The sequence below is a fragment of the Pocillopora verrucosa genome, chromosome 5 (genome assembly GCF_036669915.1).
Source record: "Pocillopora verrucosa isolate sample1 chromosome 5, ASM3666991v2, whole genome shotgun sequence".
Taxonomy (NCBI): domain Eukaryota; kingdom Metazoa; phylum Cnidaria; class Anthozoa; order Scleractinia; family Pocilloporidae; genus Pocillopora; species Pocillopora verrucosa.
In genome coordinates, this window is record NC_089316.1 from 11,582,932 (window position 1) to 11,705,242 (window position 122,311).

Here is a 122,311-nt window from a genome sequence, read left to right on the forward strand (position 1 = left end):
TCAATTGGATTGGTCTTTTGTTTTTGAAGTTGTTAAAGTTTACTTAGAATATCGTCGTACACCGTTTTAATAGGCAGATGTTGGGTAAGTTGACTGTTGATATCAAACAAGTAGTTGAATGATTGCTCATGTTTATTTTCCGGTGCAAATGTATGAGTATTATATCAAAGGAAGTGCTTTGAATTCGGGATTAGCTTTAAACTGCGTACGCGTCATTCAACTGCAGTAACTTAGAGATTAGTTTCTTGTATGGTTATTAGCGCAAACGGAAATGCCCTACTTCGAATTCAAGTATTTGCCAAAACTAATTTGCTTTTTAAATTGATTCTTCCCCTTTTTGGAGGTGCTTATTATTAAAAAAAAGAGTAACAGAATTTCGGGGGACAGCGCTGTCTATTACATTTCGAGGCGTTTTAACTTGAATGAGACTGAAATTTAGGCAACCTAAAGTATGATGAGCCCATGCAAGATTTACAGTGGAGCAGACGCGTATTTACGAAGTATCTCCACGAAAACAGAAGGAAAAAATCAAAACGATCTAAATCATCGAATGAATAATTTATCGATAAAAAAACTCACTTTTACCTTTATCTGATGCAAGCTTATAAGTAAAAGTTTAAGAAACCTTATGGGTTATTTTCTTCGATTGGTCGACAGTTGAAGAATTCTTTTTATACAAAGACGCCTACAAGTTTTCGGAGATAAAAAGGGAATAAGGATTGAGACAATTATGATAGTTGACCATTTTCAAGCGAACTTAGTTATATCGCGGGGCCCATTTTTGTGCCAAAAAAAAATCCACGTCCAACAAACAAATGAATTTTAAAATGATAGGAATGCACTTTCGTTTAAAGCTTTCAAAACAAAAAATTTAATTGCGTGAGATGGGAACTATATGCCACATAAAATTATAAAGCAATCAAAAATTTAGTGAGATAAGGGTCAATGATTATATTATATTATTTATAACTAATTAAAACATCAGTATTACTAATATTATTTTTTACAGTATGATGATCATTCTATTTCGCGATAATGTTTCCGCAGCAACTATTTACTCAGCGCATCTTACAGGTTTTTTTAGCTGCTTTCATTCCGTGAAAACGAATGTAACCACTTTGAAGAAAGCTTCACAAAAAAAAGTCGCTAAAAAATAAGAAACTAAAAAACAAAAAAAAAGCAAAACAATGTAGGAAGATTTTCGGATAGATAAGGGAACACAAAAGCTTCTTCAAGAGAATGGAGTTCGTTATATTCCTTTAGTTTTTCCTTTTAAATCTCGTGTGCCCCCAATCTTTTAAAATGTTCTATTACGGAATGTTATTGGTGACTTGGTTACTCGGAAAACGTCATCGACCTTAGTAAGACCCCGACACCCCCACAGACTATTTTCATGAGTACAATTTACTTGCTCAATAAGAGGGGGGTGGGCGAGGGAAGTGTGAAAGCTGAGACGGCCGACCGCCCCAATTCAACTATAGAGAAACATTACAATTTGTGACCCCAATTTGTTGGTGGATGTGCTATTAACGACCGATTTTCATTTGTTGCCCACCCATCTTGTCGCTGTACTAAAACTTTCGCTTTATGAATTGGTTAATCAATAAATCAATGAACATCAGTTAATACTTTATTTACCATAAGTTAAAATGTTAAAAGTAACAGAGCTGATATGGACTTGCATGTACGACATACAACAATACTCTATTAGTTAAAAGTTCTAAGGTAAATCAAAATGCTTGTAAATAGTGGTCAATAATAAATGTAATCTTGGTATGTGTTCGAGATTGTAAAGGCTTCCTTCTGAAATAACATGTTGACGATTATATTCTAGGCTAAAAGCCCTCTAAATCTTAGAGAGGTTCTCCCTAAATCTACGTTATGATGTGGTAATTTAAAACTTGGGGAGTTGCATAAATTATAATTAGAACTACTACTCTAGATCAAACGTCGACTTCCCGCAAGATACGGCTTGTGATCGTCTACCGTCCACAGAATTGTGATGACCACCGCAGGGTTCCCATTAACACTTTTCTGATGGAGTTTTCTGACCTGATGGAGTCCACTATTCTATCCAAAGAGCCTTTGATTGTCGTTGGTGATTACAACATACAAGTGGATGTTCCTAATGACACTGATGCACTTAAGTTTTTAGATCTGCTTGAGTCTCTCGGTTTGGAACAGCATGTGACAGAGCCAACGCACATACGTGGTCACACCCTGGATCTTGTTATAACAAGAAAGATTGAGGATATTCTGGCGAGTCCACCACGCGCCTGTCGCTATTTCTCCGATCATGCAGCTGTACATTGTCATGTTGCCATAAGTAAGCCTTCATTTCAGACTAGGATAATAAAGTTTAGGAAAACTAAATCCTTGTACGCTGAGAGCCTATCGAACGACGTAGTACTTACAGGGCTATGTGATCGAGGTAATAGCGATCCCATCACCCCACTGGACTTGGATGTACTTGTAGAGGATTACACGACCACACTCTCTCGAGTTCTTGATCGTCACGCACCTTTAAAAACGAGTTTCTTATTATAGGTACACGCGCACAGTTAAATAAGGTTATGATAAGTGACTTGCAAGTAGGTAAGGTAAAGGTTTCTGCGGTTTACTCTGTTAGAAACCTGGGTGCTTGGTTTGATGCAAACATGAATATGACCACACATATTAACAGCATATGTCAGAATATTTATTACCATCTACATAACATCCGGCGTATTAGAAAGTATTTATCATATGATAATAGGAAGTCCATTGTACAGGCTATTATAATGTCACGATTAGACTATTGTAACGGTCTATTATATGGTACGCCCGCTGGTCATCTTGGTAAGCTGCAACGCCTGCAGAACGCGGGTGCTCGGCTGGTATGTACTATATCTAGGTATGATCCTATCACACCATCCCTGATCAACCTGCACTGGCTTCCGGTTACCCACAGAATAGAATTCAAGATAGCAATGCTAGTTCACAAATGTATCTACGGCGTCGCACCACAATATCTTTCAGACTTGATAAAAATCAAAGAGAGCTCGCGGTATCAGTTGAGATCATACCGGGGCATACTCCTAATGGACAATACCTATAGAACAAAAAAGACACTCGGGAATAGGGCGTTTGAAAATGCTGCGCCCAAAGTATGGAATCGACTCCCTTTAAAAATTAGACAATGTCAATCATTGAACAATTTTAAAGTTTTACTAAAGACACATCTCTTTAAATTAGCTTTTTATTAGTTCTTTTATTAACTCATATTCTACTTTTATTGTTTTCCGAAAATTGTAAATTATTATTATTATTATCATTATTTGGACTAGCCATTTATTACTTTAAGATTTTAGTGTTGTAATGCGCACTCGATCATATCTTTATCGCATGCTAGACTGCGCAATATAAGAAATAAACATTATTATTATTATTATTTAATTAAAAAGACAGAATATCATCTGCCTCCATATCATTATCTACCTTGTATATAAATAAAAGCAATTAGCCAGTCTCATACATATTTAAATATGAATCCCACACAGTCAAGGATGAAACATCCTGAGTGTCCCAAGGCAGTCTATGTATGACTTTAGCAGCACATGCATGCATATACTCAAGGTTTAGCGTTAATGATTGGGAGCATGTGCCCCATAGTAAATTGTAGTAAGTAACTGTGAGGACTATACAAGTGAAATAGATACTTTCTTTTAAATTTTAAGTAGGTCTAGGCCTTTTTTAACTTTGGTGAACGACAAAACATGGATGCAATAGACGGTTTTTATAAATAAAAAAAATTATAGCATCGTTTACTATAAGTTTCACCTAAATACTAATCCATAAGCAGAAATTGCATTGAAGCTACTAACGAAATTCAAATTAGTGCATGGTGTCATCATATATACGTATCAGCTTGCTGACTTAGGTTTAGCACGGGCTTCAGTTCAAATCGTTTTCTTGTCGGTCAAGTGTCGATCAATTCAAAAGCTTCAACATCCCCCCCCCCCCATAAACTCCTCGGGCATTCGTTCAAACACCCTACTCAAGTGCCAGATTTGATGGCCAATTTTTTTGCAAGAGACAAGATCAGCAGATATGACTCTAAAGCTACGATCAGCGTGTAATTGAACTGAAAGCAGTATAGTAAGAGGGCAATAGTTATCTTTTGTTCCAAAACACGGGGATTGAAATTTTTGAAACGGCTTGTACAAATCCTGGAAATTGGAGGTTTAATCCTTTGGCAAACCTGGCTGGCCAGTCTTATGAACACATCAGGCACTGACGGAATTTTGGACGGCTTTCAAATTTTTTTGATGCGGATGCAACAGACGAAGCAAAAATTTTACATGACAAATTTGTCCTTTGATTTTTTCGGAACAATTTTAGTTATGCCCGTTTATGATTGTGATTGTGACGATTCAAAATCTAAACGAAGATGGACACCAATAAAACATTAAACTCCCAAAATAAACATCAAAGCCATACGTTTTCCTTTCTTTTATCTGGAAATGTTTCTCTTTACATACAAAATTCAAACTAGATGTGATAAGCCGTTCATGATTAGTTCCCTTCGAAATCAATTTCCAAAGCCACATCCCTATTCGAAACATGCTTCCCGCGGCTGGAAATGGATTCTGTCTCAGTCAACTTGAATTCCTTACTTACTTATGTAGCGTCATAGAGTCACCAGCGGTGCCCTTGTATCCTCCAATCAAAAGCCGGTACTTATCAGCTTCGTCTGCCACACCAAAATCCGTGTACTCAGCATATGTGATGTTCCCTTCAAAGTCTTCCAGGTCAACTCTCAACATGACATGATCAGCGGCTGTTAAACGGTGAAGATTGTCGTTTCCAAGCCAGAACTCTCCGCTCAGATCTCCGAAGCCGTTTTTGTAGGATTCCCATTTAAGATAGAAGTCAACAGAGCCGTCCAAGCGTTTCTGAAAAACGGTCCAGCCTCCACCGTCTGTGATCATGTCACATAACACTTGGATTGGTTTGCCGCCATCTGGATTGATGGTGTATACGCCACTAGAATTGAAACCATCTTGAAACAATTGAGAGCAGCTTTTCGGTTCTATTAATTTGCGAGGAAATAAAGAACCTATTCGAAATCACTTCTTTATATGATAATTGAGGCTTTTTCTATACCTAAACAAAGCGAAATATACCTACCGCAAGGTTTTCCTGTGAAGCCATGCTTACACTGGCATCGAATGCTGTCATCTTGATAGTTGGGAACGCATATACTGTGATCACCACATCGGAAGCTGTCTTCTTCACACGCGCTCTAGAGAAAAAAGTTGTGTCGAGTAACTTCCTAAACATCTGTAAGTCAAAGGAGTTTCTTTCTTTCAATAGCGCAGGGATATTCGAAGGATAGCAACTCATTTGGTTGCAAACAGGATTTGCACAAATTTCTTCAAGATATGGCCTTCGGCTTGCGCACCCTGTTACGTGCAACAGAAAACCTTTGATAGGTTGGGAGATAAACAAAGTCTACGAGACCATACACAAGCCTCGTTCTTAGGGAAATATAGACCTCCGGTATGAATTTACCACCATGATAATGATGATGATGATGATGATGATGACGATAATGATATCATAATCAATGGTAGTTTTTATTTTTATCATCAATGTCATAATCATTACTTTTATCAGTATCTTTTTATCATCATTGACGATGGTTATCGCCATGAGTGGGTCTCCTTACGCTCTGTCTAAGAATACCAAGTCTTGCTACAATTTGCGACAATTTTATTACGAAGCGCAACAGAATACATATCCTTTCTTGTTGGATAGCAAAATGCGACTAGTTGACATGGAAGATTTACTTGAAAGAAAAGCAAGAATGAAGGCTTTATATATAAAACAAATCGAAAATTTTCGCGAAAAATCTAGCCGTTTTCGTGAGTGGAGCCCCCTTCCCTTAACGTCAACAGCCGGAAAATTTCTATCACGATTATTTACAGATCTTCTTATGCAGATAAGGAGGTAAAAGAAGAAATGAAAGCTTAAACAGTTCAAAGTTAATCAAGATTTTAATTCTGATCCACGAAAGAAGTCATTGTTGATGCACTAAACAGATTTAGCTTACCTTTATTCCCCTGTAAATGAAATCTTTATCCTCGATAAAGTTAGCAAATCCAGCAAATCGATCAGAGTCGCTTAGTTGACACTTGAATTTGTTTTAGTCGCTCTTTACGGTTCCAAAGTTGTAAGACTGACATCGCTCTTCATACACACACTCAAACTGACAGGAACTTTCCGAATCCACTTCTATATCTCTTATCAGGCTTCCGTTCAGCTTTTGTCTTTTTATCTTTCCGGCAAAGTTAACAGCTTTGAGATTTGGACCTGAAATACGGTTTATGCCGTAGGCAACAGCGCAAAGAAGAGATATTATGCTGAGATGCATGTTTAGTCTACACTGTCAGAAAGAATATGATGAAAAAGGATGAATGTTTATTTCATTTCTATTGACAAACTAGATAAGCAGGTGCTAAAAAATTGCAAAAATTAAAACGGTATAGGCAATATGGTTTTTTTTTTTGGTGACCGTCAACATAGGCAGGTTGCTAAACAGGTATTAGGTTTCCTTCAAACTGCATTAGGTTGCAGTGTTTTCTATTTTTTTAAAACTTTTTTCTCACCGTGACTATTCTTCTCGAGGACTGATGGTTGAATCATATTTTTCTCATACAGAGAGCATAAAGGAAAGGACTTGGTGAAAAGACGTTTTAATTTTCTTTAGTTATACATATTTGCATTCTAGTATCTATATTTGAATAATTTTCAGCGTATATGACTCTTTCCTCGTCAAAATTTAATAGCATCTTTAAGATCCTGCGCGGAAATATAACCGATGTCGAGTGAAGCTGTTTAAATAAGGATGACAATCTAAAGATTCGTGTTCAGTCTCAGAAATCGGAGTCGGTGCGTGCAACATAAATTGTCAAATGCTCTTAAGCAAGTTTGAAACCTAAGGCTTATTTTAATTAGTCCATTGATTTAATAATTACGGCAGGTACTCCGGCATAACTTTCTGTGTCCCCAAAATTTTCCTGAAGCTTTTTAGAGCTTTTGAGTGTTTCTTTCCCTTAGCCCTCATGCAGTGTACTTAATTACGACACAGAATGAGAAAAATATAGATGAATATGAGTTATTTATCAGTAAATAATATATTAAAGAGTAAAAACCAAACGTTTTCGACACTAGGTTATCATGAGGGTAAATAAACACCGTCCGCCAAATTGATGATATTTTATATACCTAATTCCCGATGGGAGGAGTTTCGTGACGAGTTTTGTTCGGGAAGTGGCAGAGAGCACGTTTGAAGAGAAGTTTATTTCTAAATTTGGGTAATTAGTTGTACGTGTGAATTCATTTAGTGATGTAGTCAATGGCGTCCTTCACATTTACTTCAGTGAAAGGCGAGAAGACGTCATTGGCAAACACGTCTAATGTCTTGAAACCTACATGCCATCCCTGGGAGAATCGTTCTCATTCCTTCAACTGGGGCATGATCTGCACGGAGAAGTCTTTTTATGAACTCAGAATCCTTGAAGGTCTCATGATGCAACTTTTGCAGCCTAGTTTGAATAGGCAAATTAATTCCGAAACGACTCCTGTCGGTAATTATTTAAGGATATAAAATATGCAATTAAGTGGACAGTGCTTATTAATAATAACCTAATGATAATAACCGTTTGGTTCTTACTACTTGATTTTTTTATTTCTTGTGAATAGCACATTTTTCAACCTTAGCGAACTTAATGGACATAGATGAATATGTTGTGGTTCAATTTTATCCCTGGTTCAAATTTTATTTTCGTTTGTCTTGGTTGTTTCTAATGTATGACAATGAGTTTGAAACAAAGGAAAATAAAATTTGAACCAAGGATAGAATTGAACAACAGCAAAAGTGTGTCCACCAATCTTCACACATAAATTAGATTTTCACTCTTGTTTCCTTTTCTAATCAACTTTCATAAGTTTCTTTCTCAAGTGAATTCATATTGCAGATAAGTAATGCTCGATTGTTTGTCCCTCGTGTCAGAAATGAGAGCACCGGCTGTTTATACTTTTTTCATAAGTTTTGTGTTATTTGCCGGTTCCTCCTTTTAGAACAAAAATTATTTGAATCCCAAAAAAGTGGAAAAAAAACTCCTCAGGTCTAAAATTGTCCATGGGACTAAAAGACAGAAAAAAATATGAAATAGAAGACTGAGTCACAAGAAATAAAAAGCTCAGTTAAGGTCCTGAGTGCAAAATTTAGGCCTAGAAATTATTTTTCTCGGGGCTGTGCTTGTAGTCTGCAATCTGCAATCAAACTATGTTTTACGGAAGACAGAGTGAATATGGTTCGGCCGTCTACAATTAGAGAAATGTTTGGACAGTTTAAAGATGTTTGCAGCATCAGTTTCCTTGTTTTGATAGCAGCTACATTTCTTGTTATCAGCAATTCACAAGCTTTCTCGCTGCTAGAGGGACTTGTGGCCAGTGCAGTCATTAGTTGTGGTCATAAAGGAAGCTTCGTATGTAAAGAGGAGATATGACATTCATCCACTTTTGAGAAAGGTACGCGGATAGTATCAAGGCTCATGAAGCCTTTCAGGTATCCTAAATGGAAGCTAAGGGACCTCTTTATATATACGTTCTGGCCGAGAAGGAGAAAATTGCCAATCTTATAGAGCCACAGTATGTCAAGGCATTCAGGAAGTTTGAGAACGACAGAGCAAACTTTGAGGAGAAGTTACATGTTAATTACCTCTGGTAGTTAAGGGATTAAAGAAGCACACTGATCTTGCGAGATGCTACAATGCCATTTGAAACTGTCTTTACAGTCTCAACCAGCCGAAGAAAGCATCTGAGTTTTACACTAAAGCTTATGAGATGCAGGCTCGTATGGGATTTGAACCCAGGCCTCTGCGATACCGACCAGTTGGCTTGTTAGCTCAGTTGGTAAAGCGCTGCCCCGGTATCGCAGAGGTCATAGGTTCAAATCCCATACGAGCCTGAATTTTTTTCAGGACTTATTCTCACTACTACTTAAGTAGTGTTCATAACTGCGGGGATCGCTTCCATATTCATTTCTTCAAACGCAGTTCACATATATGATTTTTATATCATTTACAGTAAAGTTGGGTAAAGAACCAGCTGCCTCTTTTTCGTTAAAAAACTTAAGTCTTTGTACAAAGCACTTTTATGATGTCACATTTTCAGTTAAGAAATCTGTGAAGCCACTGTTGGCCTTCAGTGTGGTTAGCTTTACCTTCCTGTTTGATATCGAAAGAGACCGTCTTTAATCGGGGAATGGAAGTATTAGTTTACAATTTTGATTCAGAAATAAAAATAACTTCGAAAGCTTCTCCTTCCCAGTAGACGTCACAGCTCAGCAGATTCGGAAGCAAGGATGAGGAGCCAAACTTTGTATAGTGTCAAAGAATAAGATTACGGGATCTGTTGAACTAATTGGAACTTATGATAATTCAATTGGATTGGTATTTTCTTTTTAAAGTTGTTTAAGTTTACTTATAATATCCTCGTACACCGTTTTAATAGGCAGATGTCGGATAAGTTGATTGTAGATATCAAACAACTAGCTGAATGATTGCTCATGTTTATTTTCCGGTGCAAATGTATAAGTATTATTTCGAAGGAAGTGCTTTGAATTCGGGATTGGCTTTAAAGTGCATACGCGTTACTCAACTGCAGTAATTTAGAGATCAGTTTCTGGTATGGTTTTTAGCACAAACGGAAATGGTCTGGTTCGAATTCATATATGTATGCTAAAACTGATTTTTTTAACGTAGGATCTACCCTTTTTCGGAGGTGCTTTCTATTAAGAAGCTGAGTCATTATTTTCGCTCTTCACCCTTTTGACCTGATACTAGTCTTTCACAGACTATTTCTTCCTGGAATTTCTAGAATCACCGACCTAGTACCATGATCTGAGGTATTTTTGCAACTTTTACTGAAGCCATTCCAAACTAATATTTCAGTTTACAGCTTTTTCTTGCCTCAGTTTAGCGTCGATCAACTCAAAAGCTTCATCATTCCCCCGTCAGGAAACTCTCGGGGCATTTAAACTTTTAAAGAGTTCCTCCTTCAAATTCCCGTCTACCGGGGCTAAAAATTGTGTTCAAATGCCCTACCCAACTGCCGGATTTGATGGTCAATTTGTTTATAAAAGGCAAGATCAGCGACTGTGACTTTCTTAAAGACCTTTTCTTGTGAGGGATCTGCTCGCGAAAGTGAACTCTTTACCTTTAAACAGCTCCATATTAAAAGATAAAACACGTGTATTCCGCTGGAGGAACTTGATAAGTCCGGTTCAAATAGTTCACCCCACCCATACAAGGTTCAAGTTCCTCACCCCCCGGAAAGAACGACAGTCAAATGCCCGTGTGTTGCCTGGGGGGAATGTGAAGCCTTGATTTGATTGGCGCTTTATTCTAGGATAGACATTGTCTCATGCTATGGTTTTCACTTTCATCTTGGTGCGTTTTAGCGAGTAACGATGGCCTCTGAAAGAAAGCCAGTTGACTCCATCAGCATTAGACAAATGGGAGCCATTGAGGTACAATCCGTTCAGTTTGGATTGATGGCAGGTTTTGTACCACCACGCTCCCTTGTAGCTTCGAGAGCATTGGAAGTAATATCCATCATTGTCTTGATCATTCGTAGAAAACTCCATATTGCTGAAATGAAATTTCATGTAAGCTCGTTTCTACCATGTTTAGACAGATAGAAAGCGAGAATTATTTATTGATTCGTTTATTTACGATATTTATACAATTGGCCCAGGTCAGCTTTAAAGTTGGTTTGAATGTTAGCCTGTAGAAACTAATAACAAGGCCAGACCACAACAACGGTAGCTTCGCTCCCTTCTCCTTGCGAGGACTTTGTGTGTTCCCTAACATCCCCTGCCAACCAGGACTGAGAAGATGCAGGAGACGGGGCCTACGGTTTATCGTCCTTTTTTGAGAAGCTTTGAACGTTTATCCATTTGCAGGTTCATAGAAAAGGCAGCACATTTCACGACTCTGAGTGTTGGTCTGATCTGGAGCTTGAGCCTTGATCCTCCCGTAGGGCAGTCTAGGTTATCGGATGACGCAATCAAATCACGTGACTTATGAGATTGGAACCTCGCTCCTCACGTGCATTTCTTGAATGATCTCGGAAAACTGTTGATCTCCGCTCAGATCTCCGAAGCCGTTTCTGTAGGATTCCCATCTAAGATAGAAGTCAACAGAGCCATCCAAGCGTTTCTGAAAGACGGTTCAGCCTCCACCGTCTGTGGTCATGTCACATAACACTTGGATTGGTTTGCCACCATCTGGATGGTTTACACGCCACTAGAATTGAAACCATCTTGAAACAATTGAGAGCAGCTTTTTGCTTCTATTGCGTGGAAAAAAAAACCTATAGAAGATGACTTCTTTATATGATAATTGAGGCTTTTTCTATGCCTAAGTAAAGGGATATACACCTACCGCAAGGTTTTCCTGCGAAGCCATGCTTAAACTGGCATCGAACGCTGTCATCTTGATAGTTGAGAACACATATACCATGATCCCCACATTGGAAACTGTCCTCTTCACACGCGCTCTAGAGAGAAAATTTGTGTCAAGTAACCTCCTAAACATCTGTAAATCGAAGGAGTCTCTTTCTTTCAAAAGGGCAATGATATTCTAAGGATGGACACTCATGTTGTTGCGGATAGGATTTGCACAAACTACTTTGCGATATGGTCTTCGGCTTGTGCACCCTGTTACGTACAACAGAAAACCTGTACACATGCCTCGTTCTAAGGAAAAGAGAGACCTCGGATTTGAGGTTACCAGCATGATAACAATGATGACGATGATGATGATGATGATGATGACGATATCATGATGAATAGTAGTTGTTATTACATCACCGCCACTATTATTACTTTTATCAGTATTTTTTATCATCATTGACGATGACTATAGCCATGAGGGGGTCCCCTTACTCTCTGTCCAAGAAAACCAAGTCTTGCTACAATATGCGACAATTTTATTACGAAGCGCAACAGAAGACACATCCTTTCCTTTTGGACAGCAAAACGCGACTAGTTCACATGCAAGATTTACGTCAAAAGAAAAGCGAGAATTAAGGCTCTAGATATGCCACTCTCTATCAGACTGATTTATACCGTCTTTAACAGCCTCTCATCCGGTATTCATCGCCAAAATGACCTCAAAGTCATTTGAATTATTTTTTCTCGAAAACCTAACTGTTTTTGTTCGTCTAGTCTCTTTCCCCTAACACCAACGGCGGGCAAAATCCTATCATGATTATTGTCCGAATCTACTTCTCCATCTCTTATCAGGCTTCTTTTCAGCTTTTGTCCCTTTATCTTTTCGGCAAAGTTAATTGCCTTGAAATTTGGCCCTCAAATACGGCTTATGCCATAGGCAAAGGCGCAAAGAAGACATATTATGCTGAGATACATGTTTAGTCTTCACTATCAGAAAGAGTATGATAAAAAGGAATGAGTTATTTCGTTCTATTTCCTAACTAGATAACCAGGTGCAAGAAAATTGCGAGAATAAAAACAGTATAAACAAAATGTTTTGTTAACTTTCTGCTAAGCTGGTTTTCATTTCCGTCAGAGCTCAGACGAAGGGCTAACGCTCGAAACGTCATCCTTCTAACTCATTACGGTGCCCAATTTACGTATTCAACTCAGTTGCTAACACTTAATTACCTGTTATTACGGAAGCAGAGAAGGGACAATCCAAAAATCTTTTGCAAATCCGAAAAAATGTTTAGAATCGATATCTAATAGACAAATCGCTTTTGGAAAGTTTTTCAAATCGAGAGAACAATTTCAAATCCTGGTTTTATTTAAAGATCCACAAGTAACTTTAACGAAAATCGAAAATAGTCTTCAATCCAGGAGTCTTTCCAAAATCCAGAAGATTTACGAAAATGGAGAAAAATATTTTGTGACGTGACACTTGCGCCAGTAGTCAGCACTTTGTCACATTACAGCTCATCGTATCGCACTAGGTTGCACCAGGTCGACTTGGAGTCACTACGCGAACGGACTAAACTGGACCAAGTGTATTGGAAAAGAATTTGTGAGTAATGAGCTATTCTGCCGTTGATGTGGAACATTAAAGAGACCAAACATACACAATCAGTCCTTGCTGAAAACAATTTCTTAAAAACCTCAGACCATCTCTTACAAAAAGGGAAAATTTCTTAAAGACATGCTTGTAAGAGCATAAATATAATTTGAAGGCGATAATGTGACACGACCACAAAAGCCACATGGGGAGTCCGTGTCGGTCTGTCTTTCAATGATCTTTATTCTCACGGCCGGGCGAAAGTGTCACGTGACAAAATATTTTTCTCGATTTGCGAAAATTTTCTGGATTTAAGGAACGATTCTTGGATTGTAAACTATTTTCGATTTTCCGCGAAAGTTATTTGTGGATCTATGAATTAAACAAGGATTTGAAATTGTTTTCTCGATTTGACAACCTTTTCAAAAGCGATTTGTCTAAAAGATTCTGAATATTTTTTTATGGATTTGCAAAATATTTTTGGATTGTCCCTTTTCGGCTTCCATAGTGGGCCTTGGGTGTGGTTTGCTTTAGTGCCCTGTTTAATATAGAAAGAGACCTATGAGGCTTTTTTACGGACAAAATATCGAACATGGATACATTAATGTTTTGTTCAATTACGTTATTGTTATGCGTTATAATACAAGTCTTAAAATAAAATAAATCAATTTCATCCGGAATACATCGATTTGGATGTCATACATCGATGTTGTGCATTATACATCACTTTCCTGACTCATTAAGCAAGAGGCCCCGGTAAATAACAAAATGGCGGGAATAGAGGCAAATGATCAATGAAGTTTGAGAAGCAGTATGCAAGGTGCACGGATTTGGCTGCCCAACATCGAAGGATTTTTTACGTCTTCGGGTAGGCTATTGGAAAGTGCAGAAGGGCAAAGGAACACTAAGAGTAAGATTTCAGGGGGTGGTAGAGGTTTCGTTCGATTCTCGCATTTCATGTACGTGACATGTTGTCGTCTCGTCTTATTTTAGACATTTATGCCTTGTTTTAGATGGTTTTAGATGGTTTGCGAGTGGCTGTAGATTTTTTTGAGGTGGTTGTTGAAATTTTTGAGGTAGTAGTAGATGGTTGTAGGTGGTTGTAGATGGTTTTTAGGTGGATTTAGATCGTTCCATGTTTTAGTGCTTACGGTTAACTGTGTTGTTTCAGAACTGTTTCCTCTTAGGGGTGAAAAACATATCAAGCTATGCCCATAAAACAGGATCTTGGTACCTTTTAAGGGTTCTTTTCTAATTTTGCGACAAGCGGTTTTAAATCTGTGGTACAAGGGTGGTCAGGCTGTAATTTTGATGCATGAGCATTAATGCCAACTCAACTCATGATTTGCGATACCTCCCCCAATTCTATTTAGCCCCCTCACTAATCACCCTAATCCAGTTTCCCAGCCCCCACCTTCCCCAGATATTATGCTCAAAATTCCCGACTATCATGCCTGTTACTCATGGGTGGTCAACAAATGCCTCTTCTTGCTGTTATGATCATTATTGTTGTTGTTGTCATTATTATTATTATCATTACCACTATTACTCAGATAGGCAGATGCAATGCAATGAACTAATTTAGCGGTCAGTGCAATAATCGTCCTGTAAGCACACAATGCAATTTCTCTCCCAATCAGCTCTGGATACAAGGAATGCTACATTTCAGAAATTCTGGGTATAAGGCTGTGACAGATGTGACTGCCAGCAAGGCTGTTAATTTTGACCATCATGGGATTGATGAAGAAGGGCCTGTACCTGACATGCAGAGTGACTATGCAGTTTCGGTACCTGACACAATTACTACTCTGACACATAACCAAGAATTGCCACTGCAAGAAGCTAGAGATGCAGCCTTCAAAACTGGTGATCATGATGGAATCATAGCTCGCCAAGTGGTATTGCAGATTGCTTCTTTTTATTTAAACTGCTGTTCATGATTTACAGTATTAACTTCATATACTTGGAATGAACTCTTAAAACAGTTAGTATAAACTGGTTACTGCTATACATGTCAGTATGCCAAGAATAAAATTACTAATGACAATGTAAATGGGAAACAGTAACAATAATCAGGTATAATCTCAAATCTATCAGCCTTACTGATACAAAGGAGTATAAAACTTTTAATAGCTGGGAAAAAAATACATGATGTTATAGTGGCATAATGTACTAAATGCTTCATAGTATAAACACTTTGACATGAGATCTAGCCTTGATTTGCTATCACTCAAAACAATAACAAATAAGGTAAAGTTGTGGCTACATTGCATGCATAATGGCTATTGCAGAGAAGTTTATACTCTTGTAAATGAGCTCTTGAAAGCTCTTTTTGTTAGTGTTGAGTTTATCATGCTGTTAATGAAACAGTTAACAGTGCTGAGTAACTTGAAACTGAAACTTTGAACGTGGAACATTTCCTGAGTAACCTAAACGGATTTGAAAATTTTATTGTTTTATATGAAGGGTCCACTGGCACATTTTCCTTGGCCACTGCTTAGGAAATTAAGAGATTTTGTATTAATTTGAGCAGTAGAGATTTCTAGCAATGAAGGAGCAAAACGTTCCCATAAGCATATGTAAAGTCATGGATAATTGTACCAATTGCAAAGATTTTTTGCCTTAAAACCTCAACTTACGCCCTCCCTTATTCAACCTCATAGTGATTATGATTCTATGTGTGTTTTTTTTACGTCCTATGAAAAATTATGAATAAAAATGGTTTGTGGGCCTAAGAATAACACAACTGTTAACTGAAAGTAAGATAAGGAGGGATCATCCTTTCATGTCTATATCTTGCCAAAACCAATTTTGCCATAAGCAATACTCTCATCCAAGAATTCTTCAGATATCAGCCCAACGAAAACCTGTGTCATTGCTGTAAGATCTGTAGCCTTGGTCTGCCAACTAAACCGTTCCTAGCCACAGTTGAAAGACGATCGTTTAAGGACGATGGTGCAGTAAACGTAGAACGTTCCGAGTCCTCGAAAATTCTGTCAAAGTCCCTTGAAAGTTGGTTCATAAGGAAAACAAGTTCGTTTAGATCAGAGATCACCTCAACTTCATTTAGAGTCAAAGTGACAAGAGTTCTTTGGTTTTCTCGTAAACGGTGACTAAAAAATTCAGCCGCTCCCTCATCATCTATTTCCGCTCCCTCATCTTTTAGTTTTATTGAACATCTTTTAGTTAAATAAGGTCTCGCGTGAATGAGTCAGGAAAGCGATGTACGCTGCACAACATCGATGTATGACATCCAAAATCGATGTATTCTGGGTAAAATTGATTTATTTTATTTTAAGATTTGTATTATAACGCATAACAATAACGCAATTGAATAAGACATTAATGTATCTATGTTCGATATTTTGTCCGTAAGAGAACCTCATGGAGACCAGTCTTTAATAGGGGAAGGGAAATATTATTTTACAATTTACATTCAGAAATTATAAGTATCTTCGAAAGCTTCTCCATCCGAGCAGACGTTGCAGCTCAGCAGATTCGGAAGCAAGGATGGGAAGCCAAAATTTGCATATTGTTAAAGAATAACATTACGAGATCTGTTGAACTAATTTGAACTTATGATAATTCAATTGGATTGGTATTTTGTTTTTGAAGTTGTTAAAGTTTACTTAGAATATCGTCGTACACCGTTTTAATAGGCAGATGTTGGATAAGTTGACTGTTGATATCCAACAAGTAGTTGAATGATTGCTCATGTTTATTTTCCGGTGCAAATGTATGAGTATTATATCAAAGGAAGTGCTTTGAATTCGGGATTGGCTTTAAACTGCATACGCGTTACTCAACTGCAGTAATTTAGAGATTAGTTTCTAGTATGGTTGTTAGCGCAAACGGAAATGAGCTACTTCGAATTCGAATATATGCCAAAACTAATTTGCTTTTAAATAGATTCTTCCCCTTTTTAGGAGGTGCTTATTCTGTTATTCTGTTAAAAACAGAGTAACAGGATTTCGGGGGACAGCGCTGTCTATTATATTTCGAAGCGTTTTAACTTGAGTGAGACTGAAATTTAGGCAACCTATAGTATGATGAGCCCATGCAAGATTTACAGTGGAGCGGACGCTAGCTGCTTTTATTCCATGAAAACGAATGCATCCACTTGGAAGAAAACTTCACCAAAAAGTCCCTAAAAAATAAGAAACTAAAAAACAAAACAAACCAAAACAAAGTAGGAGGGTTTTTGGATAGATTAGGGAACACACAAAAGCTTCTTCAAGAGAACGGAGTTCGTTACATGCCTTTAGTTTTTCCTTTTAAATCTCGTGTGCCCCTAATTTTTAAAATGTTCTATTACGGAATCTTATTGGTGACTTGGTTACTCAGAAAACGTTATCGACCTAAGTAAGACTAACTTTCGTTTATGAATTGGTTAATCAATAAATCAATGAACATCAATTAATACTTTATTTACCGTAAGTTAAAAAGTTAAAAGCAACAGAGCTGATATGGACTTGCATGTACGACATACAACAATACACTATTAATCTAAAGTTCTAAGTGTAAATCAAAATGTTTGCAAATAGTAGACAATAATAAAAGTAATCTTGGTATTTATTCGAGTTTGTAAAGGCTTCCTTCTGAAATAACATGTTGACGGTTATATTCTAGGCTAAAAGCCCTCTTCATCCTAGAGAGGTTCTCCCTAAATCTATGTTAAGATGTGGTAATTTAAAACTTGGGGAGTTGCATAAATAATAATTAGAACTACTACTCTAGATTTAATTAAAAAGACAGAATATCATCTGCCTCCATATCATTATGTACCCTGTATATAAATAAAAGCAATCACCCAGTTTCATACATATTTAAATATGAATCCCACACAGTCAAGGATAGAACATCCTGAGTGTCCCAAGGCAGTCTATGTATGACTTTAGCAGCACATACATGTATATACTCGAGCTCTAGCGTTGATGATGGGGAGCATGTGTCCCATAGTAAATCGCAGTAAGTAACTGTGAGGACTATACAAGTGAAATAGATACTTTCTATTGCACTCAAAGTAGGTCCAAGGCTTCATAAACTTTGTTAAATAACAAAACATGGATGCAACAGACAGTGTTCATTTTGAAAAAAAATATGGCATTGTTTACTATAAGCTCCACCTAAATACTAATTCAATGCTAAAAATTGCATTGAAGCTACTAACAAAATTCAATTTAGTAGTGTCATCATATATACGTATCAACATGCTGACTTAGGTTTAGCGCGAGTTTCAGTTCAAATCGTGTTTTGTCGGTTAAGCGTCAATCAATTCAAAAGCTTCAACATCCCCCCCCCCCGAAACTCCCCGGGCATTTGAACTTTTAAAGACTGGCTCGTTCAAATTGCCGTCAATTTTTTGTAAGAAGCAAGATCACTGACTGTAACTTTCTTGTAGACCTTTCCCTCGTAGCCATCTTTTTGCGAAAGTGAACTCTTTACCTTTTAACAGCTCCATACTAAGACATAAAACACGTGTATTCCGCTGGAAGGACTTGGCAGGTTCAGACAAATTGCCCACCCCACCTAGGAAAGGTTCAAGTTCCCCACCCTTTTGAAAGAACGACAGTCAAATGCCCGAGTGTTGCCTGGGGGGGGGGATGTTGAAGCCTCGATTTGATTTGCGCGTTATCTTGGGTTAGACATTGTCTTATGCTTTGGTTTTTACTTTCATCTCGGTGCGTTTTAGTGAGTATTTATAGCCCCTGAAAGAATACCAGTTGACCCCATTAGCATTAGACACATGGGAGCCACTGAGATACAATCCGTTCAGATTGGAGTGATGACAGCTTTCGTACCACCAGGCTCCCTTGAAGAGTTGGGAGCAGTGGCTGTTACCTCCGTCATTGTCTTGATCATTCGTAGAAAACCTCATATTGCTGAAATGAAATCAAATGTTTCCTGTCAACATCAACATTTTACAAGTGCAGATTGTTTGTCGCGACTTGAAAAATTTTGATCGAGGCGGGCAAATCTTCAAATGCACCGCCGACAACATTTGTCCCGGGTAAAAACTGAACAAAATCGACTTAATAAACAAAACCGTGAGAAACTTGTCGATTATTTGTCGTAAAAGCTACGATCAGCGTGTAATTGAACTGAAAGCAGTATAGCAGGAAGGCAATAGTTATCTTTTGTTCCAAAACACGGGGATTGAAATTTTTAAAACGGCTTGTACGAATCCTAGAAATTGGAGGTTTAATCCTTTGGCAAACTTGGCTGGCCAGTCTTATGAACACATCAGGCACTGACGGAATTTTGGACGGCTTTCAAATTTTTTTGATGCGGATGCAACAGACGAAGCAAACATTTTACATGACAAATTTGTCCTTTGATTTTTTCGGAACAATTTTAGTTATGCCCATTTATGATTGTGATTGTGACGATTCAAAATTTAAACGAAGATGGAGACCAATAAAACATTAAACTTCCAAAATAAACATCAAAGCCATACGTTTTCCTTTGTTTTATCTGGAAATGTTTCTCTTTACATACAAAATTCAAACTAGATGTGATAAGCCGTTCATGATTAGTTCCCTTCGAAATCAATTTCTAAAGCTACATCCCTATTCGAAACATGCTTCCCGCGGCTGGAAATGGATTCTGTCTCAGTCAACCTAAATTCCTTACTTACTTATGTAGCGTCATAGAGTCACCAGCGGTGCCCTTGTATCCTCCAATCAAAAGCCGGTACTTATCAGCTTCGTCTGCCACACCAAAATCCGTGTACTCAGCATATTTGATGTTCCCTTCAAAGTCTTCCAGGTCAACTCTCAACATGACATGATCAGCAGCTGTTAAACGGTGAAGATTGTCGTTTCCAAGCCAGAACTCTCCGCTCAGATCTCCGAAGCCGTTTTTGTAGGATTGCCATTTAAGATAGAAGTCAACAGAGCCGTCCAAGCGTTTCTGAAAAACGGTCCAGCCTCCACCGTCTGTGATCATGTCACATAACACTTGGATTGGTTTGCCGCCATCTGGATTGATGGTGTATACGCCACTGGAATTGAAACCATCTTGAAATAATTGAGAGCAGCTTTTCGGTTCTATTAATTTGCGAGGAAATAAAGAACCTATTCGAAATCACTTCTTTATATGACAATTGAGGCTTTTTCTATACCTAAACAAAGCGAAATATACCTACCGCAAGGTTTTCCTGTGAAGCCATGCTTACACTGGCATCGAATGCTGTCATCTTGATAGTTGGGAACGCATATACTGTGATCACCACATCGGAAACTGTCTTCTTCACACGCGCTCTAAAGAAAAAAGTTGTGTCGAGTAACTTCCTAAACATCTGTAAGTCAAAGGAGTTTCTTTCTTTCAATAGCGCAGGGATATTCGAAGGATAGCAACTCATTTGGTTGCGAACAGGATTTGCACAAATTTCTTCAAGATATGGCCTTTGGCTTGCGCACCCTGTTACGTGCAACAGAAAACCTTTGATAGGTTGGGAGATAAACAAAGTCTACGAGACCATACACAAGCCTTGTTCTTAGGGAAATTTACCACCATGATAATGATGATGATGATGATGACGATAATGATATCATAATCAATGGTTGTTTTCATTTTTATCATCAATGTGATAATCATTACTTTTATCAGTATCTTTTTATCATCATTGACGATGGTTATAGCCATGAGTGGGTCTCCTTACGCTCCGTCTAAGAAAACCAAGTCTTGCTACAATATGCGACAATTTTATTACGAAGCGCAACAGAATACACATCCTTTCTTGTTGGATAGCAAAATGCGACTAGTTGACATGGAAGATTTACTTGAAAGAAAAGCAAGAATGAAGGCTTTATATATAAAACAAATCGAAACATTTTTCGCGAAAAATCTAGCCGTTTTCGTGAGTGGAGCCCCCTTCCCCTAACGTCAACAGCCGGAAAATTTCTATCACGATTATTTACAGATCTTCTTAAGCAGATAAGGAGGTAAAAGAAGAAATGAAAGCTTAAATAATTCAAAGTTAATCAAGATTTTAATTCTGATCCACATTAGAAGTCATTGTTGATGCACTAAACAGATTTAGCTTACCTTTATTCCCCTGTAAATGAAATCTTTATCCTCGATAAAGTTAGCAAATCCAGCAAATCGATCAGAGTCGCTCAGTTGACACTTGAATTTGTTTGAGTCGCCCTTTATGGTTCCAAAGTTGTAAGACTGACATCGCTCTTCATACACACACTCAAACTGACAGGAACTTTCCGAATCCACTTCTATATCTCTTATCAGGCTTCCGTTCAGCTTTTGTCTCTTTATCTTTTTGGCAAAGTTAACAGCTTTGAAATTTGGCCCTGAAAAACGGCCTATGCCGTAGTCAACGGCGCAAAGAAGAAATATGATGCTGAGATGCATGTTTAGTCTTCACTGTCAGAAAGAATATGATGAAAAAGAATAAATGTTTATTTCATTTCTACTTCCTAACTAGATAGGCAGGTGCTAGAAAATTGCGAGAATGAAAACAGTATAAGCCATACGATATGTTTTGTTAGGTGACCTTCAACATAGGCCTGTCGCTAAACAGGTTTTAAGTTTCCTTCAAACTGCATTAGGTTGCAGTGTTTTCCTTTTTTTTTTCCTTTTTTTTCACCGTGACTATTCTTCTCGAGGACTGATGGTTAAATCGTCTTTTTCTCATACGGAGAGCATAAAGGAAAGGATTAAGTGAAAAGACTTTTTAATTTTCTTTAGTCATAGATATTTACATTATTGTGTTTATAATTGAATAATTTTCAGCGTCTATGACTCTTTCCTCATCAAACTTTAATAGCATCTTTTAGATCCCGCTCGGAAATGTAACTGATGTCGAGTGAAGCTGTTTAGATAAGAATTGTTCGGTTTAATTTCAGTGTGCTTAATTACAACATAGAATGAGAAATGAATATGAGCCATTTATCAGGAGAAAATATATTAAAGAGTAAAAACCAAACGTTTTCGACACTTGGTTATCATCAAGTAAATAAACACATTCCGCCAAATTGATAATATTTTATATACCTAAGTAATTTCCGACGGAAGGAGTTTCGCGACGAGTGTTTTTCGGGAAGTAGCAGAGAGCTAGAGAGAAGTTTAGTTTGGGTAATTTGTTATTCGTGTAAATTTATTTAGTGATGTAGTCAATGGTGTCCTCCACATTTACTTCCGTGAAAAGCGAGGATACGTCATTGACAAACATGTAGAATGATTTGGAACCTACATGCCACCCTCGAGAGAATCGTTCGCATTCTTTCAACTGGGGCATGATCTACCGGGAAAAGTCTTTTTATCAGCCCCGAATACTTGAAAGGCTCACGATGCAACTTTTGAAGCCTAGTTTGAATGAGAAAATTAATTCCTACGTTGCGAAACGACTCCCGTCGGTAATAACTTAAGGATATAAAATATGCAATTTAGTGGACAGTGCTTATTTACCCTGATAATAACTTAGTGGCGAAAACGTTTGGTTCTTACTACCTTATATATTTTTTTGCCCCGTAAATAGCTCATTTTTCAACCTTAGCGAACCTAATGGACAAAGATGAATATGTATCCAACAATCTTCACACATAAATTATATTTTCACTCTTGTTTCCTTTACTAATGAACTCTCTTAAGTTTCTTCTTCAAGTTATATCATGTTGCAGACAAGTGATACTTAATTGTTTGTCCCTCATGTCAGAAATGAGGGCACCAGCTGTTTATATTTTTGTTCATAAGTTTAGTGTTATTTTCCAGTCCCTCCTTTTACAACGGAAATTATTTGAAATCCCAACAAAGAGGATAAAAAACTCCGCAGGTCTAAGAGTGTACATAGCACTAAAAGACAGAAAGAAATATTTAATAGACGACTAAGTCAGAAGAAATTAAAAGCCCAATTAAAGTCGTGAGTGCGAAACTTAGGCCAAGAAATTATTTTTCTTGGGGCTGTGCTTGTAGTCTGCGATCAAACTTGATCCTCTTCACCAATTCGCTGGATCAATTACTCACATGGGAAATGTTAAGGAGGAACTGTATGTTTCAGTGAAAATGGCGAATCGCTATCAATTTCCATAGCAACATAACAAACATAATCATAAACATAATATCGTCTATATGATCAGGATATAGTAGAAGCAGGAGATGGAATAAACAAGTAATGTACGCCATTAAATTCACAAGAAAAACCACTTCCGCGACCTTCTTTTTCCGTGTCATCGACAAAAAAAAAAAGGATTACTAATCTTTTGCCTGAATTCACGTCCTCGTAGAAGAACAGCGTTCATACACCACTAAGTCTCATGAAACTCTGTTTACGTTCAGAGAAAAACAATTAGAAAACTTGTATGTTCACAGATTCAAAAAATCATTGTAAGTTAAGATAGAATAAACCACAATAAGTTTAGGGCAAATAGGAGTATATCATAACTTTCGGCTGAACCGTCACTTAATCAATAAAACGATGTTAAAGGGTATGTCAGATTTCATGTAGAAGCTATAAGGCTCAACTGACCGGAGCTTTCCATGGTCTCAGTGGCACTAACCCAGTCAAGCGCAGGGCAGGTTACCCCACCTTCTTCCATTCTTCTTTAGAAAATTTCTTAAGGTCCTTCTGACAGTTTACTGTGTCCATCAATCCTAGGACCAAGCTGTCAAAATAGCCCACGCGTAGCCGTACCCTCCCCCATCAAGGTGAAACGGAAGCGAGGTCGGAACGTCTACGCAAACCTGACACTAATCGTGTTCTGTGACGTCACTCTAATTTATGCAAACTAAAGTGGCACGTGTTGGCGTGAAGGTTATCGATATAAACAACTTTGAAGTGAATTCATTCCCATTTTTCGGGTAAATTTGCAATTCAGCGTCCGAGCTCAAATATATACTTTGCTTTAAGGATATAGGAAAAGATTATGAGCGATTTTTGGTGTAGAGTAAGAAAAGGACGATGTTCGATTAGCATCGCGCTTACGAAATTGCAACGTCCACGCGCCGGTTTCTGCTTACATTAAATTTTGTAAACAGTGCCGCAGTCGTCGAAAAAAGTAGGATCATTGGCCGCAGAATCTCAAGGTTTTCACAGATTTCTTTGAGTGATAGTTACGCTGCAAGCGTGAAGAAAGAGCGACTCTTTTCTCAGTCGAAGGAATCGCTGCAAGGAACAACTAGCTTTAATTTAATAGTTTCGCAGCACCGCCCGCAAAGAGTCCGAAAGTTGAAGGCGGACAATCCTCTTGGCCCAAGTACATTAAGATAGTGAAGCTGGTCTTCTGTGAGAGCTTTAATTGGCGGCACAAAAATTATAGTGACCGGTTTCTTCTAGAGGAGAGAGGCGATCGATCGCTGGCGCTGCTTGGTGTATCAAAGATTTTACGTAGCCAGTTGGTAACGAAACGGAGATATCGTTACCTTCGAAAAACACACCAATGGCCGGTCAGTACAAAATGCAGACTGCAAACCGGGTACAAAATGCAGAATAGGTACAAAATGCAGACTGCAGACTGTGTACAAAATGCAGACTGAGGATTTAAACTGTTTTTTTTTTTTTTTTTTTATCCGAAAAGTGATAACATGTCATATTATGGCAGGAAGGTTATTTTTGAATTTGTTTTTATTTCAAGATTTCTGTCTAGAAATCGGCATGTCAGAAAACCGCTCTAGCACTGGATACGCATTACATTTTGAATACATGTATATTTGCTATAACTATAAATATTATCCTAAGCATTTTTGGACCATAAGATAAATTTTATTACATAGATTTAACACTGTTTTGGTCTACCTTGAGGACAACAAAGAATGTGTTACAAGGTGAAAATACTGTTTTATATTGAGGAGTTGGCTAAAAAGGCTCATATTCCACATGACTTTGTTCATGATACTGGAAAAACTTGGGTGTGCAATCTATTTTGTTCACTTCTACCAACAGAATGCCTACTGCTGGGCTACTTCCCTGATGTGCGTTGGGTGACGGAAAAATTTTCATTACTTACTGATGGCTGAGTAACTCTTTTTCTTTACGGGTGGCATCTGGTGCATTGACTGTGATTGGTTTATTTGATACATCACCAGAAGTGGGAACACTCATGGTGATATTATTACTATTGTAGAGTGGTCGAGTGTCTCTATTTTGTACTTAAGCATAGGAAAGCATAGGACTGACTGAGGTCTATCTATAAAAGTGTTCAATATTGTTAATTGTCAGTATCATAAATTACTACGTGCTCTTTGGTGGTTAAAGGAGGAATTATGAAAATGCAAATCATCAGTTTTCAAGATTGAGCTTGATTATGTCAATCCAGTCAGACACCCAATTTTTTTTTTTTGCCTATGCATAAGTTGATGGATTTAACTTCCGTGGCATTACCCCTTGCAATTATGCTAAGTTTGTTAGTGGTTACCTCCAGCTGGCTGAATCTTTACCACATTTACCTAATTAGTCATATCCTCGATAAATACAGTCCATTTTGTCAGCCATAAGAAATTTTTAGAGATGGGCAAAATATTTTTAATATACACTCAATGTTTTTGAAAAATATCATAACAGAGATCATATGAAGGCAGGCTACTGTAAGTGATTTCTGTGGTCAAATATATAATTTCTTTTAAACTCTTACCTCTGAGGAGAATATTAATTAAAGAATACATTAAAGGTTGGAATAGTTGCTTGTTCTTTCATCTCATTCCATAATTGTATGCCAAAATTACAGACATCCTCTCACCTTCATTCTCAAGTTGACCATGTAAGCATCTGGTCTATACATTTCACAGGGGCCACCACTCAGTGTTTACACTTTCACTCCCAAGATCTCATTAGTAATTCTCCCTACTGTCTGCCATATAGTTCTTCTGATGTTAGCTTGGGGAATTTGGTATTGGATCAACTAATAATCCCTATTATTCTCATCACTTGTCTGCTTCATATCATATTGATATTGTAAGGAGAACTCTGTCTTGGTCACTCATGGGAGTTAAAAGGATTAAAAATTTCAAAAGATTTGCTTAGAAATCTGTTCCAGCACATTCTAAGGGTTGAAAACCCAAGCATGTGTTGTCTAGTGAAACTCTTTGGGCAAGTAACTTGCAATTGGGAAGAGTATTCCATTTCCTATGAACATAAATGATATGGGCAATGTTACCCTTAGACATGCCTTGCCTTGATGCATATGAAGGTTTTATGTTACAGCCTTAGGGTTGGCTTAAGGTTGGGGTTAGTTCATAACACAGGAGAGAGAGAGAGAGAGAGAGGGGGGGGGGGGTGTGTGTGTGTACTCAACCATTTCACCCCTCTCTTTGCAGGCCTGCAAGGGAATCTACTTCTGTTTCAAAAATATTTAGAAAGATTCTAGTTTGTGAAGTCTCTCCATTTGAATCCAAGCAGTATGCTCTCTGATGACTCTTCAAATCGCTTCACAATTCTATTTCACTGTCATGCAGACAAGTAACAAGAACTATACTGAGTATCAGGTAGGAAATATGGTCATAACAGGACACGGCACTTTGGGAAAAGACAACATATATGTATGGTTGTCATGTTCGATAAAAGCTCTCTGATTATTGAATAGAAAGGTAAAAAAATCAAAGAAATAATATAACTTAGTTAAATATCGACAACTTTAATAACCATTGTTGTGAAAAAAATAAGCCAGGCACTGGGCAAATGCAAACAGGTAAAAAATGTCAGGGGTCTGCGTACATATTCTTTACAGTAACAAAGGAATACATTATTGTTCATTTCACATCCTCTCATGCCGGTTAAGGGTGTTTGGTCTTGTTTGGCTGCAGAGAAATAAAAAATTTAAGGCAAAACTAGAATTAATTGTTTGTATCAAATTTGACAATGGGAATTACATTTTTGTCTCAGAAAGTATAATTTACCAGCACTCCACTGAAGTCACTCAAAGGAGCGACTGAAAAGGAATTTCTCCTAACAAAATCACAACATTTTAAGGCAGAAACATGACGAGGGAAAGCCCAATTAACTGTTTGTATCAAATTTGACAACTGAAAATTACATTTAAGTCTCAAAAAGTATAATTTACCAGCACTCCACTGAAGTCACTCCAAGGAGTGACTGAAAAGGAATTTCTCCTAAAAAAAATCACAACATTTTAAGGAAGAAACATGATGAGGGAGAGCATAATAAATTGTTTGTATCAAATTGGACAATTGAAAATTACATTTAAGTCTCAGAAAGTATAATTTACCAGCACTCCACTGAAGTCACTCCAAGGAGTGACTGAAAAGGAATTTCTCCTAAAAAAATCATAACATTTTAAGGCAGAAACATGATGAGGGAGAGCCAAATAATGGGTGTAATCACTTATTAGTGGTTAACAATTTAATCACTTGGTTAACCTATCAATATTCTGTAATAATATCAAAAGAAATGATTTACTACCTAAGCAATGCATTCACTCAGATTCCATGTTACTGAGTCTAGTCTTGCTGAGCTGCAAAGGAACAGAAAAGACAAAATGAGACAGAGGAATGGGAATTTGAGATGAATGGGCTACCCTGACGGCATAAAATTTTACTCTTCTTCAGAGTTATTTGTTCTGCATTATCAGGCTACAACAGATGAAACTAAATACAATGATGATGATGAGAAATATCACTAGCTCAACTTAAACATTTATATTGCTGTGAATATGTACATTGCTTTACTTTGACAACTACTATATGTATAACCAATACATGCAAGTCACATAAAAAAAATTCATACCAGATGCCATCTTCAGCATCTCCTCAACACCATCTCCACACTGTTTCTCCCAACTGTACTTCTCACTGCAATGTTTCCGCAGTAAATCAGCCTCTTTAAGCTGTACTGTCCTAGCCATGTCCCTGACCTTCTTAATTGCCTTGGACCACTCACTGACATCCTCTGACTCCACAATGGATGACAAACCACTAATAACATGTGTCAAGGCTTCACCAAGTACTGATGCACCATGTACATATACTAAGATAGAGAGGCCAGATTACAACCCTGCAAGACCAAACATTCCAAATTCTTGTTAACCCGAGGGTACGATGGCAAGATCTGCCTCACAGAGCCACCTTTTCAACTCTTCTCCATTATTTGAAGGGCTTCAAATGATCATCTGATGTTTAGGAACACCACATTCATGAAATTTCTCAACAAATCCCTTTTGTTTTCCTTTAGCAGCACTAACAAAAATCATCTCAAAGGATCCATCCTTCACCCTAGTGACTGCTTTAGCAACAATTTCAAGTCTCTCTTAGTGAAAATGCCGGGGTGGTCATGTCCTGTGACTAGTATAAGAAACTTTTCCTATCACAAGGGGTATGTATGACATCAACAAATTTACTGAGTATACCTGGAGTATATTCAAAAACTCTTTTTTTCTGATGAGAGAGGGAAGCAGAAAGTTTGTCAGCCATCTTTGGTCCAAAAGCAACTGGAAGATCAGCCATTTCCATAATAGATTGAACACTGCTTTTCCCTTGGCATACATTTTTCCCCTTTCATTACATGAACCTTCAGGGACCAGGACAGAGACATCCCCATGAGGGAATTTTTCCAGTTGTGCGGACAACTCTGATGTGAGGACAATGATTCCTTTCCCCACAAACTCCACCACCACCTCCAGTCAGTTGCCATGATCGTATCTCTGACTGGAGGAATATCTCCCATTGCATGGCAGCTGATTAATTATTTTGTTGGCACAACTCTTTCCTAAATGATCAGTTTAAAAAAAGGAACAAATTAATATTTTTAAAACTGATAATAGCTAAGGTCACTGATTAGGGATCTCTCTCATTTTTCTACATGTACAAGCATTGTGTCTAACTGCCATGTTTAGAACATTACATTTTATCATTTAAAAGCTATAAATCATGCCATGATGTCACAGATACATGTATATTTTGGTAATATAGTGCATCGAAAGGTACTTGGCTGTTATCAATATTTACTACTTCCTCTAAAATGTGTTCTTTCAGATGTCTCAGATTAAAACATGGTTTCTGGCTTGCTACATTTTTGGCATAACTTTCTACATCAAACTTCTTTAAGCCATCAGCACACACTAATTATGGTATGTATACATTTTAATTCTCTGCAATAAAAATCTGGCAATCTGTACCACCTTAATTTAATTATTTTCCATACATGCTAATCAAAAAGCGGTATAAAAGATTCATATTGAGTACTCAAAGCTGACCATAGTTGAATTGTTAGCTAGATAAGATAATGCTTCACAATATGCAGTTTTCTTTTTATTCTACCTTGCATTTATGTATGTCTTTCTTCCCTTATGATAACAATATCATCTTTAATGTAACTATTAATTTAAATTATACTTAACATGCGGCCAACCCCAACTCCTATCTACACATGACAGTGACCAACTTGAAAGCTCATTGGCTACTTTGGCCACTGTAAACGATTAAATAATTTAATTTAATTTCTGTTTGTATTTTTTCTATATCATTGTAAATCACGTTATGTTAAGTTATTTTTTTTCTGTAAAGAATGTGAAATAACAAGACTTGGAAACTTGGAAACTCTGCAACTACAGAGGGGAAATATGTTTCAAAACTGATGACAAGTCAGCCTGAAAGATTTCTTTCATGTTTGCATAATTATGTAAATGCACATATGTGACACTGTATGATTCAGAGGATTACAATGGTTTTAGTTATTTATTTACTGCATTGATTCGAGTTAGGGCATGTGACTGAGTGTGTACCTAAGCACATGACTTAATCATCCACTTGAGTTCCATAGCTTAGGGCTCTTAAAAGCAACATGAGTTATCACTTTTGGTTTTGTTTACCATTACACTGAAACCTGTTGGCCATTTATGGCTATATGTTACGGCGAGTTCTGAATATCTCAGACTTGTTTACACAATCATCACAAATCATTTGTTTCAGTGGTGGGTTAAATTTTATTATTCAACATGCTACTAACATCAAAGTCACTTCTCCACACGAACAAAGTAAGAAGTGTCTGCTTTAAATTCTTGAAACTTGTTCACGGCCAAATGTTTCAACTTTTTTTTTTCTCATCAGAAGTTGATAATTAAAAAACAGTAATACCAGCTTCGGTTTATTGACCTAGTAGTATACATGACTGGGTAATGATTGCTCAATCTAACTTAATGTTCAGGTAACATGCTTGCTGCACACAAGGTTACTCACTAGGTTACACACTAGGTTACACTCTAGTGTGCTGTGTCTGCTCACAGGCTAACTTTTGTATTTGAAGGTTATCACGCTTTGCCTGCTCATGCTTCATTGTTCAACGGTGCACTCTTAATTGTTTATAGGGTGTTACATGAAACAAAAGCATTTATAAGCTCATTAAAGTATGCTCTTAAGCATGCTTAACAGCTGTGTTGTATCCGGTTTCTATTGTTTTCAAGTGAAGCCTGTTGTGAGCATCCTATCATCTTTATCCCTTAAATCATATAGAGGGCCACATAATTATATTTAACAATCATGTACAGTGTGAGCACATTCTAAAATGAATCCACTGCAGCTCGTAACTATAAAACATACATCTACATGTTAGTTACATATGGGCATAAAAATCAAATCTTTTTTTTTTATACAATCATGTATACCCCAAAAAAGAGTTATCCTACTGCTGGGCTAGGATGCAGAGGTGAAGAGTAGTGGACATTTGCCTACTTGATACTTTCTAATTTATGTTTTGTCTGTTTTAGACTGCATGAAATTATTACATGTTTCCTAGTTTTCCAATAAATTGCTCATTACAGTATTCAGAAACTTTGATATTTTGCCTTAAAAGGGTGGAAATATGCAATGAATGGAAAAATTAAGTAACTAACTAACTTACCTCCTCCATGGCTCTGGACAGTATCTGCTGAAATGCAATCAAACCAAACTTAGTTGTCACTTTGCTATGCTTTAATCAAAATTTATTTACCTCTTCATCACAGAGAAATAGGAGGCTATTTTGCTTCTCGCCACAGTGGTAAATAGTATTTTAATCACATGCAAACTGGCCAATCAGCATGTGAGAAAAGCACTTAGTCTACTTATTTGACGTGGAGTGTCAGTTACATGCACAGTTACGCTGCACCCTTAAACTCAACTATACTTCAGGAAAATATGAGATGCAGCTTCTCTTTTACGGCCCGAAAAATTATTTTTGTAAACATTATTGAAAATCTTTCAAGAATTCTCTAAATCATAAGTCACTGATAACAATACGTTGTGGGATAGTTCGTTTAAGATTCCGAGGTCTTGCTTGAGACCTTCAAGTCCACCGTCGAAAACGGTATCTTATGGAACAGCAAGAATTTAAGCTTTAATACTGCCAGGATCTCACTTCAATTTCGCTACGAAAATAAATCTCAAAATAATACAAAAAGAATATTCCACAATAGAGCAAATGATCGTGAAAGATAATGGCGGAAAAGCGATTGCGTGACAATCAGTAAGGTTGACGTATCAGACGAAAAAAAAAAGATTAAATTCTCCGTCTGCAGTCTGCATTTTGTACTGACCTGAGCTGTTCCGATGATAACATGATACATCCGACGTCGTTTGGGAGGACTGCACTCCTACTTGCTCATATTTCCAAACTCATCCGATTGATCTATCTTTACATGTGGCTCTCAAACACATCCCTTTATCACTGTGATTAGTTGCCCTTCTTCGATCTGTGGTTCAGCTGTCCGTTCAGCCGAAGTTTGCAAATCTTCTACAGTTTGATATTCCAGTCCAAGTCAAATCTAGTTTGCTTCGGCAAGCACTTCCATTCAGAGCCTTTTTTCTAGCCTCGATCCCAGGCAAGTTAGGCTCCAAGCTTCCGAAAGTTTCACTGAGCTAACATTTGTAACCTACTACCGTACCTCTCGCGTAGACGTTAACTGCGCAGACAAATTTCATACGCTCAGACGCAGGGTAGTCAGACGCGTATATACGATTTTTTTGCGCTCACGGTCGAAAAAATGCGTGATTCATGTGCCTTTGTTATTCGGTGCTATAATTTTCCCATGTATTTCGTTGTTGTGTGAAAAAAAAGGACTTTTAGGTTTGAAAAAGCGGCGAGTAGACAATGGAAAATTTACATAATGAAAAAAAGCAATCATGTTACACTCACGCATGTTACTCTTCGCGAAATGTTTTGAATAACGAGCAGTAGCAGTAGATTTGCTTGATTTGAGTTGTTGATGAATCGGCTGGGAAGGAAAATGTCACTTACCCAAGGCATCCAAACACGAGTTTCATTGAGCGAGTAACGAAACATATACTCACTAATATCCTTCTCAATTTATTCACTGCAATCAGCGCTCCCTAAGATGTTTACGCTGCGGAATGTGAACAATGTAGTGTTTATATCGCAGGTGATGATTTCTTCGAAACTTTTGACCTACCTCGATCATCTTCGGTGAGGATTAGAAAGAAAATGTGCTTTTTAAAGAATGAGAATTGTGTTCTGTTTTATTCATTGCAAACGGAGCCCGCTTCAGTGTTTACATACCAGACAGTTTCATTTCGCATCGCTCGTGATGTTTTGCTTGATTGCGGAGCGCATCATATTTTAATAATAATAGGTCAAGTCATGGTAAATCGCAATGTCAAAGACGAAAATTCGTCTAAAAACCGAAAACGCTTCGACATACTACCGTTCATTATCATATTTTGCAAGCGTCTGTCAGTAATGTCAACATCTTTCAACACAGACTCTAAAATTTGACATCAACCCAAATATTTCATTTACATAACTAAGCTTAATTTACAGTATAAAATCAAACAAAATAAAATGTTAACGATAAAAACTTTGAAAACAAACAGAGGTATTTCAGTATGTTAATTTACGCGTGCCTGTTCGGCAATCTTTCTATTACGTATCCGTCTATAGCTTTACGGCAATCATCTCCGTTCTTGTTGCGTTAACGTTAACGGAAAAAATCTAAAGATTACCTCTCTTATCCTTTCCATTTTAAGTGGATCAAGCGGAAGTTTAATTCCAACCCCCCTAACATTTTGTCCATCCAATTCGAGCGGCAAAAAGAAATGACGTACAAGATGAACCGCAATTTTTTTTCCCAATGTCGACCACGACAGTATAAAAGGAGGGTATCATCACGAGTTTCCACTTCTAACTGCGTTGAGTTCGTTGACTCATCCAAAGATGTAGTGCATGCTGGAAGTTCTTGTTGATCCACGACCTCATGGCTTTCAACAGGGGGTGTGGCTGATTAGTTTGTACCACTAAGCACTCTAAGTAGCGCGTCGAACCGCTCGTTCAAAGCTGTTTGTTGTTCAGAAATACGCTGAAGCCATGGGACTATTTCTGAGTGGCCATCCGGGTGGGTCTTCGTGAAGAGGTTTCGTGGCAAGGAGCGGAACGGACTAAGCTTGTGTGCTGGTGACAATGTTGGCTTTAGTGGCAACAGAGCTGGCGCTAGTGGTGATAGTGATGATGGAAGTGGAACCGGTGATAGTGGTGACAGTGATGACGGAAGTGGTGTCCGTGGCAAAGGTGCTGGGATGGTGCTCTGGATGACAGGGGTGTTGACATTTGTGTTGGCAAAACAGGTTAGGAGGCGCGTAAAGAGAAACAACGGTGGCCTATAAAATAGATAAAGGCGAATTCCGAGCGAAAGCGAGAGAGTAAGAAAAAATCGTTTTATACAAATTATTTAGCAACGGAACAGATTATTAACGACAGTTCACACTCTATTCATCCGATGTAACGAAAACGTGAACTAAATAAATACTTTGAGAGAAAAAGTTTCGACTTCGGAAAAAAATTTCTTTAATCTGAGTTAAGCACACTTTTTTCAGACATGTAAATGTAAAGCTTTTATTTGATTTTGGCACTCACGTTTCATTGTTACAATGCCAATTAGTTAACAGAGGCGGGCAAGTTCATTAACGATAGTTCACACTCTACTGATCAATTTTAACGCAAAAGTGAGCTAAAGAAAATGCTTTGAGAGAGAAGTTTCTTCGACTTAAGAAAAATTTTTCTTTTATATGAGTTACGCATGCCTTTTTTTTTTTTTAAGCGTCTAGATTTAAAGCTTAAATTTTATTTTTGCACGCAAAGTTTCATTAACAACTATCAAACCGGAGGCGGGCCAATTCATTTCCGTCGAGAAAAAATAAATTTCTTCGAATTCACAAGGTAACTGTGCATACATGTTCTGGTTCCTTTTTCTTTTTCTCTCTTGATTTCTCATCCGCGACCGACTGTTTCGCTTCTTGGACGTGCAGTTTTTAGTTTTCTCTATCGTTTTTTGTTCTGTAGAACAGAATGAACTGCACTGGATACGCCACCGATCTAAAAAGCGGCAGTAAATGAAAAAGAAAACGTAAAGCAATTGACAAAATGTATAAGATAAATTTGGTCTCAACAAATATTAAAAAAATTTAATGCGCTAAGACAAACAAACAAGTAAATAAATACACAAACAAAGACAAAAATCCCGAGGAAACGAACTGCAAAAAAATACGATTTGTTTTGACAGTCCTTGCCGTAACCCAATCCTGCAAGGGGTGCATGTAAGTAGCTCGCCTTCGAAACGATAAACAAAATCAGAGGCACGTAATACAAAATACCTTGTAAACTTCCCGTTAAATTAACGGTTCCTAGTAAAACGCCATTTCTGTTATTTTAGTGCCCAGTATAAGATCTCATTTTGCTGAATTTTTGCTTTATCATTCACAGAAACTTTACATAAGATCTCAACTGAACAACTAATAGCCTCAGGACAGGTCTCCCGCTTACAGAGTGGAACGAGCCGCGAAAGATTGGTTCCTAACCCCGACTCTCTCGGCATTCGCTTTGCTGAACGACAGACCAGTCGTCAAGTTGTGACTGCTGGTGAAATCGCTTTCAGAAATACAGCCGAAGAGCAGCTTTGCTAAGATTAAAATTCGTGTTAATGGAACGGAGGATGCGAAAGACGTATTAATAGCTTATCAAAGGGCGTTTAATTATAAGTGGTTTCATGCTTTAAGTACTGCAAATCAAATCAATTATTTTAATTAAAGGTGCTCTTTTACTTAGTGATAAACATAGCTACTTTCCTACTCAATCGTTCAGAAAAGTTTAAAACAACGGCTTCTCAACTGAACTGCTTTGTATGATAACAACTGAGATCAGTCACTAAAGGTAAATTCCTGGGTGACGTAAATAAAATTGCTTTTGTCACAAATCATATCATTCTCCTGCATAAATTTGAAGACATTACGCCGGCCACGTGTCGTGCGACATTGCCTCCACCGACGCTAAACAAAGATGGCGTCCGTCGAGACATTCTCCGCTTCTGGAGAAATTTCTCCTCGTTTTCAAAAGCTTCTTCGAGGAGTGTCCGATGAACTCAGCCCCGAAGAACTAAGGCATGCTGTATCGTCCATAAAAACTAATTTTAGGGGCAAGTTTGAGGATCAAGGAGAACAAGATTTGTACTCATGCCTCCAATTATTTGCTCAGCAGGGTCTTGTATCGGAGGACAATCTGACTTTGTTGGAGGGGTTTCTAAGCCCGAAAACGTCCAAGAAAAAGTCTCTAAAGGAAAAAATTCAACAATTTAAGGAAAACCGCCAACAAGAGGTCAGTCCTGGAAAGGAAGAATCAGGTTTGACCGGCAGGGAACGTGACCTAAAGGAAGTTATGGCAATGTTGACAACGAGGAGTTCGTGTGTTGTCAATTTGCATGGAATTAGTGGAGTAGGCAAGACGAAATTGGCCATGGAAACCATTTCGAAGTGGCCAGGGAGGAAATTCAAGGCTGATTTTAGAGACATCACAGAGATGGAAGACGTTCATTTTCACGTTTTAAACGCTTTAGCACCAGACAAAACGATCATAAGCTTCGAAGCAAATCCAGTAGTTGAATTAATGCAACAGTTAAGGCAGGCAGAGCAACACAGTGACATTTTGCTGCTCCTTGATAACGTCGATAAATTTGCAGGAGGAGATGATGAAGCTTCCACCTCCCTTAATGCCAATTTTGTGACGTTTCTGCATGGACTTCTAGGTCCAAAGGATTATCCGGGGAAATCGAAATTGAAGATTTTGTTGACATCAAGATCAACACTTCGTCACGCAAAGTTGGCCAACGTTGACAATTACGAAGTTATGGCTTTAGAGAAAGCTTCATCAAGTGCTCTATTCCAAAGTCAGAGAATTGGCAGCGTTCGAGAGGATCAGATAGAGAAACTACTGCAGATATGCCAAGGGAATCCCCTTATCATAAAAGGAATGGCAGCAATATTGAGGCAACAAATAGCAGATGACACCAGGATTCTGGAAACGATTGAGCAGCCACTAACAGCCAAGCCACAAGAATCGGGAATACCACCAGCAGAGGAGAGTGGAGAGAGAGACGTATTCGACTCTGAAAAGGAAGGCATTGATAAAGAGCAAGAAAGCTGTTTGAGAAAAATGTTTTTCTTCTTGCCAAGCAAACAGTTAAAAGATTCTGCCATTTCGATGTCACTGTTCTGTCGCTCTTTCTCTGTCGAAGCAGCAGCCGAAGTCCTTGAAGTGGACTCGTCAGAAGCTGTTATACAACTAGAAGGTCTCAGGAATAGTGAAGTGCTAACGGTAGACCCTGACGTGAAAGAACTCACCTATGACATCCACCCTTTGGTGCGAACATTTCTGAGAAGTATCGGTAGTAACCAAAAGAAGTTCGTCAAAGTTTACGAGAAGGCAAAAGCCAGGTTTTTTAAATATTTCATGTCCAAAATGGTAGACATTTCCAAGCTTTTGGACAAAGACTACATGAATGCCTTCGATAATTTTGATCTTGACAAACCAAACTTTGAACTTACTTTGGATATTTCTTTCAAGTCAGACCATCTTCTTATCCCAAAAGAGCATCGTGGAAGTGTTATGATCTTTTATCTCTTCGAGGCCATGCTTGACGTAAAAGCAAGGAAGAAAATTTTTAATTGCTGGGCCGAAAAGGTCAAGGAAGATGGAAAGGAAGGTAGAGTTTTATTACTTACTAGAAAAAAGTCTTAGTTTACGTAGGGAGTTTTTCTGGATACTTCGGTAGTATAACTTAGCCATCGACTCGATGGAAAAACTAACAAAACAAAATTAACTAAATTCGACTGACAATGACAGTTTACTTGACTCTGGTGGTTACTTTAGCTCAGGTTGTCGAAACTTCAGTCACCACTTCCGACAACAGTCCTTCTCAGGACTTCACTCACCCAGGCGATCAGATCACACAATCAAAGCTATTGAGTGTAATCTGACCCTTCCGGTAAGGAGCTTACCGCCTTATTATTTTGTTCGAATCTGTTCAAACGCCCAAAGATCTTTCGCGATGAAGTTATACAGGGTATTTGCACTAAGAGTCGGTAACTTTTTCTCAGTTTTGTTGACCAGGCCCAACAAGGTCGTTTGTCGCAATATACGCATCTTTTTTTTTTAATCTCGTAGAGGGTAACTTCCTGAATTGGTTCAGGGTTTGAAGATGCAGATGCGTCCCTACCCAAACTTTCTCTAAACATTCCTGAAGTTAACTCTCATTGACCTTCTAAGAAGAGATAAAAACGCTCTCTGGTTAAGAATGTGCATAAAACTAAGAGGGAGAGAAAACTTGTTTTCCTTGTCTTTTTAGGTTCCTTGCTTCGAGCAGAACTAAAATGCCACGAAACATTGATGGTTCTTAAACTTGAGGGATGGCAGAGAGCATTGACAGTCGCGAGGAGAGCGAAAGAGTTACTTAGCAAAGTGCAGAAGGAAATTAAGAGCAAAGAATCCTTTAGGTTGACCAAGAGTTCCTACCTGTTCTCTAAGGGTGAAGTTTATTACAGAGCTGGGAATATGGCCAAATCACTGAGGATTTTGCACAAGGCGCTGAAGATAATGGAAAGTGTACTTCACAGCCACACAAGCACTTCAAGGTGCTTAAACGCCATTGGAAACTGCCACAACAAGCTAGGAGAACATGACGAGGCCATAAAGTACTACATGAGAGCATACGATATGAGACAACAGCTTTCTGGCTCAATGAAACATTTTGACATGCCCCTCTTCAAAGGACAGATCGGGACGGTTTATGAAGGAAAGAAACAATTTGAAAAGGCAATCGAATTCTACAAAGAGGCCATAGAGCTCGCTAAGGAGCTAAAAATCCCGGGCATGCTGAACACTGCTCTTTTCAATCGAAACATTGCTAACGCGTACTGTTGGTTGCAAAACTTTAAAGACGCTTACCAACCTGCAAAGAACGCTTACGAGATCCGGAAGGTCATTTTGGGAAGGCACCCTGACACTGCTCGAAGTGCTTTCCAAATTGCGGAGATTTGTCGAGACTTGGAGGACTCTGACGAAGCGAAAAAGTTTTATGAGGAAGCATGGGAGATTGAGAAGTCTCTAGGCCAAGGAAACCACAGCGAGGTCATGGTCAGCATCGTTGAGAGGTACGAAGCGATTCTTCGCAAAGGAGAGAGGAAAGATCAGTTTCGACAAGAAGCATTCGACTTTTTTCTTCGTCACTGGGACGAAGAAAGAGCCTTCGAAGGGTTTGAATTTTCACTCGCCAACAAGAGAATTATTGATTCAGTAAAAAAAGGGCTTGGTGAATTTGGCGACCGTCAAACACAGGAGAGATACCAAAAAGAAGCTCTATGGTTTTATGAAGGCGCTTGGAATTCACCGGACACGAGAAAGTTACCAGACACCAAGAGAGAGGAAATTCTGCAAACTCTCTGTGAGCTCTGTGCACAGCTTTCCGAGAAAAGTAAGGGCGAAAAGTACAGTAACGAAGCCTTTCGATTTTATGAAGAGAAATGGAAAAGAAAGAAGGAAGGAATGTCAGAGCACGACAGAATCGACATTCTCACCAACCTTGTAGAAATGGCTACATCACAGAGGAAAGAGAGGAAGAGACAGAAGTATGAGAGTTTGTTAAAGGTATGACAAAGCTCTTTAACCTATTAATGGCTGACATCAACTTGAATGGGGTCTAGTTAAGAGAAAGATGTTTTCCGTCTTGTCACGAGCGTGGAACAAAGAAAAAATTCCTCATGAGGAATCGAACCTCAAACCTTCGGATTCCGCGCCCCGGTGCTCTACCACTGAGGCACAGAGACTCTAATGTGAGCGAGGTCTATTACGAAGTTCTTAAGGGTTTTAAATTAGTATACATAATAGTACAATCGCTAACTTTCATTAGTTTTTCACTCTCTAATTGGTTGAACCGAGCAATCTCGCGAAATCTACCCAGCTAGTCTCCTTGTGGAACAAATGCATCTTAGACTTACCAAAAGTGTTATCCTTACATTGTCCAAGCATGCTACATTATCCTTGGTGGCTCAACACATTTTGCTTCTTATTAGCCCATTTACGTTACTTAGATTCGGATTAATGGCGATTCTCTGAACTTTTTTCTGTTTAAATGCTCACTCAGGGAGCCAAACAGAGCGGAACTTTGATGGGAACCGTGAAAGGATTCCTTTCTCATGGAGCAAAAGGTATTTGATGAGGGAATACTTTGACCATAAGTCGCGCATATATTAAATAACGAAAGACAAAGGCGTTCTCTTGAAGACAATAGTTAAAAACGCCCGCAATTACACTTATAAAAAACGTGGTTAAAAATGATTTTTTATATAAGCATAGTTGCAGGCTTTCTTTTTACTAATATGTCCGAGAGAACGCGGGTGTCTTTCGTTATTTATGAGCATGGTTGATGTTTGGTAAGGTTCGTCTTTCCACGGGGCGAAGGCGAACGATGCTTTATTGTAATTGTTTTGAAAAATGCAGGATTTGCTTTTCACTGGTGAATCCTTTTCAAGTAAAAAAAGTTTGTTATTTTAGAAGTTGAACAGCTGTTCAATGAGAACGATGACAGTGACAACGAAGTTGACATTCCTTCCGATGATGATGATGATGATCACGATAGTTCCGATGGTAGCGAAGAGATTCCAGAGGCTAGTCAGCAAGTGCAACAACTAGCAATTCAAGAAGAAGATGACGAAGAGTTAAAAAGTGAGCAGGAACAAGATCCAGATAGGATAAAGATACACGAGTAAGTGGAAATGAATGAGTCGCTTGCGTTTGCGCAATGATTTCTGGAATCGCCACGGGGCAAACATTGCAAGTTGTTGTAAGGAAATTTATGGCCGAAGGTTGTTTCCAGGTCCAAAAAAGATCCATTCTGGAGAGAGATCGATGCTTTTCCACTGCATATTTATCATGAATGGATTAGATGACGTCAATACGATGGAACTGTTTGTGTTTTTCAGAATTACCACGAGATCATATGTTATGAAATATACCGATGAACCTCTCTTCTTACCTAAAGCCTATTAAAAGGACACACAAGCAAGTTAAAATACGTTACAGTGTTATTTACAAAACAACACGCGCACACTCTGAAAGAATTCTTATTGTTACGCATTTAACTAGCCCTCCTTTCTGCAAATTTGTTTCCATAATTAATGATTTTACGCTGTTATGGACCACAAAGCACAACTGTTTTGAGCGACAAACTCAACATTGCCTTGCAATCATCAAAATCAACTGGACAAACCCAGCGTGATGTATTGCGTGACGTGTTATGCTCACATGGCCTGTTTCGCGGGTTGCAAAAAGTAATAACTTTAATAACTGACTGAAAAAAAATTAACCAAAAAGGTCTAGAACAGTTATTAGATTTAGTTTTGAGATTAAGTGTAATTATCTGAGCAAGTTTCTTACTTGCAATTTTAATACCCTTGTCATTGCTTACTCCACTTGCACAAAAATGCTCTGAAAATGCTGGGTGATTAATTTTCCTTTGTATTTCAGAGGAAAAATCGGAGGTAAGGAAGACACATGGCACATAAGGGAAGCGGGTGCCTCTATCCAACTTTGCAGTGAGGCTATCCAACATCCCTTGCCATTTACATGTAGATGCTTACTGTGGAACCCCAGAATCCTCTCCCCACCCATTGCTAATGATGAGATATTGGTTAGCAGTGTTATTGAACTATCTCATGATGGCCCACCAGATCTGGAGTACAAGGAAAGTGTTGAAGGAACAAGATTTACAGTAGCTTTGTTGCACAGTGCCCCAAATTTGGAGGGGTATGAGGTGGTTATCAAGCAACTGATTGACCAAGAGAACAATGAATGGAAGGAATTGAAGACAGAGAATACTTGGCATGGATCAGGTACCATTATGTTGTTATGAAATGCAAGTGTGAATAACTTATTGAATTATATTCTCAGGCTCCCTTTTTCACTGGTACCAATGTCAGTATCTGAGCAATTGTGCACCTCCCCTCTCCTAACCCAAAATTAACCCGAGCTTGTAACCTAAACTTAGCAGTTGACTATTATTGGCTTAGGGGAGGAGTAGGTGTGCACGGATTCAGATACTGATGTTGATCTCTGCAATGCATGACCTCCGAGCTACACTCATAATGTCCAAATACACTTCTTGCCACTTCATGAGCATTAAAAATCCAACAGAGTTTTTATTTTTTTTATTTTACCTGTAGTTGCATCCAAGAAGTACGCGTAATTATGGCATAGATATTACAAGAAGTCTACAATGCATTTTAATCATTTTAATATAAATTTATCTTAATCACCATGTTGTTGCAGAATTAATTCTTTGAAGCAAAAGAATTAAAGACTTGAAGACTTCAAAACACGGCTGAAGGAAGCAATTTCAACCATTATTTTTATTTTCACGCAGGAACTTCAACAGTTCCCCAGTGGCTTTTCCCGTTTGCACAAGCTGTTTGTACAAAATCAGCAGTTTCTTCATTTGCTGCAATCTGGCGTCCTAAGTCTTTCACCTTTTCAAGAAGTACTGCAGTAGGTCCGGAATTGACCTGTATTGTGCCTGAATTTCCTGATGTCAGTGTCCAAATTCCTCAGAGTTGTGTGCCTGTCAATCAAGATTTCTGTGTCACAATCAAGGTACATGGAACTTTAAAATTCTATACATGCATGAGTTCTGCAAGTTTTTCATTTTCCAGTTTTGAAAGTTGTAAGATTGGCGTGAGGGGATTGTCTAAAGCAAGGAGATATATAACACAAAGGTGTTACAAGAGTATAGCCTATACCCTCAGTTACTTGCCATACATTCCATGAACTTGGTGGCAATATTGATGGAAAGAGAGATATAAATTAACAACTTTAAGGTAAATACAGGACAGTTGTGCATGTGCTTTCATGTTTGTGAAGATACATGTAGTAATGTTCTAATCACTAGTTTTGGTAACTTCAAATTATTTGTGGTATTACTGTCCCCAAATGTAGTCATGGATCCTGGCAATTCCCTTTTTAAAAACTAGGTTTTGGAGAACTCATTCTAAGCAACAAACAGAACATTTGTTTTTGTTTTGCTTAGACATAAATGTCAAATTGAAATCATTCCTGTCAGGTAAATTGGTTTTGCGCTTTGTATTAGTTTGCAATTAATGCAGTTTGTGGATGAAGTTAAGAATGATATCATGATGAATTAGCAAAACCAAGGTCTGAGTTATCCGTGGGAGCCAAAGATAACACAGATATAGGGTTGGATGAGTTATGATATCATGCAAAAACTAAATTAAATTATTGTTTTATCATACATCTTTTAAACAAACTGCAAAGGAAGACACTTCTCTCTAAATTTACAAAAGTTTAAGAATACTTCACAGAAAGTCAGGGCTTGGAAACTAGGCAGAGGTTGAAATCGACATGATACCTGCAATATCTGCTGCAGATATCGGGTTATTATAATGATAACTTCACACTTAATTGTATATTCATTGTGTGCTCCTGACCAATCAGACTTTTTATGGTAAGTCCAATATATACATTTTTTCATAACAATGCTTATATTGCTATATAAAACTTTGAGAGGACATTTACATTGTGTACTATAGTTTTAGGTAGTTTTGAAATTTCATCCTGAAATTCACTTTTCATAATGTAAAGCAAATGAACTTTATGCTGGGAGTAGTTGAATATGTCCAACATAACTTGTTTTGCTTTTAAATCCAGGTACAAGAATTCCCAAGCAGTGAGCTAAAAGGAGAGGGAGGACTTGTCGGTCCAGTTCTTTACATTTCAAGCTCTCAAAATGTTACTCTCATCGCGCCTGTAACAATAAGGATTCCTCTTACCCTCCGTAGAGGAAAACAAGAGCCAGCAGAGTTATGTCCTGGTGAACTGAGGATATTACACTGTGAGTCTCTAGTTGAACCACATGACTGGAAAGACATTACAGATCAATTGGATGAACCGCCGCGTCTTCTAAATGGGAAAGCGCAATTCAAAGTTAGGCATTTCTCTGGGTAAGTATTTATTGTCGGCTTTATTTAAAAAAAATACGCAAGACGTAGAGGAAATTTAACAGTATTTTAGTGTACAGTCATACATGCATGTATTTCTTTTAGTTCAAGATAGATTCAGTAAATAAAATGATGACTCGAGTACGTAGACTCAAGATTAGTGTGCCATGGCTAATAATCATTTCCGTTGGGTTGCTTGAGCTGTATTTGGTTTTACTTTTCTTTTTTGGCAGATTCCGTCCAATCAAGTTGATCAGATCACTTTTACAATCTGCTTCAGGCCTCACAGAGTTTTTAAGGAAACTTTGCAGTAGGTCTAGGCCTCAGCATGCCCGATTTTTTACGTGCTTGTGTGAGACCGGTGTTCGTGATCATTTTGGACTCAAACTTTTTTGCTACCCTCAAAGACTGTATTATGATGTAAAACGGCAAATATCAGAGTGTGTCGTGCCCTACAAAGACGAAGGCAGCTCTTCTAAACCAGTCTATGGAGAGGAGAAAATTTTGGTGTCTCTTTCCAAGGCAATCATACCTCAGGGCACAGACCAGAAAAATGCCTTACAATTTGTCAGGTATAATATAATATAATTTATTTTTGGCCCATCAATTGAATACTTCTAAATACGTTCATGCTAGTTTTACATAGAAATGATTTATTCATTTCATTGTAAAATTGTACATTGTTCAAATGTCAGTTAACCATTTTTCGCCATGGCTTTTCTAGTTTTCTTATCAATCAATAGAGCCATAGAGGTATACATGTTGGTTTTTTTTGGACTTAATTGTCTTCAAATGCTCGATTTTAAATATTCAGTAGGTCTCTCGTCAAATTTGCTGTCATTTTCGATTGTAAGAAAATATTTCAAAACGTGTGCTATTCTAGACGAAGACTCGACTGGTGTACGTTGGGTTTACCTCATTTAAATTCATTTCTTTTTTAATAGATTCCACGAAAACGAAGTTTATTACACAGCTGGTGAAGTTTGCCTAAGAAGTGAGAGTGTTCCAGTAGTGAAGTTTTGCGACCAAAATCAGGAACTTTTGTGCAACATTATCATGGTGTTAGCGTCTCAAGTAAGTGACATCTTGCGGTTTGTGGATTTGCTAATTAAATGCACTTTTAGCCCAGAGCTAATATAGTACTGATGCCAACCTTATTATAGTAGATGACAATGAATTAAAAGGATTAGCAATGCTTTAACCACAGGCAGCCCAAGCTCCAGTTGTGAGATGATCATCTTGCGAAATAAGAGTCATGGCGAAAATTTTAGTTTGTATGGGAATAATTACGACCGCTCTTAGGAAGTAAAAATACAGTCAAATTCTCAACAAAAATATTTCACCGTACTTCCAAAGTGCATTGCCTGATGTCAGACCACTTACTAAGATGAAAAGAAGCCATTTTAGCAAGTTCTTTATTTCTAGGTTTCCTTCTCCTAGAAGTTGTAAACCTTTTTCCGAGTAAGATAATGAGGTCATTTAAGGCGGAACGAAACTTATTAAGGACGAATCACTAGAAAAAAAACACTGAAGAATGTCGAATAGGTAAAGAAATATCCTGCCCACAGGAAACAGTAAATGAACATGCAGGGCCTTGCAAATTTTTGATTTTGTGTATTACTTTTATTTTTTAGTTGCTTTAAAGTCGCTTTCTATTTCTCGGCCTTTTTTCTTAATTATTTTTCCTTTTTCTTATTAATTAGTAATTTTCTTTATTTCCTCATTTCTATTCACCTCATACTCACCCGTAATATTGTAAATTTTCCCTCCTCCATTTAGGTTTCTATTCCTGTCACCTCTGACTTTGAAGAAGGAAGTGGTAAGATGTTTTTGTTGTAGGTTTCGTTGTTGTTCGAATAAATACAATTTACTAGACCAGTCATCTTGTTCTAAAATATGTTGTTCGAATAAATAAAATTTACTTAGGACCAGTCATCTTGTTCTAAAATATGTAAATTCAGAAACATAGGCTCTATGGGTTTTGAAAATGTAGCATTTAGTGACAAAGCACGTGTTCTTAACGGAAAGTCATAATAAGCTACCTTACTTCATGTGTCAATAAATCGGGCCGTGCCCCCCTTACACTCAACAGTGATGGCTTATTGTCTCTGTTATATATCAGTAAACTCAATGCAGACCACGGTGCGTGCGTCCCTCCTTGCAGGGAATTTGATGCTGAAAACGAATAAAGCACCAAATAGCTTGGGAAAGATATAGAGAAGTGTAATTCTCTAAAAAATTATTCCGTCGGCTATATCGTTAAAATGATGGCCTTATTGCTTTCGAATGAAATCTTGAATCGAATATGTTTCCATACAACGACCCCCTTCGTCAAATTTGTCAATGCTCATTGTTACTTATGGGAGAAATCGTCAAAACTTACTACTTTAATTTGTGAACGCTGGGTCTTACCCGGATGATCACAGTCCAGGATCACCACATCAAAGTTTCCGAACCATATGTGCCACAAGAATTGCATTAGTTCCCAACCCAGCCATCTCATTAACCCCATTATTATGCAGGTATTTCCTACCAAAGTGTGAAACATTCAGTTGTAAAGCGTCCAAATTCAGAATCATCGTCATGCAGCCCTGTTGCAGCTCCTAGGAAAAGGATACGCCAATCTGCAGGTGGTACCGAGATTGAAAATGCGCGATGGATTTTCCTTTTTAATTGTATTTTTTTCAAGTCTGCATGTTGTTACGCGTTTATTTATGGTAAAATTTGTTTATGCAGAAAGACTGGCATTATATTTATTAGAAATCCTCTTTACCCACTTATATAGGAGAATAAAAATTAATGAATTAAAACTGAGTGGGCTCAATCCAACACCCGTGTATCTTGAACAACTATAACCTACTCTAGCATTAACGGCTGGAGACTATAGCTAGGAGACGTCAATGACCTCCATTTTCAAGATGCTTGTTGGACCATACGCAAAATAAGAGGTCAGAAATAGATAATGAGTCTGGAAAACTTTCTAAGCGTTTTTTTTTTCGGTTTATGTATGGGTTGGGAAAATGGTTCCCTGCCGCTGCAAATGTCCCCTCGCTCAAGCTTGACAATCTCTAGGGCAGACGATTCGGTATTGAATGATGCCAAAAAATGAGAAGTCGCCTTTCGCCACAACTGTTCGCTATTCGCTCAAAGACATACTTGTCAGAGCGAAGCTTTAATTAAAGGCTTTTGCGTCGCAAACGTAAAACCACACAAGGGAGTCTGTGTAGGCCTGTCTATGACCTTTTCAATCTATTCGCCAAAGCCTTGAAGCATCCCTTTTCTAATTTCTTATTCTCCCTTTGTTGTTATCCTCAGGGATATATATAGTTAAAGATGGGGAACCGTCAAATGAGGAGTTGGAATATCTGTCTCTGGAACTTGAAGGAAAATGGCACAAATTAGGAAGGCGCCTGGGATTCAGCCCAGCCGTAATAAGAAACTATGATGGAGACAACCCAAAGTTGGCAGATAAAGCTTTTAACATGTTAATAGATTGGAAACAAGGACAAGGCAGCAAAGCCACTTACACAGTTTTGCACGATGCCTTGTGTCACAACTTGGTGAATCGTAAAAGTCTAGCAGAACAGTTTTGTTGCGATAAGATTGAAGGCAATGCCTCTCGTTAGTCTTATCATACAAAGACTGATCGTTTCTGTATTACGTCAAATATATTTGCGAGTACTCCAAAGAGCGTCTGTGTCGAGCATTCATGTGTAGTAGGTCGTTCGTTTTCCTTTCGATTCAAGATAGGGACAAAAAATCTCTAAAGAAAAGATGTTTACTCGTAGTTTTGCACTCAAGAACCGCTAGCTAAAGAATACTAAGGTCGGAATTCACTCAGACGTCCAGAGCGACAGAGCTGAATAACGTCTGCGCACGCGCCATGCTTTGGCACGGAAAACGAATTTTGAGTCGTGCACGTTCGATTTTCTATGCTATAGATTCTAGGCGTTTTTTCCTTGCTGCTTTTTTTTTTTTACAGAATAACTTCCAGAATAACTTCCAAAAACTTTGTACACCCCCTAGATATTTTCATAATTTAATTTTCTTCTTAAAAACACTGGAATAGGAAAATGCCTTCAACGACAACAAAATGCCTTGGTTTTAAATGCCAGCCCTATTTTTCGCCGCAAATTTCGCTGAATTTTAACCTCGAGCGCTTGAGCCCGTGTTATTGGCCGCATAACTGTGACGTAGCATTTTGTTATTTAGCTCTGTCGTTCAGAACATGTGAAGCACATTACTACCCTCAACCATCTTATTTCATACTTCACAGCTTGAAATTAGAATGCATTTTCTCCTTATTATTCTCTGTACATTTCCTAAGGAACAGACAAAGATAATTGGTTTAACAGCTAAGAGCTTCTTAAGTTAGAGATCAGTTACAATATTCTCGTGTTCTTAATTTTTTTATTTAGGTTGACACTGTAAGGAAAAATTAGATGCTAGACACTATTTGAGTTTAATTAATCGTTTGTGGTTAGCTTGAATTAACAGCGTAATTTTGTACAGAGTGAGATTCCCCTTATCTCAGTGTGGTGGATAAGTATAAAACGTGTAACGGCCTTAGATTATAAAATTTGTAGATGCTGAGCTACCTTGTTGTTCTTAAAAAGTGTGAAAGTTCAGCAAAAATCAAATACAAAATGTCTCTTTCTCAGGCTTAACTCCCATGATTCTTTGTGGTTTATAGAGGTTTCACCCCATTGAAAGTTCAACAACAAGTTCACCCCTGCTTCGACGAGTGGTTCCTGTCAAATATAATATAGATTTATATAGCCAACCCTGAAAGCGGAGTTCCAGTCAGTTTATTTTCCAGCCCTTCAACTTCTAAAAATTCCTATGCACTGGCTCTCGAAGAGTTAACCAGATGTAGAACGGAAGGAAGATATTCTCACAACTTGCAAAGTGATCAACATATCTACATGCGTGCTAGTCAGCGGTATTTTCAAGCAGCTGAAGACTGTCGTTGACGTTCCTTGTTGTTTGAACGGATTGTCAAGAATATAGAATGTTTTCTTCCCTAGATGTCTGTATCGGTTGAAATGATATTTTATTTCCCGTGTTTGTTAATTTTGGTTTAGACAGAATGAAACGACGTTAACCGACTTCGAGTTAAGATCTAGATATCACCGTTCCATTAAAGGGGTTTACACGCGGGATCAGTAGTCAGTGAAACAATGTGCCAGAATCGTACTTAGCATCTCTTATACCTTCTCCTGATGTCGCCATTTATGACTGTTTACTTCAAAGGTTTTTCTCTAAACTGTCAAACTCCTCTGATAAGCGTAGAAAATTAGAAAGAAAAGTCACATTTCAACTCGAGTCGATGTTTAAATTCTCTTCTTTCAACTGCTCTGGCTGGAAAGACCGATGCTGTAATTGCATATCAATGTACATGTCTTTAAACCAACAGTCCTCTATCCTGGTAACCCTAGCCACTGAAATTCTAAATTTGTTTACCATCTGGTTCTTACGTTGCGAAAGTTAGATTTCAATGAAGACAGGCTAGAGCTAGAATATTTTTGTGCATAACAGAAACTAATCCAAAGATCAATCAAGTTTTATATTTAGTTTTAAAGTTGAGTCGATGTTGTTATTGACCCATGAAAGAGATTCTGATATGGTAGCCTCTATGAAATTCTGTCCTGGAAACTGGAGTTGTGGCAACATCACGGTTACCATGAAAAACAACAATACATTTTATTGATCTGAAAAAGTATTCATTTTACCATCAACTAACACTTTCACTAGTTCACTCTGACAAAATTTTAACATAAGAGGTTTTAAAAGGCTTGAGTATTTGTTAAAATTGGCCAACTTGATGCAACAACTCAGGATATACATTGAATTCACACTTTTTAACATTTTTTCATTAGTGCAGTTACCTGCTGGCAAAACATTATGATATAATTCAACCCAACCATTTTCTTATGAACACCATCATCAAATAATTATGCAGGTACCCTGGCTAAATAGAAAAATGTGTAGTATATACAAAATGTTTTAAATGCCACATTTAAACTAAGCGAACGGCATTGAGAAAGGTGTATAAGGGAACAGGGTCGCTTATTTCTATCATTGATTTGCTTCTCACACCTGTTGCGGACTAGTTCATGAGGCTGGGCTGTCAGGACGAGCAAGCCATTAGATTTAAGGGAAATTTTAATTAGGAAAGTGATTGTTTTGGAGCCTGGAAAATATCATTGTGTAAAGCCATATAGATATTAGCAAACTCATTCTTATAAACTAGTACGAGGAAGGATACAATATTTTACTTCATAGATTTGATTCACAGGCTGTGCACAAAAATTTAATTGGGCTATTAGAACTAAAATCCCTAAGGAATGATAAAACGTAGCCGGGTTAACACTGAAGTCGCCTCTAGCGTTCAAGTCGTTGTTTTCAAATGTCGGGTTTTTTTGCGAATACAACGTGTATGGTATAAAGACAGTGGCTCCGAGAAGCCGAATTAAGTACAAAGATAATAGATTGAAAATGATTGAGATCGTTGCAAAGATGCTTGCGGCAAGGATGCGTTATTTCCAGAAATAGAAGAAAAGGTCGGAGTTTGCCCCAGATGGCCAATACTGAGACAGGCTTAAACATGGCTAGAAATCGAGGTCAGTCAGCGGCTGATGTCGCGTACGCAACACGAGCTGCGTTTCACCTTACTGCGTCTGCGCATCCCAATAAAATCAAACATCAAAAGATGTCGGAAATTACCTTTTACAAAGCCATTGCCATAGGTGTGATTTCTATCATTTTTCTGTGTCTTGATAAAATCATGCCACAATTTCAGCAAAGGGTAGGGTACGTCCACAGCTAAGATGATATTCCTTGTCACTTTCAATCCCCAACTTCCATTTTAAAAATGAATCAAATGGAGGTGTATCAGACATTTTGCAGCGCTGATAACTTCTTTATTATTTTCTTTCCGAGATATTGCTCGAGAAGCTGTTAAAATATTGTCCAAGTAAGAAGCTTACTATTTTGTTTTTCAAGTCAAATTATATTTGCGCCAATGCTGCAATCTACGTCAATCTTTGAGCCTTCAGTAGCTGCCCTGTAGCGGTATTGTCCATAACAGGCTAGGTTACTATGTTTTTACAAAATGGCGATCGAAGAGTTCTTTGATATGTTTTCAGATCTTATAATTTTAGTTTTTGAGTCAACGTCTCTACTGGGAACAAGACCCATAAGAAAAAAAAATTTTTGGACTTTTGGAAGTCGATTGGCAGCGTGGATTCACACTTTCATGACTTCAAATAGCCTTCAATTAGAAGGTCGGCTTTCGAAGAGATCGAACAGACGTGGGCAATTGATAAAACAACCCTTGTTGTGGCTGCAGGAGAAGCTTTAGCTGACCAACATAAACCATTTTAAGACACTTAGGGCACCAAAAAGGTTTAAAGTTTCTTCGACTGGGGCAGATCGTAGCGAAATCGTAAGAGTTTGAGAACGGAGGTGAGTGATCTGGACACTCTTCTAATACATTTTAGACGAGGGCATTTTTAGTACACGCTTCCAGAAAATTACTGTGTCTGATTTTCAAAATTTTCCCACAGAAAGCCTTATGCAGCCGCCATAATTAAACTCCGTAATTTTTCTTTTATGCGCATGCTTAGCCGCCATGATGTCTTCGATTTCTAGCCATGACAACAGATATCAACGTCGCGATATTGTGACGAGTCGTTCATAAATTCAACAACCGGGCAAACGAAGTCAGGTTGAAAAGTTTTTTGCCACACAAGCATTTCACGCCAAGTTTACTGCAATCGTGGCAATTATTCGATGGACCATGCCTTTAGAAAAGGTTTTCCATCTGCCAAAACCTTGTTTCAATTTTTTTTCCGGTTTTGCTTCAGTACAGGCAGAATCCTGCTGTGAAGAGACTAAATTTGGCAACCAATTGACAGCTGACAAAACTTAAAAAAGTAAACCATTCATAATTTTTTTCGTCCTTAAGTTTCCTACATTTTGGTTTTGGCAGAATTTTGTAAGCGTGTTTAAGAAGGCTCTAAGGTCTGTTTGTTTGATACGCAGCTAGCGCGTATCACAAAGACAAGTGATTCCCAACTTCCGGTTGTAGCCCAATTCATTTCCGCTTTTTTCCAGGATACATTGTGCGCGGTTAAAGATGGCGGACAAAGGAAAATGGAAATTTACCCGAAGCAATCAGCTCATAGGGAAAAGATTACAGAAGAATCTCAGGCTTAGTGAAGTCTCTTGCTGATTGTAAAATAGCGATAAGATTTAAGTCGACTCATCGTGTTCACTACGCACAAGTATATGTACGTTTCGACCAAGTCAGCTTCAAGATTGTCCAAGACTGGTTTATTCAAATGCCGGTACACATTGCTGCTAGGGGTTGTAGCTAGGGATTGTTCCAGTTTATGCTTACATTTCTTTTTCTGAGTATTGCTCGTATTAACTGCAACTGCTTCAATTGTTCACCTTCCTTTGATTCTTCAGTTTTTTTTTTAATTTTGTGAGGAAGAATATTACAGAGAATGTTTTTGTTTGGACTGTTAAAAGTATTTTTGGCCTTAAATAAGAGCAGTCCTCTGGGACTGTGATCCCCACAAACCACCAGATTTGCATCTTTTTTTCTCTTTTATTTATCTTTTTTGAACTAATGATGCTGTTGTTTTGTTCAGCTTATCAACATTTGCTGAGCAAGTCTCCAACATCTTGCAGTTCCTTTCTATAATTTTCCCCTTCACCTGCATACCTGCTTCTTGATATATACTGATGATAAGATATTACCTTATAAATCTGTCTTGAAGAGATGTCTAATTTTGGTTGCCTGAAATTCTGATTTTTTTGGCTCAGTATATAATGGATATTATTTTTTATGTTTATTATCCTTCAAATATTTTTCAACACAAGAAAAATGTTAATGAACCGACTACTGTTTATGGTGTGTCAGTGTTCTCTGAAATGATTTTGTGAACAAAAGAAACATTTTCCTCCTATAGCAATGCTCTTCTTCTTGAATCAAATCTATAAACACAGAGATTTTGATTTTAAATGTAAGGTTTGAAAATTGGGGAATATCACTTGAGGTATATTCTTGCATATCCCCCAGTTTTAGCTAGGGGATATTCTGTCATGTGACGGGCCTAGACCAATTGCCCACAAGCAAATAATTGTATTTGTTGGATTATAATGGAATTTACTGATCATGAGTAATTTTTTGTAAAAGTAAGGTAGCTGATGTATTGTAAATGTAATGTGTGGTTTTGTAATTAATATTTTAAAATATGAAAAAGAAGGAAAAAAAAAGAGAAAAAGAAAGAAACCAACTTTAGCCACTGCAAAATACAAGACACCAAATTGCCATTTTTGTCTTTGATTGGTTGATTATAGTATTTTAGCCAATCACAGACCAGGGTCATGGAAAGCCTGGAAATATTAGACTGTTTTTAGGCTCAATCAATGTTATAAATAGCACTGTGTATGACAAGTAAAAAGATCATTATAGTGTTGAAATCTGTCCCAAATTGTCTCCTCTTAACCAACTACCTGAAATCTTGATCCTTTTACTTCCGAGATCTGAGAGTTGACTCACTCAACTGAAAATCTGACATGGTTTGTTTTTAATATTTCTGAGAGTATGCTTGAGATTGTTTTAATGGTCAACCAAAAATTTGTCAAGTTGTTTTAGATATTTTATTTCCTTGATGGTTTTTATTTAATTTTTTTCAGGCCCTTCTTTATGGATTCTGTCAGTGTCCCAGAATCAGAGAGTGGGGTGATAGAAAAAGGAAGCCTTGGTTTTTCAATGCAATGCATTCTTTGCCATACCTGTCCAGAGTTTGTTTCTGTTCAAACTTTGTTAATGAACTTGAACAATTATTAGGTACTTATGACTGGCTTCGAGGGAAACAGTAAGTTTTCTTTTCCCAAGACTCTCAAATGTTCCTTGAGCTGAAGCCAAAGGGAAAATTAGGGTAAAATAAAAAATGGTTTTTGAGTTGGGAGGTATAACATCATGATATTAAACAATTGCAAATAAATACAGAAAATGCATAAACAGCTCTTGCATTTCATAATTTATGGTTACTCATTTTGTTAGGAAAGGTTTCCAAAAGGCACTGCCATGGCTTGTGCAGTTACCAAAGCTTTCTAAACATCACTCATGCCTTTGAATTAAGAAATGTACTTGAACTCATGGGATTCTCCTTAAAAATACATGTGAGATTAAATTAGATTCATAGAATTGAGCAATAGAAAAAAAAGAAATGAAATTCATCATATTTGGAAGATGATGCTTATGTTATTGTTCTGCCGTTATACACTTTTTCTATCTGCACCCTGTGCTCACATGTGCCAATCCCTGCAGGAGCACACTATCAGCCAAGGAAATCATAGAAGCACAATGATATAAAAGAATCCTTAATTTATACACATGCATTTGGTATTGTCTGTTTTAATTCTTTACACTCTAACATCAATATATATGCACATTCTCCATTCTTTTCTCTATGTATTTCCTAATGTTCTGACAAGGAGAATTTGTTCAACAATCAAGAGCTTTTTTTCGTTAGTAATTGTGTCCTCTATTCAGTCTCATGATAATAATGATAATTTAGGGATAATATTGCAAGGAGAAATTAGTTGCTTGTCACTATTTGGGGTTAAAGGTTCAGAGAAAGTTTATTTTTAAACAGTAGAAAACCTGGTGTGCCTGGTCTTTTTTTTTCCTATGGGACAAGTTGTAAATAAAATAGGGATTCTTATCTATGAAAAATTAATTATGTATTTAATTTTTTACCTCTCTTAGGTTTCCCTCTGGTTTGATGATGTATTTTTGTTGCAAGCAAAGAAAAACTTAGTGTAGAAACTTGCAAAGAGAGAACAACCACACCTGTTGCACCAAAGTTCAGAGACAGAAGACACCACAGGGGACCCACTTACTTTTTGTCTGGGATGAAAAATGTTGTAAGGAGACTTTTGGGCTTGTGGAAACTTAAAAACAATGTAATGCTTATTTTAAATGCTATGATTTTACTAGTTTTTTAATTTGTTTTGTTTTTTTAGGTACTTGGAAAAGCCAACATCAGTTTGGAATCAACAAAGTAAAAGAAAATTATTGCTAATATGAAATAAATGAGAATTACTCTGCATACTGAGTGTGGAGCTTATTCTAAATTGGAAATCAGTTTATAATTTCTTTCTTAGTCACCCTTGATATGAAAATGTTGTGTCCTGTGTACATTTCATTTAAAAAGTGAGATTATTTTTTAAAACTGAAATAGTAGTTTAAATGCTGGGCAGTTGAACCCATGAAGCACAGATAGATCAGTCATTGAAAAAAAAAATACTGGGCTTATGATCATAAGAAGTAAAGTAAGTAAACTTAGTTTGATGGCTTGTTATTGAACCTGTGCATTCTCATGATGTTGCTTGTTAATTGTCATCTGAAATCCGCAAGTTTTGATATTTCTGCATCAGTGCCCTCATCCTCTGTCCCTGGGAAGTCAAAGTGGCAGTTGCACTGTGTGATGCTGATAAGGATTTGTTATATCCTATTGTGGCTCTCTCTTTTCCGAGCTTTTGGAAAGAGTGTCTAATAAACTAAAAATATCCATGGCTCATTTCACCTCAGTTGGATTTTGTAACAGAAAGATGTACAATACCCCACTTACAGCCTAACACACCACAGGAAGTCCAAGCTTTTACATTAACACTTTGTGAGTATATGAGTACAGCAAAGATATAAGCATTGTAAACTGCTGCTTATAAGCCCCCAACTCCCATTTATAAGCCTCCCCCCCCCCAGATTAAATGCCCGTCTACCTTTCAACAAAGAAAAAATATAAATAAAATACTAAAGAAAAATATTTAATACTAGGACAGCAAAGATGAACTTTAAGGGGGAAGTCTGAACTTCAGCTCTGTTATCTTGCAGCTTTGTTCGTGTTGTTAGTTTTTTCGTTTGACGTTTTGAAGCTTAATTAAAAACCAATAAATGCAAAACGTATTTTGATCAGCGCCCAGCTGCTTTCGCTTTTTCTGTTGTTTTCATAAGCCCTCTCGGACATAGGGCCCTCCGTTTATAGACCCCCCGGATACAGGCCCCTCCGTTTATAAGCTCTTCCTAAACCTCGTACAAAGTTGTATAGTCGCCGAGCTTATAATCGCTAGGTTTCAGTATATTTGTGTTGTGGATCATAAAGGATTGGAAAAGTCACATTCTCAACTTGAAAGTTTGATTCCGTTTTGGTTGAAAACAAAGATAACACAGCTTTTTTTCGAATTTTCAAGGCTGGTTTGCGGCTGATTAGCTCTCTGTTGAGAGAGGCAAGATAGGGAACTGAAAGCTACCCATGCGGCCGTAAATCAGCTTCAAAAAACTTACAGATATCAAATGAATAAACAATATAGAGGCCAGTAAAGTTATTTGTTGAAAAGTATTTCAAATTTCTGGGCTAAGTATGCAACAGTTTATACTCAGACAAGTCCTCATATTTCGTTCGTCGGCCAAAATAATAATATATTTGCATAGTTTTGAAGGCTAACTGTGCGAGCTTGGGCTACCTGTGGGCTCAGCACGCATTCAGCGAAGAACTTAATAACAAGAAAAGTGCGGAATTACCCAAAATGCGCCATTTATGTTTGATGGGTGGGGAGAGGGCAGGGCTGATGAAAGCCTTAATTTTTGTCATGCCCTCGATTAATGAAAATGAGTGAAAAAGCTGCCGTGGGATCAGGAACTTTAACTCGCCCGGTTCTTCGCTTGTCTCTTATCCACTGACACAGAGTCTTGAACAGGTTTCTTAGTTTTGGAAAATTTATCGGTTTAATTTATCTTCGGACATTCATGAAAATGAGAAAGATGTAACCAAGATAAACACATGCAAGGAAGTAAATTTAACCACTGAATAAAAATAGGGGTCAGAGGAATGTAACCGTAAAGTAAGGAAAAGACCTCATCAAGTAATCCTGTGACATTTAGGAAATTTGATTTCCATTGTCATGGTTAAGTGATTATTCTAATTGTGCGAATTTCACGATTACATATTCAAATTCTAGGAAACAAACGAAGCGGTGAATCGAACGTCATTCGTCTCCCGCCTCTCGTCTCGTCGAATTTCTCTTTTTTAAAAGTACTGTACAGTTATCTACAAATCATTTAGTTTTACATCTCTGCCGAAGGAAAGGAACTCTAGCTGTGGATGAATTTTCCCAAGAGATTTGAGTAACAGATTGGTTTAATCCTGACCTCTGTGTTCCAGGTAAGATTAGGTGCAGCGATTTAGAGGATATTTTGATGACAGTCGTTGTTTGCAGTACCCTTAATTGCATAGATGCCCCGAACAACCTGCTTCAGTATAACTATCATCGTGTATACAGTCCTATGTGATTTTAATAAATACCAGTAGCGAAGCAAGATCAAGGTTGATAGAAGATAACGTAGGGTTGAAGATGCTGGATAACCATTCGAGCGCGAGGTCGTTAACTTTCGTTTCCCCGGAAATGTTGATGAAAAACTGCAGAACGCTTAAACTATTGTCACAACGTTTGGAAAGAGATGTACTCGTGGAAAATTCGGCTCAGGGGCTCGGGAGATCGCTATGCTTGCATGTGAACCATTTTCAGAATAAACTAAGAGTGTCGTGAACTTAAGGAAGTAATCTGTGTAATATTGATCAAGTGGTTGTAATATTTCCGAAGGTTGCTTGTCTTTATAAATCTACCGCTTTAATCTCGATCTCGCTTATCGGCTGTTAATCGTGTCTAACGCAGCTAAGTGTGTTTCACATTGTGTAGAAGTTCGTAATTTAATTTGACAGTTTATACAGTCACATTGACTGGTATTGAAGGGACACATTAACTCGGTTTTTAAAATATTTCACCATGTTTACGGTTATAGCAATGGGTAAATACAACCAAATGACGCAGGGTAATACTCCCAAAACACCACAATCGAGAGGGCATCCCTCTTTCTGTCTCTGGAATATTGATTATGTGAAATCCAAGTCATGGGTTTCATTTTCAAGAGAAGATATATTCCCTCTGCCACCGGTCGCTCTCAACTAGGATTTTTCCCTTTTTATACCAAACGTCTATTCAAATTGAGCCGCAGCTAAATGCTTTAATTTGAACTTAAGATTGTCATGCAAGACATAAATTATCATGGAATGAAGCTTATGAGAGATTAAACTGTACAAAGAAACCACCGATTTTTTCCCTTTTGTATTGTGCCTTGTTTAATATGAACTTCAACCGATAAGTTTGGAAAATGAACTGATCGCTGAAGCGCTCGGGGAAGACAAATAATATTTTCTTTTGTGTTCTTTTTTTAGGTATGGAGGTTCCTCAAGGCAAGACAGATCAAGATCGTGAACAAGACAGCTCTCCAGGTTTGAAAACACTGAATATGAACATTAGCACTTTTCTACAATGAAATCTTTCATGCTTAGAGTAGAGCTACTACATATTTGGATGTTTACTGTAAACATTGATCATGACCTTAAATTTTGTTTGAAAGAAAAATAATACAACGACATGAGGATGGAGCCACATGAAGCTTAATCGTGCTGAAAATATTGCGTGGCTTTCAGAGCTGTTAATTAGAGCCTAACCGGAAAAAAACTGCAGGCTAGTCTACCATCTTTTGGTGGATATTTTCACCAAAAGAGATGTATCACTAGCCAGGAACAGGGTTATACCCCATTCAAAACAAAGCTTAAGAGTATCCACGAGATCACACACACGAGAGCACCGGGCAGTCGTGCTAAATGCCATCTCGCAAAGCTTCTCTCAACTACACCTGTCACGCAATTCTGGCTCTAGGCGGTCACTTGGCCAAATAAACCTACATTTTTTAGCTTTTTATACAAGATGATGATCAAGAAAGCTAAAGATTGTGAAAAGCTTTCGAGATTTTTTATAGGAATGGAGAATGCTCTATCAAACTAAAAACTGTGCTACTATCCCGAAGATAAAATTGAAAAATAGTGTTGTCGTTGTCACTTACTGCCATCGAACATTTCCATGCAGAACTCCGCCAAACTAACATCTGTTGCGTGACCCGAATACTTTCTGTGGGAATTATTCAAGCGCGTTGTTCATGCTGTCTGCTAGAAAACAATTTCGGAGTAATCTGTAGATCTCTATGATTATTTGCTTGCTTCGATCGTAAAGTATAGCAGTTTTTTTTTCATTCTATTACTGCATGTAATTCTTCATCTTTCTCGATTGAGTGTTTCCGGCGTTTGATTACGTGACTAGTAAAATTCATTACGATTAAGCCAGAAATATTTTGACCAGTGGGCTTCCCGCAAATTTCCCTTGACGAAAAAATCCTGACATAGTCAGTTGTTTTCGCGGGCAAAGACAATAAATATGAAAGAAAAGTGAGATGCAAAGGTCATTATTTTCTTTAGCTTAATAGCAGCTGTACCCTCTCCTGCAGTCTTCGTCTAAATTTTGCAGAGTTCCTCCTTATATTCTGCCTTGTTCGGTCAGTTTCGACTGCTGAAGCTAGATCATCGGGTTCACGGACGTTTCGATACAAAGTCGTTTCGATACAAGCCGTTTCGATACAAATTGAAGTAAATTCGTTACACATGTAAAGTCGATTCGATACAAACTCTCTTACTTCAAATCGTTTCGATACAGAATACCATACTAGAGCGAACACAAACCTCCGATGTAAATAAAGCAAACCCATACCTCCGCGAACCTCCACATGTATCCAAGCCTCCTACGCAATGGGAACACGTAAACGAGACCAAGTTCTGGTTTGGTTTATTTATCGAGAACAGGGATTTATATAAATGATTTTGAGACTTTTTCTATAACTCCAGCGCATATTACACCTACGATCAAGAAACACAAATACTATCAATAATGTCGTGTTAGTTGGTGAAGCAACGGACCCGTGGGGAAATAGCTGTTATTTTGGCGCGTGGGTAGGCGGCTTTGTAATTTATCATATCAATAGACGCGTAAACTAATTGTTTCAAAAAACTTGCTAATTTTACCCCATTGATAGCGAATAAACGAATCCAAACGCTTTCAACTAACTGATATCAGTGTATAAAACACACTGGGACCTGTAGAATGTTCATTCGATCGTACGATCACGACTGTTAACAAGAGTTTTTGAGCTTTTACGAGTTTTAACGAGTTATCGCAGTTATCACGATGGCGTCTGCGCAGATTTTGAACTGCATGGTATGCGATGAACGTGTTCGGCCCAGACAGCAAACCATTCAATGTGATGGATGTTTTCGCTGGAATCATCGAGTCTGCAACACTGGTAAGTTTTCAACACTATTACATGTATTATTGGTATGTGAGAATGCCGATTATATACTCTGAAACTTAGAGACCTTTAATTACGTTATCCTAACTTAGATTTTTACTTTGATTCAATAGGTATATCACAAGAAGTTTACCGGGCAGCAGTTCGACATGGAAAAGAAATGACTGGCAGTGCGCGGTGTGTTCGCATCCGGACTCCTACGCCGATCCTTCCAGCTACCTAGAATCAGGAGCTCTAGAGCTTACCTTCATTGACCCAGAAGAATCCCACCCTGATGCAGAGAGTACGCGAATTGAGAACCCCGAAGAATCCCAGCCTTATGTGGAGAGCCAGTACAGCAATGATCACGAAGAATCCTCCCTTCATGACCCCACTCCAGCCGAGACGTCGTCTTCCTTCGCCGTGACGTACGAGATCGTGGAGAACAGTTCCAAAAGAGGCCGGCCGAAGCTGATAGACAGCCAGGGGTACAGCTACACCCTACAGAGAAGGCGAGGCTTAGTCACTGACTGGCAGTGTTCCATCCGCCCCAAAGTCAACCCATGTAGGGCCACAGTTAGACAGCGCGGCGACCAGTTCCAGTGCGGCAACCATGTCCACGACCACCAGGCTCAAGTGGGAGCATTGACGGCGGCCAAAATCAAGAGTTGCACCAGAGTTCAACTCTGGTGCCCGCAGTGCAAGAAATCTACTGAAGGCGCGTTCCAACCTCAACGGCCCAGTAGCTTCATAAAACGGCTCTTTTAGGAGCCGCCCGCCCTGCTTTCGTCACTTAGGATGATTTCAGGTCGCTAAAATCGGCTCTTTTAGGAGCCACCACATGTGCGAAAGTCATGACCAACGTAAACGTACTGTAGTAATTTAAATAAATATTTGATAAAGTTTGTTCTTTTTGGCCGCGGGGAAACTGTGTAATACAACTCGTTCGATCGAGTCGCGGGAAAACTGGGTATTACAACTACGTTGATCGATCGAAAATATCAAAGACGAAAACTAACACACTTCAACTGAACTTTTCTCGATTTTACTTCTGTATCGAAACACCTTCAGTTTGCATCGAATCTACTTTACATGTGTAACGAATTGACTTCTATTTGTATCGAAACGGCTTGTATCGAAACGACTTTGTATCGAAACGACCGGACACCGATCATCGGCATCGGCCTCTTCGTCCCCACTCATACTTACAGAGGGGACCTCGTCAATAAACCAATTTTTGTTACCGCAGATAACCAGCTAAAGTTTCGAGCGATTTGCTGCTCTATCAACCAGTTAGCCTTGGACAACATTTCTGGCCGGTGTCGTCTCTTAAACTTGATATTTGGGAAGTCACATCAGAGGCGGTTACCTTACTAGTTTCCTCTCCTGTCCAGCACACGTCTAGGAGATAATTCTTTGGTTTATGAGAAAAAGCGGCTGCTTTTTGTGTTTTCCAAAGAGCCCATCCAAAGTCTACCTGCCTAGTTAGGGACTGTTCGTCAGAATTTTACCTGAGGTTTTGTGTTTGCCTTTGTTAAGGTGTTTTAGGAAGGCAGTGAATGACTGAAAAGTCTTAATACATCCTTCCTCTTAACAAGAATATCTCGCTTTCTTGTTCTGTCTGTAACGGATTGGGTATAGTTGTTGCAATGACCCGCGTTCAGAGACCTGTGCACGTTGTTGATAACCACCTGCTTGTACGATTAGTTTGCTGATGGTTTCTTATGCGATGAGCCTAATGAGACCCTGAGGTGCTCCAAACTGTGGCAGTTGGTCTGCGCTATAAACTTGTCGCAGTTCTAAAGTTAGAGGGGGGATCGCCCGCCTCTATTTATGTGAGCGCTTCTACAGTATCTGCGTTTCCCAAGCAATCATGTGATATAAAGTTCATCTCAGTCACAAATGACCAGTTAGTAAAACTGATGTTCAGATAAGCGCTCTTCTTATTCTTCTTCCTTATTCATGGCCGAATCTAAGATAGCAGTTACAGTACGCGTTCTATTAGGTTTATAGTCACCTTGCCACCAGGAAGACTCGCCACCAGCTTTGATTTCTTCTGTCATCTTCAGATTGACCTCTCCCTCAACTTTACGTCTCCGATTTTTATGAGGATGATACTGGCATTTACGAACCCGAAGGTCTAAATCTCATATCAAGTTGTACACGATATTGGAGGCACATCTTGAAATCGCGGCCTTCGTAATCTCCAAACAAGCCAATACAGGCAAAAATAAGCTTCTGTACACCCACGAATTAAAGGGTATGAGCTGTTGCTGTCCCCGGCAAGCGCGAGAAAAATAACATTTGGTTCTTCAGTTAGTTGCAAATGAACAAGACAACTGCGCCATCCTGACTCTATCAATTCGAGTTTTATGTTGAATTGAGGGCTTTTTAACCGCTCGAGTACTTATGTGGCATCACTATGAAGACGTAACACAACTGATACACGTACGATACATAGGATTAACAATGTTGCGCTGTTGCCAGGGAGAAAATTATTACCGGAGGTGTAAACTCTTTAAAAGTTTCATGACGTTATAGAGATGTCTATCTTCGGCTGTCACAAAACATTGACCCCTTCTTAGATTTACTGGGAAAAATGAATTTACAAACTCCTTGTTGATTAAATTGGAATTCATTGACCGATACGCCGGTTGTTTCAATTTTGCTTTTCCTCGGCTGTTATAAAACAGTTCATAAATTGACTAATGAATAAAATATTTTGAAATACCGTTCGGAATCTGTCTTTTTTTTTCTGCGTGCAAACCAAGGGTATACAAAGTTTTTGAAACACTTGACAAGAATTTCGTGGGGCCCACCTCATTAATTTTCTTCGGCCTGAGTCAAGACGCGCAAAGCTAAGCGACGTCGCCCTCCAGTAAAATAATTTTCCAAAGAATAAATGTGGCGAGCGTGAGGAAACGCACATCTTTTTTCATTACTGTGATCAAAGCGCAATGATGTACCTTAACTGGTACTTGCGGTATCAAACCATTGATTATGACAGGGTGAGCTTAATTTTTCTGTCGAGGCTAGGTCGACGTGACTTCACATTAAAAGCGTTTTTGACGGAACAAACTAGCAGGGACCTTTGGCAGTTAGGACGACAAAGCCAAGGAAGACGTCAATTGAAAAATTAATATATATATTTATCGTAGGAATTTCGCGAATGACCTGAGGTGTTCACCATCTCTTATGGCGCCGCAAGTTAACCACAGCATAACGTATGAGAGCGGCGTTGAGTTCCAAATAGAACTTAAATAATTTGCCGTCGGTGTTTCCTCTCTCGGACCACGCAAATCTTGATGATTTCACGTTGTCATTTTGCAGAGGTCGGCTAGGAAATGTACACAGTTTTAAAAAGCACGTGCTTAGCTATTGTTCTGCTCATTAAATCTTTTTTTGCCACGTCCACGTTGCCGTCGCCGTCGTACTTTGCTAAAGGTCCCCAATGAGCATCACTGCACGAACTGTGAAAATAAAAACTTGTATTTATCTCCCACACGTTTCGTCTGACAATAGCAGACTTCATGAAGGAGTTTTACTACTAGGGTAAATAAGCTTGCTCAGATATAAGTAGTAAATAAGTTGTCTCTTTACAATTGAAGCCAGTGGGAAGAATTCGACAGGTGCACTTACGGTGTTGTGCATGCGTGACATTTTTCGGATGTTACATGTACGAGTACATGATCCGTTTGAGGGTCACAGATTTAGTGTAAATAATTGACGCCTCAACATATTACATCCTCGTCCAGGTCATGTCTCTATTTACAGAGGTCTTAGAACGCTGAACAAAGGGATTCGCCTTGTGTGGCCAGAAAGCTGAAAGCGACTTTCTCGGGCGTAATTGCTTTCAGACATCTCAACTGATGTTGCTGCGAACACAGTTTTTGGGAGTCACGAAACAAAAACATTTATCGGGACCTAGTTTCATTTTCTAATGGAAATAAATACCAAATAAAAATATTCTCTTGAGAAATAAAGTTATAAATAACAGGGGTTCTTTGAAACAAATAGTGATAGAAAAGGTTTCATTTCTGGTCAATACTGACGTTTAATAGCCTACTTCCAAATCTGAGGGAACGCGCTGAGGGAATTAAAAAATCATACATGTGTGATAATGCAAGAGAGAGAATAAAAATGCAAATTAAGGGAAAAGAGAAAACACAGGAACCCGTGTTGCTTGCCCTTTTGCAGCGTGCAGATGTTTTTTTAGCCAGACCTACACACCTAAGCCTGACACCACGCAAAGAAACTCGAAAGAGTGCTGTACACCAGCTGGCTCGCACGCACACACAGGAAGGGCCATGACATTCAGCGAAAATAATAGCAGATACAGACAATATTTGCAGCCGAAAGACAGGCCAATAAAATAACAGAAGGTTAAAGAACTTTCTAGAAGTGCTTTCTTGAAAAAAAAGATAAACAATTGTTACTGCTCAAGAAAGGTCACGCAGTCACGCTACGATTTTCCCATCGATTTTTCGCCTACATGCAAATCTCTAAACGTGAAATTTACCATTCCTACAAAACTTCTGGAGAGTTATTTACATTTTTAGCTTTCTTGATTAATCATCGTATATAAAGAACTAAAAAACTGTGGATTTATTTGGTCAAGTGTAGTTGAGAAAAGCTTGCCACTGTCGCAGATTTTAAAAGGCATCTAAAACAAAAGTACGGTAGTGCTCAGAGATTTTTTTTAATGGTTTTCAGGGATGAAATGATGAATTATAAAGGGGAATTAAGATTAGTGCTGTAGCTTTCTGGCAAGGGGAGATATTTGACCTCAAAGTTGTCAAATATTTGGATGAATAGAAGAGTCTAAGAACACAGTCCTTTAATTGCCTCTGTTGATTGACAAGCTGTCAATCAAATTAACTAATACTTGCGTCAGACATTTACTAAGGATGTAATAATATGTGTACAAACCCTCAGAGTAATTGGTTAAATATCATGGCAGTGAGAGCTTCATACATTTTACCTACTTTGAAGCGATTTCCTTGGTAAAAACCGGGAAAACTGAGGGGTGGTCTATCTCCCCCCGGAAAACACCAAAACAGAAACCAGTTTGTCTTTTTTGAGTTTTGTGGTAGACCCTTTAAACTGGCAAATTTTCATTGAAATCGGTGGGATGGCATGCCCAGTGCTCTTGTGGACACACTCTTAAACATGTTTCAAAGCTGATAGATAGATAGATAGATAGATAGATAGATAGATAGATAGATAGATAGATAGATAGTTTATTATCAAATAAAATACATTGCAGCCATAGGCTGAATTGCGTGCTTTTCACAATCATTGATTATATAAGACTATATAAGACTACCTATTACAAAAATGCTAAGACCTAAATAAAATTACTAATATAACTAATATAGCTAATATACAGCAGTGGAATAGCTAAAAATCTAGGTTAGCACACGCGCACATGGCCGGGATAAATGAAAATTTAAAACGGTCAGTGCGAAAGCGCGGCATGTTAAAAACGCGCCGGTGTCTAGTATTGTAAGCTGAAAAATGCCTATCTGGCAGCAAATTATATAATTTGTGAGATGGATTTGAGACAGACAAAAACAGATCCGTACATAATTTCATGCGTCTGTCATAGAGCGAAGCTAAAACCGTGCCTGTCTAAAGAGTCATGGTATGGCAGTTCTGGTGAAATGATGGATAATGCGCGTCTTTGGACCCTTTCAAGCTGTTATGTCAAACACACTTTATAATATTTTGTAGCAATATACCAAGAAATAGATATTAATTGTTGAGAATGAGAAATTGTTGCGTGAGAGAAAGAAATCACTATGCGAGATTATCGATTAGTTTTTCTGAGCCGGTGAGCAACAGCTAGTCAGCGGAGTGTATTTCTCTCAAAATGGCGCAACAACTGAGTGCAGAAGACTTTACAGAGTTTGTACCATTTAAAGAGGCGCTTCCGTTTATTACGCCTCTGATCACTTTAGATTAGAAATCTGTGCTAAGAAGCTTGAAGAACACACAAGAATGCTTATCACCATATCACTGTCTGAAAATTCCTCTTAAGACCTGTTTGAGGTTTTCGAATTGTATTTAGTCGTCTTATCGAGAAAGACTTCAAATACTTTACAGATACTTTAACGGTTTTCAGTATTCTGCTGTTATTTTTAGTTTACTTTCCATTGTGATCGCATAGGGCCTTGGCTTTAGCGGCTGCAGCCACCACCACCAAAACGTAGAAATCGCTAAATCTGTTCGCTTGGACCACAGGATCTTCGACAGTAGTCAGTGGTGGATCTTTATTGGGAAGGCATCTATAACTTTCCAGACAGAGTTTGTGTTTCCGTTGCCCTTTAATAGTTCGGAGCGAACATTTTCCTTTTTTGCGATTCTTATCACTCGCTTAACCTCTTGCCTAAAAAATCGAAAAACGTTCCAATGAAGTTTGTCGCCTTGTCTTACGCGCCTTTTTCTGCCACTTGTCGCGGCTTAAGGGAAGCTGTATGTTGAGAGTCACTGTACCACAGCCTGACATGTCAGCCACTGCAGAATTTTACATAGTCTCAGGGCAGGCTGCAACCCTGCTAGGTCGTAAAACATCAGAGATCCTTGCAATACTTAAGGTTGGAGTTGATGCGGTTATGAACTGCAGTACAAACATTGACAATGCCCAGCCTCTAGAGCTGCTCTTAAAGTTAAATTCCCAAAGTTTTTGAGGGCCCCGGAAAACTAAACGCTTACCACATGAAGTTACACCAAGATGACAGTGTCTCAGCTGTGGCACAACCCCTTCGCCGAATACCATTCAGCAAGAGACAGAAAGTGACAGCAAAGTTGAAACAATTAGAGGAACTAGAAGTCATTGAAAAAGTCAATGTTCCCACTAACTGGATCAACCCACTTGTTGCCGAAGAGAAGCCCAACGGAGACATTCGCATTTGTTTGGATATGAGACAGGCGAATCGCGCAATCTTCAGGGAGAAACACCCAGTTCCCACACTGGAAGAAACATTACAGGAGATTTCAGAGGAAAAAGTTTTCGGGAAACTCGACCTAAACATGGCGTTTTATCAAATAGAGCTATACCCTGACTCGCATGACGTAACCACGTTTACCACCCCGGATGGCCTGTATCGATATAAGCGACTTTTCTTTGGCGTCAACTTGGCAACAGAAAAGATTCAACCGCTAAATGGCAAATACTAAAGGATTGCCCCGGCACTTACAACCTGCATGACAATGTGAGAGTACTTGGCCGTGACCACAAGAAACATGATGAAAACCTCGACAACGTATGACGCAAGTTTGAAGAGCATGGGCTGAGCTTGGAGTACATGGGCTAGCTGAGCTTGGAGTACATGGGAGAAGTGCTCACGGGAGAGGGGCTGCAGATCTCCAAGAGGAGAGTGGAAGCGACTGTTGACGCACCAAAACCCCAAAATCAATCTAAAGAGAGAAGCTTCCCGGGATCTGTCCTCCTTGGAATTTCGACAATATCGAGCCGCTTGTGGGACCTAACGTGCATTGGCAAGTCCAGGAAGTGGGGTACTAAGGAAGAATAAGCTTTTGAACATATTAAGAAGTTGCTAACAAATGCCCCAGTCATGGTTTCTTTCGTCAAAGATGCTAAGATCTGTCTTGTAACAAAAGCCTTACTTGTTGGCATTGGAGAAGTCCCAGAACAACAACAAGAGGATGGTTCATACAGCCCAGTGTGCTATGCCAGCCGCAAGCTAAGTAATGTGGAGAAGAGGCACTCTCAGTTCGAGAGAGACCGTCCTTTGGTCCGTCCGTTGGTCCGTCCTATCAAAAATTTTGCATCCACTTGTATGGAATCGAGTTTGAGCTCCGCACAGACCACAAGCCGCTGGTAACCGTTCTGGGTGTCAAGAGTACACGCCCATTAGCAGGTATTGAAATATGGTTGTTTTACCGCGAGCAATTTCGTTATCTAGTGACACTTCGGGGAAAGAAAACTCTGCGAATGCCCTAAGCCGGCTCCCAGTAGATCCAGCTCAAGAAGATGCACATGAAAGCACGGAATATGCCTTCAGTATAGCTAGTGAAGCTGCATCAGCAGCACTCACACCCCAACAAGTTGTGCAAGCATCTGCAAAAGATCCCACATTGTTGTTGATTAATCAAGCTGTTACCTCAGGAGACTGGAGTCACTTAACGGGCACAAGATACAGAGCTTTGGTAGAAGGACTGCGGGTCCTTGGCCAGCTTCCCTTCAAACGTAACCGTATCATAATGCTAGAAGCCTCTGGAAACATACACTCGCACATAAGGGTCACCAAGGTATGACAAGCACAAAGGTCCGCCTCAGAGAAAAGGCATGGTGGCCCAGCATGGATAAGCAGGTTATACATTAATAAAAGCCTGTCATCCTTGCCAGCTAGTCAGCCCTAGAAGTACGATCGAACCCATCAGGTCCACAACATTACCCAAAGTTCTATAGGTTGACATCGCCGTCGACCTATTGGGGATTCCCAGCGGAAACCACCTGTTCGTAGTAGTAGACAACTACTCACGCTGGCCCGAAGTCATCTTGTTGAAGAAGACAGATGCATCACACGTCGCAAGAGCCATGGAGGGTATTTTTCAAACACATGGCATACCTTAAAGTGTGCGCTCTGAGAATGACCCGATATTTGCCTCCACATAGCTTGAAGGTTTTCTAGATTTCTTAGGAATAGTTCACCGGAAAGGAATCCCCTATTGGACGCAGAGTAATGGTGAAGTCGAGCGCTGCAACGAGACTCTACTGAAGATAAAAAGAATCGCTACTTTGGAAGGTAAAGACTGGAAAAGGGCATTACGAAATTTCCTTTCAGTGTCAAACCACACATCACACAGTGTCTGGGTTGTCCCCAGCCGAGCTCCTGATGGGTCGACGCCTCAATGACAAACTTCCAAGAGTAACCATTCCAAGTGAAAGAATCACCGAGGCCCATTGGCAACAGCCTCTTCGCGAGAGAGACGCGCGGGGAAAACTTCGGCAGAAAGAGTATGCAGACAGAAAGCGGTCAACACAATACAGTGATATTGGCGAGGGAGATCACATCCTGTTCAACAAGACCCTTGACAACAAACTGTCTACCAACTTTGAACCAGTATCATACAAAGGGGTAGAAAAGAAGGGCAATGTAATCCTCAAAAAAGATCAGGAGGGAAACACCAAACTGTGCAATTCGAGCCAAATTGAAAAGTTTATTTAGTCAGCCCATCCACTGAAGCCACTGAAGCCACTGAAGCCCACGGAGGAGACGAGGGAGATGACATACCCACTGGAGGACAGTCAAAAGCGGCTGCTTTGGTCCTGCAAACCTATATAATTAAACACCCTACCCCACCTCCTGAATCCTCAGCAAGTCCCGTTCCTTCACGGCTAACTCGTGTTAGGCACCCTCCATCGTGGATGAATGACTTCGTGTCCTTTTGGGCTTGAACAAATAAACATTCGATGCAGATCTATGTAGTTCCCCTGAACGAAAAAGGATAGTTGTCGTGACGACATAGAATTTATCGATGATGAACATTGAACCAATATGTTTTGTTTTTATGTTTATTAATGTCATCGCTAGGAAAATTTTTGCAAGAAATCGGCTTCGGTTGATAATGTATTATGAATTAATGAGAATTATGTATAGCAAAGTTTGGTTGGACGGCGATTCTTTGTGTGCGTGGAGCTTCGTCATTACAAGTCTCTCTTACAAAGAAAATTTTTCTTTTCTTTACAGAATGGTACTCTTTCTTTCTTCTTTGGGCTTATTTTTTCTTTTTCTTTTTTTTTTTTTTTTTTTTTACCAAGGACTTTGATTTTTCCGTGAGCAAAGATTTTTCCATAAGCAAAGAACTTCTACGAGTGAATTTTTAAAGTGCGCGATGTAAACAAAATATGGAATTACATGTAAATGAAAATAGGGCCTCAGCGTGATCGGTTGCCGCGACACTTCCCCAGAGGATTCACCCAGGTCCGAGATTATGACACCTTCCTGATTTATTATCTTTCATTTGAAAATACGTTTTTCTAAATAAATCAGTTGCTTTTAAAGATTTCAGAATTTTTTTATAGAAACGTTTTTTTGAATGTTTGAATTCAGTTTAGTCAAATAAAGCAAAAATCGATTTTTTCCACCTTTGAAGGTGGAAATGCCCTCTGTACCCGGTCGCTCGCAACTAAGAATTTTCCCTTTTTCTGTGAGATGCCTATGGCAAACCATGGTGAAAACCCAGCTGGGTTTCTTTTTCGTTTCATGGACAAAATGCACAGCTAGCCAATAGGAATACGTAAAATCTTATCGATTTTCATCTTATGTAAACATTGGCGGCTAGATTGATCAGAAGCAGACGAAAATAATTTTCGGACATAAGAAAACCTATAAAAATCATTTCCGCATATCTATAATTTCACTCAGTCAAAAAATCTAGAGGTCGTGTTAAGTAGGTTCGGAGGTATTTTAGTTCCGAGGCAGAAAACTTAACAGATACAAGCTGGAAAAAACCGTGTGAACAAAGATCATTGCGTTACTATGCAAATATATATTGAGCTACTAAGAGGCGATAGGTGACATAGGATTGGAGAATGGTGGAATTTGGCTTGTGCAGGCGAGGAAAGATTTGGATTCCAGCAGCTAAATTTAACGAATTCTGCAAACGTAAATTCGATAAACGCAGGTTGCTATTTTTTGCTGTTTTTGTCGGCTGTCTATAGCTTAATTATTCTGCGGAGTTGGATGGTTACCATAATTGTGAATCTCTTCGTGATATTCCGGAACCTTGGCTTTTGAAATAAGAGCAACCTTGCTTTGCAGTAAGACCTGTATCTACAAGTTCACAGCCATGTTTCATCATGCACGAGTTGGCCATGAGTCTTTGATTAGATAAAGGAGACAGTTGAATTTATTTGTCATGCTGTGGTGTTTTAATCGATTTCTTTCTTACCACAAACTTAACTACAAATCTCTAGGAAATAACTTAGGTACAGTCTTTAACTTAAGTACAGTCTTTCAGTTGTATTAAAGTGTATACGGCCTGTTTTCGTACTTATTGACGTGAACTCCTTATCAGCGCGACGACAGAAGGCGCTTCCTTTCTTTCTTAGACTCTCTTCGCCTGGAAACTCGGAAAAGTTGAGGTCCGGCCTTTTAGTTATTTTTGCACACAGAAATGGCACAAAACTTCATATTCGACTTACAGTCACTCCGATCTTGCTTTCAAAATAAGCGCCCCTTAGCCTCAGCTTGGTGCTAATAATTAATTACCAGACTATGTCGTAAAAACAATTTGAAATTAGCCTACATCACCACTACATCAGAAGTGGAAATCGCTGTATGAGAATGAAGAACTGTTATGCGATATTTTAAATTACCCATCGAAAATGATAAAACCTTAATCGAGAAAAAGACTGATGTAGCAATATACTGAGAATTAAATATTAACTGTTGAGAATGAGAAATTGTTGCGTGAGAAAAAGAAATCACTATGCGAGATTATCGATTACTTTTTCTGAGCCGGTGAGCAACAGCTAGTAAGCGGAATATTTCTCTCAAAATGGCGGAGCAACTTAGTGCAGAATACTTTACAAAGTTTGTTGATTCTCTAAAGAGCACCATTGAAAGGGACTTTCGTTTATCACGCATTGTTCATGTAGGATTAGAAATCTGTGCCAGGAAGCTTTAGGAATACACAACAATGCTTATCACTGTCTCAAAATTTCTCTTCAAACCTGTTTGAGCTGTTAGAATTGTCTTTAGTCGTCTTAGTAAGAAAGACGTCAGATATTTTAAATGTATCATGCCTTTGTCCAAAGGAAAAAATTCCATTGGCATTCTCTGCAAGTTCAGTAGGGAGACCGGCGTACATCATTACAAAGGAAATGATCGAGCAACTGCGTGAGACTAGTTTAAACTGGATAAGTATAGGAACATGCCTTGGAATCTCCAACCACAGGCAGCCCAAGCTCCAGCTGTGAGATGATCATCTTGCGAAATAGCAGTCATGGCGAAATTATAAGAGTTTATATGGGAATATTTACGACCGCTGTTGGGAATAAAAAAATACAGTCAAATTCTCAGTGCATCGCCTGTTATCTGACCGCTTACCATGTTTTCTAGGTTTACTACACAAGAACGGGTTGTCTAATGTTGCAAACCTAGAAATGGATAACTTGCTAAAATGGGTTCTTTTAAAGATAGCAAGCGGTCAGATAACAAGCGCTACACTTTCATTTTACAGGCAGTCTTAAATGTGGGGCTAATGCACAAATTGGCAGACATTTGGAATTGATTATAATGGTTGACTGTGATTATGACTGATATTGAAACAGAAAACAATGTTTATTGTGCCAGGGTCACACAGTCAGCTTATAGTAATTACACAATAGGATTGACCCTCTCTCTGACGATGGAAACAATGGAATTAAGCATTTTCTGAACACTGTGACGATCATTGAAAGTTTCAATATTGAATTTAACATTTATCAGCGTCTAATAAAAATTACTTTGATATTCCTTTGATGATAATGGAAGTACTTGTACATGATCATTGTTATCCCTCCCTCACATAGGAAAGTTTAATGCAGACGCTGTGTTAATTACAATATAAAACATTGTGAAGATCAACCAATGAATAAGACTGAAGTTATGCTGTTGCGTTCGAAGCTTGTATAATGAAATGGTAATAATTTTTTTTCAATAGTTTCAAAATTGCACTGAACACTAAGAGAGGATGAAAATTTTCATGCTTCACGATTTCTCTGGAGGTATAAAATGAAAGTAATGACATTTTTTGACGGCTGTCACCAGTATAATTGACCCTTAATGATAACTTCAAGTATGACTCCTGAATTTTGATGTAATCTTGATAGATGCTGTTATTTTCACTGATTTATCATCAAACCATTTTCACTTTTGTAGATGCATTTATTTGGCGGTGTAAGTAGTCCACTGAAATCAATGTAGTATTTCGTGCAATTTAAAATTCAGGCATTGATCTCCTAGAAGACACGTAATGGTAGTAAAAGCGACATGTCACCTTTTACCCCGAGTTTTCGCATTCCAAGGGGCTGACAATTAAAATATTGTTATGTTATGACCACTTACACTTACTACTTAAAGTCTTAGTGATATTAGAGATCAGCTGATAAAATTTTAATTTAGAGTTTGTAGTCATGAAACTTGCATATTTTATATCCCTCTCGAAAGGCTTTCCAACTTGTAACCAAACTAACTGCCAGTGACAACTGTAATGACATTTGAATAGATATAAATTTGTGACCTAATCCTTTTTTTTTTCGGAAAGTTTAGAAAATGCCATCAACAGTAACTTGTATTCTGTGTTAAAAAAAAGCCTTATATCAGTAATGTGAAAATGTTATGCATAACATAAAAAATTGTAAAAACTAAGAAGCAAATTTCAAAGTATTCATTTCAAAGCATTCTGAGTGTTCATTTCAAATTGTTCACATCTTCCATACTCAACAATACCACAAAACAGGTTTGCTCCTCTTTCATTACATTAGTGAACTCCTCAAGCAGTGCTGGGTATGATTCATATGTAGATGGAAGTTCTAGCAATGGTCTATATGTTCTGGCAAAAGGACGTCAATGCTACTCTTCAAGGATAGCAAAGTCCACATCTATGTTGTGTACGTACAGTGATCACATCACTACCAGTGCAGATCCAGAGAAATATGGGTAAAGATTTGCAATTCAGTGACTCTATAAACCGTTTAAGTTGTTCAAAGGATGTCAGTTCTGCTTCAGTTTGTTCTTCAGCTCTGAATAACTTGTTAATTAATTTGGCGGCTTGCTTTAGTCTCGAGGGACTGAAAGTTTTCCTTAGAGCATAATATCTTGAGAATTGGACTCCACCAGTTGATCTCTAAGAGTGATTAGTGACCATTTTCTCCTATCAGTATCCCCTCTAAAACAAACATTAAGATCATGAGAATAAAGGAAATGATCACGAACTAAAGAGGCTCTTGGTTGTTAAACAAATTCTCTTTGTCAGCACCATAGGATATGCATAGAGAACAGTACGAAAAAAAGTATGCTGATGTTAGGATGCAAAGGGTTAAAACACTTGAATAATGTAAAAATTCTAAGACATCTTCATCATTAGGTTTAAAATCATCGCCAAGGCACTTGTACAATACTTTTCTATCTTTTGTAGTTACAAATTGGCTAAGTCTTCATATCAACGTCTCTGAAGTGATAACTTCATCCCCATAAAGATACAAGGCCACAAAAAGATGTAAAAAATTTACTAGGCAGTAATTGGCCCATTGGTAACCATATAGCAGAACCTAAGCAATGGCTTCCCACTATAGTTTCTGCATGTCATGCTCAATAAATAGGACTTTTTAATTGTTTACAATCATCAGTGATGTGAAGCACTTTTGCCAAAGGCATGCTAAAACATTTAGAAGAACCTTGTTGCCTTCTCCCTTCTCTTCTCTACCAGCAGTGGCTATGTTTAGGTTATGGTGCTTCTTGGAATGCAGAAGGAGGGGGGAACAAAACATTTGTTAACACTTATCCTCAAACTGCCACGGGTGATTTTTTAATAAATTGTTTCACTTCAATATCAATCTCCTGTGTAGAAGGCTCAACGGCCGATGATAAGGCATCACCCAAAGGCTGGTTTTCTTCTCTTTTTCTTTTTTTTTTGCCTATCATGGCTTAGGCGATTTTCATAAGGCTATCAGGTACCACGAGCGTCGTCTACAAATTGCAAAAGAAGTGGGAGACAAAGCTGGAGAAGGACGGGCTTATGGAAATCTTGGCAAAGCCTATCATCGCTTAAGCGATTTTCATAAGGCTATCAGGTACCACGAGCGTCGTCTACAAATTGCAAAAGAAGTGGGAGACAAAGCTGGAGAAGGACAGGCTTATGGAAATCTTGGCAATGCCTATCAGAAGTTAGGCGATTTTCATAAGGCTATCAGTTACCACAAGCGTAATCTACAAATTGCAAAAGAAGTGGGAGACAAAGCTGGAGAAGGACGGGCTTATGGAAATCTTGGCAATGCCTATCATGGCTTAGGCGATTTTCATAAGGCTATCAGTTACCACGAGCGTCGTCTACAAATTGCAAAAGAAGTGGGAGACAAAGCTGGAGAAGGAGGGGCTTATGGAAATCTTGGCAATGCCTATCATAGCTTAGGCGATTTTCATAAGGCTATCAGTTACCACGAGCGTGATCTACAAATTGCAAAAGAAGTGGGAAACAAAGCTGGAGAAGGAGGGGCTTATGGAAATCTTGGCAATGCCTATCATAGCTTAGATGATTTTCATAAGGCTATCAGTTACCACGAGCGTGATCTACAAATTGCAAAAGAAGTGGGAAACAAAGCTGGAGAAGGAGGGGCTTATGGAAATCTTGGCAATGCCTATCATAGCTTAGGCGATTTTCATAAGGCTATCAGTTACCACGAGCGTCATCTACAAATTGCAAAAGAAGTGGGAAACAAAGCTGGAGAAGGAGGGGCTTATGGAAATCTTGGCAATGCCTATGATAGCTTAGGCGATTTTCATAAGGCTATCAGTTACCACGAGCGTCATCTACAAATTGCAAAAGAAGTGGGAGACAAAGCTGGAGAAGGAGGGGCTTATGGAAATCTTGGCAATGCCTATGATAGCTTAGGCGATTTTCATAAGGCTATCAGTTACCACGAGCGTCATCTACAAATTGCAAAAGAAGTGGGAAACAAAGCTGGAGAAGGAGGGGCTTATGGAAATCTTGGCAATGCCTATCATAGCTTAGGCGATTTTCATAAGGCTATCAGTTACCACAAGCGTCGTCTACAAATTGCAAAAGAACTGGGAGACAAAGCTGGAGAAGGACGGGCTTATGGAAATCTTGGCAATGCCTATCATGGCTTAGGCGATTTTCATAAGGCTATCAGTTACCACGAGCGTGATCTACAAATTGCAAAAGAAGTGGGAAACAAAGCTGGAGAAGGAGGGGCTTATGGAAATCTTGGCAATGCCTATCATAGCTTAGGCGATTTTCATAAGGCTATCAGTTACCACAAGCGTCGTCTACAAATTGCAAAAGAACTGGGAGACAAAGCTGGAGAAGGACGGGCTTATGGAAATCTTGGCAATGCCTATCATGGCTTAGGCGATTTTCATAAGGCTATCAGTTACCACGAGCGTCGTCTACAAATTGCAAAAGGAGTGGGAGACAAAGCTGGAGAAGGAGGGGCTTATGGAAATCTTGGCAATGCCTATCAGAAGTTAGGCGATTTTCATAAGGCTATCAGTTACCACAAGCGTAATCTACAAATTGCAAAAGAAGTGGGAGACAAAGCTGGAGAAGGAGGGGCTTATGGAAATCTTGGCAATGCCTATCATGGCTTAGGCGATTTTCATGAGGCTATCAGTTACCACGAGCGTCGTCTACAAATTGCAAAAGAAGTGGGAGACAAAGCTGGAGAAGGACGGGCTTATGGAAATCTTGGCAATGCCTATGATAGCTTAGGCGATTTTCATAAGGCTATCAGTTACCACGAGCGTCATCTACAAATTGCAAAAGAAGTGGGAAACAAAGCTGGAGAAGGACGGGCTTATGGAAATCTTGGCAATGCCTATCATAGCTTAGATGATTTTCATAAGGCTATCAGTTACCACGAGCGTCATCTACAAATTGCAAAAGAAGTGGGAGACAAAGCTGGAGAAGGAGGGGCTTATGGAAATCTTGGCAATGCCTATGATAGCTTAGGCGATTTTCATAAGGCTATCAGTTACCACGAGCGTGATCTACAAATTGCAAAAGAAGTGGGAAACAAAGCTGGAGAAGGAGGGGCTTATGGAAATCTTGGCAATGCCTATCATAGCTTAGATGATTTTCATAAGGCTATCAGTTACCACGAGCGTCATCTACAAATTGCAAAAGAAGTGGGAGACAAAGCTGGAGAAGGACGGGCTTATGGAAATCTTGGCAATGCCTACCGTGAGCGTCATCTACAAATTGCAAAAGAAGTGGGAGACAAAGCTGGAGAAGGACGGGCTTATGGAAATCTTGGCAATGCCTATCATGGCTTAGGTGATTTTCATAAGGCTATCAGTTACCACGAGCGTCGTCTACAAATTGCAAAAGAAGTGGGAGACAAAGCTGGAGAAGGACGGGCTTATGGAAATCTTGGCAATGCCTACCGTGAGCGTCATCTACAAATTGCAAAAGAAGTGGGGGACAAGGCTGGAGAAGGAGAGTCATACGGTAATCTTATCTTATACTATTAATCAATGCATATCCGAGTTTTCGCGATTTTCATGACTCCAGCCTAAAAATTGTACTGGCAAAATCAAAGGATAAAAGTTTGCTTGAGTGTTACATCTACATTATAAATTTCAAAGTTGAAAAATTCTCTTACCGCTCGACCTAGTCTGCCAAAGGATTCCACCTCCAATTTCTTGGATTTTTCAAAGCCATTTTAAAATTTTAGAATCCCAGAGTTTTGAGACAAAAGAGAATTTTTGCCTCTGTAGTAAACTGATTTCAGTTCAGCTACACGCTGTTCGTAGCTTTTGCGATAATTAATCGACAAGTTTATCACGGTCTTGCTTATTTAATTAATTTTGTCCAGATTTTACTTGGGACAAATTTGTCGGCGATGTGTTTCACGATTTGTCGGCTTTGGCCAAAATTTGTCAAAATTTAGTGATGACGAAAAAATTCTGCAGGTATCTCCTCCCAAAGTGTGGAACATTCAATTGTAAAGCATCCAAATTCAGAATCATCGTCATGCAGCCCTGTTGCAGCTCCTAGGAAGAAGATTCACCAATCTACAGGTAGTACCGAGATTGAAAATGTCGCGATGGATTTTCCTTTTTAATCGTATTTTTTTCAAGTTTGCATGTTGTTGTCACGCGTTTATGTATGGTAAAACTTGTTTATGCAGAAAGACTGGCATTATATTTCTTAGACATCCTCTTTACCCACTTATATAAGAGAATAAAAAATAATGAATTTAAAGTGGAATCTATCATTAATCCAACACCCGTGTATCTTGAACAACATTAACCTATTCCAGCATTAACGGCTGGAGACTATAGCTAAGAGACGTTAATGACCTCCATTTTCAAGATGCTTGTCGGGCCATACGCGAAATAAGAGGTCAGAAATAGATAAAGAGTCTGGAAAACTTCCTAAGCGTTCTTATTTTTTTTATGTATGGGTTGGGAAAAAAAAACGCTGCAAATGTATCCTCGCTCAAGCTTGACAATCTTTAGGGCAGACGATTCGGTATTGAATGATACCAAAAGGTGAGAAGTCGCCTTTCGCCACAACTGTTCGCTATTCGCCAAAGCCTTGAAGCATCCCTTTTCTAATTTTTTATTCTCCTTCCGTTGTTATCCTCAGGTATCTATTTGGTTAAAGATGGTGAACCATCAGATGAGGAGTTAGAATGCCTGTCCAGGGAACTTGCAGGAAAATGGAAGCCATTAGGAAGACGCCTGGGATTCAATGAAGCTGCAATAGATGACTTTGATCAAGCCAATAAGGAGCTGGCAGAGAAGGCTTATAAAATGTTAATGGCTTGGAAACAAAAAGGAGGCTGCGAAGCTTCTTACAAAGTTTTGTACGATACCTTGTGTCACAAATTGGTGGAATGTAAACGTCTAGCAGAGCAGTATTGTTGCGATGAGATTGTAGGAAATGACTCTCCTTAGTCATATACGATAGAGACTGAGTCGTTTCTGTATTACGTCAAATATCTTTGTGAGTACTCTAAAGAGCGTCTGTGTCGAGCATTCGCGCTTAGTAAGTCGTTCCTTTTCCTTGCGATTCAAGATAGGGGAAAGATTATCTCTTAAAAAAAACATATTTACCCGTATTTTTGCACTCGAGAACCGCTAGCTAAAGAATACTAAGGTTGGAATTCACTCAGACGTCCAGAACGACAGAGCTGAATAACGTCTGCGCATGCGCTACGCTTTGGCGCGGATTTTGAGTCGTTTGAAATTAGAATACATTTTCTCCTTATTATTCTCTGTACATTTCCAAAGGAACTGACAAAGAGAATTGGTTTAACAGTTAAGAGCTTCTTAAGTTAGTGATCAGTTACTATATTCTCGTGTTCTTAATTTTTGATTTAGGTTGACACTGTAAGGAAAAATTAGATGCTAGACACTATTTGAGTTTCTCTTATAATGCCAACCCTAAAAGCGGAGTTCCAGTGAGTTTATTTTCCAGCCCTTCAACTTCTAAAAATTCCTATGCACTGGCTCTCGAAGAGTTAACGAGATGTGGAACGGAAGGAAGATATTCTCACAACTTGCAAAGCGATCAACATATCAACATGCGTGCTAGTCAGCGGTATTTTCAAGCAGCTGAAGACTTTCGTTGACGTTCCTTATTGTTTGAACGGATTGTCAAGAATATAGAATGTTTTCTTCCGTAGATGTCTGTATCGGTTGAAATGATATTTTATTGCCTGTGTTTGTTAATTTTGGTTTAGACAGAATGAAATGACGTTAAACGACTTCGAGTTAAGATCTAGATATCACCGGTCCATCAAAGGGTTTACACGCGGGATCAGAAGTCACTGAAACAATGTGCCAGAATCGTACTTAGCATCTCTTATACCTTCTCCTGATGCGCCATTTATGACTTTTTACTTCAAAGGTTTTTCTCTAAACTGTCAAACTCCTCTGATAAGCGTCGAAAATTAGAAAGAAAAGTCAACATCACGGTTACCATGAAAAACAACAATACATTTTATTGATCTGAAAAAGTATTCATTTGACTATCAACTAAGACTTTCACTGGTTCACTCTGACAAAATTTTAACATAAGAGGTTTTAAAAGGCTTGAGTATTTGTTAAAATTGGCCAACTTGATGCAACAACTTGGGATATACATTTGAATGCACACTTTTTTTAAACATTTTTTCATTAATGCAGTTACCTGCTGGCAAAACATTATGATATATTTCAACCCAACCATTTTCTTGTGAACACCATTATGAAATAATTATGCAGGTACCCTGGCTAAATAGAAAAATGTGTAGTATATACAAAATGTTTTAAATGCCACATTTAAACTAAGCGAACGGCATTGAGAAAGGTGTATAAGGGAACAGGGTCGCTTATTTCTGTCATTCATTTGCTTCTCACACCTGTTGCGGACTAGTTCATGAGGCTGGGCTGTCAGGGCGAGCAAGCCATTAGATTTAAGGGAAATGTTAATTAGGAAAGTGATTATTTTGGAACCTGGAAAATATCATTGTGTAAAGCCATACAGGTACTAGCAAACTCATCCTTATAAACTAGTACGAGGAAGGATACAATATTTTACTTCATAGATTTGATTCACAGGCTGTGCACAAAAATTTAAGTGGGCTATTAGAACTAAAATCCCTAAGGAATGATAAAACGTAGCCGGGTTAACACTGAAGTCGCCTCTAGCGTTCAAGTCGTTGTTTTCAAATGTCGGTTTTTTTTGCGAATACAACGTGTATGGTATAAAGACAATGGCTCCGAGAAGCCGAATTAAGTACAAAGATAATAGATTGAAAATGATTGAGATCGTTCCAAAGATGCTTGCAGCAAGGATGCGTTATTTCCAGAAATAGAAGAAAAGGTCGGAGTTTGCCCCAGATGGCCAATACTGAGACAGGCTTAAACATGGCTAGAAATCGAGGTCAGTCAGCGGCTGATGTCCCGGACGCAACACGAGTTGCGTTTCACCTTACTGCGTCTGCGCATCCCACTAAAAAAATAAAACATCAAAAGATGTCGGAAATTACCTTTTACAAAGCCATTGCCATAGGTGTGATTTCTATCATTTTTCTGTGTCTTGATAAAATCATGCCACAATTTCAGCAAAGGGTAGGGTTTGTCCACAGCTAAGATGATATTCCTTGTCACTTTCAATCCCCAACTTCCATTTTAGAAATGAATCAAATGGAGGTGTATCAGACATTTTGCAGCGCTGATAACTTCTTTATTATTTTCTTTCCGAGATATTGCTTGAGAAGCTGTTAAAATCTTGTCCAAGTAAGAAGCTTACTATTTTGTTTTTCAAGTCAAATTATTTTCGCGCCAATGCTGCAATCTATGTCAATCTTTGAGCCTTCAGTAGCTACCCTGTAGCGGTATTGTCCATAACAGGCTAGGTTACTCTGTTTTTACAAAATGGCGATCGAAGAATTCTTTGATATGTTTTCAGATCTTATAATTTTAGTTTTTGAATCAACGTCTCTACTGGGAACAAGACCGATAAGAAAAAAATTTTTTGGACTTTTGGAAGTCGTTTGGCAGCGTGGATTCACACTTTTATGACTTCAAATAGCCTTCAATTAGAAGGTTGGCTTTCGAAGAGATCGAACAGACGTGGGCAATTGATAAAACAACCCTTGTTGTGGCTGCAGGAGAAGCTTAAGCTGACCAACATAAGCCATTTTAAGACACTTAGGGCACCAAAAAGGTTTAAAGTTTCTTCAACTGGGGCAGATCGTAGCGAAATCGTAAGAGTTTGAGAACGGAGGTGAGTGATCTGGACACTCTTCTAATACATTTCAGACGAGGGCATTTTTAGTACACGCTTCCAGAAAATTACTGAGTCTGATTTTCAAAATTTTCCCACAGAAAGCCTTATGCAGCCGCCATATTTAAACTCCGTATTTTGTCTTTTATGCGCATGCTTAGCCGCCATGATGTCTTCAATTTCTAGCCATGACAACAGATATCAACGTCGCGATATTGTGACGAGTCGTTCATAAATTTAACAACCGGGCAAACGAAGTCAGGTTGAAAAGTTTTTTTGCCACACAAGCATTTCACGCCAAGTTTACTGCAATCGTGGCAATTATTCGATGGACCATGCCTTTAGAAAAGGTTTTCCATCTGCCAAAACCTTGTTTCAATTTTTTTTTTCCGGTTTTGCTTCAGTACAGGCAGAATCCTGCTGTGAAGAGACTAAATTTGTCAGCCAATTGACAGCTGACAAAACTTAAAAAAATAAACCATTCATAATTTTTTTCGTCCTTAAGTTTCCTACATTTTGGTTTTGGCAGAATTTTGTAAGCGTGTTTAAGAAGGCTCAAAGGTCTGTTTGTTTGATACGCAGCTAGCACGTATCACAAAGACAAGTGATTCCCAACTTCCGGTTGTAGCTCAATTCATTTCCGCTTTGTTCCAGGATACATTGTGCGCGGTTAAAGATGGCGGACAAAGGAAAATGGAAATTTACCCGAAGCAATAGTCCTTTTTACAGTTCCCGGCGCCATATTAGATTAGTAGCCGCGCAAACACGATAGCGAGGCTGCCGGTGACCCGCGTATTACAAAAACAGTAAATACAGCTGATCGGAGAAGTCTTTCGTGGTTCAATCGCTTCTAAAATGGTGCTAGTTTGCAAGGATATGCAGATTACAACGCTAGAAGATATCCAGAAGTTAAAAGTGAAGGATTTAAGGGAAATTTTGCGTTCTAATTCGGAAGCGACGGGCGGAATAAAAGCAGATTTGGTTTTAAAAGTCTACGCGATACTCATGCGACACGTGCTACGACCGGGTGAGTATCAGCGGCAAAGTAGCGATAATACTGCTCAGGATCACCAGAATACAACGGAAAATAGTGGTGACTTCAAGTACGATGAAACTTTAAGACAAATCTCTGCTCTCGGATGGTCCACTGATTTACGTCAGCTTCCCGAACTAAATTTTATTCAGCTTTACGATTACCTGGTTGTGTCAACGCGCAAGTACCGCCACATTGTGCTCAAGGGAACAAATTACTAGCATGCACTGTGTAAAAATACATGTACAATTTCATTTTTAAATGAAATAAAGTGGGAATTTTTTGGTTCCATGATAACTTACTATATGGAATCCCAATAGTTATTAATATGCATTGACATGCAAGTGGTATTATTTGGAATACAAAATTAATGGAACCCAAGGGGCTGATTACAGGAAGCAGGCTTAGACTGATAGCTGGGCTTCTGCCACAATTTTAAAATGCAAAAAAAGTAAACATTTCTACCTAATAATAAATAGACAGCAAAAACTAGAATCAAAGATTGGCCGGTGGTAGTAAAGGGGGTAAAAAGTTTGTCAGAAGGCCACAGACAGTTGAAATTTGTGTTGCATAGGAGCTCAATGTATTAGGTAAGGTACCATCTAAAATGTGGTAGGTCTTAATGCGGCCAATTGCACGCTCCACGTGAATGCGCACTGAAGCAATGCTCATAGTCTCTTCAGTTTCAGCTGCTGTCATTTGATCACGGCCAGCCAAAAATGGTGGCATGTTTACTGTAACGCCAGCAGGTACAATTGCAGAAATGTCAAATCCGCGATCAACCATGACATTATCACCCACTTGCAACAAATCTAATACACCACTCTCTCTTGATATTTGCTTGTCAGACACACGCCCACCCCAGAGATCTGACAAAAAAGTGACCTGTCCATTTGGGGTTACCCCAACTAGCAACTTCCAAGTATTATGGTGTTTATAATCTGACCATGTCTCTGACTGAGCCAGCATAGCAGATGGTCGCTGAATGAATAGCTCAGTACAGTCTAAAATTATCCTGGTTGTGGCATACTGGGCAAACTCCTTAGGCATGTTTTTGCGAACAAGCTCCTGTGTGGGAAATGGAAACAGGTCCTTGAGCTCATGATAGAGCAAATTTATCCAGGTGATGCAGATCCTGGAAACCAGGCTGGCACTGATGCCAAATCTGTCAGCAAGGTCCTGTACAAATAGACCAGCTTTCAGTCTCATGAGCACCAGTAGGAACTCATCCAGAAAAGTAAGCTTCCTTGATGGTCCAGGTTTACTCTTGTTATCATCAAGTTGATAAGGCTGGCTTTCCTTTACTAGATTTTCACCCTTCCAGTACTGCATTTTGGAAAGCTTTGGCTCAATGTATTTGTAGAAGCTTATTAATGCCTCATAACTTGGGAATCCGGTGTAAAATAAAACAGCAGCATTGTCATCTTTAATTTTGTCAATGGAAAATTGACGTTCCAATAACACAGCATTTTCCTTTTCTGCTTCACTGAGTTTTTCCTGGCAGTCAGCTAGCTGAGTTTCAAGTAATTCAATTCTCCTTTGCAGTTCAAGGACACAATCAGGCTCTGTTTGAGGGGACTCACACTCCACTTCAGCTGCATTTTCATCACACTCTGAAAATGAATGAGCAGCATCAGTTGACGCATCAATAGAAGGAAATACTGAGCAGGATCCAAACTGCAATGCTGATGCTGCTACTCCAACAGTTGACTCATCCATCTTTCTTTCCTTTGGTGCCTTTCTTTGGTTTGATTGCTTTGTCCAGCTAAATATAAATGGCTCTGCACCTTGTAAATAAATAAATAAATAAAACTTATTAAATGTGACAGTAATCATTTCAGATTTATTTATTATGAGTTAATCTGCAATTAAATTGATTGCTTTTGTGAAGTCCAGCAATATTAATAAGCATACATTAAATATTCTATCATTCAATGACAACAATCACAAGAAATGAAACACTTTAAATCATAAAGTTTACAATAAAACAACAATCGTCGAATAAAACAACCAAAATCTTTGATTTGGGAAAAATTAAACGAATCCTTGTTTCTAAAGATCAAAATATCTTTGAATTTTGAGTTTTTCATAGCTCAAATCACGAACGCACACAACAAAAGCTCGACAATATCACAAACCTGTCTTCAAATTCCAGCGACCAGAAAGTTTTTTCGAGATATCTTCTGCCCGAAAATGCTCATGACAGAGGACAGTGGCGGTGGAAACAACAAAGCCGTCCTGTCCGTGTCGTCGCTTGATAAGTGAACACCACCGATTCCTTCGCTGAGCGTCCTTGGGAAACTCGAAGAAATGATAACTTGTACGAGTACCGTTTACATTATAGGCGCTATTATTGCAGTCAAAGGCTGCACAATACTTTCCTCTTCTCTTTCGAGGGGCGGAGGATGTTTCCCCGACGCTTAAGCTTTCATTCATCCCACCAAAGACTCGACAAACCAACGAAACGCTTCAAAACACCAACAAACTCTTATGCGATGCCCGAATCGGGTCACCGGCAGCCTCGCTATCGTGTTTGCGCGGTTACTAATCCAATATGGCGCCAGGAACTGTAAAAAGGACTATTAGCTCATAGGGAAAAGATAACAGAAGAATCTCAGGCTTAGCGAAGCCTCTTGCTGATTGCAAAATAGAGGTAAGATTTTAGTCGACTCATCGTGTTCACTACGCACAAGTACAGGGCGTGAAATTAATCTTCTTTTTCTGATAGCCACTTGGCTCCTAAATTCTTCAAAGTGGTAGCCAATTCAAAAAAAGTTGGTCGCCATTTTCAAAGACAAACAAAATCTTTCTTTACGCTGTCAGCGTTCTAGATAGGCCCTCCAAAATTAAGTTAGGGAAAAGATCTTTAACGTGCTACAAAGTGGACACTAGGATGGATGATATAAAACCTTCAGGCTTATCTAAATCCCAGATGGCGACTAGTTATCGATCGAGATGCTACGTTTTGGAAACAAACTTAACGAGGAAGTTTGCCGCGGATTTATCTTTGCAAATTTTTTAAATTCTCTATATCTCTTGGTAAGGTTATAATGAAACGTTCTAGTCGCCAATTTGGCGACTAACTTTCAGGATTTGGTCACCAAAGTGAAAAATTTAGTCGCATTGGCGCCTGTATTAGGCACAATTTCACGCCCTGAAGTATATGTACGTTTTGAGAAAGTCAGCTTCAAGATTGTTTAAGACTGGGTTATTCAAATGCCGGTACACGTTGCTGCTAGGGGTTGTAGCTAGGGATTGTTCCAGTTTATGCTTACATTTCTTTTTCTGAGCAATTGCTCGTATTAATCTTAATCGTGACAAATTACTCAACAGGAATGTTATTTTGAACCTAGAATGAAAAAATGACATCTAAGGCACGTGAGGTTTGGTTTGTTTCTTTTTAACCCTTTAACCCCCAAGATCTGATTGTTAAATCTCCCCTCTAGCTGCTACACATTATCTTGTAAATTAGTTGTAAGAATTTGTTGTTAAATCAGCATAACAACTTTCCCCTGATAAGCTCTAGGATTCTTGTTACCTGTTTGCTGGATAATGTGAGGATATTATCAGGAGAAGTTTCATGTTAATCACTTCTGGGAGTTAAATGGCTAATTAAGCTTACATAGTGCTAAGGATTTACTTATGTTTTTCTCCATGGAAAAATAGCAGTTACGTGTAGTTGCTGCTTTAAATGAATTCTTCAGGACAAATTTATCTTCAGGTTTTTTTTATTTATTGTTTTTCTTGTTTTGCTTTATTTTGTTTCAATTTACCCTTCAGCATAATGCAACTTGTGGTTAAATTAATTAAGTGCAGAATGGATTCTTTGGTTCACCACTGAAATGAAACATCTTCCCTGGATCCCATACAACATTTGTTAGTGTCTTTTGTTCTCCTTTATTTTGTTTTTTATATCTAAAGTAAGTTATTATTTGTAATTTATTTTAGCAACTGCTTCAATTGTTCACCTTACTTCGATTCTTCAGTCTTTTAAAATTTTGTTTGGAAGTATATTAAAGAGTGTGTTTCTTTTTGGACTGTTAAAAGTATGTTTGGCCATCATGAGCACCTCTGGGACTGTGATTCCCACAAACCACTAAATTTGTATCTTTTTTCTCTTTCATTTATTTTTTTTTTGAACCAATGATGCTGTTGTTTTGTTCAGCTTATCAACATTTGCTGAGCAAGTCTCCAACATCTTGCAGTTCCCTTCAGTCTATAATTTTCCCCATCACCTGCTTACCTACTTTTTGATATATACCGATGATAAGATATTACCCAATAAATTTGTCCTGAAGAGCTGTCTAATTTTGGTTGCCTGCAATTCTGATTTTTTTTGGCTCAGTATATGATGGATGACAACCCAATTGGTAGCCTTTGACGACCCATGCCTTTGTTGGAGAAAAGAATGCTCATGCCTGTCAGGTTTATTTTATAAATTATATTACAGCTTCCCTCTTTTATGTTTATTATCCTTCAAATATTTTTCAACACACACAAAAAATGTTTATGAACAGGCTACTGTTTATGGTGTGTCAATGTTCTCTGAAATGATTTTGTGAACAAAAGACACATTTTCCTTCTATAGCAACACTCTTCATCTTGAATCAAATCTTATACACAGAGTTTTTCATGTAGATGTAAGGTTTGAAAATTGGGGAATATCACTTGAGGTATATTCTTGCATATCCCCCAGTTTTAGCTAGGGGATATTCTGTCAAGTGATGGGCTTAGACCAATTGCCCACAAGCAAATAATTGTATTTGTCGGATTATAATGGAATTTATTGATCATCAATAATTTTTTGTAAAAGTAAGGTAGCTGATGTATTGTAAGTGTAATGTGTGGTTTTTTAATTAAGATTTTAAAGCATGAAAAAAGAAGGACAAAAAAAACAGAGAGAAAGAGAGAAACTAACTTTGGCCACTGCTATATACAAGAAACTAAATTGATGTTTTTGTCTCTGATTGGTTGAATATAGTGCTAGTATTTTAGCCAATCACAGAACAAGGTCATGGAAAAGCTTAGAAATATTAGATTGTTTTTAGGCTCAATCAATGTTATAAATAGCACTGTGTAAGACAAGTAAAAAGATTATTATAGTGTTCAAATCTGTCCCAAATTGTCTCCTCTTAGCCAACTACCTGAAATCTTGATCCTTTTACTTCTGAGATTTGAGAGTTGACTTACTCAACTGAAAACCTGATCTGACACAGTTTGTTTATAATATTTCTGACAATATGCTTGAGATTGTTTTAATGCTCATCCAAAAATTTGTCAAGTCGTTTTAGATATTTTATTTCCTCATTGGTTTTTGTTTAGATTTTTTCAGGCCCTTCTTCATGGATGCTGTCAATGTTCCAAAAAGACAACATGAAACATGCCTGTGATAAGGAGTTTCAAGCTCTTAAAGCCTGTAAAAGACATAAGCAGTAAGTTTCCTGGTAGACTGACCAGGCTCTCTTTTCTTTCTATGTTTAATAAGCTTTGATACCATGGTAGATTTCAAACCACAAACTCAAGTGTTATCATAAAAAGATAGTCAAAGGGGGCCACAAAAGTGTCCTGTCAGGGATGGCAGAGACTTCATGTTGCTTGACAGTAGTATATCTTCAACTCGGTGACAGATGTATAGAATAATTCTTGATATCAAAAGACAAAGCACAATTTAATTACAGGAATTGATTGACTTCTGTTCTGATTATCACCTAGCAACAACCAATTATATCGAATTTACTAGCATAAAACCCATAAGAAATCAAGCATTCTTTTCCATGTGATAAAAGTAGCTCTTGCATGTCTGTTGTACTGAGTGAATACTACAGCAAAAGTGAGCCAAGTGATTAAATACTTAGACAAACAAGTGTAGTTCAATAAAGCCAAGTGAACAGGGTTAAGTTCTCAGCAGATAGAAGGGTTATGGAAAAAGGAAGCCCTAGTTTTTCAATATAATACATTCTTTGCCATATACCTGTCCAGAGTTTGTTTCAGTTCAAACTTTGTTAATGAACTTGAACATATTAGGTACGTAAGGACTAGCTTCAAGGGAAATAGTGACTTTTCTTTTTCCAAGACTCTCAAATGTTCCTTGAGCAGAAGGCAAAGGGGAAAATCAGGGTCAAATAAAAAACAAGTTTGATTTGAGAGGTATAACATCATGATATTAAAACATTTAAAAGTAATTTTGAGTACTTACATACTTAAACATGTTCTCTCAAACTCTAATATATACTCTCAAATTAGTCAGCTTTAATCAAAATTAATCAGGTTCATACTTTTATCATGTGGTGGGTACTGTCTTACAGCGAGAGAGGAATGGGGTTTAACTTTTCATTGTCAAATTGTTGGTGTCCTTTTTTGTTATTTTCTCCCCAACAGTCAACAGTCATTTGCAAAAATTAGGGACTTGAGATAAGAGAATACAGCAAGTCACTTAGTCATAGGACTGTAATATACTTTGTTTACTTAAATTCAAATACTACCTTCAAAATAATCTAATGATAACAATTATATACTGAAACAAAATGTTTCATTCTTGATTGGTCCATTGTGTATGAATTTGAAAATAACTTAATAAGTTACTTATTAAGTTACAGGTTTTCCATACCACACACTGGCTTGAAATGAAAGCTTTTGAAAATAACTAAACAGCACTAAACTTTTCCATTGTTAAAGAAAAAAACATTAAAATTTGATGTGTCCATCACCCTCTTCATTCTAATGAATTATCAAATCACACAATATAATTATCTACATCTCTAATTACAAAGAGCAGTATTTGTGTGAGGTTTTGTTTAGAACATATCTGCATACATAAAAAAGCACAAAAAGGTCTTGCATTTCATAATTTATGGTTACTCATAATTTGTTGTGAAAGGTTTCCAAAAAGCACTCCCACAGCTTGTGCAATTACCAAAGCTTTCTAAACATCACTTATGCCTTTTAATTAAGAAATGTACTTGAGCTCATGGGATTTCCCTTACAAATACATGTGAGATTAAATTAGATTCATAGAATTGAGCAATAGAAAAAAAGAAATAAAATTCATCATATTTGGAAGATGATGCTTATGTTACTGTTAATTATGCTGTTATACACATTTCCCATCTGCACCCTGTGCTCACATGTGCCAATTCCTGCAAGAACACACTGTCAGCCAAGGAAATTGTAGAAGCACAATGATATTATAGAATCCTCAATTTATACACATGCATTTGGTATTGTCTGTTTTAACCCAAAAAAAGCAAAGAGAAATTAGTTGCTTGTTACTATTTGGGGTTAAAGGTTCTGAGAAAGTTAATGTTTAAACAGTAGAAAACTTGGTGTGCCTGGCCTTTTTTTTTCCTATGGAACAAGATGTTAGTAAAATAGGGATTCTTATCAATTAATTTTTTATCATGTGTTTTATTTTTTTATCTCTCTGAAGTTTCCCTCTTGTTTGATGATGTATTTTTGTTGCAGGCAAAGAAAATTGAATTGTGGAAAATTGAAAAGAGAGAACAACCACACCTGTTGCAGCAAAGTTCAGAGACAAAAGACACCACAGCGGACCCACTCATTTTTTGTCTGGGATGAAAAATGTAGTAAGGAGACTTTTGGGCTTGTGGAAACTTAAAAAGATTACTGCTAATATGAAATATATGAGAATTACTTGGCATACTGAGTTTGTTGTGTCCTTTTTACATTTTATTTAAATAGTGAGATTATATTTTAAAACTGAAATAGAAGCTAAAATGCTGGGCAGTTGAACTCATGAAGCACAGAAAGATCAGTCATTAAAAAGAATACTGGGCTTATGATCATAAAAAAGTCAAGTTTCAACCTAGTTTGATGGCTTGTTATTGAACCTGTGTATTCTAATCATGTCTGAAATCCGCAAGTTTTAATATTTCTGCCTCAGTGTCCAAATCCTCTGTCCCTGAGATGTCAAAGTGGCAGTTGCACTGTGTGATGCTGATAAGGATTTGTTATATCCTATTGTAGCTCTTTTTTCCAAGCTTTTGGAAAGAGTATCTAATCAACTAAAAATAGCCATGGTTCATTTCACCTCAGTTGGTTTTTGTAACAGAAAGGAGTACAATACCCCAGTTACACCGTAAGACACCACAAGAAGCCCAAGCTTTTTCATTAACACTCTGTTAGTATATAAATACGGCAAAGATATAAATTCTGTAGACTGCTGCTTACGAGCCCCCAACCCCCATTTATAAGCCCTCCCCCCCCCTTTCAGGTTAAATGCACATCTACCTTTGAACAAAAATAAATTACAAAATACAAAAGAAAAATATTAAATACTAGGAGAGCAAAGATGAACTTCGAGGGGGAAATCTGAACTTCCGCGTTTTTTATCTTACAGTTTTGTTCGTGTTGTTAGTTTTTTGAAAAAATCCTGTTTTAAATGTAATGAAACGAGTTTGAGTTATTTCGACGTTTTGAAGCTTAATTAAAAACCAATAAATGCAAAACATATTTTGATCAGCGTTCAGCTTCTTTCACTCTTTCTAGTACTTTCACAAGCCACCACGGACGTAGGCCCCTCCGTTTATAAGCCCCCTCGGATATAGGCCCCTCCGTCTAAAAGCTCTTCCTAAAACTCTTACGAAGTTGTGTAATCACTGAGCTCATAATCGCTAGCTTTCGGTATATTTGTGTTGTGGAACTTAAAGGATTGGAATAGTTACATTCTCAACTTGAAAGTTTGATTCCGTTTTGATCAAAAACAAAGACAACAACATTTTTCGAATTTTCAAGGCTGTTTTGCGGCTGATTAGCTCGCAGTTGAGAGAGGCAAGAGAGGGGACTTAAAATTACCTATGCGGCCGTAAATCAGCTTTAAGAAACTTACAAAATTCAAACGAACATACAATATAGAGGCAACTGAAAGTTCTTTGTTCAAAAGTATTTAAAATTTCTGGGTTAAGTATGCAACAGTTTATTCTCAGACATCCTCATATTTCGCTCGTCGGCCGAAATAGTTATCATATTTGTACAGTTATGATGGCTAACTGTGCGAGCGTGGGCTACCTGTGAGCTCAGTCACGCATTTAGTGAAGAACTTAAAAACAAGAATAGGGCGGAATTACCCAAAATGCGCCATTTATTCTTAATGGGTGGGAAGGGGGGCAGGGCTGATGTTAGCCTTAATTTTCTTCATGCTCTTGGTTGATGGAAATGAGCAAAAAAGCTGCCGTGAGATCAGGAACTTTAACTCCCCCGGTTCTTCGCTTGTCTCTTATCCACTGACTCAGAGTCGCAAACAGGTTTCTTATTTTGAGAAAATTTTTCGGTTTAACTTATCTTGGGACAATCATGAAAATGACAACGATTTAACCAAGATAAACACAAGGAATCAAATTTACCCACTGAATAAATATAGGGGTCGGAATGTAACGGGCAAAGACCTTGACAAGTGGTCGAGTGACAGTTATGAAATTTGATTTCTGTTGTCAAGGTCATGTGATCTTTTTAATTGTGCGAATGTCAGGATTACATACTCAAATTCTAGGAGCCAGACGAGGCGATGATTCGAATGTCATTCGTCTCTCACCTCTCATCTCATCGAATTTCTTGTTTGTAAAAGTGCTCCATAGTTATCTACAAATCATTACTGGGATACCTGTGGTAGCCCAGTCATAAAATGCCTTTGTTTTTTTGTCGTCTTTTTTTCTTTTTTTTTTCCTCCGCCACAAAATGGAAAAATTGCGCAATAGTACCCAGAGGTCATTGGGCCCTCAACACCATGACAACTAACTGTGATCCAATGAGGTGTTCACATGCTGATCACGCGTACTATCTTGATGATGATTGACGTTGTCATGCACAGACAGGGCCGGGTCACATGACGAACACGAGATTTTTGCCCATGAAACTATTTTGTCAGTCGTTTTGTATTTCAACGTAATTGGATTACGATCATCTAAAGCGTTATTGGGCAAACGCTCAAAATACTTATAGACGCATACACAAGTCAAATTGTTCGCGGCCAATCCACACAAAAAGATGTTATTGAGCGGTAATTTTGGATCGGACAGAATCGCGAACGCTTGAAAGCCATGAAAGCATTGAATGCCTTGTATGTCTTGTATGCCAAGTATGCCAATGTCTTAGTTGAAAACGTAAACTCGTTGTAAAAAGCAAAATCTGAAATCTGAAACCAGACTGCATATACTCTATGCAATCTATTGAACAACACTACTACCGTGAGACTGAAGAACAAAATTCAAATGGATGCAAACTGCTAGTGAAGAAAGACACCATGTTGGATTCACTTGATGCCAGGGAACGTAGCTACGATAACAGTGCGAATGGTATTAATTTCACGACCAGAAAGGTGAATCTTATGTTTGTTTTCATTGTAGTTGTATGGATATTCTTTTTTAATAAATACATGATCCAAAATCCCGTGTTTTTTGTCTATAATGTTATTATGTCACGTATTGTTTACGCAATTGTCTTGTCACAGGCGACCCAAGGTCACGTTTCGAGAAAGAGCCAACATTTCACGAACGCGTCACGCGTTGTGTGACTCAGAGTAAGTTATTCTAGGAACCATTGAAAATTTGAACACGTTATAAGGAATAGTATAGGGAACGAAATATGGTCGATTTACAACGATAAATGTTTCGAAATATGAAGATTTTTCTCGAAAAATCAATACAACTTACTCATACCCTGTGTATCCGTTGTAGTTTCTGGCGATTGTTGCCGTTTTAAGCTTGCTTTACCATCACTATTATTCACGTCATCTACTTTTATTACATTGGTAAAATCTGTACAGACATCACACCAGCCAACTCGCGCGCAAAGTAAGAAGACTATGTTGATGGCTTGAAATTATATTACGGTCGATTTTCATCAAGAATGGGCCAGGAATTTTCCACAATAGTGCAAATAATCGTGAAGGCTGATCGCGGAAAAGCGATTGCGTGACGCTCGGTAAGCTGTAAGATGACATGTTATTATATACCAGACGTAAAAACTCTTCAGATTCTCAGTCTGCATTTTTTACCCACTCTGCAGTCTATATTTTGTATCCGGTCTGCAGTCTGCTGTCTACATTTTGTACTAGCAGGTATCCGTGGCACAAATACAGTTTATGTTTGGTTACATTTATTCGCACAACACACATAATCTACCACAAAATACCTGTGTGTGAGGTAATTCGACATTTTCATTCTTTCCCGGGTTAATACCCTTCTTTCCTTTTGTAAGAATGTAGACCACTTACAATGCTTCGAGTAATCCACCCACCCTAGAAAAATAAATCTTGCATGCATAGCATGCCTATGTTTTGAAATAGGTGTATGCCCTTGGCCAGACTTGAGCTCACTATTTCAGTATACTAGTCCGACACGCGTAGTATCACTACACTTGATTCCACGGATCCAGTACCATCCAGGTATCCCAGTTACCCTGCTCACAGGGTCTAGTTTAGTTTTACACCTCTGTCGAAGGAAAGGAACTCAAGCTGTGGATTAATTTTCCCAAGAGATTTGAGAAACAGATTGGTTGAATCCTTACCTCTGTGTTCCAGGTAAGACTAGGTGCAGCAATTTAGAAGATACTTTGATGACAGTCGTTGTTTGTAGTACCCTCGATTGCAGATATGCCCCGAACAACCTGCTTCAGTATAACTATCATCGTGTATAAAGTCCTACGTGATTCTGATAAATAGCCAAACGAATATCGAGGTCAATAGAGTCTGAAGATAACGTAAGGGTTCAAGATGTTGAATAAACATTCGAGTGCGCGGTCGTTAGCTTTCGTTTTCTCCGAAATGTTGATGAGAAACTTCAGAGCGCTTATACTATTGTTAGAACATTTGGAAAGAGACGCACTCGGAAAAAATTCGGCTCGGGGGCTCGGGAGCTCGGTATGCTTGCATGTGAACCATTTTCAGAGCAAACTAAGAGTGTCGTGAACTCAAGGAAGCAAGCTCTCAGTTGAGCTCACTGCTGCCTTCATCAGATATTAAGTTTGGCAGTTCTAGTTACCACTGCCCATCTGTTACTCAGAGCAAAGCTCTCGCACTTGCCCGTGGACGATTTTGTCAGGCGAAAGAGCTTCAGCGAGAAACCACCAATTTCAAACTGAAGAGCTTGCTCCTTCAATCCCCAAAATTCTGTTAGATGTTTTTTTAAATTCGAATACCTTTGTCTGTTTATCTTTGTCGCCCGGAACCCGGCTACGGTGGAGTTCGATTGCGACTTCTTCGCCTTTTCGGAAAAAAAAAACTCGCTATCACTTTTATGATTCCACCCATGGCTAATACGGCTGGACCGTATGAACAAACAAGGTGGTTGAAATAATGCATAGATTTAACCAAGCTTAAAAGCGGACCTCGCATTTCTTTTTTCCGCATTTCTTTTTCCCGCATGTCTCAAGGGTAGAACGCCTTGCCACGGCTAGGACTAGACCCCGGGTTGACCACGTATGTTAAAAGTAGTGCCTTGTACGGGTCCCCGTACAGTCATAAGTCCAAATTTTTTCGGCTTGATGGCTAACTACTACTACTTTGTACAATTATGGGGCTACGCTCTGCGAATTCCGCTATTACAGTGGGAGGTTTCGTGGGCTTGAGCACCGGAAATTGTTCTGTAGAATGATCCCGCGCTCTGCTCTTCCGGCCAAAAAGTAAGAAGATGACAGGAAATTCTATAGCTAACTTTAATGTGGTTACTTCGTAAACTAGAAAAAATACAAAATTCTCTGCTGATCTTAACGCCTTGCCACGGCTAGGACTAGACCCCGGGTTGACCACGCATGTTAAAAGTAGCGCCTTGTACGGGTACCCGTACAGTCATAAGTCCAAATTTTTTCGGCTTGATGGCTAACTACTACTACTTTGTACAATTATGGGGCTACGCTCTGCGAATTCCGCTATTACAGTGGGAGGTTTCGTGGGCTTGAGCACCGGAAATTGTTCTGTAGAATGATCCCGCGCTCTGCTCTTCCGGCCAAAAAGTAAGAAGATGACAGGAAATTCTATAGCTAACTTTAATGTGGTTACTTCGTAAACTAGAAAAAATACAAAATTCTCTGCTGATCTTAACGCCTTGCCACGGCTAGGACTAGACCCCGGGTTGACCACGCATGTTAAAAGTAGCGCCTTGTATGGGTACCCGTACAGTCATAAGTCCAAATTTTTTCGGCTTGATGGCTAACTACTACTACTTTGTATAATTATGGGGCTACGCTCTGCGAATTCCGCTATTACAGTGGGAGGTTTCGTGGGCTTGAGTACCGGAAATTGTTCTGTAAAATGATCCCACGCTCTGCTCTTCCGGCCAAAAAGTAAGAAGATGACAGGAAATTCTATGGCTAACTTTAATGTGGTTACTTCGTAAACTAGAAAAAATACAAAATTCTCTGCTGATCTTAACTTTCTGAAAACAAATGTCGGTAATGTCGGCCCATGTCGGTAGTCGGTTAATTTTTTTTCTGTCGGTAGTCGGTAATTTTTTTCTCGTTTTGTTGGTAGTCGGCAGTATCTTTCGCCCTTTTTCGCTAGTCGGTTAACCCCATTCACACCCTCTTTAGACAGTCACATTGACTGGTAATGAAGAGTTTGCACATTTAATCGGTTTTAAAAAATATTTCACCATGTTTACTGTCATAGCAATGGGTAAATATAATCTAAGGATGCTGGGTAAAACTTCCAAATCACCGCAATCGAGAAGGCATCCCACTTTCTGTCTCTGGAATATTTATTATGTGAAATCCAACTCATGAAGTTTCATTTTCATTTTCACTCAAGATTGTCATGCAAGACATAAATTACCACGGAATGAAGCTCATTACAGACTAAGGTGTGCAAAGAAACCTCAATTTTTTTCTTTTGTATTGTGGCTTGTTTAACTTGAACTTCAACTGATAAGTTTGGAAAATGAACTGATCGCTGAAGCGCTCGGGGAAGACAAATAATATTTTCTTTTGTGTTCCTTTTTTAGCTATGGAGGTTCCTCAAGGAAAGACAGATCAAAATCGTGAACAAGACGGCTCTCCAGGTTTGAAAACACTGATGAACATTAGCACTATTCTACAATAAATTCTTTCATACTTAGAGTAGAGCTACCACATATTGCAAGTTTACTGTAAATATTGATCATGACCTTAAATTTTGTTTGAAAGTAAAATTAGTACAACGACATGAGGATGGAGAAACATGAAACTTAATCGTGCTGAAAATATTACGTGGCTTTCAGAGCTGTTAATTAGAGCCTAACCAGAAAAAAAAACTGCGGGCTAGTCTACTATCTTTTAGTGGATATTTTCACCTCATTCTCCTGAAAGAGATGTATCACTAGCCAGGAACAGGGTTATACCCCATTCAAAACAAAGCTTAAGTGTGTCCACGAGAGCACCAGGCAGTCGTGCTACACACCATCTCACCGATTTCAATGAAATTTGGCCAGTTTAAAGGATCTACCCCAAAAATCAAAAAGACAAATTGGTTTCTGTTTTGGTTTTTCCGGGGGAAGATAGACAACCCCCCTTCCCCCGGTTTTTCTTGGTTTTCATCAGGGAAATCGCTTCAAAATAGGTAAAATGTATGAAGCTTTCACTGCCATGGTATTTAACCAATTACTCTGAGGGTTTGCACACATATTATTACATCCTTAGTAAATGTCCAACGCAAGTATCAGTCAATTTGTTTGACGGCTTGTCAATCAACAGAGGCAAATAAACGAATGTGTTCTTAGACCTTTCTTTTCGATTCATCCAAATATTTAACAACGTTGAGGTCAAATATCTCCCCTTGCCAGAAAGCTACAACACTAATCTTAATTCCCCTTTATAATCCATCATTTCATCTCCGAAAACCGTCAAAAAAATATCCAGGCACTACCGTATTTTTGTGTTGAATGCCTTTTAAAATCTGCGACTGTGACAAGCTTCTCTCAACTACACCAGTCACGCAATTCTGGATCTAGGCGGTCACTTGACCAAATAAAACTACATTTTTTAGCTCTCTATACAAGATGGTTGATCAAGAAAGCTAAAAAATGCGAAGAACTTTCAAGATTTTTCGTAGGAATGGAGAATTTCACGCTTACTGAGATGCGTGTAGGCGAAAAATTAATGAGAAAATCGTAGCTTTTTTTTTCTGTCGTTTATTACTATGGAGATTTGCTGAAATCAGCAAATATGGCTTTTGTACGGCACAAAACATCCATTAGTCTATAACTTGATTGTTTGTCGTCATCACTGCTCATTTCAGGGGATTTTAAAGTCATACGCTGCGTGTTGGTTGACATTATCACAAGTTCCAGTGTGCTATAACTTCGGCTTTCACAGACGAGAAATTCTGCGCTCTCGCTCGAGAGCAAATATCAATAGCTCAATCAAACTAAAAACTGTGCTGCTATCCCGAAAATAACATTAAAATAATGTTGTCGTTGTCACTTACCGCCATCGAACATTTCCATGCAGAACTCCGCCAAACTAACATTTGTTGCGTGACCCGTAGACTTTCCGTAGGAATTATTCAAGCGCGTTGTTCATGCTTTCTGCTAAATAAAAATTTCAGAATAATCTGCAGATCTCTATGATTATTTGCTTGCTTCTATCGTAAATTACAGTATTTTTTTTGAGCATTTTGTGACTACATATAAATCCATATCTCTCTCGATCGAGTGTTGCCGGTGTTTAATTGCGTGACTAGTAAAATTTATTAATTGTTACCTAAAATAAAATAATAATTAGAAAAATATCTCAGGGAATTTAAGGGAAGTATTAAAGGAAAAAGAACTGTAGCCCTCATTCATTAAAAACCCCGAATAAAAGTGAAATAAACGTGATTTTATTGTACGTTTTTTTGAAAGCTCATAACAAGATCTAAATTTCTGTTAAGTTCGAATGTGATTTTTTCCTTGTAATCTGTAATAAGTATAGTAATAAGTCTAGTCGTCAACGCTTCATTCATAGTTTGACCTTTAAGCTGTCGACTGAAGTAACGCAATCGTATCGTTTTGCCGTAATAAATGACTTTTGATCTATTAATTAAATTAATTTTGCATGACCATTACACACATTTGCTCCCGGGTATCGCGCAAAATTATTCAACCTAGTTTACTCAACATTTTGCATCGATGAACAAGATAATTTCTCAAATCATCGATTTACAGCCGATAATCATGTAGCATGTCCCAAGTTAGAGGAATGATGCATCTTATGCACTTATCAGCGGCCATCCCGGGGGGGTTGACCCCGGGGACATACGGGGAAATAGCGCGGGATTTTCTGACCTTTGTCGCCAATTTTTGGCCCGGGACGGGGACATTGGACCGCTTTTGCACTTCCGATGCGAGATACACGGGGAAAGACCCGAGAGATTTGTAACATCGCCGCTATCTTCAAAAATGAAAGATCCGGACCGCGGGGACTGGGTATTACCGTTGAACGGCTTCCAAAATGGCGACGGAGAAAAAGGTAAGCGTGTCTTACGATTCTCCCGTAAATCTGTCCCCTTTTGTTGGTCATCCTTCCCTAAAATAGCGCTAGAAATCTATGATCTCTTCCATGCTAATCTTTTGATGATTAGGTGTTGAATATTTATACTGTCATCTGTTTGAATTATTCATATTTTGCTAACTATATATATTATTGTTAAACTTTTATTGTATCACTGCCTTAGAGGTAGTCGACAACTTCACCTACCTTGGCTCCTGTATCTCCAGCAACCTATCCCTGGACTCTGAGCTCAATGTTCGGATAGGAAAAGCAGCAACGGCAATGGCTCGCCTCGAAAAGAGAGTTTGGGACAATTCCCTGTTGACCATCAACACAAAGATGAAGGTGTACCAAGCCTGCGTACTGAGCACCCTTCTCTACGGTAGTGAGACATGGACCCTCTACTCCCGCCAAGAACGCAGGTTGAATGCCTTTCACATGCGCTGCCTTAGACGACTCCTTGGCATCACCTGGCAAGACCGCATCACAAATGCAGAGGTCCTATCACGGGCAGGTCTACCCAGCATGTATGCCATGATGACCCAGAGGCGACTGCGCTGGCTCGGCCATGTATGCAGAATGGATGATGGACGCATCCCAAAGGACATCATGTACGGTGAGCTCGCCACAGGGACGCGGCCAACAGGACGACCAACTCTGCGCTACAAGGATGTCTGCAAGCGTGACTTGAAGACCTGCAACATCAGCCCTGGAAACCTTGAGTCAGCAACAGCCGACCGTACACTCTGGCGATCGTCTGTCAAGGCCGGCGTCAAACAAGCCGAGTTGAAGAGGGAGAGACAGTGGGAGGTGAAGAGGATTCGCAGGCGACAGAGGCTCCAGTCTGCCCCCATTCCACCAACCCCCACAAATGACTTTACCTGTGCAAAATGCCAGCGGGTCTGCGGTTCCCGTATTGGGCTTCACAGCCACAGCCGGCGGTGCAGCTTGACGTGATTTTACTTCTTAGGTGCAGATTTCCATTGTCTTCCGAGACAGACGGTTGCCAACAACAACAAAAAACTATGCAAAAAATTACGTTACAACTTGGAATTCCTTTCAAAATATGCTCCCCGGGGTAGGGACAGTGGTAGCTTTTTGTGGAAGAATATTGGCCTTGGGTAGGTGGAATTTGCGAATGTCTTGGTGCAAATGCCCGGGGGTTCTCCGGGGTCAACCCCCCGGGATGGCCGCTGATAAGTGCATTATCTCAGAGAATTCTCAATGATTATAAATTCATTCTTAAACCAACAACAGCAAATTTGGCTTACCTTTAACAACTACTTGCCTCTCAAGAACGTCATCTTCACCAGTAACATGTGAGACGAACAGATATATGATACACTCCCCATAAATCAAGTGTCAGGGGATTAACTTGATTCACTTGAGTCGATAGTCGTCAGTACCGCAAAGTAGTTTCCTTTGCGGAATGTCGGTCAGCCCCATAGTTCTTTTTCCTTTAATATTTCCCATAAAATTCACTTTAATATTTTTCTTAGCTAATCAATTATTTTTATTTTAGTTATTGATTGATTCTGTTTTCGTTTTTTTACTCGTGGTCATTCTTGGTCACTCGTGGTCACAATCACTCGTGGTCACGCGTGGTCACTCGGAGTGTACTTTTAGACATGATCATCACCCATAAAGTTGGAGTAACTAAAAATATGTGAGGCGTGTTGCGTAAATGGACGCCACAGGACAAATATTTCAAATATCACGATTTCCCGACACATCCTTTGTCATTATTTCTGGAATGTTTTGGTGAAATTTGACGAAAATCAGAGAAATCTATGTACCCTATAATTTCGCTCAAATTTGTCGTATTCCTCCTAAAATCAAATTCGAGATTTTAGCTCATAGAGGTTCGCAAACAATATCTCCCCACGCCAGGAGATCATCTCGCCTCCTGAAACCGTAAACAATGGGACAACTGCACCTCCTGGCGTCAATGACGATGGATCAAGATTCTCGATCGCTCGGTGGAGCGTTGAGGAGGGCGACACAATAAGGAGCAAAGTTGCCAAAGCAAAGAAAAGCCCGCGGCAAACATGGAGAAGCCGAAAAATGTGCTGAGGAGCAAGACAACAAATCGACAGACAGCTTTTAAAATTACGATTCGAGGCAATTGTTGATGTCTTTGTATCCAGGCTTCAATAAAGAAAAGGAAACCTCGTTTTTAACATTGTGTATGGCAAAGTTTGGTTGGACGGCGACTTCTTTGTTCGAAATATGGACGCCATCGTGGAGCTCCGACATAACATGTCTCTTTTACAAAGGAATATTTTTCTTTTCTTTACAGAATGGTACTCTTTCTTTCTTCTATGGGCCTTTTTTTTCTTTTTTCTTTTTTTTTTTACTAAGGACTTTTTTCCGCTCTTGATTTTTCCGTGAGCAAAGATTTTTCCACAAGCAAAGAGCTTCTACGAGTGATTTTTTTAACGTGCCCGAGGTAAACAAGATATGGGATTACATTTAAATGAAAATCGAGCCTCAACGTGAACTCGCCCAGGGGATGCGTCCAGGTCCGAGATTATGACACCTTCCTAATTTATTAACTTTCATTTTAAAATACGTTTTTTTAAATAAATCGGTTGCTTTTAAAGATTTCGGAATAATTTTATGGAAACGTTATGTTGAATATTTGAATTCAGTTTAGTGAAATAAAGCAAAATTGATTTTTTCGACCTCTGAAGGTGGAAATTCCCTCTGCCCCCGGTCGCTCGCAGCTAGGAATTTTCCCTTTTTCCGTGGTATGCGTATGGCATACCATGGTGAAAACCCAGCTGTGTTTCTTTTTCATTGCATGGACAAATTGCAAAGCTAGTCAATAGGAATACGTAAAATCTTATCGATTTTCATCTTATGTAAACATTGGCGGCTGGATTGATCAGAAGCGGACGAAAATAATTTTCTGACAAAAGAAAACCTATGGAAATCATTTCCGCATATCGATAATTTCATTCAGTCGAAAAAACTACCGGTCATATTAAGTACGTTCTCAGGTATTTTCGTTCCGAGGCAGAAAACTTATCAGATACAAGCTGGAGAAAACCGTGTGAACAAAGATCATTGCGTTACAATGCAAAGATATATTGAGGATTGTAGAATGGTGGAGTTTGGATTGTGCAGGCGAGGAAAGATTTGGATTCCAGCAGCTAAATTTAACGAATTCTGCAAACGTAAATTCGATAAACGCAGGTTACTATTTTTTGCTGTTTTCGTCGGCTGTATATAGGTTAATTATTCTGCGGAGTTGGATGGTTACCATAATTGTGAATCTCTTCGTGATATTCCGGAACCTTGGCTTTTGAAATAAGAGCAACCTTGCTTTGCAGTAAGACCTGTATCTACAAGTTCACAGCCATGTTTCATCATGCGCGAGTTGGCCATGATTCTTTGATTAGATAAAGGAGACAGTTGAATTTATTTGCCATGCTGTGGTGCTTTAATCGATTTCTTTCTTACCACAAACTTAACTACAAATCTCTAGGAAATAACTTAGGTACAGTCTTTAACTTAAGTACAGTCTTTCAGTTGTATTAAAGTGTATACGGCCTGTTTTCGTACTTATTGACGTTTTCGATAAACAAATCACGGCTCAAAGGAGAGAAGTCTGTCAGCGGGGATGGAAATTGTTTTTACCGAGCTGTTGCTTTTAGGAGGGATGAAACAGGCGCTGAGAAACACGAGGTGATTAGGAGGTGGAGTGGCAGTTTGTTTCAGGAAAAGGTTTTTTAGCTGCGACTCTTCGCTATTTTCAAATACAAAAACAGTCACAGTTTCTTCAACACTAAAATTTTCTACAGTGGTTTCTTCGGCTGATCTAAATGAATAATGGTACACTGTAACTGCACAATTTCTTTCAATGCTACACTTAGTAGCTCCCAGGCATCCAACGGAATTACCTTTAGGCGTCTACCTATACTTACGTCTATTTAAATTGAGCCGCAGCTTAATTCTTTAAATTGAACATACGATTGTTTTGAGATTAAGGTGTGCAAAGAAACCTTCGATTTTTTCCTTTGCATTATGGCTTGTTTAACTTGATAAATTAGGAAAATGAACTGACCGTTGAAGCGCTTGGGGAAGATATGTAATATTTTCCTTTATGTTCTTTTTTTAGCTATGGAGGTTCCGCAATGCGAGACAGATCGAGATCGTGAAAAGGACAGCTCTTCAGGTTTGAAAACACTGAATATGAACATTACACTATTCCACAATAACGTCTTTCATGCTTAGAGTAGAGCTACATATTTGAAAGTTAACTTTAAATACCGATCATGGCCTTAAATTTTGTTTGAAAGTAAAATTAGCACAACGACGTGAAGATGGAGAAACAAGAACCTTAGTCATGCTGCAAATATTGCATGGCTTTTAGAGCTGTTAATTAAAGTCTCACCGGAATAAATAGCGGGCTAGTCTGCCATCTTTTGGTAGATACTTTCACCTCGTTTTGCTTAAAGTGATGCATCATTAGCCAGTGACAGAGTTATACCCCATTCAAAACAAGGCTTAAACATGTTTTAAAGCTGTTTTGTCAAATACAACTTGAAATATTCAGTTTCTTCATGGGAGCTGCTTAAACCAATGTTTGTCGGCTTCAAATATAGCACAAATTGAATCCTATGGACAATTAAGCTTCTTGGTTCACTTTTTCTGATTCACAACGGTTAAGCCCGGTCGAAACGAAGGTTATTTTGCGACGCAAACTTTCTCTGTTACCACAAGAATATACAAAGGTATTTGTAAGACTGGGTACTTATCTGTAATGTTGATCGGCCGGACTGAGTAAATCCGAGTTCTCGCGGCTCAGTGGCCGTGATACCGAAATTACAGCGCGAAGATGAAGCTCGGTGCAATGTCGCTCTCATCGATCTTAAAGAATCAAGGTACGTTTCTTCTTGGAGGGGGGTGGCTGAGGAATTTTGGTATTTTTTCCAAAAAAAAGTGTTGGCCCTCCCTAGCCTTTTAATAGAAAAAAACTCCTGACAAGGTGACTGACAAAAGTGCGACACTCCCCTAACTACTTCGTGGTATGTTCCATGCCGTAGTTATCTCGGAACGTTTCGCTTGTGAACGCAAAATGTTTGAATGTAAATATATCTCGATATTACATGTGTGTGAGGTGAAACAAGAAATTGCGAACATTCACTGTGGGATATTAACATTGTATAGCTGAAGTTTGAATATGGAAGTATAAACTTTGAGACTTTGTAAGTCCTTCTCCAGGCACACAAACTCCACGAACCAATCCCGATTACAGCAAACTTCCCGACTTTCACCTCCTACCACGTGCGAAAACATCTACGAGTGGCCGCAAACCTGATGATTATCAGCCTTGAGCTCAAATAAAACAGATGTTTCAAAAGGGTAAGCTCAAAGCAGGGGATAAAAAGGCAATCAAAGAGTTTTCTGAAAAGTACATTGTCTCAGAAAAGCTTGTTGCAGATTATATTGAGCATCTAACTGACATTGAAATGAGAAAAGATAAGCGGCGAACAGATAATGAAAGGAAGTTTGCCGAAATAAAGAAACAGGGCTACAATGACATTGACTAGGAAGACCTCTATCAAAGAAACCAGTCGCCATCCCTTAGAGTAGGTAAACTTGAACTTTATTGCATTTAAAGGAAAGAAAGATGAGTGAGTTAGGGTGGTGAGGCACATATTGGCAGTAAAAGTTTGACTTCTATTGTGAAGAACAGTCAGAAAAACTTTCAGCCAGCCTCTGACTCAAATTCATAGTCTGACAGTGACCGGGTAGAGCGCATTGTTGGATCTAGTAGAAACTCGGGCAGCGGATAGTCAACAGGAGCAAGAGTCTGAAGAAACGATACCTGAGTCTAGTACGCCTCGATACGGATGGAAAAGGACACGAGTCCTCCGAGAAAAAACTATGTGCCATGGCATATAAATGTAGAAATTTAACATAGAAGCGATAACAAAACACCAAATTCAATCAAAGTAGGTGAAAAGAAAAACTTAAACTATAAGTAAAATGGAAAGCACATCACAAAAGATCTCGTTTAAAAATTCTGGAAAAAGTGTGTCCCTTAGCTTGAATTGCTTACAGAAAGGTATGACCCTCCCCTTTAGGTGCTCACTTTTACTGATAACCTTGCCCTCTGAGGCCCCAGCCCTGCCCCCCAAGAAAAAACGTACCTTTCCTTAATGTGGCAAGCCAGACATGACAAAAGTGATTTGAGTTCAAAACTGCCTATCAAATTTCAGTGATCGATGTGTGAGATTTTAATAGGCTAGTTCCGAATTATTTGTGCGAGTAAGTCTGATTTTTTTAGCATCAAGTCGAGGCTGAGGGGAAAGGAGTCGTCTCAACATGGCAGGGAATGATGCCTTCTTCACAAATATGAAAGTTCCTGAGCTACGGAAATTCTTAAAGGAAAGGGGTATTCAAATTTCTGTAAACGGTAAGAGTAGGAAAAGGGCAGAACTGCTAGAGCTTTGCAAGAACGCGGCTGAAATAAAAGTTCCTGAACTTGTAAAGAAAACAGAGCAATGCGACGAGTTGATTACGTTGCCAGGAGAAAAACTACTTCCCCATCCATTTTCGCTGAAGTTTTGGACTCATGACTTCACCGGTATTCCAGACTTCAGGATTCCCGATAGCTGCCATTATCTGGTTGGAAAAGATGGTTACGATGAAGACTGTTTACGGTCGTATAAAAGTCCTGAGGGTTTTTGCTCATTTACTGAGGGATATGTGGAGGATCTGAAGTACCACGATTTAACTGATGCTGGGACAGATAAACCGACTGGATACTGCTATTTGCAGTTCATAGTCCTTTCCTTTGAAAGCTTCTTCTCTATGAACTTTGTTTTTATAAAGGACGTGGCCGTGATCATTCAGAGCAACTTCAGTGGAAACACGGATAATTTGGGCGTGAAGTACTCCTTTGCTGTCTTCGTTAGCGTTTCGTTTTCTCCGCTCATTCGACCTTTTTTACGCGTTGACTTGGACTTCTACGGACTGGAAGCTGATTAAATATTGTTTGAACCGTGCCGTGTGCCAACCTTTTAGTTCCAGAAAGTGTCTTCACGACTTTTTTAGTCTCAAAGTGTTCGGAGCATATATGCAAGTTCTTGATGGACGTGAACTCCTTATCAGCGCGACGACAGAAGGCGCTTCCTTTCTTTCTTAGACTCTCTTCGCCTGGAAACTCGGAAAAGTTGAGGTCCGGCCTTTTAGTAATTTTTGCACACAGAAATGGCACAAAACTTCATATTCGACTTCCAGTCACTCCTATTTTGCTTTCAAAATAAGCGCCCCTTAGCCTCAGCTTGGTGCTAATAATTAGTTACCAGACTATGTCGTAAAAACAATTTGAAATTAGCCTACATCATTACTACATAAGAAATGGAAATCACTGTATGAGAATGAAGAACTGTTATGCGATATTTTAAATTACCCATCGAGAATGATAAAATCTTAATCGAGAAGACTGATGTAGCAATATACTGAGAATTAAATATTAACTGTTGAGAATGAGAAATTGTTGCGTGAGAAAAAGAAATCACTATGCGAGATTATCGATTACTTTTTCTGAGCCGGTGAGCAACAGCTAGTAAGCGGAATATTTCTCTCAAAATGGCGGAGTATCTTAGTGCAGAATACTTTACAAAGTTTGTTGATTCTCTAAAGAGCACCATTGAAAGGGACTTTCGTTTATCACGCATTGTTCATGTAGGATTAGAAATCTGTGCCAGGAAGCTTTAGGAATACACAACAATGCTTATCGCCATATCACTGTCTCAAAATTCCTCTTCAAACCTGTTTGAGCTGTTAGAATTGTCTTTAGTCGTCTTATTAAGAAAGACGTCAGATATTTTAAATGTATCATGCCTTTGTCCAAAGGAAAAAATTCCATTGGCATTCTCTGCAAGTTCAGGAGGGAGACCGGCGTACATTATTACAAAGAAAATGATCGAGCAACTGCGTGAGACTAGTTTAAACTGGATAGGTATAGGAACATGCCTTGGAATATCCAAACACAGGCAGCCCAAGCTCCAGCTGTGAGATGATCATCTTGCGAAATAGCAGTCATGGCGAAATTATAAGAGTTTATATGGGAATATTTACGACCGCTGTTGGGAATAAAAAAATTAAGTCAAATTCTCAATAAAAATACCTCACTTTACTTCCACAGTGCATCGCCTGTTATCTGACCGCTTACTATGTTTTCTAGGTTTACTACAAAAGAACGGCTTGTCTAATGTTGCAAACCTAGAAATGGATAACTTGCTAAAATGGGTTCTTTTAAAGATAGCAAGCGGTCAGATAACAAGCGCTGCACTTTCATGTTACAGGCAGTCTAAAATCTGGGGCTAATGCACAAATTGGCAGACATTTGAAATTGATTATAATGGTTGACTGTGATTATGACTGATATTGAAACAGAAAACAATGTTTATTGTGCCAGAGTCACACAGTCAGCTTACAGTAATTACACAATAGGATTGACCCTCTCTCTGACGATGGAAACAATGGAATTAAGCACTTTCTGAAAACTGTGACGATCATTGAAAGTTTCAATATTGAATTTAACATTTATCAGCGTCTAATTATTTTGATATTTCCTTTGATGATAATGGAAGTACTTGTACATGATCATTGTTATCCCTCCCTCACCTAGGAAAGTTTAATGCAGACGCTGTGTTAATTACAACATAAATAATGAATAAGTGAATAAGACTGAAGTTATGCTGTTGCGTTCGAAGCTTGTATAATGAAATGGTAATAATTTTTTTTCAATAGTTTCAAAATTGCACTGAACACTAAGAGAGGATGAAAATTTTCATGCTTCACGATTTGTCTGGAGGTATAAAATGAAATCAATGACATTTTTTAACGGCTGTCACCAGTATAATTGACCCTTAATGATAACTTTAAGTATGACTCCTGAATTTTGATGTAATCTTGATGGATGCTGTTATTTTCACTGATTTATCATCGAACCATTTTCACTTTTGTAGATGCATTTATTTGGTGGTGTAAGTAGTCCACTGAAATCAGTGTAGTATTTAGTGCAATTTAAAATTCAGGCATTGATCTCCTAGAAGACACGTAATGGTAGTAAAAGCGACATGTCACCTTTTACCCCGAGTTTTCGCATTTCAAGGGACTGACAATTTAATATCTTGTTATGTTATGACCACTTACACTTACTACTTAAAGTCTCAGTGATATTAGAGATCAGCTGATATTAGAGTTTGTAGTCATGAAACTTGCATATTTTACATTCCTCTCGAAAGGCTTTCTAACTTGTAACCAAACTAACTGCCAGTGACAACTGTAATGACATTTGAATAGATATAAATTTGTGACCTAATTCTTTTTTTTTCGGAAAGTTTAGAAAATGCCATCAACGGTAACTTGTATTCTGTGTTAAAAAAAAAGCCTTATACCAGTAATGTGAAAATGTTATGCATAACATAAAAAATTGTAAAAATTAAGAAGCAAATTTCAAAGTATTCATTTCAAAGCATTCTGAGTGTTCATTTCAAATTGTTCACATCTTCCATACTCAACAATATCACAAAACAGGCTTGCTCCTCTTTCATTACATTAGTGAACTCCTCAAGCAGTGCAGGGTATGATTCATATGTAGATGGAAGTTCTAGCAATGGTCTACATGTTCTGGCAAAAGGACGTCAATGCTACTCTTCAAGGATAGCAAAGTGCACATCTATGTTGTGTACGTACAGTGATCACATCACTACCAGTGCAGATCCAGAGAAATATGGGTAAAGATTTGCAATTCAGTGACTCCATAAACCGTTTCAGTTGTTCAAAGGATGTCAGTTCTGCTTCAGTTGGTTCTTCAGCTCTGAATAACTTGTTAATTAATTTGGCGGCTTGCTTTAGTCTCGAGGGGCTGAAAGTTTTCCTTAGAGCATAATATCTTGAGAATTGGACTCCACCAGTTGATCTCTAAGAGTGATTAGTGACCATTTTCTCCTATCAGTATCCCCTCTAAAACAAACATTAAGATCATGAGAATAAAGGAAATGATCACGAACTAAAGAGGCTCTTGGTTGTTAAACAAATTCTCTTTGTCAGTACCATAGGATATGCATAGAGAACAGTACGGAAAAAAAGTATGCTGATGTTAGGATGCAAAGGGTTAAAACACTTGAATAATATAAAAATTCCAAGACATCTTCATCATTAGGTTTAAAATCATCGCCAAGGCACTTGTCCAATGCCTCTCTATCTTCTGTAGTTACAAATTGGCTAAGTCTTCATATCAACGTCTCTGAAGTGATAACTTCATCACCATAAAGATACAAGGCCACAAAAAGATGTAACAAATTTACTAGGCAGTAATTGGCCCATTGGTAACCATATAGCAGAACCTAGGCAATGGCTTCCCATTATAGTTTCTGCATGTCATGCTCAATAAATGGGACTTTTTAATTGTTTCCAATCATCAGTGATGTGAAGCACTTTTGCCAAAGGCATGCTAAAACATTTAGAAGAACCTTGTTGCCTTCTCCCTTCTCTTCTCTACCAGCAGTGGCTATGTTTAGGTTATGGTGCTTCTAGGAATGCAGAATGAGGGGGGAACAAAACATTTGTTAATAAATTGTTTCACGACAATATCAATCTCCTATGTAGAAAGCTTAACGGCCAATGATAAGGCATCACCCAAAGACTGGTTTTCTTTTACAACGGAGTCGGAGTCGGAGTCGACTACGATATTCAGTTTTCACTCGAACAGAAGTGCTCTTACCACTTCGACTCCGTCATTAGTGAAAACCAGCCTTAAACAAATTGGAGAGAAGGATATCCCGAAATCATTAATTCTTTTTTTCTATAGTTTAGTAATAAACTGTAGGCAAGGACCGGAAGAACATTTGCAATAAAATTCATCCAAGGTCAAACTTAGTGCAATCCATCGAGCAACATGTACATTTCGTTAGTTTCCAATCAATGTGGCCATTTGTTAAATAAAAACATTATTTACATTCAATTGTACGCATATTTGAATAACAAAAGAAGTGGAAGCTAAATGCAAAAGAGAATCTCTATGAAGAAAATAACTTTTTGTGTATTTACCATTGCTAGATTATTTCTCTTTTCTTCTCACGAACGTCAATTTTTCCTTTTTCACATTGGAGGGTAGACGACAATTTGACAAGGGCCATTGAGTACCATGAGTGCCATCTGCAAACTACAAAAGAAGGGGGGGATAAAGCTGGACAAGAACGGGCTTATGGAAATCTTGGCAATGACTTTAAAGGCTTAGACGATTTTCATGAGGCAATCCAGTGCTATGAATGTCATCCACAAACTGCAAGAGAATTGGGAGGCAAGGCTAGAGAAGGACGGGCTTATAGAAAACTTGGCATTTCCTATGAGAGTTTACGCGATTATAGTAAGGCAGTCGAGAACCATGGGCGTCATCTACAAATTGCAAAAGAAGTGGGAGACAAAGCTGGGGAAGGACGGGCTAATGGAAATCTTGGCAATGCCTATCAGAAGTTAGGCGATTTTCATAAGGCTATCAGTTACCACGAGCGTCATCTACAAATTGCAAAAGAAGTGGGAAACAAAGCTGGGGAAGGACGGGCTAATAGAAATCTTGGCAATGCCTATCGGAAGTTAGGCGATTTTCATAAGGCTATCAGTTACCACGGGCGTCATCTACAAATTGCAAAAGAAATGGGAGACAAAGCTAGAGAAGGAAGGGCTTATGGAAATCTTGGCAATGCCTATCATGGCTTAGGCGATTTTCTTAAGGCTATCAGTTACTACGAGCGGCATCTACAAATTGCAAAAGAAGTGGGAGACAAAGCTGGTGAAGGACGGGCTTATGAAAATCTTGGCAATGCCTATCAGGGCTTAGGCGATTTTCATAAGGCTATCAGTTACCACGAGCGGCATCTACAAATTGCAAAAGAAGTGGGAGACAAAGCTGGAGAAGGACGGGCTTATGGAAATCTTGGCAATGCCTATCAGGGCTTAGGCGATTTTCATAAGGCTATCAGTTACCACGAGCGTCATCTACAAATTGCAAAAGAAGTGGGAGACAAAGCTGGAGAAGGACGGGCTTATGGAAATCTAGGCATTGCCTATCATAGCTTAGGCGATTTTCATAAGGCTATCAGTTACCACGAGCGTCATCTACAAATTGCAAAAGAAGTGGGAGACAAAGCTGGAGAAGGATGGGCTTATGGAAATCTTGGCAATGCCTATCATGGCTTAGGCGATTTTCATAAGGCTATCCGTTACCACGAGCGTCATCTACAAATTGCAAAAGAAGTGGGAGACAAAGCTGGAGAAGGACGGGCTTATAGAAATCTTGGCAATACCTATCATGGCTTAGGCGATTTTCATAAGGCTATCAGTTACCACGAGCGTCATCTACAAATTGCAAAAGAAGTGGGAGACAAAGCTGGAGAAGGACGGGCTTATGGAAATCTTGGCAATGCCTATGATAGCTTAGGCGATTTTCTTAAGGCTATCAGTTACCACGAGCGTCGTCTACAAATTGCAAAAGAAGTGGGAGACAAAGCTAGAGAAGGACGGGCTTATGGAAATCTTGGCAATGCCTATCAGGGCTTAGACGATTTTCATAAGGCTATTCGTTACCACGAGCGTCATCTACAAATTGCAAAAGAAGTGGGAGACAAAGCTGGAGAAGGACGGGCTTATGGAAATCTTGGCAATGCCTATCAGGGCTTAGGCGATTTTCATAAGGCTATCAGTTACCACGAGCGGCATCTACAAATTGCAAAAGAAGTGGGAGACAAAGCTGTAGAAGGAGGGGCTTATGGAAATCTTGGCAATGCCTATCATGGCTTAGGCGATTTTCATAAGGCTATCAGTTACCACGAGCGTCATCTACAAATTGCAAAAGAAGTGGGAGACAAAGCTGGAAAAGGACGGGCTTATGGAAATCTCGGCAATGCCTATCATGGCTTAGGCGATTTTCATAAGGCTATCAGTTACCACGAGCGTCATCTACAAATTGCGAAAGAAGTGGGAGACAAAGCTGGAGAAGGACGGGCTTATGGAAATCTTGGCAATGCCTATCATGGCTTAGGCGATTTTCATAACGCTATCAGTTACCACGAGCGTCGTCTACAAATTGCAAAAGAAGTGGGAGACAAAGCTGGAGAAGGAGGGGCTTATGGAAATCTTGGCAATGCCTATCAGAAGTTAGGCGATTTTCATAAGGCTATCAGTTACCACGAGCGTCATCTACAAAAAGCAAAAGAAGTGGGAGACAAAGCTGGAAAAGGAAGGGCTTATCGAAATCTTGGCAATGCCTATCATGGCTTAGGCGATTTTCATAAGGCTATCAGTTACCACGAGCGGCATCTACAAATTGCAAAAGAAGTGGGAGACAAAGCTGGAGAAGGACAGGCTTATGGAAATCCTGGCAATGCCTATCAGAAGTTAGGCGATTTTCATAACGCTATCAGTTACCACGAGCGTCGTCTACAAATTGCAAAAGAAGTGGGAGACAAAGCTGGAGAAGGACGGGCTTATGGAAATCTTGGCGATGCCTATGATAGCTTAGGCGATTTTCTTAAGGCTATCAGTTACGACGAGCGTCATCTACAAATTGCAAAAGAAGTGGGAGACAAAGCTGGAAAAGGACGGGCTTATGGAAATCTCGGCAATGCCTATCATGGCTTAGGCGATTTTCATAAGGCTATCAGTTACCACGAGCGTCATCTACAAATTGCGAAAGAAGTGGGAGACAAAGCTGGAGAAGGACGGGCTTATGGAAATCTTGGCAATGCCTATCATGGCTTAGGCGATTTTCATAACGCTATCAGTTACCACGAGCGTCGTCTACAAATTGCAAAAGAAGTGGGAGACAAAGCTGGAGAAGGAGGGGCTTATGGAAATCTTGGCAATGCCTATCAGAAGTTAGGCGATTTTCATAAGGCTATCAGTTACCACGAGCGTCATCTACAAAAAGCAAAAGAAGTGGGGGATAAAGCTGGAGAGAGAAGGGCTTATGGAAGTCTTGGCAATGCCTTTCATAGCTTAGGCAACTTTCCAAAGGCAATCGAATATCGTGAGCCTCATCTACAAATTGCAAAAGAAGTGGGGGACAAGGCTGGAGAAGGAGAGTCATACGGTAATCTTATCTTATACTCTTAATCAATGCATATCCGAGCTTTCGCGATTTTCATGACTCCAGCCTATAATTGTCCTAGCAAAATCAAAGGATAAAAGTTTTTTGAGTGTTACATCTACATTATAAATTTCAAAGTTGAAAAATTCTCTTACCACTCGACCTAGTCTTCCAAAGGATTCCACCTCCAATTTCTAGGATTTTTCAAAGCCGTTTTAAAATTTTAGAATCCCAGAGTTTTGCGACAAAAGAGAATTTTTGCCTCTGAAGTAAACTGATTTCAGTTCAGCTACACGCTGTTCGTAGCTTTTGCGATAATTAATCGACAAGTTTATCACGGTCTTGCTTATTTAATTAATTTTGTCCAGATTTTACTTGGGACAAATTTGTCGGCGATGTGTTTTACGATTTGTCGGCCTTGGCCCAAATTTGTCAAAATTTAGTGATGACGAAAAAATTGTTTTAAATAAACAACTTTTTCGTTAGTGCGGAAAGACCCCATGTAGAACAATTTTGGTTGAACAGGTATTGGGAATTAAGTGGTAGTAAATGTCCGTTATATTGTATACTGAAACCAAACACCTCGAAATAATAATTTCCCCAGCCAAAGAGGAGGATGAGGTACCTTATTACACCGGCAGGAAAGATTTGGCAAATATAGAAGATGCAACAGTAGACACTGAAGACAATGAAAAGACTTTGATCAAAAGGTATGGGCTTTTCGGCAATGACTCAGTGTTTTGCCTTTCCCATGTTTTTTTTTCTCATGGATGCACAGACCATTGTAAAGAGCAGGGTTGGAGTTGCTAGGAGGTGTTAACTAATGGCAACTTTTGACAAAGTGCTCTGACTAAAGAACAACCCTCCGGACCTCTTTATAAATGACAGTTACTTTCTTTTATTTTATTTTCTTTTTAATCTTTAGTTAATAAAGTCCATGCTTAATAACTGTAATGCTATTTTCTCATTGGCACGATTTATTGATAAAATGCACTATTTTTTGCTCTAAAGTGCATCGATTTCCCAGCTAAAGAGAAAGCTCCACGAAAGTACAGCAACAAATCAGATTTAACCGATTGTTTTAGGAAATCAATAAAATTGCAGAAAAAAAGAAAGACAACTTTTATAACATTTTACACACCAGCTCAGTACTGGATAAATAACATACATGTATTTGTACCGGCTTTAAAAAAATCTTTATTCATTTAGCAACTGAACTTTGCAAATTTAAAATAAATGTAATGAAGTGGTAATTGAACTTTTGCCATGCACTTTTGGTCTGAAATCATACTGGTGATTTCAAGTCTAATGCTGCTGCACAATCCTTTGATTCAGATGTCACGCGTATGATTTCAGAACAAAGTTTACTCCACCCAGTTCAATTACCATGTTCTACAGGTATTCAACATTTTTTTTTCAGTGTTTCCATCAATAAAGGGGTACTTAATTATCATCAAAAATGATAGTGAATCATTTAAATAAATGTTTTGATTTATGATTATAACTTGAGGCTATTTGAGTCAAGGAAAAGCAAATTAATGGAAAAGAAAAGAAAAATAAAGAAAAATAACATTTATTAGATCTAGTTTTGAAATTAAGTGTCAATATCTAAATGAGTTTTTCAAACTGCCAGTTTGCCACTTGCATTTTAAATACCTTTGTCATTGCTTACTCCACTTGGGAAAAAATATCTTAAAATGCTGGATAATTAATTTCCCTTGTATTTCAGAGGAAAAATCGGAGGTAAGGAAGACTCATGGCACCTGAGGGAAGCTGGTGCCTCTATCAAACTTTGCAGTGGAGCTGCACAACAACCTGTGCCATTTACATGTAGATGCTTATTGTGGAACCCCAGGACCCTCTCCCCCTCCACTGCCAGTGATGAGATATTGGTTAGCAGTGTTATTGAAATATCTCATGATGGCCCACCAGATCTGGATTACAAGAAAAGTTTTGAAGGAATAAGTTTTACTGTATCTTTGATGCACAGTGCCCCATATTTGGAGGGGTATGAGGTGGTTATCAAGCAACTGACTGACCAAGAGAACAATGAATGGAAGGAATTAAAGACACAGAATACTTGGCATGGATCAGGTAACGTTATGTTTTTATTAAATACAGGTGTGAATAACTTAATGAATGATCATGATATTCCTAGGCTCCCTTTTTCACTGGCATCAATTTCAGCATTTGAGAAATGTGCAGCTCCCCCTCTCCTAACCCAAAATTAAACCCAACTTGTAACCCGAACTTATCAGTTGACTTAAGGGAGAAGGAGTAGGTGAGCAATGACTTAGATGCGGACATCTATCCCTGCAATGCATGACCTGCTGCACTCATAATGTCAAAGTAGACTTCTTGCTTCTTCATAGGCATTTCAAATCCAACTTTAGAACTTTTTTTTCGTTTACCCTTTAGGTGTATCCAAGCAGTACGTGTAATTATTGCACAAATGTTACATGAATTCTCCAATGCATTTTAATCACTATTATATAAATTTTCCTCAATAACCATGTTGTTGCAAACTTTATTCTTTGAAGCATAAATATCATAATGACATCTGTTGGGGGTAACTTTATTGTTTGAAGACTTCAAAACACAGCTGAAGGATGCTTTTTCAATCATTTATTTTTATATGCAGAAACTTCAACAGTTCCCAAGTGGCTTTTCCCATTTGCACAAGCTGTTTGTACAAAATCAGCAGTTTCTTCATTTGCTGCAGTCTGGCGTCCTAAGTCTTTCACCTTTTCAAGAGGTACTGCAGGAGGCCCGGAATTGACCTGTATTGTGCCTGACCTACCTGATGTCAGTGTCCAAATTCCTCAGAGTTGTGTTCCTGTTTATCAAGATTTCTGTGTGACAATCAAGGTGCATGGAACTATAAAATTATATACATGCATGAGTCCTGCAACTTTTTCATTTTCCAGTTTTGAAAGTCATAGGATTGGCGTGAGGGGATTTTCAAAAGCAAGGAGATAAAACAAAGGTGTTGCAATAGTATAACCTGTACCCTCAGTTACTTGCCACACACTCCATGAACTTGGTGGTAATATTCATGGAAAGAGAGATATTAATTAACAACTTTAAGCTAAAATAGAGGACAGTTGGGCTTGTGCTTGCATGTGTGTGAAGATACATGTGGTAAAGCTCTAATCAGCAGTTTTGGTAACTTCGAATTATTTGTGGTACTAATGTTCCCATGTGTACTCATGGATCCTGGGCATTCCCTTTTTAAAACTAGGTTTTGGAAAACTCATTCTAAGCAACAAACAGACTTTTGCTTCGATTTAAATGTCAAATTGAAATCATTCCTGTCAGGTAAATTGGTTTGTATTGGTTTGCAATTAATGCAATTAGTGGATGAAGTTATGCATGATATCATGATGAATTAGCAAAACCAAGGTCTGAGTTATCTACGTAAGCCGAAGACAACACAGACATAAGGTTTGGTGAGTTATGACATCATGCAAAAACCAAATTAAATTATTGTTTAATTATACATCTTTTGAACAAATTATGAAAGAAGACATCTCTTTAAATTTTCAAAAGTTTAAGAATAATTTACAGACAGTCAGGGCTTGGAAACTAGGCAGAGGTTCAATTCGACATGATAACTGCAATATCTGCGGTAGATATTGGGTTATTATGTTAACTTCACTCTTTATTGTATATTGATTGAGTGCTCTTGACCAATCAGACTTTTTATATTAAGTCCAGTGTACACATTTTTTCATAATAATGCTTATATTACTACATAAAACTTTGAAAGGACATTTACATTGTGTACTATAATTTTTAGATAATTCCAAAATTTCATCCTGAAATTCATTTTTCACAATGTAAAGCAAATTATCATTATGCTGGGAGTGATTTAACATGCCCAACAACTTGTTTTGCTTTTAAATCCAGGTACAAGAATTCCCAAGCAGTGAGCTAAAAGGAGAGGGAGGACTTGTCGGTCCAGTTCTTTACATTTCAGGCTCTCAAAATGTTGCTCTCATCGCGCCTGTAACAATAAGGATTCCTCTCACCTTCCGTAAAGGAAAACAAGAGTTGGCAGAGTTACGTCCCGGTGAACTGAGGATATTACAATGTGAGTCACTAATTGAAGCACATGACTGGAAAGACATTACAGATCAATTAGATGAACCGCCACGTCTTGTAGATGGGAAAGTGCAATTCAAAGTTAGGCATTTCTCTGGGTAAGTATTTCTCTTCGGCTTTATTTGAAAAATAATACGCATGACGTAGAGGAAATTCAAACGTATTTTAGTGTACAGTCATACATACATGGATTTCTTTTGGTTAACTATAGATTCAATAATTGAAATGACCACTCGAGTACGTATATACTCAAGATTACTCTGCAATGGCTGATAATCGTTTGCATTGGATTGCTTGAGCTGTGTTTGATTTTTCCTTTTCTTTTTCGATAGATTTCGTCCAATCAAGTTGATGAGATCACTTTTACAATCTACTTCGGGCTTCACTGAGTTTGTAGGAAAACTTTGCAATAGGTCTAGGCCTCAGCATGCCCGATTTTTTACGTGCTTGTGTGAGACCGGTGTTCGTGGACATTTTAAACTCAAACTTTTTTGCTATCCTCAAAGACTGCATTTTGATGTAATACGGAAAATATCGGAATGTGTCGTACTCTACAAAGACGAAGGCTGCTCTTCTAAACCAGTCTGTGGAGAGGAGAAAATTTTGGTTTCTCTTTCCGAGGCTATCATACCTCAGGGCACAGACCAGAAAAATGCCCTGCAGTTTGTGAGGTATAATATAATACAATTTATTTCTGGCCCATCAAGTACATATGATTTAATTAAATACTACTAGGTTACGTCATGCTAGTCTTATATAGAAATGACTTATTCCTTCCATTGTAAAATTGTACATTGTTCAACTGTCAGTTAACCATTTTTCGCCATGGATTTTAAAGCTTTCTTATCAATCAATAGGACCATGGAGATATACATGTTGGTTTTGTTTCGGCTTTATTGTCTTCAAATGCTCGTTTTTAAATATTCAGTAGGGCTCTCGTTAAATGTGCTGTCATTTTCGGTTGTAAGAAGAGATTTCAAAACGTGTGCTTTTCTAGACGAAGACTCGGCTAGTGTACGTTAGGTTTGCCTCATTGAAATTCATTTCATTTTTAACAGATTCCACGAGAACAAAGTTTATTACACTGGTGGTGAAGTTTGCTTAGGAAGTGAGAATGTTCCAGGAGTGAAGTTTTGCGACCAAAATCAGGAACTTTTGTGCAACATTATCATGGTATTAGCGTTTCAAGTAGGTGACATCTTACGGTTTGTGGATTTGCTAATTAAATGCACTTTTAGCCCAGAGCTAATAAAGTACTGATGCCAACCTTACTATAGTAGATGACAATTAATTAAAAGGATTAGCAATGCTTTAACCACAGGCAGCCCAAGCTCCAGTTGTGAGATGATCATCTTGCGAAATAAGAGTCATGGCGAAAATTTTAGTTTATATTGGAATAATTACGACCGCTCTTAGGAAGTAAAAATACAGTCAAATTCTCAATAAAAATATCTCACCTTACTTCCAAAGTGCATTGCCTGTGGTCAGACCGCTTACTAAGATGAAAAGAAGCCATTTTAGCAAGTTCTCCATTTTTAGGTTTCTTTCTCCTAGGAGTAGTAAAGCTAGTTTCCGAGTAAGATAATGAGGTCATTTAAGGCGGCACGAAACTTATTAAGGACGAATCACTAGAAACAAAACACTGAGGAACGTCGAATAGGTAAAGAAATGTCCTGCCCACAGAAAACAGTACATGAACATGCAGGACCTTGCAAATTTTTTATTTTGATTTTGTGATTAGTTTACTTTTCAGTTGTTTTAAAGTCCCTTTCTATGCCTCTGCCTTTTTTCTTAATTAATTTTCCTTTTTCTGATTAATTAGTAATTTTCTTTATTTCCTCATTTCTATTCATCACATACGCACCCGTTATATTGCAAATTTTCCTCCTCCATTTAGGTTTCTATTCCTGTCACCTCTGACTTTGAAGAAGGAAGTGGTAAGTTGTTGTTTTTGTTGTAGGTTTCGTTGTTGTTCTTGTTGTAGGTTTCGTTGTTGTTCGAATAAATACAATTTACTGGACCATTCATCTTGTTCTAAAATATGTTGTTCCAATAAATACAATTACTTAAGACCAGTCATCTTGTTCTAAAATATGTAAATTCAGAAATGTAGGCTTTATGGGTTTTGAGAATGTAGCTTTTAGTGACAAAGCAGGTGTTCTCAACGGAAAGTCATAATAACCTGCCTTACTTCATGTGTTAATAAATCGGGCCGTGCCCCCCTCACGCTCAACAGTGATGGCTTATTGTCTCTGTTATGTATCAGTAAACTCAATGCAGACCACGGTGCCTGCGTCCCTCCTTGCAGGGAATTTGATGCTGAAAACGAATAAAACACAAAACGGCTTAGGAAAGACACAAAGAAGTGTAATTCTCCAGAAAATTATTCCGTTGGCTTTATTGTTAAAATGATGGAGTAACTCTGACAGTGATGAATCCTTTGCACCTGCTATTGCTTTTCAAATGAAATCTTGAATCGAATATTTTTCAATATAACTGCCCCCTTCGTCAAATTTGTCAATGCTCATTGTTACTTATAAGAGAAATCGACAAACCTTACCACTTTAATTTGTGAACGCCGGGTCTTACCCGAATGATCACAGTCCAGGATCACCACATCAACGTTTCCGAACCATCAGCGCCATAAAACTTGCATTAGTTCTCAACCCAGCCATCTAATTAACCCCATTATTCTGCAGGTATCTCCTCCCAAAGTGTGGAACATTCAATTGTAAAGCATCCAAATTCAGAATCATCGTCATGCAGCCCTGTTGCAGCTCCTAGGAAGAAGATACACCAATCTACAGGTAGTACCGAGATTGAAAATGTCGCGATGGATTTTCCTTTTTAATTGTATTTTTTTCAAGTTTGCATGTTGTTGTCACGCGTGACTGGCATTATATTTCTTAGACATCCTCTTTACCCACTTATATAAGAGAATAAAAAATAATGAATTAAAAGTGGAATCTATCATTAATCCAACACCCGTGTATCTTGAACAACACTAACCTATTCCAGCATTAACAGCTGGAGACTATAGCTAAGAGACGTTAATGACCTCCATTTTCAAGATGCTTGTCGGGCCATACGCGAAATGATAGGTCAGAAATAGATAATGAGTCCGGAAAACTTCCTAAGCGTTTTTATTTTTTTTTATGTATGGGTTGGGAAAATGGTTCCCCTGCCGCTGCAAATGTATCCTTGCTCAAGCTTGACAATCTTTAGGGCAGACGATTCGGTAATGAATGATACCAAAAGGTGAGAAGTCGCCTTTCACCACAACTGTTCGCTATTCGCCAAAGCCTTGAAGCATCCCTTTTCTAATTTTTTATTCTCCTTCCGTTGTTATCCTCAGGTATCTATTTGGTTAAAGATGGTGAGCCATCAGATGAGGAGTTGGAATGTCTGTCCAGGGAACTTGCAGGAAAATGGAAGACATTAGGAAGACGCCTGGGATTCAACGAAGCTGCAATAGATGACTTTGATCAAGCCAATAAGGAGCTGGCAGAGAAGGCTTATAAAATGTTAATGGCTTGGAAACAAAAAGAAGGCTGCGAAGCTACTTACAAAGTTTTGTACGATACCTTGTGTCACAAATTGGTGGAATGTAAACGTCTAGCAGAGCAGTATTGTTGCGATGAGATTGTAGGAAATGACTCTCCTTAGTCATATACGATAGAGACTGAGTCGTTTCTGTATTACGTCAAATATCTTTGTGAGTACTCTAAAGAGCGTCTGTGTCGAGCATTCGCGCTTAGTAAGTCGTTCGTTTTCCTTGCGATTCAAGATAGGGGAAAGATTATCTCTAAAAAAAAAACATATTTACCCGTATTTTTGCACTCGAGAACCGCTATCTAAAGAATACTAAGGTCGGAATTCACTCAGACGTCCAGAACGACAGAGCTGAATAACGTCTGCGCATGCGCTACGCTTTGGCGCGGATTTTGAGTCGTTTGCACGTTCGATGTGCTATGCTATAGATTCTAGGCGTTTTTTTACAGAATAACTTCCAGAATAACTCCCAAAAACTTTGTACACCCCTTAGATATTTTAAGAATTTAATTTTCTTCTTTAAAACACTGGAAATAGGAAAATGCCTTCAACGACAACAAAATGCCTTGGTTTTAAATGCCAGCCCTATTTTTCGCCGCAAATTTCGCTGAATTTTAACCTCGAGTGCTTGAGCCCGTGTTATTGACCGTATAACTGTGACGTAGCATTTCGTTTTTTAGCTCTGTCGTCCAGAGCATGTGAAGCACATTACTACCCTCGAGCATCTTATTTCATACTTCACAGCTTGACATTACTTGGCATTTTCTCCTCACTGTTCTCTGTGCATTTCCTAAGGAACAGACATAGAGAATTGGTTTAACAGCTAAGAGCTTCTTAAGTTAGAGGTCAGTTACTTTATTCTCGTGTTCTTAATTTTTGATTTAGGTTGACACTGTAAGGAAAAATTAGATGCTAGACACTATTTGAGTTGAATTAATCGTTTGTGGTTAGCTTGAATTAACAGAATAATTTTGTAAAGAGTGAGATTCTCCTTTTCTCAGTGTGGTGGATAAGTATAAAACGTGTAACGGCCTTAGATTATAAAATTTGTAGATGCCGAGCTACCTTTTTGTTTCTAAAAAGTGTAAAAGTCCAGCAAAAATCAAATACAAAATGTCTCTTTCTCAGGCTTAACTCCCATGATTCTTTGTGGTTTATAGAGGTTTCGCCCCATTGAAAGTTCAACAACAAGTTCACCCCTACTTCGACGAGTGGTCCCTGTCAAATATAATATAGATTTATATAGCCAACCCTGAAAGCGGAGTTCCAGTCAGTTTATTTTCCAGCCCTTCAACTTCTAAAAATTCCTATGCACTGGCTCTCGAAGAGTTAACGAGATGTGGAACGGAAGGAAGATATTCTCACAACTTGCAGAGTGATCAACATATCAACATGCGTGTTAGTCAGCGGTATTTTCAAGCAGCTGAAGACTTTCGTTGACATTCCTTATTGTTTGAACGGATTGTCAAGAATATAGATTGTTTTCTTCCCCTAGATGTCTGTATCGGTTGAAATTATATTTTATTGCCCGTGTTTGTTAATTTTGGTTTAGACAGAATGGAACGACGTTAAACGACTTCGAGTTAAGATCTAGATATCACTGGTCCATTAAAGGGTTTACACGCGGGATCAGTAGTCACTGAAACAATATGCCAGAAACGTACTTACCATCTCTTATACCTTCTCCTGATGTCCCCATTAATGACTGTTTACTTCAAAGGTTTTTCTCTAAACTGTCAAACCCCCTCTGATAAGCGTAGAAAATTAGAAAGAAAAGTCACATTTCAACTCGAGTCGATGTTTAAATTCTCTTCTTTCAACTGCTCTGGCTGGAAAGACCGATGCTGTAATTGCATATCAATGTACATGTCTTGAAACCAACTATCCTCTATCCTGGCAACTCTAGCCACTGAAATTCTAAATTTGTCTACCATCTGGTTCTTACGCTGCGAAAGTTAGATTTCAATGAAGACAGGCTAGAGCTAGAATATCTTTGTGCA

At 38.5% G+C, this 122,311-nt stretch overlaps 4 protein-coding genes, 3 long non-coding RNA genes and 2 pseudogenes across 18 annotated transcripts; 5 read left to right on the forward strand and 4 right to left on the reverse strand.

Moving 5' to 3' along the window:
* Window positions 1–3,483: 3,483 nt before the first annotated feature.
* Window positions 3,484–6,421, reverse strand: LOC136281243 (ficolin-1-like; annotated as a pseudogene).
* An 11,765-nt stretch (window positions 6,422–18,186) lies between these two features.
* LOC131798088 (microfibril-associated glycoprotein 4-like) lies at window positions 18,187–23,666 on the reverse strand. The gene is made up of 5 exons (XM_066167425.1): window positions 23,584–23,666; window positions 21,150–21,482; window positions 20,248–20,362; window positions 19,738–20,149; window positions 18,187–18,982 (listed from the first exon to the last, which is right to left on the reverse strand). Exons 2-5 carry the CDS (start codon window positions 21,468–21,470, stop codon window positions 18,754–18,756), a joined length of 1,077 nt encoding a protein of 358 aa, XP_066023522.1. The 5' UTR covers window positions 21,471–21,482; window positions 23,584–23,666; the 3' UTR covers window positions 18,187–18,753.
* A 2,912-nt stretch (window positions 23,667–26,578) lies between these two features.
* On the reverse strand, window positions 26,579–32,347 carry LOC136281179 (uncharacterized). Of its 3 annotated transcripts, none has more exons than XR_010717574.1 (6): window positions 31,574–32,347; window positions 30,901–30,927; window positions 28,412–28,770; window positions 27,793–28,059; window positions 27,469–27,520; window positions 26,579–26,846 (listed from the first exon to the last, which is right to left on the reverse strand). It is a non-coding gene; the product is annotated as an uncharacterized lncRNA (long non-coding RNA). The 3 variants fall into 3 exon arrangements; XR_010717573.1 differs by having other exon boundaries at window positions 26,580–26,846; window positions 30,901–30,924; window positions 31,574–32,346; XR_010717575.1 differs by lacking the exon at window positions 28,412–28,770 and having other exon boundaries at window positions 26,586–26,846; window positions 30,901–30,924; window positions 31,574–32,344.
* A 2,867-nt stretch (window positions 32,348–35,214) lies between these two features.
* LOC131798087 (uncharacterized) lies at window positions 35,215–121,433 on the forward strand. Of its 3 annotated transcripts, none has more exons than XM_066167560.1 (12): window positions 35,215–37,021; window positions 37,664–38,961; window positions 39,458–39,521; window positions 39,868–40,078; window positions 40,840–41,204; window positions 41,735–41,961; window positions 43,033–43,325; window positions 43,556–43,894; window positions 44,267–44,396; window positions 45,102–45,141; window positions 45,845–45,952; window positions 46,638–47,960. In XM_066167560.1, the coding sequence occupies exons 1-12, from the start codon at window positions 35,323–35,325 to the stop codon at window positions 46,946–46,948; spliced, it is 5,085 nt and encodes a 1,694-aa protein (XP_066023657.1). In that variant the 5' UTR covers window positions 35,215–35,322; the 3' UTR covers window positions 46,949–47,960. The 3 variants fall into 3 exon arrangements, with proteins under 3 accessions (XP_066023657.1, XP_066023658.1, XP_066023656.1); XM_066167559.1 differs by lacking the exons at window positions 41,735–41,961; window positions 43,033–43,325; window positions 43,556–43,894; ... (2 more) ...; window positions 45,845–45,952; window positions 46,638–47,960 and adding exons at window positions 115,297–115,523; window positions 116,565–116,857; window positions 117,092–117,430; ... (2 more) ...; window positions 119,459–119,566; window positions 120,115–121,433 and having other exon boundaries at window positions 35,276–37,021; XM_066167561.1 differs by lacking the exons at window positions 41,735–41,961; window positions 43,033–43,325; window positions 43,556–43,894; ... (2 more) ...; window positions 45,845–45,952; window positions 46,638–47,960 and adding exons at window positions 115,297–115,410; window positions 119,459–119,566; window positions 120,115–121,433 and having other exon boundaries at window positions 35,269–37,021.
* LOC136281292 (uncharacterized) lies at window positions 50,435–54,920 on the forward strand. 4 transcript variants are annotated; one of them, XR_010717656.1, is made up of 5 exons: window positions 50,435–50,789; window positions 51,441–51,673; window positions 53,034–53,522; window positions 54,112–54,269; window positions 54,369–54,920. It is a non-coding gene; the product is annotated as an uncharacterized lncRNA (long non-coding RNA). The 4 variants fall into 4 exon arrangements; XR_010717657.1 differs by having other exon boundaries at window positions 53,034–53,215; XR_010717658.1 differs by having other exon boundaries at window positions 53,034–53,187.
* On the forward strand, window positions 68,445–69,007 carry LOC136280937 (uncharacterized; annotated as a pseudogene).
* Window positions 82,198–83,829, reverse strand: LOC136281240 (uncharacterized). The gene has a single exon (XM_066167574.1). The coding sequence runs from the start codon at window positions 83,807–83,809 to the stop codon at window positions 82,586–82,588; it is 1,224 nt and encodes a 407-aa protein (XP_066023671.1). The 5' UTR covers window positions 83,810–83,829; the 3' UTR covers window positions 82,198–82,585.
* Window positions 84,633–89,747, forward strand: LOC131791936 (uncharacterized). Of its 5 annotated transcripts, none has more exons than XR_010717619.1 (4): window positions 84,633–84,743; window positions 85,871–85,966; window positions 86,436–87,522; window positions 89,552–89,747. It is a non-coding gene; the product is annotated as an uncharacterized lncRNA (long non-coding RNA). The 5 variants fall into 5 exon arrangements; XR_010717620.1 differs by lacking the exon at window positions 85,871–85,966 and adding an exon at window positions 85,424–85,473 and having other exon boundaries at window positions 84,662–84,743; XR_010717618.1 differs by lacking the exon at window positions 85,871–85,966 and having other exon boundaries at window positions 84,641–84,743.
* On the forward strand, window positions 93,352–111,247 carry LOC136281072 (tetratricopeptide repeat protein 28-like; the record flags this gene model as incomplete). The annotated part of the gene is made up of 4 exons (XM_066167285.1): window positions 93,352–93,623; window positions 96,040–96,096; window positions 102,666–102,722; window positions 109,686–111,247. Coding segments are annotated over exons 2-4 (1,674 nt in total), but the record flags the coding sequence as incomplete, so codon positions are not given.
* Window positions 121,434–122,311: the final 878 nt, after the last annotated feature.

What these genes read in the sequence shown, in the direction of transcription:
- LOC131798088 (XM_066167425.1), bottom strand. Translation starts at nt 21,470, where the DNA reads ATGCATCTCAGCATCATATTTCTTCTTTGCGCCGTTGACTACGGCATA. An exon ending in TCATTTACAGGGGAATAAAG is followed by an intron (nt 20,363 to 21,149) that starts GTAAGCTAAATC and finishes TTTTTTCTTTAG; the next exon opens with AGCGCGTGTGAAGAAGACAG. An exon ending in GACTCTATGACGCTACATAA is followed by an intron (nt 18,983 to 19,737) that starts GTAAGTAAGGAA and finishes ATTTCATTTCAG; the next exon opens with CAATATGAGGTTTTCTACGA.
- LOC136281240 (XM_066167574.1), bottom strand. Translation starts at nt 83,809, where the DNA reads ATGGATGAGTCAACTGTTGGAGTAGCAGCATCAGCATTGCAGTTTGGA.
- LOC131798087 (XM_066167560.1), top strand. Translation starts at nt 35,323, where the DNA reads ATGGCGTCCGTCGAGACATTCTCCGCTTCTGGAGAAATTTCTCCTCGT. An exon ending in AGTATGAGAGTTTGTTAAAG is followed by an intron (nt 38,962 to 39,457) that starts GTATGACAAAGC and finishes ATGCTCACTCAG; the next exon opens with GGAGCCAAACAGAGCGGAAC. An exon ending in AAGGATACGCCAATCTGCAG is followed by an intron (nt 45,953 to 46,637) that starts GTGGTACCGAGA and finishes TGTTATCCTCAG; the next exon opens with GGATATATATAGTTAAAGAT.